At 37.1% G+C, this 144,179-nt stretch overlaps 1 long non-coding RNA gene across 1 annotated transcript; it reads right to left on the bottom strand.

Annotated features, from left to right (window-relative positions):
• Nucleotides 1-42,864: 42,864 nt before the first annotated feature.
• LOC150080127 (uncharacterized) lies at nucleotides 42,865-128,159 on the bottom strand. The gene is made up of 3 exons (XR_016547391.1): nucleotides 128,003-128,159; nucleotides 78,248-78,516; nucleotides 42,865-42,957 (listed from the first exon to the last, which is right to left on the bottom strand). It is a non-coding gene; the product is annotated as an uncharacterized LOC150080127 (long non-coding RNA).
• Between the last annotated feature and the right edge of the window lie 16,020 nt (nucleotides 128,160-144,179).

Here is a 144,179-nt window from a genome sequence, read left to right as displayed (position 1 = left end):
ATTATTCGATGTGCTGTAGCTCGTATACCTGTGTAAATTGGTGTTCTTGGATCGGTTTACTGTTTTCCGGACGACAATAGTAGTATCTTATATAAGGCGGCTCCGGAACGCTAGTTCAACTCCGTCTTGGTACACTGTGATAAATATTGATCTCTATAAAAGGCAAGAAATATGTGTTAATGTTATGTTTGTGCAGTGTGTATATTGTTGTGTTGTTTAGTGGTTTCTGGCCACTTTGATTTCAGGGAAGTAATCACCTGGAAAGCTTGCCCAGTGTCCGTCTATACAACGAGGAGGTGGGCCACAACTAAGAATGACTCGTTTTTTGATTCTCCTTCTTATTATTATTTTATTTTTATTATTTTTTTGGCTGGTGCAGCATAAGCCATAGGCTTCCTTGCACCATGTGGCCTTTGCTAATACTAATACTAAAACCCCAAATGCCCTGTACTGAATGCCCAAAGTGACTTTGGGATCATTCAAAAATAATTATACAGTAAAAAACAATAAATAAGCTAATTAAAAAATATATAATTATAAATAAAACAAATTTAAAAAAAATCCCGTATTCAGTGGTAGAGTGAAAGTCCAGTGGATACTAGCTGTGTCATGCCCAGGGTGCCCAAACCCAGGTTGAATCTCAAAAAAAAAAAAAATAAATAAAATAAATAAAATAAAATAGAAGCCAGCAAAAAAAAAAAAAAAAAAGAAATCCATCGGTAGAGTGCAAGACAGTGGATGGCAGTCCCGTGCCCATGAATCCCCAACCCAGGCACCAGCAAAATCCCTTTTCAAGGCGAGGAATGAGGGGGAAAATGGGGGTTGTAGGGAGAGGAAAGGAGAAAAGAGAATAGTTCAGTGAATAATGTCAATGTAAGCATCATCATCAACTTCACCAATCTTGGTTGGTGACGGTGCTGACAAGGATTAGCTTGATGGTGATGCGGAGAAGGATTAGCATACGTATTCTCTGCATAGGCTTATCCCTGAGAAGGAATCCGTTTATAATTGGATCAAAAAATCAACAGGGGTCGGTAGGTGGTTGTTTAGATGCAAGCAGTTGTTTTCGGCGAAGAAATTGCTCCTTGGACAGTTTCTTACAGAGCAAGAGCAAGCGAAGGAAGAAGGTGTGTCATAGGCAACTGTAAATTCACATATAGGTTTCCAGTTTTCAGTATCTTCACAATACACAGAGATGAAGCTGTAATATGGAATTCGGCCAATTTGGCGTTTAATGACCCATGCACAGAAATGAGAATTAACGTATACATGGAGTAAACCAGCGTATCTAGAGAAACTGAATCGAAAGTGATGTTTGCATTCATAAAGGATGGAAAAACAAAATCTAGGACGAATTGTGGCAGAAATGGAAGCTAATTGAAAGAGAATGCCGGATACTGAAAAGGATTATAGCTCGAGAACATAAAACTGCTGCCTCAAAAATATAACTGCAGAACTTAATGTGGAGTCTCAACAAGTTTATTTTTAGCAAAATAGTTCGGCGAGAATTTCATAAAGCTGAAATTTATGGCTGAGCCGCTATTGCCAAGCCATTCGTTGCTGATAGTAATTCTAGAAAGAGAATGCAGTGGTGTAAGAAGCAAAAAACTGGGCACTTGACAATTGGAAACATATTTTCAGAAGAATCATCGTTCACACTTTTTCCAACATTAGGGAGAGTCTACGTTTGACGAATGCCAAATGAAGTGCATCATCTCGACTGGCTTGTGCCAATATCGAACAAGGAGGATCAGCAATGATTTGGGCAGAAATAACCCGGTATTTTTTAGATTCTATTATCCGCCTAAATGGGCGAATTACTGCCACTGATTACCTTAATATTCTGAGCGACCAGCTTCATTCCGTGGTGCAGACATTGATTCCCACAAGCGATACATTCAATCAGCGTTCTTGAAAATACGCTGGACGTTCAGATTCAAGAACTGAAAAAATACGATGTTGGAATTTATTAACAAAAATTTATCCCTTCTGTAAAAATTTGTTTCTAAATGTTTTTTTTTTTTTTTTTCCCTTCCCTGATCCTGAATTTTATCGCATTATAACTGGGCACGGATCTCTTAAAGCCACACTTGTTACATTTAATGTAACAGATTCTCCTTTCTGCATCTGTGATCTTTCCGAGAATTCTGCACATGCACTTTTTTTTTTCATGTTATTCTGATCTTAGACTACCCCTCAATGCTGCGATCCTTTCACATCCTGCCATGAATCCTTATTTTCTACTCTAAACAGAAGTTTACAATTTTTCAAGATATCTCTCCGAGATTTGGCACAGGAAACCCAAAGATTTTTGACTTTCCCGTTGCAGATATGTCGAGTTTGTTGTGGAAGAATCTCGGGGAAGATTTAATGTGTTTTTATATATATATTTTTTTTATCTCCCCACCCTAGAAACTTGGTTTTTCATCCAGCAAATAGACAGACTGACCACATAATGCATGAAATTTACAGACGGAACATACTTAAACCTCACAATCTTAGTTACTTTGGCCCAAAAACAAAAGAATAATAAACAACAGAGGCAAATCAAACCCTGTGCGTTCAATATTTTTGAAGTTTTCAAGTGTCGTTTTATATTTTGAGAGCCAGAAGACTCAAGAGAATACCGACTGTTAAATGAAAGTTTAAGGTAGTTAATTTTGCTTTTCATCATCTAATAGGGTTTTCTGAGGATCACGTAAATATGAACTCAACGAATCTCGAAGTATCGAATTTCATCAAAGATCTCTCTCTCCTCTTCCATTTACAACAATTTCTACAAAGTGAGTTATTGTTCACATTCGCCAGGTGGTCTTGTAAACTAATTCGTGATTATCCTTCTGTCATCGATATTCTTCTAAAAAAGAAGTACAAACAAACAAACACAGAATTACACTTAATACAAGAATAAGAGGCCGACCACCACATGTCCACATTGCTAATATCTTTGCTAAGCGCCGGAAATACTCAAGGGACTAGTCGGAACACTTTTATAATGGATTTCCTGCCATCTTGCACTAGAGTTGCATTTTTCTCTCTTCTTTTTTCTTTTTTTTTTTCTGTATATAGTTTCTTTACTTAAAGAGTCCCCTATTTCAGAGGCTAATTATTTAATTTGCCAGGTTTTTGATACCGAAATGGGCTGCGTGCCCCACGTCCTCTGCTGTTGTCTTCCTATGTTTTTATAGCAGAACCACTCACAGAATTGAAGTTTAATTAAAAAAGAAAAAACTGTTTTCTTACCTGATTTTTTTTTTTTCTTTTTTTTTTTTTTTGTCGTTGCTGTATGTAAAATGACTTGTATCATTACTGAAGTGTTATGTTCATGGCGTGATAGATTGGGTTTTTTTTTTTTTTTTTGTTTTGGTTAGCTAAACAGTAATTCGCGTGACTTACTATAATCAGTCTCGGATATAGCATGTTTGTAGACATATTTCTGTGTTTCGAATCTTGGTATGATTTAGTCAGCTGATGCCAACGTTAATTTACTTCCTTATTTATTTTTAATTATTTTTAGATAGTCTCATGTTTTTTGTTTAAGAAATTCGATGAGCTATTCCTCAGTTGTAATTAACTAGTTGCCGTTATTCTGATCGAAGTTGGATATCGAGATTTCCAATTTGTAACTCGCTGGCTAAAATCAAACTTCGTGCAATCCAGCCTAAATATCTTCCACCGTAACTTGAAATTATGGCCCCTTGTTCTAGAATCATATATAAACAGTGAAAATTTCATCCTCATTCATTTTACTTATGCCTCTAGAGCCTTAAACACCTCAATCAAGTTTCCTCTAAGGTGCCTAGTTTCCAAGCTCCTCAACCCACTTATTCGAAGTCTTTCCTCATGTGGACGCCCTTTTGCCAATCTCACCAAGCGAGTTACCCGTTTTTGGACCCTTTCGAGAAGCACAGTGTCTTTCTTTAGGTGCGGTCTCAATACTTGAACAGTATTCCAAGTGTAGTCTAACAATAGCCTTATAACGATATAAAGGGATTATGACGTCCTTATCTCTATTTGCAATTGTTCGATAAACCATCGGTAGGTCACCTTGGGACAAACTACTTTTCTAGACATAGTTTTTGCTAGTTCAGCTCTGTCCGGTTCGCGCATGTAATACGGTGGTTATAATCACTGTCACCCCAATGCCAGGTGGAAAATTGCCGTGTTCGAATCCCTTCAATGACGGGAGTAACTTTTATGGGCTTTTTTTCACTCCGTGGCTGAGTTAGTCGGTTTCAGGCGTGGATGGCAAGGTTTTCTCTCCTGGAAATTGAGATTTTAGTCCAACAAAACATGCAAATATACCAGACAACACGTGGGCAGATGAATTAGTTCTCGGGTGGTCGTAATGTGATACTTTTATTCAGTTCTGTCCATTGGCAGCGAGAAGACAGGAGAGGCATTATCATTTGGAGATGAACGTTACCTCTTCATTTTCAGTTCGTTGGATGAGATTGGGAATGAATGAATATTAAAGTTTTTTAATCACAGTTGTTTTAGTAATGGAAAGGCGACAGTTGAAGAACTGTCGCAAAAACAAGTGAAACAAGCGCACCCTTGCGAGTAACATGTAGACTAAAATTGTTGTTTTTCTACGCTAGTCTGGATTCGAAACCTCTCCCGATAGGAGATATTTTTAGGGAATTTTAAACTGTGGCCAGATTTAGTATTACGCTGTTATTCTTTAAAAGCTCTTGTTTTTACCAGCAAAACAGGAAAAATCGATCATAGGATACACGCAATTTGCAGACACAGTTCACTGTCATCTGATAGCCTTATTTTCCTTTGACACAAAACAGAAACAAACAGAACAGGCCCATTATTTTGACACCTTACAGTCTGAGTTACATTTCCATTAACTCAAATGACCAATCTCCTAAGAGTATATATCACACTCTTCTTTTTTTGGTAAATTATTCACAAAATTCCCCGGGATCAGCTGATGGTGAGTTAAAATGAATTTTACTCAAGGATGTAATATTCAATTAACAACATACGCACTGTGTATTCTTAACAGGTAATAAAATTTGTTTGAAGGATGTACCTTTATGCAGCTAGCACATTGAATACCAGAGCCGGCTTGAAACGGTTGCCATCGATACGATCGATCGCACCCTGTCCCATGGGGACAAGGCCCTGTGCTTTCATTCAAATTTATAACTTTCGAAATACCATTTGTATTTAAGAAATTATTTATTATAGGATTTAGAAAGTAATATTGTTGTATAACTGGTTCGGCCACCAGTTTTAAAACGGGGTGGAAGGAGTTTCTTTTTCTTAACGTTTTATGGAAAGAACTTTTCTAAGTGAATATTTTATCTTAAATTTTTCTTAGAGAAAAATCTAGAAAAACTTTTCAATGTATATAAGACAAATTATTTATTGGTGATGTTGCAAAATCATTAATTACAGCCACTAATTTTTTTTGATAACTTAAAAAAAATTTACATATACTGCTTTTTCTTCTAATATATAATCGGCGTTAGAGGCTGAATAACTCAGTCACAATTAAAGTCTATAAAGCACCTCAAGTAAGAGATTCGAACCTAGGACAGGTTTCGAACCTTCTGACTGCATAGAAGAACTGCGATCATAATTGCTGTGCTATCCAGGCAAGATCTTAATCATTATCCTCCTGTATTTCAAGTACCACCTTGAATATAAGTAGAGCTGCAAAATGATTCGTCAAGAACAACTAACTGCTCCTCTTATGATGATGAATTTATGGATGATCCAAGTTTCCTCCCTCTGTGGTGTGGTGTGGTGTGGCTTAGAGTTCGTGAATCGATCCTAGTGTAATAGATTGTGTGAAAGAGGGGAGTAGAACCTTCAGAAACATCCTTCCGCGCTTGTGTTAATAAAAGGCAGATGACTAGAACACAGTAACACTCTTCGTATAAAAGAGTGTAGTCCACAACTCTTTCGAGGATCTCTTCAACATCGAAGCGGAGAAGATGTTAACTTTAAGTGGATGAAATCAAAGAGCACTTTATGACTTCTTCAGCTCTATGCGCATCCAATTTATTATACTGAGGATTGGCAAAAGAATATTAGTTGTTAAGTTTTTTTTTTGTTGTTTTTTTTTAATATAAACAGGTCCTTGAGGACCTGTTTATATGAAGAAAGCGGAAGAATCCATTATTGACTTCGTACTTCATAACTATATACTATAGAAATACTTAGGAAGAAGCAATGGCTTTGCAACGCAATCCTCTGACAGCTGCTGGTTAATGCAATGAGATATGTCCAGCCACATAAAGATGTTCTACATAAGATGTGTAAGGTTATAATGTTTATAAGGCACTAACATTAAGAGATCCTCTCAGAATTACAGGAATGTGAAAGAAACTTTGGTCACTTATAGTACCACTCTAGATCCAGACTTTTCTAATGACTGAGTAATATTCGCTTTGTCCATCTTGCGCCATTAGTAGTGTTTGTTGGACGCAATTAAAAATAAGTTTCTGAAGCCATCAATGAAGAAATATCAGTAGAAGCTCAGCCTCTTTTCAGTTATGTCCAACAAAAATCTCAGGTTCCGCATCTGTATTGTCATCTCAAGGTTCTACCACAGTTCCTCAGACCATTATTGGAAAAATTTTCAATGATGTTTTAAAAATTAATAATAGCTTCTGGTATTTTGAAATGGGGGTGATTTATTAAATAAGGGATTTCAAATGTGTGTGATGAATAAGGGAGCTCACTTTTTTTATATTTTAATGATCATTTTCTGACCTTTTGAATGGATTCACTCTATTTTAATTTGCTTCCTTAATTCTTATAGTGCTAATTCTGGGCTCCCATAAGCAATCAATGTCCACTTTTAAATATATTTTGTAGTTCTTATGGATTAATTTGGATTGTCAAATATCCACTTCGTTACCTGACAGAGTTCAGTAATTGAAATTCTGTTTATTCTCCTGCACGATCACTTAAGTTAGAGGATTGTTTGTTTGTTTCGGGATTTATTGGGCGCATCGGCAACTATGACCATAGTGCGCCATAAGTTAGAGGAGTTAAAAAGTAATCAATTTGACAGAATGCAATCATTACCGTATTTAGTCATGGGCTCGATCCGGAACTGGAAAGTTTCTGGAGAGGCCTTCATCCTGCAGTGGAATTGAAAATGGCTGATGATGATGATGAGCTCGATCCACGACCAACTCAAACTCGTATGCTATTACACGCTCCTCTGAGAAGTTAGAGGTAATAACTACTCAGCTACATCATGAAACATGTAAAGTTAATAATGTTTCAGCGCGTTAATTATTTTTTCCGAGTTAAAACTGTCGATGATAGAACTTTTAACCCCATATAGGGGAAAACACACTCGCTTATGACATTTAGTCAGAATTATTTTTAAAGCATTTCTTTTAAGTTAAGAGAGGAGTTCGAAAACCTACACGGAAAAATCTCTTTCACCTTATGGTGGTAATATATTTCCCTTTAATCTTATTTGATAATATACTGTGTAAAATATTCGTAGTAATCGTATTATAATAGAGATATTAAAATGTTTTTTAAAAGATTTCTTAGAGTCATCTGTTAAAGTTCTCCTAGTCTGAACAATCTCTCTCTCGATCTTTCTTTCCACATTTTCGGCGTTCTGTTTATCGTCCATTATAGATTTTCTCTTATCGTCCTAAAAACTATCTTAACACGGTGTTGCCTTTGAATGTAATGGGGTACAAACTACCACGTGATCCATTTTCTTATACTGTTGCGCTATTTTCTTTGGTCCCTCGAGATCCGTGTAAGTAAAAGCATGTACTCTAGTGCCAGTTTTATCAAGCGGTATAAGTAATAAAAAACTTGTCCCCTCGTTATTGTATGTAAGTCCCCGGATGTCGTGGGTTATCCCAGGTCTCTGATGTCCAGACGAGAGAGGAGAATAGCCAGAAGTCACGCCAGCCACTGTCACTTTGTACCATTCATCATCATGTCGTGTTGCTACAGCCAAGATGGATTAGTTTGTCCTGACACACTTTGTCCTCTGCTTTTACTCCTCCTTCCATAAGCACTGCAACGTTTTTACGTCTTGTAGCAGGCGCGTGTTCTTATTTATCAATGTCCCTTTCCTGCAGTGTCTTGTCCTCCCTGCATACAGCTACGAACGAAACTTAGCTAGTGACGTTATGTAGTTTCGTGGATTTACTTAGTCCATCAATCTCCCACGCTGGGGGGCTTGCAGACAGACTGCTCGCTTTGATGATATTTGCAACCACGCTAATGGGAAGCTTGTGAGCGTGTTTTAACTGTCATATGCAATACCAAATCACGTCTTCATCGCTGGGTTTAGTATTGTTAAAAAGGTCTCCATGAACTCTACTTAAAATATTTAGAAAGGGACTACACACAGTGTATGTGTTCAGGATGCGAGTTTCAATTAATTTCCCCAAATTCTTTACTACACAACGATTCTGAATATCCGTCTTCAAGATCCCTGTGTAATTAATTACCCTTGCGATATGTTGTATTGGTTACCAAGGCAATAAACTGCCAAGCCTATGAGGCGGAAGTTCCAAGGCAAGTTGGCTATTTATGCGATGACAAGTCTGAAAAGTTGGTATTTCAAACTTTTCTGGCGTTCTAAACTAAATATTTAGAACTCCACTTCGTCCCAGCCAACTCCGCTGTTCTCTCCTGATAGAGACACTCGTGGTCGCCACAGACGTATCCTCGAGGTTCCAATCGTTGCCGTGCCCTCTGACCCCTGTTGACAACGTTTGGGACATCACCAGAACTAAGAGTGCTTCCCCTAGCTCTGACCTTAGGTTCTGGAACCGGAACCACCATTCCACCATTTCTACCAAACGAGTTATCAAGCCATTTTAAGAAAGATAAGCTATTTGCTGATGCCTCATTTCTTGAACTATGTTTAATTGCTTGAGAAGTAATGGATAAATTGATTGAGATGTTTTAATGAAAATCAAGGAAAAGTGTTTTGCGTCTTTTACTTGATTAATTGCACAATTTTTACGCATTGTGGGCTACACTGGTATTCAAAACCTAAGGAATAAACACAAAAACGCAAAAATCATTTTCAAATTAAAATAAAAATAATTTTATTTAATTAAATTACGAGCGTGGCGTAGTGATGAAGTGAATGAGAACATTTGTATATATATTTGAGTTAACCCCGAGTAAAGCTCGCGTGACTGCTAAATGCGGTGATGTTCCTGTAATATCCTCTGACCCTATGCAACGATCACGAGTATAAACTAAAAATTTCTTGCTATTATAAATAATTAACAATACTGAAAAGTTTCTAATGAGAACTTTGTACCTTTATAATTCTGCACACAATTACACAAGTTTTCACAGTCAGATGCGGCTGATAAATCGTAAAACAAAATTATCTTAAAACAAAAAATTACTTTTTTTTAATAATAGAAACTATTTATATTTTCCTATGGGTGTTGCTCGTAGCAGGCGCCATTGTCCCACCCTTTCATGTTGGAGCCCTCGCGGTAGCGCAGTGGAAGTAATTAGCACTAGCGCTAATCAACAGCCTCTTTCAGGTATTTGATGAAATCGAGCTTGATAAGTCCATGCCTTGTTAGAGTATGTGTCTATGGATTATCTACTCCCATATTTTTGGCCACTCACATCCTTTCGATCTGAAAGAACACTTTAATTTCACTAATTTGTCCAAAGCTAACGTTCTGCCATAATCTTGTAGAAGATTTTTGATTTATGCTTTTGTGTTAGTTCCATAGCTTTTGAACACCAGTATACTTTCTCAAATAATCAACCGTTGACACGTGATGAATGTTGCGTAAAGTCATGTTTGTTCTCTGGTAAGCCATTTTGATATAAATGTACTCTCCTGATATTATCCGTTGACACACGTTGACCAGAATCTTACGCATTGTCAATATTCGCACTCTTGTTGCTAGGTAACTGTTGCTCTCACTCCCCTCTTTATTTCCTGTGGAACTAGATTTCAACAAAAATTGCCTCTTTGAGTATAAAGACTCCACAAACTGCTCCACTGTAGTAATCCGAAGCCACAGTGGGGAAATCACGTGATCTATCAAACTGTGAAAAAGGTCTTATCGTGGGTGCACGTTTAGCAGGCGCCATGATTCGAGAAAAGAAAAACATAGCTGGTTTCTGAAAGCATCCATCTCAAGGGTTTTTAATGACTGGAAAGCAAGCGGTTCTTCTACATCTCAAAGGCGTAAATGTGGCAGAAAAACCGTACTTCAATAGCAAAACTGCTGTACTTAAGGAGGACTGTACGGAAAAATAGGACAAACAGTGTCAATAGGTCATCCAGTGTGTAAATAACATCTGAATTCAACCAAACCCAGAACTGCCCTATTTCAACCATCATGCTCGCGGCATTGCAGGAATTAGGTATTGACGGTCGCCTGCCTATTAGGATTCATACTCAGTGAAGAGTCAATTGAGCCTTGCCCTCGTGGGTAGCACACTTGGTATAATTATCGCCCTCCATATCCGGGGTGATAAAGACCTGAGTTAAAATCCCGTTAATGAGATGACGAATTTTTATGGGCCGTTATCACAACGTGGCTGGGTTGGTCGGTCTCAGGCGAGGATAGCATGTTTTTTTTCTCCCAAAAATACTCTGGTGTTTCATCCAACAACACATACGGCACAATATGGCCTAATATTGTGCGTATCAATATAATACAAGCCAGTGGTATTTGGATAATAAGTTTTCATATAGAAAACTGGAAATATATATTCATTGATTCCTGGTGCGCAGAAGGGTGCGAAAAGGTATTGGAGAATATCTTGAAGATCCTGGAGATTCTTTCTGTGTTCCAAGATGGTTTCATTCCGTTGTTTTCTGCTTCTGGGACAGTAGGGGAAGTACGTCAGCACTACAGGAAAATAGAATGGTCTGCCAGAATTGAGTTACAAACTGGCGCACACAATGTGGTAAATAGTCCCTTGGTTCCAAGTAACAAAGCCTTGCTTGCATTACTCCTTATCAAGCTTGAACTGGTTAGAATTTGTTAAAGCATTTGACACCTTCAAGCATGTACAATCCATTTAGTCCAAAAGTTAAGCAGATGTTGTCTTCACAAGAATCAAACAAAAATTACTGATACTTAGGGAAATGCCTTGGCCGTCTTATCGCATTGAAGGAATAGTTTATTGGTGACAGTAAGAATGAAAATTACAAGGAAGATTCGGTTTGTAATATATATATATTTAATTTGCTCCTGAATATTTAAACTTATCTTCACGGATTTTCTCTGATTTAATAAAATAGTAAAAATAGCAACACATAGCTCATATCATAATATGCAATCAACATTTTTGTAATCCACTTTACTTATATCCTCCTAGATTTAAAAAAAAAATTCTTCTTTTTTTTTTAAATTCTATCTTGATTTTTTAAAATTTTCTTTTTTTTTTTTAAATTGAAATGCAGTACGTGTTTCACATTTCTTCTGCACATCCACCATATTACCCATTAATTCCTCCAATAAGCTCATGGCAACAAACATAACACCCATTGCTCAAGCTACAATATACAATATGTGAATAAGTAACGTGATATGTTTAAAAAAATCCACATTTGTTTTGTCTGATTTTTAAAGAAATTCGCGACAAAAATTTCATGAAAATCCGTTCACTGGGAGTTTGGTTGTGACATGGGGACAGACGAACGGACTTGATGAAGATACTAGAAACTTTACGTGTGTGTAAATGCCCATAAAAATAGCTGATCTTCAAGAATTTATTCAGTCAAACAGATGAGTATTACTTTTAGAATCACATAATAAATATTTTCTTAAATATAAATGCTGTTTAAGGAATAAATTAAAAATTTTATTGAAAGCTCATGAGTTGTAATCACACCTTAAATCTGCCCTGGTTGATTCTTTTGTGAGGAACTATGCAAATTATCTTTTTGTAATTTGTTTGCGTCGTTAAATTCTGTCCTATAACTAGAGTTATCTGTGACAGCCAGTGCATAATGGAGAAGTCAACAAACAGAACTCCATGTATGTGCCAAAGAATTTCTTTGGCACGGTCTTCGCCGTATTGGTAGTATGTTTTGCTGGATGAAAAACTCGAGTTTCCGGGAGAGAAAAAAATCACGCTATCCTCGCTTGGGACCGATTAATTCAGCCACGTTGTGAAAAAAACCTATAAAAATTCCTCGCATCATTGACGGGATTCGAACTCAGTTCTTTTCCAGCCGGTGTGAGAGGAATCGCGGCGAATATACCAATTGTGCTACCGAGGGCATATTGGGGTAGAAAAGGCCTGGGTTTGAATCCCACCAATGACTTAAAGAATTTTTATTGATTTTTTTTTTTTTTTTTTTTTTTACAAATTAACCAGTCTGAGGCAAGGATTTTTCTTCCTCTTTCTCGGAAACTCACGTATTTCGTCCAAGAAAACAGGCGCATCGATCGCAAAACACACGCAATTCACAGAGTGTATGTATTGACGCCTCATAGCCTTGACACTTAACACCCACATTCATATTTAAATTTAAAAATTCTTTTTAAAAATCATTTAACCCAAAGAAATATTATTTTCGTAGTTTTATTGTAAATCCTAAAGCTGCACTCAGTCTATTACGTCGGTGATTAAAGCCGTTTACCTAGTAACTGCATAAACTACATACACCGATTACGCATTCCTGCTTCATCGGTTTGAGCAGACGTAGACTGTTGTTTTTGCTGCAGTGATGTCTACAGTTCGCACGATGTCTCGTCCTAACTCTCTAATGGGTCATTTTTCTAGGCTGCTGTATTCTTTGCCTTCTCCTTAATTATCAGAGTGGACATTGGCTAAATGGACCTCCTTTGTCTTTGTGGCTGGCCGGGTGATTTACCAGCGTGTCGGACCTCCAGGGACGCCATCAGCCCTGTTGGTCCTCTGCTGGGTAATCTCGGAGCTCACGGATTACTGCTTTCTTACAGTGGTCGACGAAGGAGTTCAGTTTTTTTTTTTCTTTCTTTTTCTCTCTATTCCTTTTTGCTGGCTTGCCTTTTTTTTTTTTATTCTTTTCGTTCTGTTGGTGGCCGCCCTTTATCTGCGACCAAGCCGGTAATTTAATTGAGACATTGTTTGGTCAAATTGGAGCGGTCGTCGGATATCAGGGAGCCAGAGTTTCTCTTGCGACGGCAGATCAAGGAGTGGATAAGCACAGTTAAATGAGTGTTGTGGCCAAAAGCACGCTCCGAAACTAATGATCAACTCTCTGCAAGGTGACAGCCAAGATTCGAACGTATTGCTCTGGCTTATGATGGACGTAGGTTCGCTTATCGTGAACACACTTTTAATGCCTGCATGAAACTGTGGGCGCGATCAGGGAAAAGCCGAAGCAGGGTTTGCTGCAAAACAGTGGATAAGAGATAAGGTTTATAAAATACGTTTATTTCTTCACCCTCCTTCGTTTCTTCTGTGTCTTTTTATGTTTTCCGCTTAAGGTGTTTAGAAGGGAACAAACTCTGTCATGTGGTATTGAAACTAACGTTATTACTTTCTGTATGCACTACCTCACCAAAATATCACAGGCAGTCTGATAATACGGAGGTTTTTTTAATACCAATGCCAAAGCTATGCAGTCATTACATAGTACGAACTTACTATTATTTGTTTGTTTATTTTAAATAAACTTAAGCAAACAAAAAACAGTAATATTGTCGCGTGCATCCAGTAAGTAATAAAAACACTGATTTCGAGTAAGCTCTGTTAGGAATTAGATGTTCAGAGTTCTCTGAACTCAGATGGGAAAAAAATATTTCATTGTCTGATATGTCATTACATTTCAGGTGGTTTAGTGAGTAAATTATAAGGCAGCTAAGGTCATGAAGCGTCAGTATATTATGTCTGCAATATATGTGTAAATTAATAATAATACGCAATATAAAACAGGCATTCTGTGGGTTTGCCTATTTGTTGGATAAAAACCACAGAGTTGAAAGGTCCATAAAAGTTCTTCCCTTCTAGACGGACCTCGAACCCAGGTTCCTTTTATGTGGGGGTGGAAAGGCCACTATCGTAACCGCTATGCTAGTCGCCAAGAGCTTCATCCCCCTATCATGAAGAAATTTTAAATCAGAATGATGGTATTTATTTCATAACAGTTTATTATTGAAATATCATGCCTGAGTAATCTTTAAAGTGGCTGATTAGGAGACATTTACTTTTAATTGCAGTAAACCAATAAAAAAACAGCCGAAGTAAGTCAGCAGACAAGAAAGGTTAGCGATCCTCACATAACTCTTTGGAATTCATGCAATGAAACTAAAGTTTTGTTTTACAGAAAGTTCCTCTGTAGATATTTATAGTATAATACATATTGGAAGCTTAAATTATTCCACTTAAGAGTCCTAAATTAGGAATTCTGAAGCCTCAAACTTACAATAAAGGCGTGCATTCACACATATACGCTGGGCTCCAAAAATATCAGAGTAGGTACCTCATCATCATCATCATCATCATCATCATCATCATCAGCCATTTTCAATCCACTGCAGGATGAAGGCCTCTCCAGCAACTTTCCAGTTCCTTCTGTTTTGAGCACTGGCCATCCATTTACTACCCAAAAACTCATGAATTTCATCTATCCATCTCCGCCTTTGTCTTCCAGGTTTTCTTCTAGCTCCTCTTGGGTACCATTCTGTTATTTTTTTAGTCCATCTGTCATCATGTCTTCGAGCTATGTGTCCTGCCCAAGACCATTTTAGTTCTTTAGTTTTGATAAGAATGTCCTTTACTTGAGTTTGCTGCCTAATCCATGTGTTTCTCTTCTTATCTAACAGTCTGATTCCCAATATAATTCGTTCCATTCTTCGCTGTGTAGTTCTTAGCTTCTCTTCCATTCTTTTGGTGAGTGCCCAAGTTTCACTTCCATAAGTCATGGTGGGGAGTATACATTGGTTCATTATTTTACGTTTCAGACAAACTGGGATATTGCTCTTCAGTACGTGACTATATTTCCTGAATGCTATCCATCCAAAATTTATTCTTCTCTTGACTTCCAGCCATTTATCATTATTACAGCTAATAACTTGTCCCAGATAAGTATATGACTCCACCTTTTCAATTACTGCTCCTTCAATCATTATTTCTCTTTCTGTGGCATACTTGTTTATCATTACTTTTGTTTTAGCCATATTCATCTTTAGTCCAAAATCCTTACTAACTGTGCATAACTGATTAAGATTTTCCTCTAATTCTTTGGGATCGTGGCTTATGACCACAATGTCATCTGCAAATCGTAAATGGTTTAGGTACTCTCCGTTCACATTGACTCCTTTCTGCGACCAGTCTAATCTTCTGAAAGCTTCCTCAAGGGCAGCAGTAAACAGCTTCGGAGATATTGTGTCTCCTTGTCGAACTCCTTTCTCGATTTTAAATTTGCTACTGTCTTTGTCTAGTCTAATAAAGGATGTAGCACTCTCATATATTTTCTTCAAAATCATAATATATGGAGTATCTATGCCTTGTCTTTCCAGTGCCCGAAACATTGCCTTATGCTGTATGGAGTCAAATGCCTTTTCATAATCCACAAATGCCAGGCATAATGGTGTTTTATATTCATTTGCTTTCTCCATTAGCTGTGATATTACATGAAGGTGATCCATAGTTGAGAATCCTGTCCTAAAGCCAGCTTGCTCTTTCGGTTGACTCTCATCAAGTATTCTTTCTAATCTGTTAGTAATGACCCTTGTGAACAACTTGTAGATATGGGATAACAAGCTAATTGGTCTATAATTTCCAATTTATGATTTATCTCCTTTCTTATGCAGCAAAACTATGATTGCATTATTCCACTGCTTAGGCATCACACCTTTTCTAATGCACTTTGTGAAGAGCCTTGCCAGTTTTTGTGTTATGTCTCTTCCTCCCAATTTTAACAACTCTACAGTAACTTCATCTTCCCCCGGGGCTTTCCGATTCTTCATTTTCTTCAATGCATGTTCTACCTCATCAGGAAGAATATCGGGTAGGTCGTATGTGTTGCTACTTTGCAATCCATCTTCCCCACTGCTGGTATCATTCCCTCGCTCCTTGTATAATTCTCTATAGTAGTCTTCTGCTATTTGAATTATGCCTTCTCTGCTTTTATAAGTACACCATCGCTATTCTTCAGTTTCAGTATCATTTGTCTTTCTGTATTACTGCTCATGGTTGCTGATTTAAATCCTTTGTTTTCCCTTAATGCTTGTTCTACTTTTCTTGTGTTAAATCTTCTTATGTCCTCTCTGAGTCTCTTTCTAATGGCTTTGCATAACTCAGTATACTCAATTTTCTCCCTGTCAGTGTTTTTCTTGCTCTTCATTTGTCGTCTTTGGTTCATCATGACAAGTGTTTCTTGACTAATTTTTTCTTCTTTGGATTTCTGTTTCCCTATAGGTTTCTTGGGCTTTATTACTTTCAGAAAGTTGTAATATTCCTCGTCGATATCTTGGTCCTGAGCAGTCTGCAGAAGCTCAAACTTGTTCTTAAGTTCCAGTACATACTGCTTTTTCTCCTCCTCTGTTATTTCAAAGACCTTTGTATTATTTACTCGAGTCAGTTTTTTCCTTTCCTTTCCTACATCTATATCAAGTGTACATCTTACCATTCTGTGATCACTTCCAACATTTACCTTATTCAGGACGGTAACATCATTCACAATATATCTTCTGTTAGTGAGGATGAAGTCGATTTCATTAGTTGTTAATCCATTTGGACTCTTCCATGTCCACTTTCTGTTCACCCTTTTCTTGAAAAAAGTGTTCATTACTGACAGTCCTTGAGATTCTGCAAATTCCACAAGTCTTTCACCTCTTTTATTTCTTTCACCAATTCCAAAATTTCCTATAGTTCCTCTTTCTGCGCTGTTTTGCCTTTTTCCAACCTTAGCATTGAAGGTAGGTACCTAATAGCACTTAAATCCACTTTAGCAGCATTTACGCGGATTCGGCTAGTTAAGGATGGTTGTCAATGGTGGTGTTATTCTATTCCTGTCCGAGAATAATCTTTAGATCATTAGATCTATTGACTAGTAAGGTCTATTTATAGCGCATCATTCCAGTGATCCCACAGATTTTCGACTCGAATTCATGGCCGGCCATGGTAGAAGCCGCATATCACTGAACTGCTCTGCGTACCATTCTGCACATTTCACACGCTGCGTTGTCTTCTTTTCAGCAGTATTTCGCCGTCCTGTCACAATGTCAGCGTGTAGGATGAATATTCATGCATATCCTCCAGATGAATGGTCCTTCCACAATAATGAGAGGATCTCTCATTATTGTTGACCATTCATTTAGAGGGTACATATGAACCACGAAAACAGTTCTTACACGAGAATCACCCCTATAGTTTTCATGCACAGCGCACTTATACATCAGTGATCTCGGTTCGTGGAGCATTTCTTCTGGTCTGACTTGTTCTCGTTTCTCTTTTTGTTCAACAATAGTATTTGATTAAAGATTCCAGACACTGTCTGCATGAGTATTAGTATTAGCAATGGCCACATGGTGCAAGGAAACCTATGCTTATTCTGCACCAGCCAAAAAAAAAAAAAAAAAAAACTAATAATAAGAAAATTTTAAAAAATAATAAATAATTAATAAAAGAAAAGGAAATAGACAACCTATGCGTTTCCCTCCTCCCGTAGGTGTAAGGTGTAAGGTATATTGATGTCATGCGGCACCAGGGGTTTCCCCCATCTCCGCGTTGCTTTCATCGTGGGTGTGCCAGTTTGCTGGGAATGCCAGAGATTTAAAAGTGTGTGGGTATTGTACATGTGTAATGTCATGTACCGTTGTTCATCTGGTCATTTAGCCGCTGGACCCCTGCTGGAGCCCAACGTTGCCCCACCTTCGCCCCGGGGAGGCAGACCAGGAACCCAGTAGACTTAGTTACTCTGGCAGGTCCTGCCGCTTAGTTTCCTGAGATTTCGGCGGCTAGGACCTATATAAAAAAAATAAAAATAAAAAATCATAATATGTATGTGTATATACACATGTATATACTCATTTCACTTGTCTGCATACACCATACGTTGTATGCCTATACACACCGCTGGAGGGTTTGATATTACGTAGATGGATAGGCCGAGACTGGGCGAAGATTATTTTGAGTGTTGTTGAATTTAGTGTGTGGGGCGTTCGTGTTGTATATAGATAGAGTAGGAGGGGAGACAGACGACTGGGGGGGGTAAAGATAGAAATATGGGAGCGATAGAGGAGATGCCCCCAGTTGGTCAGTGAGGCATGCCCATGCCCCACCAGAGAGGAAAGGGGAGGGGGAGGTTCGGCGAGGGGAGACAAGGAGTCTCCGCCCCGCCGTGGTAGGATTGGAAAGGAATCGAGTCAGGTGCTCGATTCTGGTCCCCAATGAGTCTTGATTGCAGCGAAGCTGCATGGTTCAGGTCCGTGTGGCCCTTTTGCAGATTCAGGGTTCACTCAGTCGCAGAGTTGTAGACCATGTCCTTTTATTCTCGTTGGAGGTATGGAATTTATTGTGGGAATAGTAGCTTGTCCCATTTAGTTTCCGGTTGTGTTGTTATTTGCTTGTTGGGCTAGTGTGGCTCGGCGTCTGTTAAACAGTTTCTGTGCAAATTCGGTGAATGCCATATATGGTCCTTTATCGTCCAGAATGAATTGCTCCTGGTCCTTGGGTGAATGTTGTAGTCTTTTCACCAGCTGGCAGTGGATGTCGTCGTATTGGTGGCAGTCATACATTAGGTGCGACCAAGTTTCTGGAACGCCACAAGTGCAATTTGGATTTTCAATTATTCCCAGAGTTGTTAATTTGACATTTAAGGCACCATGTCCTGTGAGTAGGTACATCACAAACAGACCAGGTGCGTACCATGTTGGTATTTTATGTTGGAATTTATCTATATTTGGAAAGAATTTATTTGTTATCCGACCTTTGATGGAGACATCCCATCGTGCCTGCCACGCCTGCAGCAAGTGGGTCTGGAGTCTTCTTTTCAGCAATGCGGTTATTTCCTGGATCTCCGTTGAAGTCAAGGTGTGTACAAGCATTGCCTTTAGCGAGCTCATGGAGGATGCCTCTCCTCACCACCTCTAGGCCTAAGGGGAGGGTTCCTGCGATAACTTGCAGAGCGTGTGTGCTCACTGTGCTGCAGGCGCGAGTAGCAGTGAGTAGCATGATTCTATGTATGGAATCAAGTATTCTTAGGTTTACAGCTGTGCTGGCCTTTTTGTACCAGGCACCAGCTGTGTATATTGCGATTGGTAAGAAGGCTGCTTTATAATAAAACATCATCGTTCTCTGTTTCAATCCCCAGTCTCTTCGGGCAATTCTGTTTATTAAGGCAGTACAGTTTCTTATTTTTCTTCTTACGTAGTTTAGGTGCGGTTTGAAGGATAAGCGGGTGTCCAAGATGACGCCTAGGTATTTGAGCTCTGTGCTGAGCCTTATTGTTCTAGTGCCAATTTTAATTTGGGGTGGTCTGTGGATGTTCAGTGTTCCCTTTAAGAGTATGGAGTTGGTCTTCGTTGGTGAGATTTGTAGTAAATGGTGTATGGCCCAGTCTTGGAGAATTTGCACAGCGCGGTTTGCCAGTATTTCCAGTTGGGCCCTGGAATTAGCTTCTATTGTTAAGATGAGGTCGTCCGCGAAGGCTTGTGAGCGGACTCCTTCCAGATCCTTGTTTAGAAACTGGTCCATCAGGAGCTTCCACATTGTTGGTCCAAGTACTGACCCATGTGGGCACCCTCTATATATTTTTCTTTCTATTTCTTTGTAGGGAGCTTTTATCTTGATTGCTCTGTCGGTGAGATAGCTTTTAAGCACATTGAAGAGGTTGCCAGGAACCCCTGCCTCCCGGAGCCGGCCCAGGACGCTCGGCCACCATAGGGTGTCGAACGCCCCGGCAAATAAAATTTGAGATAGCTAGCACGTATTTTTTCTCAGATTCTTGTGCTTGGGGAATTAGGCTTTGGAGTGCATCAACTGTGGATCGACCTGGTTTGAATCCTTACTGGTTTGGTGAGGATAGGTTTGCCTGTTGGTAGTGGTGATTTATTCTGGATAACAATAGCCGTTCAAAAAGTTTACTTAGTACTGTGAGTAGTGTGATCGGTCTGTAGGAAGATGGCTGTTCTGGTGGTTTGTTTGGATTCTTAATTATTAGTTTAACGTTGGCCATTTTCCAATCTTGCGGGTATGCTCCTACTGTGAGGCATAGGTTAAAGAGTTGGAGCAAGAGTTCCGGTTCTATTTCTACGACTTTTTTGATTATTTCCGGCTCCAGGAGGTCTGGACCTGGTCATTTTTTCGCTGCTATACCTGAAGCCGCCAGGATGAGCTCACCCGTAGTGAATTGCGGTTCTGCATTATCTGTTCTGTACTTATCATTTTCCGTGCAGGTCTGGATCTGCCCCTCCGTTTGTGGGGATGAAAGGTGACATCTAGTATATTGTTTATTGATGCCTCCCACGAACAGGGTTCTTCTCCTTGGGGCGTGACAGTGGTTGTAAGCACTTCACCTCGGGGGAGCTTTTTTGTGACAACCTTGTACACAACACTCCAGGGGTCAGTGTTCCCTGAGTTTGCTACTAGTCTCTCCCAGGTGTCCTTTTTATTTTTTCTTATGAGGGCGGTATAAGCATTTCGTGCTTCTCTATACAGATTTCTGAGCGCGTCCACCTCCTGCTCAGGCCAAGTTCTTCTTGCCTTTTGGAAGTTTGTCCTTTTGGTCTGGACGTCCTTGGGAAGCTGTTGAAGTTCTTGGTTCCACCAAGGTATAGCATCAGGTTTGGGCCGTCTCCGTTTGATTGAGGTGTTTGCAGCCACTGTTATAATTTCGGTGATGGTCTTCTGGAGTTCATCATGGTTCCCACCCGTTTTGATTTCTTGCATCTTTCTGTTTTTGTTGTCTGTGAAGGTTTTCTGGAACAGGTCCCAGTTTGCAGTTTGCAATGCATAGCGTTGGGGCATTCTTTCTGCTGGCGGTTGTCGATTCATGTTTCTGTTGAGTTGAAATGTCAGGGCCCTATGATCTGAAGTGGTCCAGGCATCCTGGACCGTCCAGTCTGTGATGTTTCCTGCTATGTTTCGAGTGGCAAGAGAGAGACATCTATTGTAGCCTCCCAACGGAGGTTGCAAAAAGTTGGCAACTGGTTTGGTTTATTGAGGACTACGATAGATGAACTCGTAATAAATTCCTCCAGTCTCTGGCCATTCCTAGTACCTTGCCTGTCGGGGGTATGGCTGTGCCAGGCTGGTGATCTACAATTTGCATCCATTCCTATGATAATTCTTTCCCCTCTTAGTAAGTTGGTAGCATGTTGTAGGTGGCTGTGGTGATGTCTTCACCAGGTCTGCAATATAGTGAGATTATGTAGAGTGCACCTAGTGCGGTGATAATTTGAGCGCAGGCCGCCCAGTCCGTGCACAGGTGGGAGACTTTGGTTGCAGTGATGTCGGGATTTCTAATTAGGATTGCAGCCCACGGGGTAGTATCATCTGCTTGTATTAGTTTGTAGTTGAGGGGATACCCTCTGACTAGTTTGGAATGGGTATACGGTTCTTGCAATATGATTACATCTGCATTAATTTCATCGGCCTTGAGCCTGCTTTGGTCGGCTACGGCCCTTTCCCCTTTGTGCATTCAGTTGGATGAATTTGATTTTTGTGGTATTATAGTGGTTATGGTGTGCTGCCATAATTGATTCTGGCTTGGTTTAAAGTCTTGTTTTTGACGTAAATAGGACATTTGTTGTCACGAACTGAGTGTGAAGCGTCCAACTTCTGACTCTTACAGTTGGCACATGTTGGTTCTTCATCTTTCTTTGGGCAGTCCTTTTAGTCATGGCCTTTGTCGGCGCAGTGACCATAGGTTGGGATGTTTTGGCTGCAAGTGTGGGTAGTGTGGCCAAACTTGCATCATCTGTAACATTTTGGAACTACTATATGTTCGTGGAATCTGTGGCTGCTCCAGTTGATGAAGATCCGCGTTTGCTTTGCTAGGATCTGCCACGCTGTGGGACTGAACTCGACAATCCACTTCCTTGTGTTTCCTGTCGCAAGTTTGATGGCGAATCTAGGCACATTATTTGCTCTTTGATGTCGGTTTCCGGTAGGGATCTCTGTAGGTTCCTGGCGTATATTTCTGAGGCTAGGTTTTCTGGTGTCATACTGGCATCCAGGCCATAGATTTTTATGGAGGGTCCTTTCCTTTTTGGTTCCTCCGCTTTTAACCCTATGTTAGTTATCTTGGGGTTGGTTATTATTTCGGTAGCTTCCTCGTTGGTTTCGGTTTCCACGACTATACCCGGGTTCCTGGTTTTCCTTATTGTTTTAATTCTTGTTGTCTTTAAATCATTAGCTAGTTCCTGGATGAATTGTGTCTTGATACTTTTGCTGGAGGTATCATCATCTGTGATAAGCGGTCTCAGGACAACAATGTTGGGGGTAGGTAGCAGGGTTTTCCTTGAGGCTGATTGGCATTTTATTTGTTGATTTTCCGTTGTATTTGGTTGTTTCCTCAGCGTTTCCGCGTATGTGGGCGCACGCTGTAGCATTTTGTTTGCCCCACACTCCATGTAGGCTTGAAATTTAGCCGTCGCTTTCTCGCTGTTGAGATAGATTTCTGTCAGTAACGCTTCTAATTTATTAAATATGGTAACGATATGGGACCGAACTCCACTCGATTCTCTATTGGGGTAGTCTTTAAATATAGTTTCTAGTGCCGTTTTGAGGTACACCGTTTTTGCCTGTAGCGTACCTTTTGGTAGGGTGGGGTCCAAAGGTTGATCCTGTGGTCTTTCCTCGTTGGGGTTCTTTTGAGTTGGTTGTAATTATCCAGCTGCCCTTTGAATTTTCTCAAAACTGTCATCCTCCACCACCCATGTAGGTAACTTATTCCAGTAATTTATAACTCGCTGGCTAAAATAAAACTTCCTGCAATCCAGTCTAAACATCCCCCTTAACTTGAATTTATGGCCGCTAGTTTTTGAATCATTTATAACCTTGAAAATTTCGTCCTCATTCATTTTACTTATGCCTCTCAAAGCCTTCAACACCTCAGTCACACTCCTCTAAGGTAACGTGATTCTCCTCCTAGTTTCCAAGCTCTGAAACTCACATATTCGAAGTCTTTCCTCATATGGACGCCCTTTTTCCAATTTCTCTCTCTCTCTCTCTCTCTCTCTCTCTCTCTCTCTCTCTCTCTCTCTCTCTCTCTCTCTCTCTCTCTCTCTCTCTCTCTCTCTCACCAGGCGAGATACCCGTCTTTGGACACTTTCAAGAAGCATAATGTCTTTTTTTACGTGCGGTCTCCATACTTGAACACCGTATTCCAAGTGTGGTCTAACAGTGGCCTTATATAATGGGATTATGACGTCCTTATATCTACTAGCAAATGTTCGATAAATCATCGATAGGACACCATGGGCCTTCCTTGCAACCTGTTTACAATGCTCGGAGAGCTTCGTGTCTAACCTTATCGTAACACCCAAGTCCCTTTCCTCCACGACTGGCTTTACTTCAGCTCCACCAAGTGTATAAGTTATTTTGGGTTACTGTTCCCCACGTGTAATACCTTACACTTTGCTGGATTAAAGCATAGCTTCCATTTTTCTGACCATCCCTGAAGTCTATCTAGGTCACTCTGAAGAAGCTCTGCTTGGCAGCGATCATTAACTACTCTATCAATCTTTACATCATCTGAAAATTTAGATGTCACTCCCTCTATCTCTTCGTCGATGTCATTTATGAAAATCAAAAACTGGTCCTAATACGGATCCTTGGGGAACTCCACTTCTTACATCAACCCAATCTGAGGAATAACCATTTATCACAACCCTCTGCCTCCTACCCTGAAGCCATCCTGTTATCCATCTAAGGATTTTCCTGTGATTCTAACCTGTTCCAGCTTATAAAGTAACCGCTCACGTGAGACTGAGTCAAATGCTTTGCTGAAATCCAAATAAACCACGTCGAAATTATTTCCTAAGTTCAGCTCTTGAGTGACCCTGTGAAAATAGCTAACCAGATTTGTTAAACATGATTTTCCCTTTACAAAACCATGCTGCGTATCCTTCAGAATTCCATTTATATACAAATGATCCTGAATTGCCTCCATAATTTTCCCTAATACTGAAGTTAGACTGACCAGTCGGTAATTTCCCATTTCACTCTTTGAACCGCCCTTATATATTGGAGATACATTGTCAATTTTCAAATCCAACGGAATCACTCCCGAGTCCAGTGATGCTCTCATAATTAGGTTCAATGCACTCACTTCCACCTCCCTTAAGATTATATGCCATCAACCCTAGGAGTCTTACTGGCCTGTAGGCTCGAAAGTTTCTTTCATTAAATAATCATGCGAAATTTTAATATCATTAATTACATATTTTTCAACTTCGCTCCCATATTTTTCTTTTGACATAACTCGTTTTTCTTCTGTAAATATAGATGTAAAGTAACTGTGGAGTCCATCTGCAATATCAGCTGGAGTATCTAATGCTATCTTAAGTTCGTTACATAAGGGTCCTATCTGCTTTGATCTTCTCTTTTTTTGCATTTTTATATATGTGAAGAATTGCTTATCACCACTCTTTGTCCTCATTGCCAGCGATTTCTCATAATCTGACTTTGCTAGTCTAACATTTTTCTGTGGCACTATTACAATGCTCTGTAATATAGCTTCTTAATGATACTGTACAGGTGCCTATAATCATGCCTCTGGTGAGGTCGATAATGTGGTTCGCCTTTCTCATGGTACAGCTTTAATGATCCGCCAAGGAACTGTAACTGTTCATGTTGATCGTACTACATCACTCAGTACATCACGGGCTATTTCATTGCCGGGTTCTTGAAGACTATTAGTTACTAATTTAAGTAGGGTAATAATAATAGAACTAGAACGGAGATGATGTACAACAGTCCATCAGGAAGTCTCACAACTGTCGAATCGCAGAAATAGATAACGCCAACAACTACTGGTACAAGAAGCTCACTTGCACCCAACCATCTAGCAGAGCAGTTCATCCGAATGATAAGTCACCTAGAGACAATCCCAGGGTTTCTTACTTAAGGAATCACTTCAGGAAGAGTCACTTAAGAATCACTTAAGGAAACTCGGCGAAATATAGGCCGATCACTTGACTCCCAATGATGTACAAAATCCTGACCAGCTGCATAACCAAGAAGATATCAGACCACTTGGAGAGCCAGAACATAATGGCCGAACAGAAAAAAGACATAACTATTCATTAGGGTCACCCTGAAAGTCATTTCATCTGCTAATGTGTATTGTGTCTGTAAATTGAGTGTATTCTCTGGTCGATTTGCCTGCTTTGCTGGGGAAAAAACCCCGGGTTAACCTTGCTATCTACGCCTGAGACCAACTAACTCAGCCATGGAGTGAAAAACCCCATAAGAGTTCCTCGCGTCATCGACGGGATTCGAACCAGAGCCTCTTCCACCCGGCGCGGAGAGGACGGTGACGATACCCTGTGCGCAGACCAGAAAACACATAAGCGGAGGGGCAATTAACCTCACTTATAGAGCATGCCTATAAGAGGCACTGCAATCTGTATGCCACCTACACCAATTACCGCAAAGCCTTCGACTCCGTGCCTCATAGCTGGCTAATAGAGACGTTGAAGATTTACTAATCAATCCGACAGTGACAAACTTCCTAGAAGCAACCATGGCGAAATGGAATACCACCATGAAGGTTGAGAAGATCACAATTAGGCCGATGCCCATTGGGTGAGGAATCTTTCAGGGAGATGCCCTGAGCCCTCTGTGGTTCTGTCCAGCCTTCAACCCGCTGTCCAACATTCTGAACAACATTAAGTATGGGTATAAACTCAAAAGGAGGAAGGAAAAATCTGTACACCTTCTCCCACCTGATGTACATGGATGGCATCAAGCTCTACGCGACAGCGGAGTAGCAGCTCCAGCAACTACTCCGGATCACCGAAGAATTCAGCAATGATACCAGGATGTAATTTGGTCTAAAGTCTAGACAAATGCAAGACCCGTGGATTGCATCAGGGGAAATTAGTCGGCCGAAACTACCAGCTACAGACTGGTAAAGAGATTGAAGCCAAGATTGAAGATTAAAGAGATTGGGTATGATGCAGGCTCAGCAGTTAGAGCAGAAGATCAAGGCCTGCCTGACCGAAAAATATGATCAGAGGTTCAGAGCCTGCTCAAAGAAAAGCTGAACGGTGGGAACACAGTTAAAGCCATAAACACCTATGCAGTCCCAGTACTAAAATACTCCTTCGGGATCATAGATTGGACTAACACTGAGCTGGAAGATATCATGAGAAAGACAAGGACAGCGATGACCAAGAGCCGCCAATCTTAGCCGTGGAGAGACTGGCTTCGGGTGAGAATAGCTCGTAAAGAAGGAAGAAGGGGGCCTTATAGACCTCACAGAGCAACCATTGACAGCGATAGCTAACTTAAAGGATTACTTCCAGAAAAAGACAATAGCATTCTACCGGGCCATAAGGAAGATTAGTAAAGAGGAATACTCTACTGAACCTAAGGGCGGTCCCCTCTCACCCAGACGGAACAAACAAAGCTAAAAAGATATGCAAAGAAGACACGCCTTGTAGACACTTCAGTGACCTCCATCAAGATCACATCGATAAAATGGCTTCCAATGCATGGCTCACGAGCGGGATGCTGTTCCCCAAGACTGAAGGATTCATGCTCGCCATCCAAGACTAGGTAATGAACACCAGGAACTTTAGAAAATACATTGTTAAGGAGGCCGGAGTATCAAATGACCCATGTCGGCGATACCACCTGGCCTCAGAAACGATCCAACACATCAACGCAGGACGCAACGTGATCACCCAGACAGAGTACACTCGTAGACACAACCAGGTAGCCAGCATAATACATCAGAAGCTAACGAAGAAATACCAGTTGTTCAAAGAAAGCGTGCCGTATTACAAGTACGAATCCCAGACCGTACTAGAGAACCTCAACTCACAAGCTATACTGGGACCGCGCCATAATAACGGACAAGACAATCCTTCACAACAGACCACACCAAACCCTTGTGGACAAGAAGGAAAAGGGTACCTACCTGATTGACATAGCGGTTTTCTGGAGGTTGTCCAATACTGGCAACCTCCAGCAAACAGACGAGGAAAAGAAGTACACGGATCTAAGACAGGAAATCAAAGATGTGCGGCATATTCAACAAGTAACGGCCATCCGATCATTGTATCAACTATCGGTATGATGCCAAAGTCCCTACATAACAGCCTAGCAGCAATAGGTCTCCCAGAGAACACATCGTACAAGGAACTCCAGAAAGTCGCAATCCTGAACGCCTGCAGTCACAGTTCCTTGACCAACAGTAACATCAGACATGACAACCACCCTGTGCACTTCGTAGCAGTACCCGTCACGGTGTAGAACCCACCCCATCAGGGAGAAATGATATAACAACAATAAGCATAATATAATATGCTAATTCACATCATGCTAAAATATTTTTAACTATTAAATATATATTGGATAATGTAAGAGGGCGGTATGATCGTTTGAGAGAAAAAAAAAAATTATTTTTTTCCCTTGATATTACTTTCCGATGTACTTTAGGTCTAGCGATATCCACCTTACATTAAGTGTAAAATTATTGCTATTAACTGTTTTGGCATTAAGAGCAAGTTACTGCTATGGATAAAGGGATGGTTGACTGAGAGAAGACAGAGAGTGGTTATTAACGAATACTGTTTTTCATGGACTGAAATGTTATTATTGGAGTTCCCCAGAGTTCAGCCTTAGGTCCATTGTTGTTTTCTATATTTATTACTGATACTGATGAAGATATATCAGACTTAATTCCAAGTTTGTAGATGACACAAAAGTTAATGACAGTAATCGAGGCATATTACTGCAAAAAGATCTAAAAAATTATATAGGTGGGCTGAGAAATGGCACTTGAAGTTTAACACCGGCTAGTGAAAGTTACTGCATATGGGTAGCAGTAATCCCAGATTAACTTAACAACTGTGTGGTATTACACTCAGGGTAGTGGAGAATGAAAAATATCTGGGGGTAATTGTGCAATCAGATATGAAGTTCTCTGAGCAGTGTAGACAATCTGCCGGGACAACTCATGGGGTTCTGTCAATGATATACAGGAATTTTGCCAGCAGGGATAAGGAGGTGATTATCCCATCGTGTAAAACAGTGGTTAGTCCGCATCTTGAGTACGGCATACAAGTCTAAAGGCCTCATTTTAGGAAAGATGTAGATCTGCTGGAATGGGTGCAGAGAAGGGCAGCGAGATTGATAAACTGGTGGTTTTACCAAGAATTGCCTCAGCTTTGCAAATTGCAGTGTGGAGACTGGGCACCTGCGAGATGATCTGCTTAAGATCTTTGAATGGATTGAGCAAGTTTAACACTGATGGCATTCTTACTCTTGCTGAGATTACACACATGAAGGATCATAAATTCGAATTGAGGAAGAATGGTTGCCGGATACATTTGTTAAGGTTTGCCTTCAGCTAGCGGGTAGTTGATTGTTAGAACAAATTTCCATCTGTTGTTGTAGAAGTGGGTAGTTTGAATAAATTCAAGGAAGTACTAGACAAGTAACATGCATGAAGGGGATGGACTGGTGATGTGGGATTTTTTTTTTTTTTTTTTACTAATATTTTATAAGCTTGCTTTCTTGCATCATATGCCACTACTAATACTAATTAAGTTGTAGAAAATTAACGTTATGCGTAGTCTTCGGTGAAATAATCCGACGCTAACCTTAATAATTCTCACAGTAAAGAGGAGAGTTATGGCATGAATATTAAATAAATAAATGATGTAATTTGAATTCGCATATTTCAAATTAACATATTTATGTAATAATGGATTGAGGTCTAAAGTTGTTTTTATGAATTGTAATAGAAGAGGTTACGTTAAACTTTTTTGGAAGAAATCCTGAAAACGGTCAGGAAAAAAAAAAGTTCTGAATGGTTACGAAGCTATAGCTGTTGAATTTTAAAAGAATGAGTATGGAGTTTGTAATGGTCAATATACACTGAGTGATCACTGAATTATGACCACCTACCTAATACTTCGTAGGTCCTCCTTTTGCCCTCAGTACAGCAGCTATCCGACGTGGCATCGGTTCAGCAAGATGTCGGGAGGTATGGCCAACCAAGCTGTGTGTAATGCGGTCAGCAATGCAGGTATGGAGGTGATTGGTGTATCCAGATGCCTGATATGCATTTCCATAGTGTCCCACAAGTGTTCTATGGGATTGGTATCGGCGGAGTTCGGAGGCCAATTGATATATATTTTTCTTTTTTTTATATATTCATGAGTTGGTGAGGCGGATCCCAGGGTTCCCCCTATCAGCCGCCGTTGTACATCTTGTGTAAAAGATTACGCCAAAACCGGCCATTTTTATGTAGTGTGTTGAATGTGTAAGTGTAGTATTATGGTGTGTTGTTATGTTTTCGGCCGGTACCTGGCTCTTAGCAGATAGGAAGTAGCAACACCTGGTCATCACGTCCCACCCCTCATCCCCGTCACGTGGAGGCGGCCAGGATCTACTATCATCTGCTGGACCAGCCCAGGGCAAAAGACCCGACAGAGCCAAAATTAGGATGAAAGAAAAGGATATAGAAGGAGAAGTTTGGGAGCTGGAGAGGTAGGAAAGAACAGAAGAGAGGAGGATCAAACAGAGGAATCCTCCAATAGTTAGAAGGTAGAAGAAATAAAGCAAGACTAAAGGAAAGAGGTGGAGAAGTGGACTGACTTCTCATGCTATGGGAAATAATCCTATGGAGGATCCCATCCTAGAAGCCAGGATCAGCAAGATTTCTTTAGATATAATTGTCTAATCTCTTGTAGGCATTCCTCCAGGCACTTCCTTGGAGAAACAAGTTTTTTATTTATTTATTTATTTATTTTGTTTTATTTCTTTATTATCATTTTTTTTTTTACCCCAATCACGTTATACACGGGTTTCATGTCTACACCAAGAATTTACACTATATACAGCAACACGTTCAATGTCCAGCAGGGTATATTTGATTACAATGAGTATCCAATCATCATCAACTCCTGATAAAATTATCCCAAATTAGCGAGTCTAAGCTCCTCTCTTCTTTTAAAAGCACGGTGCTATAAATGCTGCTTGAGATCGGATAAGCGCATGTATATTTCCCATTGTGAAGGTATCTGAAACAAGCTGCAGTTCACGCCTGTAGTCTTGATAATATTGACAATCGAAAATAATGTGGTCAATACTCTCTTCCTGTCCACAGAGACAAAGCGGGGTAGGAGACAATCCTAATTTGAATAATTTGCTGTTAATACTCACCCGTGGCCGGTGAGTAAAAATGTACCATGCAAGCCCGGTGCAAACCACAAAAATTCTCTCTTTGTGAACTCCTTCACCGATAGTAAAAACTCTGTGGTTACGGTGCCAAGTTCCGAAGCTGACCAGTCTCTTTGAAATTTATCGACATAAATGGAACGAAGCCTTCTTCTCTCAGATGTTAAAGAAGCATGTAGGTCAAGTTGCACATCATCCAAAGTAACAGGTATTGATTTCTTCAGGTGATACATCATACATCTGTATTGTATTTCATAGTGTAGAGGTAATTTTCCCAATACCACTTGCAAAGCCATAGTAGAAGTGGTTGTACACGTCCGTGACAACATCAGGAGGGCATCACGCTAGGCCTGCAGAAGCTGTTTCATAATTGCAGACTTGTTACCCTATGTCCCCACGCTCCAGCTGCATAAGCAATGATAGGTAAAACACAATTACCCCATTCCTGCCTTGTTATCTGTCTCAATCTGGATAAGAAAGACTTGCACTTCTCTTTCACATACCTTGTATGTGGCAGAAAACTTCGATATGCTGGAAGTCAGAAATGTATTTTTCAAACCATTCCTGCACAAGTACCCGATGGCTCGGCGCATTGTCATCTTGGAAGACACCATCGCCATTCGGAAAAAAGTGTAACACAGCAGGGTGTACCAGTCAGCAAGTAGTTGACGATAGCGGAGACCACTGATACGTTGTTCCACATGTATCAGGAATCCAAGATTCTGCCAGTGAAACATGCCCCACACTATACAACCGCCTGCACTTTTGATACCATGCCTGATGGATGAAGAGCGCCTCATGTTGTTGATACCAAATCCGTACACGACCATCCACAGTGTGGAGTAAATAACGTGATTCATCCGACCAGCGCACCTTCTTCCAGTCTTCTAACGTCCAACGTGCATGCGCTTTGCACCAGTCGAGTCTTTTACGCCGATGAACCTTGGTTAGGAGAGGATGCCGTAGGGGTCGTCTGCTGGTATAGCCCATACGTGCGAGCGTGCGACGCATAGTCATGTCAGATATTATTCCGGGTTGGCCCATGTTGTATTGGGTAGTCAACTCTTCAACGGTGCTGCGCCTGTACGAGTCGTCGGACCCGGCGCTCACCTCTAATATCAACCTTTCGCTGACCTTTGCAGTTTTGCCGTCAGGTCGTTGTTTGACTATTTTGACGCCAGTCCTGTTACACTTTAACTACAGCGGCTCTCGAACACCCCACCAGTTCAGTCGTTTGGGAAATCGAGGCACCAGCTTGTCGAGCACCCGCAATCTGTCCTTTATCAAAGTCCGATAAATCCTTCCTTTTACCCATCACGCTTGGAATTTTATTACCTACTGAACCACTGACACCTTCTCTATGCTACGTAAGTCGACTAACTCCGCACTCTCGTGTCTCACGTGGTCAACGGGTCGCATTCAGTTTTCATAGGGGTGGTCATAATCCAGCGATCACTTAGTGTATATACGTTTTCAAAAATTTTATACGTATTAATGTTCATATTAATTGAATATATTCAATTAATATGCGGATCAAGAATGAACATATGAATATATTTATTTGTATTAATATCTTTTGTAGCAATAATATTTTCATAAGTAACTCTTGGGATCATAAAAGGAGCAATTGTATTGGCGCTTTTATATACTTCTTTTTAAAAATGGCATTTTTGATTTGCTTAACTCCTTAGCGCGGTAATAATTCTCAAGGAGCTGCTCCTCTCGTGAACTTTCTCGATGGCATTTCATTGATAATACTGAAGTGGACAAATGTGTTAGATAATAGCTTCTGGTGCCTTTTCCGCCAAATCTATTATATGTTCTGTAGGTGTCGTTGTTGTTAGCAACTATCTTTAGCAATATTCCGCCGACCAGTGTCGCTTATTTATTTCTGAAGGAGATCACTGCATCCTGGGTGACGTTTTATTCTTTCTCTTTTCCCTTAAGCTGACAGTTACGAGTTCCTCCCACACTTCCAGAGTTGCTGGTTTGACTTGTGCCCTTTCCTTCGCTCCATCCTCTTCAGACTTTCGACTGCGGGTCAAGAACCCTGTCGCGTCTGCTAGATTGTACGTGCTGCAGATCTCGGCCTCGGTACCCTACATTATTAAACAGGAGCAGAGATATCGAGTGGAAAATCAATACCAATTTCTCAGCTCCGGGTAATTATAGCGTAAAGAGGAAAGAAAGAACCGTTTGTGGATGAAATAATAGAGATGTGACCTGTAGCTACATGCACGGAACCCTCGTGTCAGATGGATGGGCCTTTTGCCTGAAGGAGTGGACGGCAGCAGGTGGCTAGGATTACGGCAAGGAATCTTGATGCAACGAAGGCAGGTTTAAGGCTCTTGGTAGACGAGAAACATTCCGATTTACATGCTAACAAACTTCTATTTGAAGACTGCTCGTTAGCTCTTACATCTTTCTATTTCTTTTATTTATTTCAGGTAACCCTTTTCCTCATCTCTATCTCTCTCTCTCTCTCTCTCTCTCTCTCTCTCTATGCCCTTCCCAAGAACAAATCTCCAGGTCTTGATGGAATTGGCTTCTGAATTCTTCCAAGTCTTTTGGGATCAACTGGGAGTGCTACTCTTACGAATGCTTCAAGAAGCACAGTTCTATAGACTACCAGGTTCAGTCTCTACCTCTGTCGCACAATTAATCCCCCAAGAAAGGAGATAGCACAACCCTCCAAAACTGGCGACCAATATCCTTAATGAATACAGATTGCAAAATAATTTCCAAAGCCATCGTCAATCGATTTAATACACTCTACCTGATATCATCGATCATCAACAAACATTACCAGGAAGATCGATACACGACAATCTTCATCTGATCTGTAACCTCTTCTCCACTGCAAATAACCAACGGGAATACCTAGCACTGATTAGTCTTGAAAAGTCAAGAGTAAAGCACAGCTACCTTTTTGAAACCCTAAACATTCGGATATGGACCCTGCATCATCCAAACAATCCATCTTCTATACAAAGAAGCCAAATTTTGCTTGAAACTGAATAAACTTACCTGCACCTTGCCATATTTTCCAGGGAAATTGTAGGGAAATGTAGGGAAAATCATGGAGGCATTGATCAAGGGTGGAATTCAGGATCATTTGGATAGAATTGAAATTCTCAAGGATACTCAGCATGGTTTTGTAAAGGGAAAATCATGTTTAACAAATCTGGTTCGCTATTTCGAAAGGGTCACTCACGAGCTGGATTTAGTGAATAATTTCGACATTGTTTATTTAGATTTCAGCAAAGCTTTTGACTCAGTCCCACATGAGCGGTTGCTTTATAAGCTGGAACAGGTTGGAATCACTGGGAAAATCCTTAGATGGATAGAAGGATGGCTTCAGGGCAGGAGGCAGAGGGTTGTGATAAATGGCTATTCCTCAGATTGGGTTGATGTAAGAAGTGGGGTTCCCCAAGGATCAGTATTAGGACCACTGTTGTTTTTAATTTTCATAAACGACATTGATGAAGGGATAGAGGGCGTGATGTCTAAATTTGCAGATGATGTTAAAATTGGTAGAGTAGTTAATGATCACTGTCAAGCTGAGCTTCTTCAGAGAGACCTAGATAGACTTCAAGAATGGTCAGAAAAATGGCAGCTGTGCTTTAATCCAACAAAGTGTAAGGTATTACACCTGGGAAACAGTAATCCCAAAATAACTTATTCACTTGGTGGAGTTCAACTAAACCCAGTACTGGAGGAAAGGGACTTGGGTGTTACGATACGGTCGGACATGAAATTCTCTGAGCATTGTAAACAGGTTGCAAGGAAGGCCCATGGTGTCCTATCGATGATCTATCGAACTTTTGCAAGTAGAGATAGGGACGTGATAATCCCATTATATAAGGCCTATGTTAGACCACACTTGGAATACTGTGTTCAAGTATGGAGACCGCACCTAAAGAAAGACATCGAGCTTCTTGAAAGGGTGCAAAGAAGGGTAACTCGCCTGGTGAGATCGGCAAAAGGGCGTCCTTATGAAGAAAGACTTCGAATATGTGGGTTGCAGAGTTTGGAAACTAGACACCTTAGAGGAGATTTGATTGAGGTGTTTAAGGCTCTGAGAGGCATCAGTAAAATGAATGAGGACAAAATTTTCAAGATTATAAATGATGCTAGAACTAGGGGACATAAATTCAAGTTACGCGGGGAAATGTTTAGATTGGACTGCAGGAAGTTTTATTTTAGCCAGCGAGTTATAAATTACTGGAATAAGTTGCCTTCATGGGTGGTAGAGGCCGACAGTTTGGGGAAATTCAAAGGTCATCTGGATAGTACTTTCGGGTAAGGGAAGCGCATAGGATGATAGGATTAATTTCCTTTTTATTTAATTTTTAATTTCATTTTATTATTTTTATTTATTTATTAATTATTATTATTTATTTATTAATTATTATTATTTATTTATTTAATTTTTGTTTTTATCATTGTTTTGCTCGGATTTTTTTTTTTTTTTTTTTTGGCTGGTGCAGCATAAGCCATAGGCTTTCTTGCACCATACGGCCGTTACTAATACTAATACTAATACTAATATTTCGGAAGGATAAAACAAGGCTGCCCACTCTCTGGAAAACTTTACACACTAGCCATAGAACCATTCCTGAAAAATGAAAAAAAAAAATTGCCAACAGTCTACAATCTCGACGAACACTGTTACAAGAGCCTCTCCTAAAAATAACCTATTCAGCATACTCTGATTACGTCACAATCGTTATATGCAACGAGAGTGAATTTGAAGATATCCAGAAGGCTCATGATCTCTACGCCGAATCATCAGATGCAAAACTAAACCACTAAGACCAGTGGCCTAAGTGCTGGCAGTTGGAAAGCCAGAACAGACTCCCCTATCCAATGCACATAGTCCAGCGACGGACAGAAATACCTAGGAGTGTATCTCGGCAAACGCAACGAATTTCACCCAAAAGGACTGGCTAGAATTGCTCAGTCGTTTCAATAGAGTACGAGGGAAATGGAGAAGAATGTGCGCTACACATCTTCACTGAGAGGGAGAGAGTGCTAGTTGACGGCAAGTGTTCTCTGGCACAGCTTTAAAGTTCTAACCCCACCCATTGACTTCCTACATCAAATGCACGCATCTATCCGAAGCTTTCTATGGAACAAAACCAATTGGATTTCCTTCTCTAAACTCTGCCAGCTCTCTTGAAGACAAAATCACAACTTTCCCGATTACCTTTCTTCTAAAGGCACTATAAAAAAAAAAAAAATTCATATTTTGTCACTACTGATAAACTACTAGAAACAGCCAGTAGAGGGCTAATTCTGTCAACAATCTTAAGAATGTATATGGCGCCAGCAGCACTTAAACTACCCTCCTTCTATAAAGACGCACTGCACCCCTGGAAGAAGCTAAATCTTTATCACAACTTCGAGGGAACATAATTTCCTGCCGCACTTTCTCTTCTGTAATATAACGGATCCTGCAACTGATGACTGTCTCCTTTATCCTACTTGGAACTGGGCAGGAATAAGGACCATAATCGACCTCCTGACACTAGGCCTTAAATGGAAAGGATCAGAAGATTTGCCTATTAAACTCATAAATTCAAGGCACCAACACAAACTTCTAAAATCAGCAATCTCACAAGCGTTTCCAAGCATCGCAACAACAAAAGGGATTGAAAATGTCGCGGGATCCTTATTTGCACTAACCTTTGTTATCGCATCACCAGAAGCCGTGGTACCTCTGTCGCTTACACCCTCCAAAAAAGTATATCAACTAATTGTCACGCCCCACAGTCACGATATTTGCGTCGTCCACTTGCCAAGCTCTCCCTATGCCGTCCTCTACGCACAACAAGTCACCACTTAACTTTCAGTGAAACCTTCTGTACAGGATGAAATGTTGCAAATCGGATGGAGACATCCAGTGGACTCTGTGGTACAACGTCCTTCCCACCCAAGCTACGGAGGTTCGGATTGCGTGCCTGAAACTACTGCCTCTTCTGCGTCACTCAAGGTACGTTGGAACACATACCTGGCCTGTCCTGTGAACAACAAACTGATAGAGTACGCATTGTATGCTGGAGAGCTTGCCAGTAACCACGCCTACATTCGGGAGGACTACTGCTACGTGCTTCGCTCTGAATTGACAACACGCACCACCTGCAACTTCTTATTCATCGCCACGAAGACCATCATCTACAACTTTTATATAAAACACAGAAGAAGCAGTGACGATATGCCTCCTGTCAACATCAACGCAATATCTCAAGTGCAACCTACGAATGAAGTTGACCAGAAACTCTGGATTATCTTAACAGTGAATGGAACAGCGGCGGTCGCCGCTTCACCATCACTGAAGAGTCCATCACCTTCAACTTGTGACCTTTAGAATGGGACTGATCCAATGCCAAGAAACTGTCTTCTTAATTCCTAAAGTTGAAATGTTTTTTTTTTCTTTTCTCTCCAAAGTTTTCTTTTTCTCTTTTGTATTTGGAATGTAAATATATTTTGCTGAAAATGTATCTACTGTTCATGTTTAAATAAAAAAAAATATGTTTATCTATCCGCCATTTTCTCTCTCTCTGGCCTTCCCTTTCTTTTTCCCCCTTTACTCACCTTCCCTCTCCTCTTTTCTTCTGTTTCTTTCACCACTACTCCTCCGCGACAGTACAGTAGAGTGCACTTTTAGCACTCTTTTGGAAAGGTGTCGGTCTAGGTCTCATCAGAGAAGGGATTTGAACTGAGGCCTTCTCAAAAAACTACAATCATCCGATTGCTAAATATTCCTTATCTGTTATTTTACTGGGAGAAGGAACTGTGAGTTGTACTTACTTCCAAACACATAATAATGTGTTTGGAAGGATTATCTGCAGGTATAAGAATAAAACTTCAGTGTAGAGTAAATTAATATACAGCACTTTCGTGAGGATTTTGAATTTTTATATCTACCACCACTTAAAAAAATTAAACTCAAGGGAACCGGGATTAGGAACCAAAAAAAGAATTAGTGTGTGTTGTGGAGATAGCGCTGGAGTGGGAGGAAGAGGACTGTTTTGCCCAAGCAATATATCCATTAGTTACTGGTCAATAGCTGGCCCTGAACCTATCAGTGGGAACGTCAGGACTCAGTCAGTGAGCCGTAACGATGCGATTATGTTGTCTGGTGACATGAAATAGCAGTATATTGGTGGGTAGGTGCTGCACGGTCCACTAAGTCCAAGTTAGTGGTCCAAATGGTGTCGCGATTTCAAGTTTCTTGTCTTTAAAGTCAGCAGGTGGAACAATTGCACAATGTTCAGAGTGCAAAATCGAATACTTTTTTTTTTTTATGCTCTTGTTTTAATTGTAAGGGTCCGTTTAGTGTTCGCTGCTGATCGTTAAATATCTGTTGTTGTTTTTTTTAATATCTTTTTATGTGGCGTCACTTTTAATTAATGAACAGTGTAAGAAAATATTGACTTTCTTACTGATAGATTAATGTTTAAAAAAGTTTGTTTTTTTTTCTGATTTTAATCGACAGATATCTGGGATAGGATCGCCGTCCTCCCCACACCGGGTGGAAAAGACCTGAGTTTGAATCCCATCGATGACGGGAGGAATTGTTATGGGTCCTTTTCACAACGTGGCTGAGTTAGTTGGTCTCAGGCGAGATTAGCATGGGTTTTTCGTCTAGCAAATCGAAAATCGACCTCGGAACACACGCAATTTGCAGACAATATACATGGAGCAACATGGCCATAGTTGCCGATGCTCCTAAAACCCAACTGCAAACAACCAACCAACCATCCTATCATTCTACACTCGTCTAGCTTGCATCATTTACTGTCTTCGAAGAAGTTCCCGAATAATTTTGATAGGATAATATACCCTGTACCAAAAATAACCTGACACCCGCATCTTCCAAAGAACCATGTTTTGATATAATATTTAATAACATATAAATCTTGATTGCGCACTGTATCCTTGTCGAGAGACTGAACGAATTTTTGATAACAGGAGGGCGGTATTTTAACCCATTCTTTATTAATGTGGCGTCTATTCGACGGCTGATTTTGGATATGTTGGCCTCACCCAAAGCCGACCTTGCAGTTAATTCCAAAGGTCTTAATGAGATTGAGATTGGGGCGCTAGGCAGTCGCCATTAATGCTTGTGCACGCCCATGTCTTCCAACCAAGTCATTATAGGCAGTGCAGTATGACGTAGTGCATTGTCATGTCGAAACAAAAAAAGGGCCTTCCCAAAACTGTTGCTACCATCAACGATTCAAGCCCAAGCTGAAAGAACCCCAAAGGGTGAATAGCACTCCCTCCTTGTTTTACAACATGGTAAATAAACTGGGCGTACGCCAGACCGGAAAACGATGTACTTAATTTATTACTCTATAACACAGCAAAGTGTGGCGAGAACCACACGAAGCGATGACTCTGCTTGCCTTGTTAAGACAACCCAAGCATCTTTTGTTGGCATAGACTTGTTCCGTTGATACCGATGGAAGATCGAATGTCATCCAGGGAGTAACTGAATTTTGTATCAGATCTACTGCACCCTGAAATATTACACTTTTATGTCGAAGGTGATGTCCACTTTATGGATGACAATGCAACAACACATCGTGCAAGAATGATTTTGGAGAACATGACACGGATTTCCACCATCATCTCTGGTCCCCGCATCCATCAGACCATATCTCATCAGATTAAGAATGTGTGGGATATGCTGGAGAGAGAGAGAGAGAGAGAGAGAGAGAGCTATTCAGCAACGAATAGCTCTCTCTCTCCTCTTCCTTCAACTTTGTTGTAGCTGTGCTATATTTTGCTGGAAGAATGGTTACAATTATATCAAAACGCATTAAAACACCTTATAGAATCCATGTTGTTCCGCACACTTTCTGTTATTCGAAATGAAGACGGCCCGATTCAATACTGAATAGAGTCATAATTTTTGGCCAATGTGTGAATGTTGGAAAAGGCCCGGCTTCGAATTCCCTTCGACTTTTATGAGTTTTTTACCCCACTCCGTGGCTGAGTTAGTCGGTCTCCCGTCAACTCGTGTTTTTTTTTTTGTCCAGGAAAACAGCAAACCAACTAGAAAACACAATTTATGGACATGAGTGCACACTGATGTATGAGGTTGTTCTCGGGTAATCCTAAAATGGCAATATCTATTCCTGGCAGATGGCTGACTGATTTGGTTCACATTTTATAAATCCCAAGGATGTCCGGACGCTTTTGGAAATGTAGTGTATATTTAATGAAGTTTATTGAATTTCACATAACAAATGCAGCCATGTCATTAGCACTAAGCTCGTGATTGTAATTGATATATGTAACGGATTCGATTATTCTTTTGAAATACTATACGGTTTTTGTTCTCTGCAGGTGGTGCTCAGCCAAGTTCACTGACTGACCCCGCAGTGGCCGCTGCTCACTTTCCTTCCGTCTCGCTCCGACGCCCTGCTTGCACGTCTTATGCAAAAGGAAAAGGTGACGACGGTGGGGAACTGAATAACAACCTTTTAGTTGGGGAATATACTACGGTGAAGGAACAATTTTATCTGCGTCGTCTTGAGGGACAGAAGATGGGGTGACCCAACGTAGAATGACCTGCAGAGCTCTGAATGGTTTTGTTTGACTTTAGTGTTAGTAGCATCATTTAAGAAAGGACACTTGTTTTCACAGTCACTTCTGCTGTACATCCCAAGCGTTCGATTTTCTCTACCTTCGGCATATTTTTGGATAACATCGAAGTTTCTCCAGGTGGTCAAAAAAAAAAGTAAGTGATTTTATTCATGACTTCTTTAATTTGCTTTTTTATTATTATTTTTTTTTTTTTTTTGTTATTTAGTAGTTGGGAATTTGGGTTACATGTTTGAATTTTAAAGTTTGCTTTATTAATAGAGTTGCTGAATATATCTGACTTTAAATTGGAGGATAGATTTTTTCATTTCGAAATTAGCAGAGAATTTAAATATTTTTCCTAATGGGAAAGTTGTTCCCCGTCCTCGGTTTGATCTGAGAACTTCATCGATGTGCTGCTGAAATAAACGTAAGCCGATTTTATTAAGGACACATACACACAACGGTTGTATGTGCGTCAACATCCACGTTTTGCTCAGTTAAGTGTGTAGCGCCATTCTCACAACCGTTTTATTTATTAATTTTATTTTTTCATTCTAATTAAATCTGTTTACACTCGTTATGGGAGTATACTGATGATGTTTTTAGACTAAATCATGGGCGGGAAACAACTTTCCCATCGTGGAAAAGATTAAGCAAGTTTTTAAATTTATAATTTGTAAAATGTAGACGGTAATACTTAGTCCAAATTTAGCATTCAAATTCAAAAAATTTAGCCCAAATATGTCGAAAAAAAAAAAAAAAAAAGGGCAGACGACAAATTTAGGTTTACTAAATATAACGAGATGTATCCCGGTGCCTTTTAAGTGATATTCCTCTATATCTATATAGCCTGTATATTTTATTTATACTTGATACGTTGATAGCATCTTAGATATACTAATTGTGAGGAGGGCTAAATTCTAATGAGCTAACTGGCTCATTACCTCGTTTATACTTAAATCCTTAAATCCATCACTGTTCCAGGCCAGTATACTACTCCATCCGATGTATAATTAGAGGGGGAAAGATGAGAGAAAGAATGATAGAAAGAGACATCATGAAAGGATTAAATTGCTTGAACTAGTCATCTTGCAGTGATGTAACTTATTCCTGTAGCAGGGAAATCTTTTACAGTAATGTGGAGACCCTCAATCATCCAGCTGTGTACTCTGGTACATAATTCAGACAACAGGTACATGACTGATGACCGTCCAGCTGGTTCTACGAGCATGTTTTTTATGGTGGAATATCTTTCTGGTTTTGATTTTGGTCTGCTTTCCAGCCAGCCATGGAAGAATGATATGGGCTGTAGGTTGTGCAAAAAAGCTTATTCATATTGAAGGGGTAGGATTCCTATTTCAGTTTTTGCGTATGGGGGGTTAAAGTAAAGTGTGTTAGTTGTCTGACGGCACCAGGGATTTCCCCCATCTCCGCGTTGTATTCTTTGTGAGTGACACAGAACTCTGTGGAGGCCAGAGATTTAAAAAGTGTGTGGGAAGTGGTCTGTTGTTTCTCTGACCATTTAGCCGTTAGGCCCCTATTGGGACCCACCGTTGCCCACACTTATATGGGGGGGGTTGAAGTTTTACAAGCACTTGCTAATCCCGGCGAGGGTGCTCCTCGAAAATAACATTCCCACGTTAACTGTTAAAGCAATCATTGAAATTCCGTATTTTTTTCATCCTTCCTAAATAGAGTCAAAATTTTACTGCAATAATTTCTGAATTAATTTAACAAAACACTCAGCTGATGAGCTCCATTTGAGTTCTGAAAGCGATGGATTTCATCGGTTTCAGCCCGATGAACACTCTGCTATTGTCACTTTAATTGTGCAGGAACATCTGTCGCATATCACTGCACAATTCAGATAGCAAGCCAATGTGGCAACGACGTTTTAAAGTGCACTAATGCATAAGAAAATGTAACTAATATCACAGACTGAAAAAAAATTGCTGCCAAATGCGTGATTATTATCATGTTAACAGTTTCGTGATGAGTAGAACACATGTAGCACTCAGCAACAATTTCGTGCTGAAGCAGTTCTGCATATTATTACTGAGTGGTTTGCTTAATGTGGCTGCTGGCTGGCAGTGTGGTGTGTACTGATAGTTAATAATGAGCTCGCTGTACCCTTCTAATAGAACTAACCAGATGACCAACGTATGTAGCTCTTATTTTGAAGCAGGCTACAGCTGTATCTTTTAATACCTTTTTTTTTTAACTATTCGAAACATCTATTGATTTAAATACTTTATCTCAGGATTTATAGAAGAAAGCTATTAATGGGAGAAATTTCTTTCTAGAGACGAACATCTGTTTATAAACGTGAAAATATACTAACAGTAATTACACTTGTAATTGCAGTTTGCCTAATAAAAGTGATTCAGTACTGATTATGGAAAGGGGGGGGGAGAACTAAATGCCCCAAGACAGTCAAGCTTAGTTTACTCTTAAGCGAGTACTGAACTTTTATTAATAGACATACCCCGAAATAATTTATATTAAAGAGATTTTTTTTAAATTTTTATTTTACACAAGTGTATGGATATAAACAACAACCAAAATGTATGCTATATTATACCTGAAAACGTACAAATTATATAGATAGAACGATATTATAATTCGCAATACTATGTCACCTTTGGTTTTGTATTTCACGTTTGTTCCTACTTTTTTAAAGCTTTACTGTTTAAAAAAAAAAAAAAAAGCTTTCCTATATCGGTTTCAAAAAATCCAAATTGATCTACATCTTGTAGTATCCGGCGTGTCAAACATTGAAGAAAAAAACCAACTCTTATTTTGCTGTACGTATTTTATTTTGTTTTTAAAATTATAATTAAAACAAATAAAATTTAGAGCAGCAAGATTTACAAAATTCAGTTATGTATATAAAGTGCTTAGCATCATAGCGCCTTAGTCTAAAATTCAGTTATATAATACATGCTAAGTTGTAATGAAGTGTTAAAGGTCTCCCCCAGATGGCAGTAGTTCACTTCTTCTATTTAGCCTCAACGTCCTGTGCTGCCATCTATCCTCATTGATAAGAACAATCTAAAAATAAAGAAGCCAAAACGTATCATAATGTTATTAATCCTGTTTAGCAAATATTTTTAGAATTAAAATAATAAAAGTTTACTCTAATACGATGCTTGATATTTCTAATATGTGTTAGATATATTTATCTTTCAAAAGAGTATCAGAGTAGTATAATATATAATGGGGTTTCTTCTAGCAAGCTTTAAAGGTGACAGGCAAGGGCGTACACAAAATTTTGATTCGTTAAGGGGGAAAAGGGTGGAGAATAATTAATTCAAGAATAGATAAGCTCTGATTGGGAAAATTTCCCAACCTCAAACCCGTAATTTCAGGAAAAACAATGTCCAAAAATTATTGCTCGTCCACCATTGTTCGCGTTTAAACTTTCCCCCTAAAATTACAGTTTGTATGGAACAGTACGAGAAATATACGTTCCATATCTCGAGGGCATTGTACTCCCCTCTGCCTGTACAAAGCATTAAGCGAAAATACCTGAATGATTTAATACAGGATTTACTTTTTCTTTTCGTAAGGTATTGAGGATTGTGACAATGTGTGACATTTATTCTGAGATTGTAGAAATATCATATAAAAATCTAAGTGTGGTAATACTACTATTAAAAATTCAATTCTGCTTTCTGTTGCTTCCAAAGAAGCACATTTGCACCCCATCAGAATATTCGTTTGTCAGGTGAAGAGTAGCTCCATCTGTTCACTGTATATTTTATAAATGCTTAAACTCGCGCAAATCTTGGAATTCCTTGAAGACGAAGATACAAATGGCAACATTAAGATTCACTGAGCATCGTGCTCTCAAAATAAATGGAGCGAGCTGTATTTCTTGGGGTGGGAAGAAGTCCAGATTGCCATGCATAAACAACATTGCTACTTGAGTGACTATGACAAATCATATAGCATTAAGAAATTCTTGATTTTGTTGCCCAATTTGAGCAAAATTAAAGGGTCGAGTGTAATAACTCGACTCACAGTTCATGGATTTTTTTGAAATTTTATATTTGGCTCTTTTACGGGAGAAGATGGGAGAAGGAGTTTTATCCTATTCTTAGTTATGCTCTTATTTAAGAAATATATTAAACATAAGGCATCCAGTTAGCATGAATGGTCATTGCAATCTTTAGTCAGTTTGACGTGACGTAATTACTGGGAAAACGAAAATAAGAGTTAGGAGTGTATTAAAGGCCTAATGACTGTGATGAATATAACAAACAACTTTAGAGAGAAATAGAGTAAGTTAGTAAATCAGAATGTCTTATAAATGGGGGAGTTTAACTTTCTAGATGTTGACTGGAACTTGTGTGTTGGTCACTCACACACTAGCAAGACTTTTGTGGTTGATTTATTGGATGATTGTTTTCTGCAGCTGCATGTTAGAGAGAGGCAACAAGAGGAAGCAATACTCTTGTTATGGTAATCAGCATTGACTCTTCATGCTGCAGGTAAAAGATCTACTGGGTGGCAATAATCACAGTGTACTGATGTGATATTTACTTACAGACGTAACTACTGTCAAGAGTAAAGGGCATCTGGTTTCCTAAGGGTGAATATATTGATCTCAGACAGTTTTTTTTTTTTTTTTTTTAATTCTGTGCAATGGGACCATCTGGTGATGTCACCAATAGCAAATTCTAAATGGGAAGCACCCAGGGAAGTAATCATAGAAGCTACTAGGTTTTTCATACCAACAAAGAAATGCCGTTCCAGGCGTAGACCTAAATGTAGATGAACTGATGAGACTTGTGGTAGAGAATTAAAATGCATGGGGTGCATAGAAATTACCAAGTGATACATAAGCCTACAGTACAGTGATCGGCAACCTTTTTTGAGTGAAGAGCAATTTTTGATCTAATTAAAAAAAGACAATCCCAAGAGCCGCACCTCAGCTCAAGCTGGTAGGAGGGGTGGGGGAGTTTTTTCATAATTGGAATAGAGTGGGAAGGTGTTTTATTAAAAAAAATATATATGAAATATTATTTATTAATACTGAAAAAATGTAACAACATCCAATTAGGCACGAATTAACCGTATTCTTGTCCTTTTTGGTCTTTTGCTGCTGAACTTCTTGAGCGAGTCTCAACATCAGGCGAGTATACCGTAATTTTCATCTTGATGACACATGCTGAGAGGCTCGCATTGTTCAGACGGTTTCTTGATTTAGTTTTAATAAAGATCATGTTCAAAAATATTTTCTCGCAGGAATTCGTCGAACCACAAACTGAGAGAAGTCCAAAAGCAAATATTTTCAAATTTATATTCGTGTCCGATAAACTACGCATCGAACACAATTTGGTCTTGCTTTTTTGCCTCTCCAAATCCTCAGTTTCAGTTTTAAGGCATTTTAGTCTTGCACCCCACATGTCCTTGATTTTTAACTCCTCTTTCAAATCGTGCTTCATATGAGCTGAAAGTTAAAGAGCTGTAGTACATGATCAAAGAGCCGCAGGTTGCTGACCCCTGCTATAGTAGATATAAAGTAGTCTGTAATTCAATCACAAAAGAAGCTTAGGCAAGTTAAGGCAGATTATAGAAGTTTCTCTCTGGTAAAGGATACAAAGAACAACAGCAAAGGTTTCTATGCTTATATTAACAGAAGGAGGAACAGGTTGAATGGCATTGGTCCACCAAATGTCGATGATTTTGCTGACAAACTGAATACCTAGTTATTTTGCATATATTTACACCTGAGGAATTCTTTAAGGAAGGAGATGCCAGAAGCTTATCAAACTGTAACAGGAACTGGGTACAGAGAAGAGCAACGAAGTTGATGAGGGGAACAAAGGTTTCAGTTCTGCAAATTGCGACATCTGGAGACAAGGCACTTGCGAGGCGATCTGATTGAGGGGTTTAAGGCTTTGAATAGATTCAGCAAGCGCAGTTCTGATGGGATTCTTTCTCTCGCTTAGACTACGCACATGAGGGGGCATAAATTTAAATTGAGGAAGGATGGTTGCAGAATAAATGTGCAGAGGTTTGCCTTTAGCCAACAGGTGTTGATTGCTGGAACAAACTTTCTTCTGATGTTGTGGAAATGGATAGCCTGAATGAATTCAAGAAAGAACTAAACAAATTGTTGGAGGGGATGGATAGGTGGTGTGGAAATTTTTTTTTTTTTTTTTTTTTATTTGCTGATGATATATAAGCTTGCTTTGTTGCATCACTTGCCACTACTAATTCTAATAAACGATTTTGTGATAACTGAGAGGGAAGTGGAAGAAAAATTATTGAAGCTGAGCATAAAAAAGGCGCCTGGGGTGGATGGTTGGGTTTTTAAGGTTTTAGGCACATCAGCGACTTAGGCCATATTGCATCATGTCTGCGTGTATTCTGTGGCCAATTTTTTAGTTTGATCAACTAAAAACCCGAGTTCCCAGAATAAAAAAAAAAAACCATGCTATCCTACCCTGAGACCGAGGTGTTGCCTTTCCAATCTGATTGGATACTATGATGCAGTAACAAAGGAACTGGATGCAAAAATAATTTTAATATCGTATACTTGGATTTCAGGAAAGCTTTTGATACTGTTGCACATGAAAGACTGCTATACGAACTGGAGCAATGTGGCAACTTGCCCTTAATGCGACATTGCTCCTGTGAATAAAGGGATGGTTGAGTAGGAGGAGACAGAGAGTGGTTATCAATGGGCACTGCTCGTTGTGGACTAATGTTATTAGTGGAGTACCCCCCACAGGGTTCAGCATTATTGTGACAATTGTTATTTTCCTTATTTATTAGCAATATTGATAAAGGTATGTCAGGCTTAATGTTTAAGTTTGCAGCCTCAGGAGACTGTTTAGCTGATGATAGTAACCAGGGCAACTACTGCAACAAGATCTAAAAAAAAGGCATATGGCAGATGGACTGGGAAATGGCAGTTAAAGTTTGAAAAGTACTGCATATGAGTAGTAGTAATCCTAGATTAAATCCCAACTGTGTGATATTACACTCAGGGTTGTGGAAAATGGAAACGACCTGGGGATAATTGTGCAGTCAGTTATGAAGTTCTTTAAGCAATGCAAACAGGCTGCCAGAACAGCCCATGGTTTTTGTCAATGATATAAATTTTGCTAGCAGAGATAAGGAGGTGATTATCCTATTGTATAAGGCAATGGTTAGGCTGCAACTTGAGTACTGTATACAGGTATCGAGGCTTCATTTTAGGAAGTTTGTAGATCTGCTGGAACGGGCGCAGACAAAGGCAACGAGATTGGTGAAGGGAACGAAAGAGTGGTCTTAACGAGAAAGGCGGCTTCAGTTAAATTGCAGAGTCTGGAGACTAGGCACCTGCGAGGAGATCTGATTGAGGTTTTTAAGGCTTTGAATGGATTTAGCAAGCTCAATGCTGGTGGCATTCTTCCTCTTGCTCAGACTAGGCACATGAGGATACATAAATTCAAATTAAGGAAGGATTGTTACAGGATAGTTTTCTGCGAGTTTACCTTCAGCCAGCGGGTGATTGATTGTTGGAACAAACTTCCATCTGTTGTTGTGGAAGTAGGTAGTTTGAATAAGTTCAAGGGAACTATTCAGATTATTGGAGAGGAAGAACAGGATGTGGGAAGTTTTTTTTTTTTTTTGGCTGAAGCTTTATAAGCTTGCTTTCTTGCATAATTTACACTACTAATATTTATACTACGAGTAATTGTCAAACGTAGGAAGCAGGTTTTCTAGTATAATGGCTCTAAATGAAAAATTTTTTAGATGTTTGAGCATTACTCGAGCAGGAAAAGTCAGATTGGCACGAGTAGGTTTTAGGCCTAATTTAGATTTCATGCCTCGCTATAAAATTGCTATAAATTTCGAATAGCAGCTCCTTTCAAACTTTCAGGATTTATTTAAGATATTCTTGGGAACCTTGCTCGAACTTTTTATCAAATTTCATGATGATGGATTAACCCAATTTCCCTGCGTCCCCGTCTCCTCTTAAGCAGTATTATTTTCTCAAACAGTACACAAATCCAGTATCATCACGTGGTGATAGTTATGGTAAATACTTCTTGAATGCAATATAAAAGTCAGGGTCACCTTATTTGATAATCGAACATGCTTGAAGTATAACGTAATACATAAATTACCTATTTTTTTTCATTTTCTAAAAAAGAATAAAAAAACTTTTTATTATATAAATCTTGCTGTGAGTTGGTATATGTCCATGTTTAAGAATTTATTCAATCGACCAACGGTGTTCCCTTTCGAAATGAGCCTGAGTCTTTAGATAATTTTTACTTGTTAGCAGTTGGTAGTGTTAATCTGGAATAAATTCAGTTGATTGAGTTGTTGGAAGTCCTTTGTGTCTCATTAATCATATTTATCCTGCCTTATTTAATTTCTGGATTTCTTGTATTTCTAGATTTTATTGGTCCTGAAGAAAAATTTAATATTAATTCTTTTTTTCTAAAAAATGATCATTATACTCTTCTTGCATTAATACTCTTTATGCCTGATGAAATATGTCTCTAATGGACACACTCAGTCATCTACAGTAAAATCAGTATCATTGCTTTATTACTCATGGCCTTTACTCATGAAAACACGAGGTTTTTCCCCCGAATTCATTTTATGTGTTACTTCAATATCCCACTTAATTTTGACGTTTCTTAGTTGCTATATCTGCTAAACAGTGCACCATCATACTGTGAACTATGGAAGAGTTTCCTTTCAGTTATCAGTCATGTGTTTGTGGTTATAAGTGGATTTACCAACAATAAAGAAAAATTCCGCTTCTTTATTCTGCATGTAACCACTCCCACTCGTACCACACGAGGACATCTTTCCTGAATATCGTAGTATGTTTTGTTATCCAGTTTTCATGATTTTAATGTTTAGGGTATGGTCGCCGGATTCCTTCTTCGATTATGTTAAATGCTTAAGTACTCGGATGACGGTGATGTCCGTTGTGACCCAGAAAACTTAGTGCGAGACGAGAAGAATGCCCCTTAATGTGAGCGGAGACCGAATTAGCAGAAGATTAATGAATGGTGGGCGGGAAAAATCATTTTAAATTAAACGTTGCGCTTCGAAACTCTTCCCTGTGATTTCATGGCTGTATTGTGGTGCAGAGCGGGGGAGGAAGGGAGCAAAGCGTCGTCAACAAGTGTGGAAGTTCACGTACGAGTCGAGTATAGTGATAATTAAGAGACAGGATTACTTCCAATTTTAATGACGCTTCGCAGTGGCGAACGTCTCGTGACTGACTGATGCCTTTGTGAGAGGAATCTGACCATCTGGAATGTCGTGTTGGATGAGATCACCTAATTTCAGACTGACAACGACGACCTTGACCCGCTACCCTTCGCATCACTGCCAATCATGCATCACCATACATCATCGAAGGAGCGGACACCGACGGGGGAGGCGGGGGGTACCTAGTGGGGACGAGTGGTATCAGAAGATTCTGATGATAGGCCGCCAACGACAACCCCCTAATCTCTCGCCCCCGTATTTCTCCCTTAGCTGCCAGAGTAAGCGTCGTCTGTGCCTCCCCCTCCCCCCCCCCCTCTCTCTCTCTCTTTCGCTCTCTCTCTTAGCAACAGCACCTCTCTTGCTGCCTCCCGTCGTAGCAGTGCTGTTCTTTGCCCCGAAGGTCAGCTATGGACCTCATTGGGCCTCTCGAGACGCTACAAAAAATGGTCTCGGAGCCACTCACTGGTGTGAGATGGAGCTGTGGCAGAGGGTCATTAGACTGCACATGAAGGCAAGACATCAGGCCATTCTGCAGCCATCAGAATTACAGGGAAGAATATGTTCATCTGATGGGAAGGGAACGGAGCCCCAAAGAGTTCGTAAAACTCTACACAAAAATGCCTTGGGCTAAAGCTAAAACCGGCAGTTTTGTCGAATCGGTTCTATGGCACAGTAGAACTTGAAATTGCCTTGGTGGATTTTTAACATTGTGAATTTTACGTTTTCTATAATCTCCTCCCCTCCGTGAATTATAAAGTGTCAGCATTGCTACACGAAAATGTGTATGGAACATTGTTTTTTTACCTTTATCGTGAGTCACATGTCCATATGAACGCGGCGTTTTAACATCGACATGTTTTATTTGTTTATTCAATTTTTCCTTTCCCTTCTTTGGCCGTGATGGGCCTGATCGAAATGTAAGTTATCGAACCAACTGAAAAGGAATCTGTAGAACCATCTCTCAGTGGTGGTGGGATCAATTTATGCATTTTTCTGGTTAGTTTCATTTAAAATAAATTGTGGACAGGTGAAATATCAACACTAAATTGAACCTTCTGTATAAAAGAAGAAAACCAGTATAAACCCACAAGGATGATTTAATACTTTGAATAATGCACGGTCAGCACTTTTAACCTTTCTGCAAACACTGGGGATGTTGTGTGTTGTCGCAGTAGATCTATGTAGCAATGCATCATGATTGTGAAGAGTGACGTTTATTTTTAAGGGGTTTTTGTTATTTGTTTTTTTTGGTGAAGAACTAAATCCTAATTAACTGGAGGTAACTTCTAACAGTTGCATAATTTCATCTTCGTTCTCCAGTATAACACAATTAATGCGCAATCGATAATAATATTTCAGTGAGACTTAAGAGGATTATCCTCTTTGTCTATGCCAAATCCTTGTCAATAAAACAAAATTGCATGTTCATAAAGCAAGTCTTTCAATCTTGATTACAGAAAGTGTCTCCAATTTCATTGTGATTAAATTTAATTTAAAATACAGACTTTCTAATGTTGCATGCATGTAACAGAAGTCAATGTCGCGCTCAGCAAGATCAGAACAGAAAAGTATTACGCTTATACTATCCTGCCAAAATTATGGGTGCCATAGGAACCAATTCCTTCAGGTCGCCTGCTGTTTTGTAACAGTAAGGTATACAGTAACCTCATAAAATCTTGCATATTTTGATATTAATAAGGAAGTCATGGAAAAATTCAAGAAATTATCTTGAATTTCTCCACAGCTACCTTATGGTAGAGTTTAATCATAGATTTAATGAAGCACACATTTCTAGTTGTATGCATACACACTTCGCAATATCTCTCTCTCTCTCTCTCTCTCTCTCTCTCTCAGCTGGTCTAAAGTGAAGTCAAACTGGTCACCGGCTCACGCAAGCGCTGTATTACCAGCCACACCGCTGTAAGTTGCAAGAGTAATAATTCTCACTAAATTACTTTAAAGAAGTTTTTTGAATAAGTGATAGCACTAAAAGAGAGAAATGGCATGGATTCTTAAATATAAGCGCGGTAATGAAAGTGCCGGATTGCTCTCTTAACATTTCTTGACTATAAAATAATGATTTCTTTAATTGCACAGGATTTTAAAGAAATCTGGATTATAAATTTCCGGATTTTACAGAGCCAAGGGAAAGAACAGTTTAAGAGTGATAGAATCAAAGAATCACTTTGTTAATATTTTCTGATAACAAAATGGTTAAGTGACATTTTAACAAAATGTAATAGAGGATGGCAGCGGAAGAAAAGAAAAAAATTCACGCTTGCTAGATATTACCATATTTATCTCTTGTGATAATTGATGTTCTTAATTTATTACCATAACTAATCTGGGTGTTTGAATTAGCGACAACTGGGATTATATGGCGACATGGTTCAGTCTATTCTTAAGCTTTCGCATCTTCTGAGCGAATTAGGTTTAGTGAATTAATTCAATTAGTCTTTGGAAAAAAATAGTCTGTGGCTTCTTAAACTGTATTGGGCTTAGCGCTGGTGATAAGATGGTGGTAAGATTCGTGAATGGTACGAATTAAAACAATATTATTTGAAATTTGCCGGAAGTATTTGTAATGAAATGATCTAGCCAGTCCATACATTTAAAATAATACTGTCATGTCTAAACGAATTTGGGCAGTATATATCCTATTAATTTACTCTGAAGTTCAGGTTCGCCGTATTTTGAATTATAGTTCACTATTAAGCACATACATTATCCTGTTTCGAGTGCGTCAAAGCACAAAATAGTCATTAAGAAGCCATAAATTTTGGAGGGACTCTTTTTATAACTAAGTGAGAAGAAAAGAGTCCCCAAAAACTTGTCTTCAGTGTGTGGTATCTTCGCAAAATATTTTCGGGGTAAGGAATAAATCTCCACGATTTTAAATGCTTGAAATATTTTTGATGAGGAGGATCTGCAAAGCCTATCCAACATTTTGCATTTTGAGTAATTTGTCTCTTCCTCATCATGCATATGTTTATTATTTGTATCTCTTATTTGTATCAGATTTCTTCCAGTATTAAAATCATGCCCCAAGATATTAATGAGCATTGGTATAGAAATTTTGATATGCAGCCTAAACATCGAAACTGTTTCCTGTTATTTAGAACTTACCGTTAGAGAAGATGTAGTTGGATGGTTGTACTGGCTGGAAGACCCAGTGTAGATGCAATGGTCTGTGTGGAAATGGGAACTAGGTTACCATTCCACACTTTCTGCTCACTTTGTTCGCTGTGTTTATTATAGATTAAAGCTATAGAGGAAATTTGGGAATAATCATTTCGTCCACAGTTTTGTGTGATTTTTACATGGATTTTATTTATTATGCTAGTCTAGCAAGGAATATTTCAGAATAATACTCTCTCTGTCTCTGAGTGGACAGCAGAAAATGAGTTGATGATGGTGTAAAAATCTTTGCAGTTGATCGTGGGTTGTTAGGGGGTTTACAGGGGGTTTACCTGTCTATAGTATCTATATATCCGAAACTGGTCATGTGACAACAGCACGAACTTAACGTGCAAGATTAACGTGAAAGTTAACCGGTTCAAGGACAAGAGTCAGATTGCGGCCCTGTAAGTAGGCATGCGGTATCACATTCACAGTTGCTGCCAAGAGAAACCAGCCAGACACGTGTTAGGAGACGAACGCACGCGCGTAAGAGGCCTCTGCAGTCAAGATAATTGTACGTTGGGTTCATATACCCCCACCGGTCCTCTCAGCACAGAGGGGAGATTAGTCTCTCTGTAACAGAGAGAGAGAGAGAGAGGGGCCCTATGACGTGATGTACGCTTCTGGAATAAAATTTTTCTGATATTATTTTGCTACAGTGTTCCAACTTTTCCCTATTAATAACTGGAGGAAACTGCTAAGCCAATTTATCATTCAATGATAAGCAAAGAAACCTCTATTGACAACAGTTATAATACAACGAGATTAGTTTTAACGGTGTTCGGATTGCAGTAATACCTTAGTTCGTAATTTTGTGTTCATCTTTTCTTCCACAGAAATCCCCCAAACCATTTTTAGGTTTGGGGGATTTCTGTGGAATGATATGGTTTTGTAATTCATATTATAAAGTTTTCTCTGCGATCCGATTTTTTTTATTAAAAAAACAAAAGAAAATGCTGCATTATAACGCATAAGCTATACTTATATTTTAAGCATGCAGTCACATCTTAGGCCATAAGTTTACTTTAAGATTCATTTATCTTCTTTACTTTGCTACAGTCTCTCTACCGGTCAGCGAATCTTTCAGAAAATTTCGGATTATATTATTAGTTTTTCATATTTTATATTCCAGATGGGACAATTAACCTTCTCAGTGGAAGCCAATGCTGTCATACAAGTTTTGCGATGCTTCTTTTCACTTCTGTCTCTTCGTACGTTGTTTGACATCTTATGAAACTTCTTGATAGCATTTCTGCTTCCACTTCCCCTTAAACACACGTACTTTCACTGCCAAGAAAAGAGCACCTTACGGGATCTCTCTAATTTTCTCTCGTTCCAATATTCACAGCCATACGCGAGCTCCATGTGAACACTGACATTGGGCAACATATGGTTCGATGGTCTTCACACCCACTTCCTGACTCCGAATCATTACTCATCTCTCCGGAGAACTTGGGTACTGTGATTTGTTTCTGGGCATCGTCAACATTTTTTTGTTCCCTCGTCTTGAGATGTCAAAACTCACGTGAAAGCTGTAACCCATCTTACAACTGTACCTTCCCATTTCATCACCATAACTTTCTCCTCTGCCCTCTGCTAATCTGAAGTTAATCTCCTTCCCCACCTTTGCTATAGTAACGCTGTTTGATCGTGCGTGTTTGCTACCAGCCGCAATCCCATTTTTCCATCACCCACCTTCACCACCTGGGCCCTTTTCCAGAAATTTTTTTATTGACATTTTCAAAAACGCTGCAAAGAAAGCACTCCATTCAATCTTTTCGAAATGAGTTAACTGACAAGCGAACTACGGAACTATTTTATAATGTAACAAGAAGCCAAGATAGATATATACAATGTGAGATATTATCCCTGTTTCTAAGGCTGGAAATCTCGTGTATTTGACTGTACAAATATGTTTTACAATGTGGTTATGCTATTTTGTTACCGTTAACTTAGTTTTTATCTGCAATAACATCTTTCTCTCTCTCTCGCTTGCTGTCGTATATATAAATAGCTCTTGGTGTTCGATTGCTTTTCCTTTTCCCCCTCATCTGAAAAATAAATGATTATTGTACACTATAAATATGAGTCGAGCAAAGCTGTAAAATAAAATAAAAAATAAACCAACTACCATTAATTTTCAGTTCTAAAATGGTCCAACTGCACAAGTCATTCATCAAAGTAAGCTTTTAAGGATAAAACACCGCAACAAGGTTCTGTCAATGCAACATATATGTATTCGAAAAATTAAAAATATTTTATGCTATAAAACTTCTGCATTAATTCATTAAAAATAATAAATATAATATCATTACAGAAGTTTAATTTGCATTTCTTCCTTTTTACGTATTTTATTTGAAAGACATCTGATTTATAAATTATTGATAAAGATCAAATAGCATGTGGATTCTTGAGCAACATTATCAGCAACTATAGAATTTCAATCCAAAAACGCTATTAAGGCAAGCTCTCCAGGTCACATATCTAAACAAGTTGCACTAAAAGTGAATATTCCAAAGAATACCAAAACCTTTAATTTGTGATAAATTGGATACAATTAGTTTAGGTCGTAATATTTTAACTGGTACAGATAAAGTTCGTGTTTTGATTTTTTAAAAAAATTTAAACTAATATGGGCGAAATATAATACTTTAAAAATAATTTGGTTTTTTATTTTATCAGTTTAATAATTTAATAATAATAATAATTTAATGATTTATTATTTTTTCTAAAATACCCTACCATCACATCATAGTAGGGTATTTTAGAGAGAAATTAACTATATTTATGGCTAGCACTCTTATTTATATCAAAAAAGTTGCGTGGTGGTAAGAGAATAAAACAAATGGATAAATACAGGTATCTTCGCAGTCTGCTAACAAGTGAGGGAAGTAGTCAGAAAATTAGAACCAGAATTCCAATGGATAAAATAATATTCGAGAAGGAGATATTTACAGGGAGAATGGATATTGAATTAATGGAAGAGATTAGTTAAATGTTTTGTATGGAATGTTGTACTTTATGAGGCGCAGACGTGGGCAATAAAGAAGGAGGGAAAGATATTAGAAGAATTGAAGCTTTTGAGATTTGGGTGTGGAGGAGGCTTGAAAGGGTGAAATAGGAAAGTATTGAAGAGGGAAAAAGAGCTGGAAATGTGATAAAAAAGAAGAAACAAAATTTGAATTAGACATGTATTGGAGGAGCAAGGGTTGTAAAAGATTTAAAGAAAGGAGATGAGTAGGAGATAGAAATGAATAACAAGAATTGGAATGGTGGATGAGGAATGGTACGTTTTAGAGGAAGATTGGTATCGTTGGCTGAATTACAGAGCTAGACAGAGAGAATGATGAAAATGCGATTGAGTCCTGGTTGTCATGCGGCAATGAACTTATGATGTTGATGATATTATGTTCAATATTAAAAATCGGTATTACATTTAGCTGTGACATTGTTATTTGTATGCAGTTGAAAACAGCGTTATTATACAATTGTAACTGATTTTTACACATATCCTACTTATGAATGACTGAATGAACTAGAAAGTTTTTGCTTACGTGAACTAAATGTATAGAATGTTAATATATTAGTATTAGTAGAGGCATATGATGCAAGAAAGCAAGCTTATACAGCACTAGCCAAAAAAAATCTTTCCATTTCACTGATCCATTCATTCCAAATGTTTGTCTAGTTCCGCCTTGGATTTATTTAAGCTATCAACTTCCACAACAACAGATGTAAGTTTGTACCAGCAATCAAATTCTCGCTGGCTAAAGGCAAACTTCCGCACATCTATTTTACATCTGTCTTTTCTCAATTCGAATCTATGCCCCCTCAGGTTTGTAATTAGCATTAGCATTAGCATTAGTAGAGGCATATGATGCAAGAAAGCAAGTTTATTCAGCATCAGCCAAAAAAAAAAAAAAAAAAAACCACTACTCCCATTTCACCCCTCCATTCGTTCGAAATACCTGTCCAGCTGAGCCTTAAATTTGTTTAGGCTATCAACTTCAACAACAAGCGATGGAAGTCTATTCCACAAACCAACTGCCCGCTGGCTAAAGGCAAATTTCCGCACATCTATCCGACATCCGTCCTTCCTCAATTTGAATTTATGCCCTCTCAGGTGATTATTCTGAGCAAGAGGAAGAATCCCATCGGCATTGAGCATGCTCAAGCCATTCAAAGCCTTATACACCTCTATCAGATCACCTCGGCGATGCCTAGTCTCCAGGCTCTGTAATTTGCAAAACTTAAGCCTTTCTTCGTAAGAGCAACCCTTTGTTCCATTCACTAATCTTGTTGCCCTTCTCTGTACTCGTTCCAGCAGCTCTACATCCTTCTTGAAATGAGGCCTCCAGACCTGTATACAGTACTCAAGGTGTGGCCTGACCAAGCCTTATACAAGGGAATAATCACATCCCTGTCCCTGCTAGAAAAATTCCTGTATATCATTGACAAGACACCATGAGCTACTCTTGCAGCTCGTCTGCACTGCTCAGAGAACTTCATATCTGCCTGCACAATTACCCCCAGGTCCTTTTCATTCTCTACCACTGTCAGCGTAGTACCACAGAGTAATCTGAGCAAGAGGAAGAATCCCATCAGCATTGAGCCTGCTCAATCAATTCAAGGATTCAAGAATTAAATATATAATATATATTTAAATTAATTAATTAATCAAGAGCGCAACGTGAGGTTTTGATAGGCTTTTAATAAATTACCAATCAAGATTTTATGGTTATCTGATCTCTTGTTGCCCAGAAAATGTTAAACTTTCTTGAAGAATTTTCAAGCTTTTAGTTCTAAAGGATTTGCACTTTTTCAAACATTTCATGTTTCAGTAAAGCTCTGAAACTCTGAAAAAAATAAAATTTATGTGACGCGTTGATTAAAATATATTTATTCGATTAACTAGATCAATCATTTTTCTTTAGGGAACAAAAATCTTGTTTCGTAATGACTGGTTTTGGGGTCTGCTGTCCGCTCGCCCAAAAGGCAACAGTACTTTATATAGATCAAAATATATAGATCTATCTAAATATATAGATTGATCCAAATAGATAGATAGATCTAAAACAACCCCGATAACTTTGAAATCTCTGCAGATGTGCCACTTGCATTTACAATGCGTTCCGTGTTCTCATAGGATTCTTTTATGTGAACAACATGACCGATTGATGTAGATAGAATTATGTTTCCATTGCAGAGAACGCTTTTAGACTTAATTTCGAAAAGTCGATGAAACGGCTCCGTTATTTTGGTTTATATTCTCTTCCATGGGCATAAAACGACCCATCGACATCATGCATCAACTACTCCAAAATTCTCAATCAGCGGCCCAAATAATAAGAAAAGCTACACCAAAATCTAAGTACGTGAAAATTAAAATATGAAATTCCTTGCGAACTGAGGATGCCAGGGGGCGAAAAAAGAAAGAAAAAGAACAAGCTCCACATTCAAAATCAGCTTTGAAATGTACTAAATCCTCCATATTCCTATTGAAAATGATTTATTTGTTGTTCAGTATAAGAGATTCTTTCAAATTATTCATTTTTGAATTTTGATGTAATCATTTTGAAGAGAAAACAAATAAATGTACTTATTCACGCCAACGCGGAATTTGGGCAACTTTAAAAAACGAGAATTTACCGATCATTAAAATATATATAAAGGTGACAAATATTAAATAATTTATTTTATAAAATTATTGAACAGAAGTTATTTTACTAGACTATGGAAATATCCTCTACTGATGTATATAAAAATCGTATCTTAAAAATTCCCATTACATTCACTTCAGAGTAGTGTTGTATCCTTGACCTTTTTGACCATATATACAGTTAATTTGGAATAATTTGCTGGGCTTGATACGAGTATATTCGCTGCATTATGGAAAAAAAAAAACATTTAAATTTCTTATCCCCTTTTCAAGTTCATTTACCTGTATAAGAAATAATTTTCGATTTATGCGTCTGTTAGGTAGAACTTTAGATTTAAGACTATTCCCAACAAGCTAGATGGTAAGTTAGACTTTTTTTTTTTTCTGTCAAGCCAAAATTTAAGCATTATATTCTTCAAAATAAGCTCAAAAGTCTCATTAGCTTTTAGTTAAATACTTTTGTTTTCAATTTTTTGTTATATTTCAAGAATTATATTTTACTATTGGTGTCCTAACTACAAACTGTTGAAAATATCAGAATTCAGATTTTATTGCAAATATTACGGACAAATTTCATATAAAAGTTTTTTTTTTTTTAAAATATATTAAAAACAGTTCTCTACTACTTAAGGCACAGGTTCTTAAACTGCAGACCTTGACCCCGGTGAGTCACATATATTTTATAATTCTGTTATGCTCTATCACCGTTTTATCTGATGTATACTTAAAATTTAATTAAGTGGTACATTTATTTCTTGTCAAACTCTAACCCAAATCTAATCTTTTGTTCACTCCAATCTGACGACTTCTCTGTTGCCATAGCTGTGTATAAAGAGTCAAAGCAACTAAGGCTATGGGGCGTCAATATATTGTGTGTGTACACTGGATGTACTGTGGTTGATTTGACTGTTTGCTGGATGAAAAAAAAAATAAATAAATAATCACCGACTTTCCGGGAGAAAAAACTTGCTACCGTCTCTTGAATCCGACTAACTCAGCCACGTTGGGAAAAAAGCCTGTAAAAATCCCTCGCGTCATTAAAATGTTTGGGACGGTGATATATCAACAATATTATCCTCGAGGACATGATAAATGGATAACATTATGTATTTAAAAACTGTACGGTGCTTTTGAAGCAGGAAACTTTAGTGATGATGTGCTCGTATTATGTTTGTAAATAGGAGCGTTCCTTGGATTTCCTAAAGAGTGGGGATAAAGCAAGCCGTGTAGGCTAATAGGATCATTAATCTTTAATCATTATATAGCAGTAAAAACACTCACGTTATTTTGATCATAAGATGGGTTACAAACCCACCATAAGGTTGGTTTGCAACCGCACCTATCCATTCTCTGTAATAATTTGTATAATTCCTTCTTAAATCTATTCAAACTATCCACTTCCATAACACCACAACAGATGGAATCAGTCACTCTCAGGCTGAGAGCAAATTTTCGCACATTCATCTAACAAACATCCCTTATGATATCCCCTATTAGCATTTACTTTACTCAATCCATTTAAAGCCTAATAAAATCTTAGAGCAGAAAGGCTCAAGCTAAAAATTTCAGGCTATGACATTGTTAGTGCAATTGCATCATTGCTACATAGTTGAATTTTTAAGTCAAACCGAAGTTTGTACATTAGGCATTATTATTATAACTTCTTTTCTCTCTCTTTCTCTCTCTCTCAAGGATTTCACTTCACAATACGAGATTTTATAAATGATAATGCCTAATGTGCAAAGTTCAATTTTTCTTAAAAATTCAACTCTGTAATAATGATGCAATTGGACTAACAATGTTGTATTCATTTAAAGCCTTATAAATTTCAATCAGGTTTCCTCGCAAGTGCCTGGTGTTTAAGCGCAGCAATTTGCAGAACTGAAGTCTTTCGTGTAAGAGTATCCTTTTCTATTTTTAACAAATCTTCTTTCTCTTTAATGGCACCCATTCTAACAGCGTAATTATTAGGTACTTACTGCTTTCTTTCCCAAATTGAGACCTACTATTTCTTCATTTTGTTTTCAAAAAGACAAGATAGGCAGAAAGCATATCTATATGCAGGTTCAGTGAAAATTAAATATATATATATATATATTGTATATTGAATAGAAAATAACAGTTGATTGAATGTTTGTAATAATTTGGTTAAGAGATACGTTGAAGACTTTTTATAATTCTTTTTGGAGAAAAATTTGACCCTCCTTTTTAGGAAGATCCAATGATAAATTTACTTAAATTTTGCTCCTTCGATTTGGCCCTCGCTTATTATTTCCGATGTCACTATGTACAACCTTTCTCCTCATTATTTAACCCCAACTCCAAAAATATTTTTTTTTGCTAAAGAAATATACATACGAAGGAAATTAGCTGTAACTGGAACATTTCTTGTTGAAAAAGAAAAAAAGAAAACGTAGAATAGCTTATTAAGTAACGAGGCATAAAAAGAAAACAGTGCAAGATTTTTTTTCCATTAAATTTCATTTATTAGTAATAACCCCGACAGATTTTCTTTCTAGAATATTTTAAAATAAATAATGCAATTTCAGCATGTCTTCTACTTTTTTTTTATAGTTCAATATACACATATTATCAAATCATTTTTTATTTCGCAAACATGGCAAAATCATCTCACATATTTTTACTACTATTTTGTTTCATTGTCTGCTTCCATACTTAAAATGTGATGTGTTCTTTATTCCACTCATTATTATTTCATAGTCATCATAAGAAATTCATTTTCTTATTGGGCCAAATCTACATAAAGCTAGGTTTATTATGAGGTTTTGAAATGTTCTGGATTAATGATTGGATTTCTTAACCTCATCTATTAAAGTTCGAAGTAAAATTTGTGTGTATCTGAGAGAGAGAGAGAGAGAGAGAGAGAGAGAGAGAGAGAGAGAGAGAGAGAGAGAGAGAGAGACAGAGACACACACAGAGAGAGAGAGAGAGAGAGAGAGAGAGAGAGAGAGAGAGAGAGAGAGAGAGAGAGAGAGAGAGAGAGAGAGAGAGAAGTGTGTGTGTGTGTGTGTGTGTGTGTGTGTGTGTGTGTGTGTGTGTGTGTGTGTGTGTGTGTGTGTGTGTGTGTGTGTGTGTGGTTTGTATAGAACCTGCCATGGTCAAACTAGCCCAGACAGGCGAGATTAATGGTTTAATTAGCATTAGTAGAGGCATACGATGCAAGAAAGCAAGCTTATGCAGCATCAGCCAAAACTTCCTATTTCATCCCTCCATTCGTTCCAAATGCCTGTACATCTCAGCCTTAAATTTTTTTAACCTATCAACTTCCACAACAAAAGATGGAAGTCTGTTCCACCAATCAACTACTCGCTGGCTAAAGGCAAATTTCTGCACATATATTCTACAACTGCCTTTCTTCAATTTGAATCTGTGCCCCCCCTCAGGTTCTTAGTCTGAGAAAGAGGAAGAATCCCATCAGCATTCAGCTTGCTCAACCCATTCAAGGCCTTATACACCTCAGTCAGATCACCTCGCAGGAGCCTACTCTCCAGGGGCTGCAATTTGCAGAACTTAAGCCTTTCTTGGTAAGAGCACCCCTTTGTTCCCCTCACCAATCTTGCTGCCCTTCTTTGTACTCGTTCTAGCAACTCCACATCCTTCCTAAAATGAGGCCTCCAGACCTGTACACAGTATTCTAGGTGTGGCCTGACCATTGCCTTGTATAACAGTATAATCACCTCCCTGTCCCTGCTATAAAAATTCCTATATATCATTGACAAGACTCCATGACCTGGCAGCCCGTCTGCACTGCTCAGTAAACTTCATATTTGACTGCACAATTACCCCAAGGTCCTTTTCACTTTCCACTTCCCTGAGTGTAGTACCACACAGTTGGTACGTTTCTCTTCGGTTATTGCTACCCATATGCAATACTTTACATTTGTCAATGTTAAACTTCAGTTGCCACTACTCAGCCCATTTTCCCAACTTATCTAGATCCATTTGGAGTAGCATACTGTCTTTACTGTCGTTAACAACCCTGTCGACCTTTGTATCATCTGCAAACTTGGACATTAAACCTGATATACCTTCATCAAGATCATTGATAAATATACAAAACAACAACGGGCCCAGCACTGAACCCTGGGGAACTCCACTAATAACATTTGTCCACAAAGAGCAGTGTCCATTGATTAAAAAAAATAAAAAATAAAAACATGGAACAGTTACAATCAGGTGATACCGATTTGTATGCACATTATAGTGTGTAATAAAACCATTAGACGGAGGAAAACTATTACTATAAAGCAAAGAGTGCTAAGAATAGAAATAGGAAGTTCTCATATGTGAATGCAAAAAAAAGAAGAGAGTAAATCAAATAGATCATTGGTTGCAGTGGAAGGTCCATAGAAAGCTTAGAGAAATGACAGCTGAGTTTAACAGATACTTTCCAATGATATTGACACTCAGAAGCAAGCTTGATCCTCTAGGGAATGTTAATGAATTGATTGCTGTAAAATGAGTGATATGATGATTTCAGAGAAGCATTTGTTAGAAAAGCTACTGAGATTGAAGAAGGGCAAGGCTCCAAGGGAGGATGGTGTATATGGAAGATCCATAGAAAGCGTAGAGAAATGCCAGATGGGTTAAATTATGGGTTAGATACTTTCCAACGATATTGGCACTCAGAAGAAAGCTTGAATCTCTGAGGAATGTTAATGAATTACGTTGCTGTAAAATAAGTGATATGAAGATCTGAGAGAAGCGGTTGTTAGAAAAGCTACTGAGGTTGAAGAAGAGCGAGCCTCCAAGAGAGGATGGTATATATTCAGTTATAATTAAAAAAGCTACAAATGAATGCAAAAAAACTATTCAGAATATTAATACGAGCGTCATTAGACTCCCAGAAGATCCCTTGGGCTCTTCAGCTTGTGAAGAGCCCAAGCTGAAGCTTGGGCTCTTCAGAAGTGCTTTTATCTCCCAAATCCACAAAGGTGGTGCTGAGAATAAGTTCGATGAAGATAAGTCATGCATGGCCAATCTGGTAAATTACTACGTTGAAGCCATTAAATACTTGTATACAGAGGTAACACTTTAGTTCTAGAGGCTGTCACAATCATTCTCTTCTTCAGGAATCAAGCCTAGCCTCTGGTGTTCCCCAAGGTTCAGTTGTTTCTCCCACTCTTTTTCTCTTGTATATTAACATTAGTAGAGGCATATAATGCAAGAGAGCAAGCTTACACACAGCATCAGCAAAAAAAAAAAAAACCTTCCCATTTCACTTCACCCATCCATTCACTTCAAAAGTTTGCCTAATTCTGCCTTGAATTTATTTAAGCTGCCAACTTCCACAACGACAGATGGAAGTTTGTTCCAGCAATCAACGACCTGCTGGCTACAGGTAAATTTCCGCACAATCTGTTCTACAACTGTCTTTTCTCGATTTGAATTTATTCCCCCCTCAGGTTCGTAATCTGAGCAAGAAGAAGAATCCCATCAGCATTGAGCTTGCTCAAACCATTCAAGGCCTTATACACCTCAATCAGATCACTTCGCAGGTGGATAGTCTCCAGACGCTGCAATCTGAAGAACTTGAGCCTTTTTTGGTAAGAGCAACCCTTTTCCACTCACAATATCGTTACCCTTCTCTGTACTTGTTGCAGCAATTCTACATCCTTCCTGAAATGAGGCCTGCAGACCTGCATGCAGTATCAAGGTGTGGCCTGATCATTGCTTTATACAATGCAGTAATCAATCCATTGTCCTTGCTAGCAAAATTCCTTTATATCATTGACAAAACCCCATGAACTACTTTTGCAGCCTGTCTGCCCTGCTCAGAAAACTTCATATCTGACTGCACAATTACCCTCAGTTCTTTTCATTCTCGCTACCTCGAGTGTAGTACTGCACAGTTGGTACGTTACTCTGGGGTTACTTCTACCCATATGCAGTAATTTGCATTTGTCAATGTTAAACTTCAGTTGCCACCTCTCATCCCACCTGCTTAACTTTTCTAGATCATGTAGCGTACTGTCATTAACAACCCTGCCTACTTTCGTGTCGTCTGCAAACTTAGACATGAAACCTGATGTACCTTCATATATTAGGCTTTATTTTTCTGTATTTATCAATGATAAATATCATTGATAAATACAGAAAACAACAATGGGCCCAACACTGAACCCTGGGGGACTCCATTAATAACATTAGTCCACGAAGAGCAGTATCCATTGATTACCGTCTTGCCCTTCGCTTACTCAACCCTCCCTTTATCCATAGCAGCTACTTGCCCTTAATACCATATTGCTCCAATTTATACAGTACTCTTCCATATGCAACAGTATCAAACGATTTTCTAAAATCCAAGTATATGATATCAAAATTATTTTTTGCATCCAGCTCCTTTGTGACCACATCATAATATCCTATCAAATTGGTGAGACAAGACTTCTCTTTAACAAACTCCCATGCTGTATCTAAATTATTACTACAGTCTTGTCTATATGAATCTGCATTTCTTCTTTAACCAGTGACTCCTTTATTTTCCCCTGAACAGAGATCAAACTAACAGGTCTGTAATTACTCGTGTCACCCTTTGATTCCCTTTTGTGAATTGGGGATGCATTTGCTCATTCCCGTTCGTGCGGATTTCCCCTGAGTCCAATGATGCTCTCATAATTATGGCTGTAGATTTGCTTACTTCTTTTGCTGCCTGTTTAATATAATTGGATAAATCCCATCCACCCCAGGTCCCTTTCTTATGTTTAACTTCAATTTGTCCTCCACTTTACTCTCAATTATTACAAAATCACTTGGCTTCCTATTAGTTTGATAAGCTTCTGGCCTCCACTTCTCTACAGAATTTCTCATGTGTGAATGTAAATGCAAAATACTCATTCATTTTGTTAACTACTTGAGCAGAATCATCGATAGTCGAACCATCGATATCAAGTGGACCAATCTGTTTCATCCCTCCTTTTTTTTTTTACATAAGTAAAAACCTTCGCTTGCCTAACCTCCTTTGTGACTTGATTACAGACTAGCTTATATCTACCATAGGTTTCTGTGTCGCCTGATAATTATATGCATCTCATGCTTCTCTGCCATGAGTCTCTTTAGTTCATCTGACACCCATTTAGGCCTATAACTTGGTTAGTTGGTATGAAAAGCCCAGTAGCTTCCAAGATTAATTCCTTGAATGCTTCCCATTTGGAATTTGCTGTTGGTAACATCATCAGTTGGTCCCACTGTATAGAATTTAAAAAATGTCTGAGACCACTGTAGTCACCTCTGCGAAAGCAAAAACCCTTCCCATTACCTCATATTAATGACAATCTTCCATTAACTGTATTTCCTATCCATAGTTTTGCTGATCATAGTACATTGCATTCCAATTTGAGAAATCATGCCAATGCACGGAAAACTTCAACTTCTCGATTATTCACTATCAATTCCCTAAATGCTTGTCTCCAAGTAATTTTACAACGGGATTAGGATAGGTTAACTTCATTTCAATATTTCTAAAACTCAGTCTTGTCTTATATCGCGCCAAAAGGATTCTTATGCTCCTGTGATTATCTTCGATGATATTCAGATTGCTAGACAAGATTACATATCTCTATTAGGGATTACTTCCAATCTCTCTCTCTTTGCATAAGCACATCACAAATATTGCTTCCTGTGCATGTGAAGAACCGGGTTTTCTCCTTCGTTCCCCGCTAAACAGCTACTCACTGTACAAATCTCAAGTCCACCCTTCCATGGAACATTGCTCCGACATCTAGTTCGCTGCCCATATATCCTCTTTCAGGCTTCTAGACTCCATTCAAAAGAGGGCAGTTAGGTTAATTAATGATCCACCTCTTATGAAGCCTCTTACTCTCTGTCTCATAGATGTTCTGTTTCTGCTGTATGCCTTTTATACAGATACTTCCATGCACACACACTGTTCTTTTGAATTGGCTTCTATAATTCCTTTTCTCCCTTCCAAACCAATCCCAACACTTGCCGTAACCTGTCAGCATCCTTTTACTGTCTAACTTCAAACTTACAGAGCCAACCTTTCTTCCTCATTTATTCCTTCAACTTTCATTTTCTGTAGCAACTTCCCTTCACACATATTTCCCGAAAATTACAGTCTACAGAAATCCAGTCTAATATCAATGACTTTCTTCTTCTTCTTCTCAATTCTTCTTTTTTCTTCTTCTTTATGTAAAGTAGGAACCGGAGTTACCTGTGAGATCCTCTGTTGGATTGCAGGCTGGCTAAAAGATAGATGACAGAAGGTTGTTGTAAATGGACAGTCTTCGGGGTGGACCTGTGTAACAAATGGGTTCTCTCGGGGCTAGATGAAGAGCTTTTTTCTAGAGAAGTTGTGAAAATTTGCTGGTGAAAAATCGATTTGAAAATTGGAAGAGTTGTTAAAAATTTCATTCAGTCAATGACGCCTCAAAAAATATTTAGATCAGTTGCATATATGAGAGCACGGGACTACTAAATATTTGGATGTTCTTATATTCTCTTTCAGAACTCAGGTCTTTCCTCCCCACACCGTGTGGAAAAGACCTGAGTTCGATTGCACACGGTGTGGGGAGGAAAGACCTGAGTTCCAGTCTCGTCAATGACATGAGAGATTTTTATGGGGCCTTTCACAATGAAAAAAAGTTTAATTGTACGGTTACGGAATCCTGGGCCACTATAAGCTAGGGATAGAGGATCTAAAAGTGTTTCAAGGAGAAAAATACTTAGATGTTGCGATTCAGTCTAACATGAAATTTTCCTCGCAGTATAAACAGGCTGCTGGATACGCATGTAGTGTACTGTCTATGATTTGTAGGACTTTTGGCAGTATGGAGAAAGACGTGATTATCCCTTTATTCAAGACCATGGTTAGATCGCATTTGAAATATTGTATTCAGGTCTGGAGAAGTGACACCTAAAAAAAAAAACGCCCCGTCCAAAGAGAGGTCAAAGAAGGGCGATCCAGATTAGTGATGAGAGCGAATCAACGTGCATATGAAGAACGGCTTAGAGGGCGTGGACTTCAAAGTTTGACAGCTGGCATCTAAGGGAAGATCTCATTGAGGTGTATAGGTGAGGGGTTTTTATTATTTTATGTTCTATATATATATATGTATATGTATGTGTGTGTGTGTGTGTGTGTGTGTGTGTGTGTGTGTGTGTGTGTGTGTGTTGGCTGATACAGAAAAAGTCCACTTCCTTGTATTATTTAGCCGACTGAATTTATTAATTCTAGTATTAATATGAAGTCAGGGATTCCATTGAGGGATCATGGTCTTGTAATTAGTATAAATTCTCAAAGCAATTATTTATTTATTTATTTTTTATTTAGTTAATTTGAACCAGTATATCTGTACTAGGGCTTAATTAGCCACATAGAAATGTGTGTTTTTTTGTTTTTTTTTAATTTAATGATAACATTTTTTGAAATTTTTGTCAAAAAAGTGAAAAATAAAAGAACTTTATATCACTTTGTTATTGTCTAAGAAACTAGACTTTCTCTTTCGCTTCTGGCGTTTATTTTTATCGTATATAGATCCCAAAGTCTTTCCACCAGTATACTGTTTTCACATTTGGATTGAAGTCCAGCAAACCTTTCTAAAATCACAACTTTGTTCTACAAAAGAAAAATCGAATTAATAAACACTCAGCTCCACTCTAGCAAATTCACTCCACTCCCATCATAAACACGGTCTTCTTTTGTATTGGCATGAAGATAGGTAAAATTTTCAACATGTCTTCTAAATTGGTATCTGCAATCACCCCTTTTTTTACTCTGCTCCGCCATCCTGATGACAGCACAAACATACCAGCCATAATAAATAATCAGCACCTTCGTTTTGTTTACACTAGCATTGGAAGCGTGGATAGAATGCTTCTGGATAGATTTCTCGTGATGTTTAATTAGTTTTTATGGCCTTTTCATATGACTGTTTTTCCCATTTCCATGATTTACTTCAACTAATTTTCTGTTGTTTTCTAAGGTTTTTCCTCATCGATGACTCCATGTTTACTTTTTAGATATCAAAGAAAATACATTCCTGGTAGGTATCTTTACTTTTACTGAGTGGTGTGTGTTTTCCATGTTGCCACTCCACATATACTCAAATGTACTTTGTTCTTCATTGGCTTCAAATGGTATCGTATATCTGATTACTATTACTTACTCATTAGTTCTTTCCTGGTAATATTTCTGATTTTTGAGAACTTTGGCTTCTGCCAGCCTGCAGACAGCTGTGTGCGATATCAGATACATGTAGTATTTTAGTCGAGATGGCAATAGTCCATGTGGGTTTTACTATGCGTGGCCTGCAATAAACAAAGAGTTCTCGGTTTATTTTTGAAGGACATTTTTCATCTGTGAAATATCTATTTAACTTTTCTTCCTTCTTGCATCTCCGTTGTCTTTACAATAACCTTCTGCCAATTTTACGTCCTGGGAACGTTGTTGCTTCTTTTATCATTTCAAGAGCAAATCTGTTAACAATAATTGAAAATGAGCACAGATTCAATTGGCTGATTTTCACCCTAATCCCCTATCAGCACGGCATTTCAATGTTGAATTTGTTAGCTAATCATCATATCAGCGTTATGTGAACATATAATGCCCCTTGGGATTTAGTAGCCACATTTTTTTCTTCAGATTTGTTTTTATCCGCCCAAATGTGTTCGGATAGAATGGCACCATCTGTTGATAAAATCACCACAGAAGATTATATGTGGTCCTTCCAGTACAACCCACAAAGGAGACATTAAAGTAGACAATGGAAAACATATATGCTTCCAAGACCAACAATAGTTTGTTTAGCTCGATGCAAAGTCTGGACGAAGATGATTTGTTTCTTCAACATCAAAAGTGTCCACAAAGTATTTGTTCCTCTGGGATAAACAGTGAATCGAACATTTTACCTGGAGGCTGTGGATCGTTTTAGAAAAGTCTTTTGTGCCTTGCCAAAAAAAAAAAAAAAAAAAAAAAAACACTACTTCAACCACAAAACATAATTGGTTAATTTGTAATAATATTTCTTTACGCCAATTCTGGAACTTTATTTGCACAACCAATTCTCTTTACCTGCATGAGCCCAAATTGATTTTCTTAATGCTAAATAAATTGGGGGAATAGTAAGCTTTTTCACACTGGTGAATTCCATTTCTTTCATCCTGAAAACAGACAAATCGACCTTTCTCTTTGTGCTGATCCACACAGTCCAGCAGGACCAATATTCACCAACCCTATAACGTTCCTTTTGAATTAACGGTTTGTTTATACTGTGATACTTTGCTAAATATTTCTCTTCCAAGCCTCCATCATTGCCTTCCCCTCAGTAAGCACCCTATTTGATCCTTCTTGAAAGGTTTATATCGTATATGTCACTCTTCACTCCTATGTTTATTTGAAAATTTCTTTATTTAAGATTTATACACTACAGATATTAAACACAGTTATTAGAACACTTGAAAGAACAATTTAAAGTAAAGTGAAATGTAATTAGTTTAATGGTTAGAGACTTAAATACGGGGGAAAAAATCAAAGTAAATTAAAATATTTACATAATCTTTATAACACATCCACACCAAAGAGAATGGGTTATACCGAGTTAAGGTTAAGAAAATAGTTCTTCTGTATGCACTTTCTAAATAGAATGATTTTTATAGATTTTTTTTTCAAGCCGTTCCTTTTTAACTAAGTTCCATAACTGCTTTCTTACTGTTCTTTCATTTTCTATCAAATCCGTTCCCCTCTCCTTTGTCCAGATACTGCCATAACACAGTTTGAATGAGCAATTTCAAATATCTTAAAAGCTTTGGTAGTCTCCAACAATCTTTTATATTACATATTGTGATAATGTAACCCATGAAAAATATCTGCTGAAATTCAAATATTACAGGAAGTTGCAGATTATAGTGGTCGAATCCAACGTTTATATATTTTACATATTTTAGATATTATATATAGCAAATCGATGAATTAATATTTTATAAGGAATTTAACATAATCGTATGGTAGGTAATGTTGCTACAAATGCCTTGCTTTTCCCCAATAGTTGTTGGTTGAGCAGGAGATTGCCAATTTCTTCCCCTTCCCCCACCTACTACCCTGTTGTTAATGTGTGTGCGTGGGAAGGTTTCCACTGGACATTTTCGAATTCTGTGGTTTGCGTGCATTAAAAAAGTTAAAAAAAAAAAAAAAAGAGCAAAGAAAAAGTTGAATAATTCATCTTTTGATATTTGGCAAAAATGAAACTCTTCAGTCAGGTCACGTAATTTTACCCACCATAGGACCAGCTCCCCATGGTTTCAGACTGTTGCGTGTAATCCGCCCCATTCTCGGTGTTTTGCATACTAATATGGCAGCTGAAGAGAGAGAGAGGTGGCTACTTATTTGGCGTCTTGTTGGTTTTGCATTCCCCCTCTTTGTCTTCCGATGTTTATTTTCCATAAATTCTTCGTGTCGGTAGAGTGTCCTCGACTATACATAGACCAGGAGCCGTTTTGAAAATTGCAGTACGCTAGTTAAGAATATATATATTTGCGCTAATCCATGGTATGTGCTGGCTGGGATCTACGTAAACCAGTCAGATGTTACCAGTTGTACGTGAAACCAGATAAGAACAACCAATATTAACATGCATTTCACTCGCTTTTTTTCGATTTGTATTCTGTCTTTCAGTCAGCTTAGCGGGTAATTTCATGTCAACCAATTGTAGTATTGACTCCACCCTGAAACGCGTTCGATTCTCACATAAACGCCCTTTTCTGTGATTGGCTAAATAAGGAAGCCATAATGGCTGCCTGTGGCATTTCACAACACAGTCGTGTTCGGTAGTTCGTGCGGCGGCTACCTTCATCTGATGCACTTTGACCGTTAACTAGGCTCCCGTCATTCCACCCTGTCTACTCGCGCGGCCGTGTTCGTCGTGAAGGAGTAGTGTTGACCTCAATAGTCCGTTGTCCGTCAGTGAATATGATCATCAGAAGTAGGGCCGTCGCCAGGAAGTAAGGCAGCTGCCATGTGACATTTCATGGCAATAGACACTGCTGCCAATGTATTTCCGGTACTCATTGTCAGAAATGTTTTTATTTACTTTTACCCCCAATTGCTGCGGTTCTTCTATTAATTCCATTGTATTATAGGAAGCATGTTTGGATTTTCAGATACACCAAGAGGAATCATTGGAAGGGTGGGATGGAAAATTGGGAGATTATCTATGTAATTTTTGTGTACCAATAATTAATGATTAGGTACATAAAGGCCTTCAACATATTTCTTATTTTGTTAATTAGAGAATATAAATTTTTGTATATATTACAATTTTTAACATGGATTTTGCTATTCAGATAACAGAGACACAATCCAACCACAACTCTGGATTCTGTGAAGTGTTTCACTTTTGAAAAATGTTCATTCTGTGGTGTTAACAATAGTCTCTTTCATGATTCGTGTCTTTTATATGGCAAACTTTAAAATAAATATCACTATCACGGATTATATCATACAGTGTATACACAGTGGGATCGGTTAATTCAAATTCAAACTATGGAGTTTGAATGGTAAAAAAAATAATAAAATAATTAAAAAAATAAGAATAAACACACACATACCCAGTCAAATGTTTATTCGTATTAGGTACATCTCTGCTTAATCTTGTTTATTATTTTATATCTGCAACACTCCATATCTATTTATTTTAATTTAAAAAGTCATATAGACAACCTTGTTTTATAACTTTTTAGGAAGGGGGAGGCTTGTGAGAACTAGCTACTTAATAACGAAACATTTAGAAATAATATATTTTCAATTCATTTCTGGCATATTATAATATGTTATCAGCGAAAAACAGTAAGGTCTGTATTTTGTTCCTTAGCACTTATGGTTCCCTACCATGGCTTTGACCACTTTTTCGACTCCGTGTGGCAAGATCCATGAACACTCTCTAGCCAGGGCTGGTCACAATTTTGTGGCGCTAAATTGCCCAAACAATAGTGATATCAATAATAGTGATTTATATCGCAGCTGGGACAAGGGGGCTACAGTCCCTCAACCCCAACTACCTCGGGTCTTATTCTTAGCAAGTCTACGTTTTGTTGTTTAATTTCATAGCGATGTATTTCATTCGAAAATTTGAAACTAGAATAAAGGGTATGAGATGACAAGGCAAAATTGGAAGGAAAGAAGCTGACTGTATAAAAAGGTTAAGAACCCGTCCTCCTTCCTGTGATAAATCCACAACTGCATCTCCTTGAATTAGCTCACTGAGAACTTTTTAGTTCTTTTATTAATTGTGGGACATTTTTAAGTTCACATCCACATTATAGACTTAATGCAGGTTAATTCAGTTATTTGTCACGTGGAAGAATTATTAAATTAATTTAAGAAATGAAAGAAAAACATTACTCGGTTTATTTGTTATAATCGCTATTATTAAATAATAACTTGAAGTTCATTGCGATTGACAAAGGATTTAGGAGAAATGAGAATAACCATCCATGCATCACATTATAAGACTAAATGCTGGTTAGTGAAGACCTAAAATAGGTAATATCACATTCATAACGGCTGCACCAAAGCAAAAAAGAGTTCGTACCACCAGATGGCGCCACGCATACACTTAACGCGCGTTTTGCACAATCATTCGAGAATTTTAATGCATTACGTACTAACTCAAGATTTTTAGTTTTAATGTTGCATAGGAACAGTGCTCTTTATTCTTTGATATTTGATTGTAATTTAAAACTAAATACTACATATAATTCTAATCCATAACCGAGATATATATCTCCCTACAGGCATGTTATTTAAACATTGAAAAATGTAAATTGTTGTGGTCTTGTTTCTGTATAATGTGTTGATCATGAATGCCACTTCAGAAGTCTCTTAATTAATTAAGAAAAACCCGATTGGGCTTAATTTTAATGTAATTGTAACCTATATTTATTAAATACGTAAAAGATCTTTGAGTCGATATGTTGGTAAGGCAAAATGGTGCAGGAAAGTGGTCTTTTTCTTCTACCACATTTAAGAGGCCACTTCTGGTGTTCGACAACTCGCTGCTTTCTCAGGTAAACTTCATGAGATACAGTCTTCTGTTATTTCCTGCAATTTATATTTGTCTCTCCTGGTTCTTTTCTCACCTACGAGATTAGACCTTCCTCATTCCTTTTGCTCAACCCTTCAGCGTTTTATACATCTCTATGAATCCTATTTCAACATCTTAATGTTGATATATTCAATCTTGGTAATGATTCACAACGGTCTGATCATTTTTGGTATCATGTATGATAATGAAGGACAAAATTTCTCTATTGAGGGGCATTCTTGTCTGATTTTAAACATTCTATAAGCTGAACGCTAATAGAATATATTTTGTTAAATTAATCAAAAATTTGCTGGTTGGCGCTTTTCCACTGGACTTCAACATTTTTAACTGCCACTTTCATTGGAACACTCGGAAAACAAATCACATTTTGAATATCATCTTAATAGTGTTTTAATAGTTTTACAATGCAGTTTTACCTCAAATGCCATGCTTATATTTTCAGCTGAATTAGTGTAATTTTATTTTATTTATTTTTTTAAATGTGCACAAAGCTGAAGAAGCATATTTTTGCTTCTGGAAACTTCCTGATTTTCTCTTTATTTCTGGTCTCGAAGTATTTATTTTGAGTATCCTCGGTCAACAAATGTTTACAATATTCTTTTTTGGACATCTAAAATATTTGTGTTCATGAATTTTGTGGGCAACTTTATCTTTGAATTTTGCTGAACAACCTGTATAAGTAACCGGAGAAAGATGGAAGGTAGGTAAAAAAAACAAACACGAGCCCAAAGGGCAAAGGTTGTTGGAGTCGCGTGTTTCGGGCCGTAGGCACACTTCTGCTAGACATAATACTTCTCAAATGATCGGCTGGACAAACAACTTAACCAGCCCTGCGCTCTCTGCAGGGAGAGTTATATTGCTTACTTGACCTCTTGATACCCTGACCGTCCGTTGTACGGAGGGCATAAGTGATGTTTACACGTGGGTTAAATAGAAGCCATCAAAATGGTTGTCGGTTTCTCTTGAAGTACTTGGCCCGTATCTTATGCTTTCTAAATATGCCAACAAAAGAGGTGACCACCAACCCTATCCCGTTCAGGGTCTCCTTTGACCCCGAAAATCTCTTTTCACACCTCACCTCACTGCCAAGGGGAGAACAGGAATTTCCCTCTCGTTGAAGCCTTTTGCCTTTTCGTGCACCATTCCGAGAAACCAACAGAGCCGGCGTATAGAGGGAGATTTACGACACGCATCTTTTCTTTGTTCCACTTTAAGGCTTGTGGGATTTTTAAACGGATGGTTCACATCTATTCCCTGTCCCTTTACGCAGATGAAAATGTTTCATTCCTGCTAACGGAACGATAATGATGCCTGCTGTTTCATCATGGCTGGTGTGGTGCAGCCTCATTAGCTCTCTCTCAGCTTTCCGCTTCTGCACGGTTCGGTCGTCCTACCGCTCCTGTTAAACATCCCTTGGAAACCTTAGCGAGCAACAGCTGTACTTTTTGCCAGCTAAATGTCTGTGCGCCTACACCTCGAGCTAGACCTGGCTTCATTAAGTAGAGACTAGCAATCTGAGAACGTGGTTATCTTGAGGAAGCCTGTGAGCGAGGGGGGGGGGGATCTATCGCTATTCCCAAGGCTGCTGTTTGAATCAGACTTCACCTGGTGAGATGACAAGGAGCGGGAGGTACAAAACTTTTATTACCCAAGTCTGCAGCTCACCTTGAAAGATAGAAACGGGAATTTTGCTCAATATAGTGATTGGTATTTGGACTTTCCTTTGCTGATAAATTATAGTACTCCATGTATATATATATATTTTTTATAATCACATCAGCTGCTCTTACATGTCCAGATTACATTTATTATATTTGACAGCTAACAAAGGCTTCATGTTATGGATCGATACAGAAATAAATATACTTTTTTTAGCTCAGAATTTTGTTTATTTGTCTTAATTTTAATCTTGTTGATTTGTGTATTTATAACCGATGTTATAAATGGTTAAACGTTATGTAATGTAGCCTCATCCGCAAGTAAGCAGAACAGAGCGACGTGCTACTCCTAAATTGGCTCTCTTGGCTCTCACTGTTTATGAGAGAGTTATAGCAAATAACTCTCTCATACGCCCCGCGATGGTTTGGAACTCTTCTCTACCGGCCAGAAGGGTGAGTGGATGTGCCAGAGAAATCCTGGTTTCAATTTATAGTTTCGAGGGTTTTTGTTAATGTTTATTCGCAATGAATAAGATAATTAATTTAATAAAATTAAAAAGTATGTTTTCGTGTCTGTCATACGATGGTAAATTTGAAATTAAAGTTTAATGATAGTTAGTCTAAAGGACTGTCCAGCTTAATTAATTTTCAGTTATACTAAAGTTGAAAACCAAGTGTGGGCGGGTGTGTCCAGTGAAGCATAAACAAGTGCTGAGAGCTGTTAGGAGCGTATGTCAGCACAAAAAATAATTAAGTGCGTAAAAATTAAGAAAGTGAATTTACATTTCACCTTCCAGAACTCAATTACCAGGAAGTCTAGTATTAAAACGAGTACAATTAATATATATATTTTTAAAAATCTAGGTGCTATATTAAAACAAAATTCTTTGCTACATTATACAGGGTGTTTCAAAAGTGATGGTCAATAATTTAAAGGTGAACTGTACAGACTACAATATGCAAAAAAAAAGCCTAGTAAACATGGGTCCTTAAGTGAATCGTTTTCGAGATATTGCACATTTCTAGTTGGGATCCACCACTGACAAGATGAACTGTACTGAGTTGGGATCCACCACTGACTTGTTTGTTTAGGTTAGGTTATGCTCATTCTCTCCGGTTCTCCTCTGTCAATGCTCTGAGACATAGCAGGCATACTAGTACTTGTCAAAGGATAGACAACATAGAAAGAGGTTACAGAAATTAATGAAGAGTATGTGGACATGCACTTCATGTATGTTAAAGCCAATGGCAGTGCACTTGAGGCTGCACGTTTGTACCAAGAAGCATTTCTCCGCCGAAGGCAGCCCAACAGGCGCACATTCATCAGGGTACATCAACGCCTTAGAGAACATGGGCACTTCGCACATGGAGTATGAGCAGATAGGCCCAGAAGCATAACACCTGATGTTGAGGAAAGGGTGTTAGAAAGAACATCCTGTAACATGTTACATCTGTAAAATCCTGTGGTGTTGAAACCACAGATTAAAAACATACTATCTTATGTTTAATAAAACTACCCTTAGCAAAAGATTCACAGCTTTTTGCTACACTAGTGCTTCCATAGTTAATGCCGGATCTTAACAGAAAATGTGCATTATCTCGAAAACGGTTCATTTGCGGCCTGATGTTCACTGGGACTTTTTTTTTTTTGCTTATTTTAGTTTATACTTTTCACCTTTAAATTATTGACCCTCATTTTTGAAACACCCTGTATATGTGTCAGAAATATGATATCACTAGTGTTACAGCCATGTTTGTGGCTTTTTCAGATGGCAGGTAAAGGTGGGGACAACCCAAGCTCCCTCCGTCTACTTAGATCTCTCTCTCTCGCTTTCTCTTTCTTCAGTTCCAGGCCGGAAGGGTGTGCATCTATTTTTACGATCTTTATACATATCTAACCAGTGAGAAGTATATAATGGTATATAAAAGATTTTATATAGTATACAAAATCATATTAAACAGTAATTTAAAGAGAGGAAAATTAAAGTAAAAATAATACAAACACATAATAGTGCTATTTGCAGGCGAGGTTTTACAGGATTACAAGAGCGGATCCAAAAGTAATGCACTGCACAATAACTAACACATGCGTGTGCATATGGAGAAGAGAGGGGATATATGATGTACACTTGTTGTACTACCAATTAACCATTAACACACCTAATATAATTTTTCTGGTGTTTTTAGATCTGAAGATATGGATGGACAAAGTGACAGCCGTTTTCGGCAACAGCGTGATGGAGTTCCTGTTAAAATCGGGTGATCAGTCGGTCACCTCTACCCATCGAACCTCCTGGCAGTATAGGGGGACCACAGAGTTCATCGAAGTAATGTCCAGAGGTGGATATTACTTCGAAATTACTGCGACGCTTTCGGGAAGTGATTTTGATATCAAGGACAAATCAAGAGCCAGAAGACCAACGTCTATCACAAAGAGTGAAAATGAAGAACTCATTGACCAGCTTATTCTAAATGACAGGTGTATAACGATCAGACAGGTGATGGACACTGCGAAAATGTTAAAGGGAAGTGTTTTGATCATCATCAACAGACTGGAGTACGGAAATATCTTTTCTCGGTAGGTGCCTAAGCTACTGACATGAGGGATAATGGCTGCAAGAAAGAGATCTGTGAAGATCTTCTGGAGAGGTTTGGGGCTGGCAGTCCTGAATGCTTTAAAATGGCTTCACATATGATGAACATGGCTCTTACATTATAACTCACAAACTAAAATAAAATTCATGAAATGAGCACACTAATCACCTGTAAACAAAAAGTCAAAACTTTTGAAATCCTTATACATTGCACTCCCCATATTCAGATTCAACATCTCTTATGTCTGAGTGACACATGTCTCCGCTATTCCTACTTCTTATTTGAGTAAGTTTGAGCGGAATGATACCGTACGATTCGTTAAACCTTTCACCCAAACCTGAATGTCATTTTAAATCTTTTCGTGAAGGTCATCTGCACTTTTGTCCTAATTCAGTCGGAGCTAAGCATATCATCAGCAACTTGATCATGATCAGATTGAGTAACCTTTGGGTGATCGGAAATCAGAGAGTAGTTTAGATCGTCAGCATGCAATCGGAATGTTGGGTTGACTGCTAATAAAACGGGCTCTATACCTTGAATGTTTACTCGGCAAAGGGACTGCCGAAATAACACTCTTTGAAAATAATTCTTTTTTTATTGCCCCTTTTCGTGACTGGGTAGGTATTCAGACCATGACGATACGACACTCTTACCTTCCTACATAATTTATGGCGAACGTTGATATGCTATACCACAAATGGGAAATCCATGCACCTGGTGACCTAAAAGAGTAGACGTGAGTACTCACAAAAAAAAAAAAAAAAAAAGAACGTTGCAAAAAGTTTCGAAAGAAGTATTTTAAGTAAAGGTCATATGTATCTAAATGGTTCTTTTTTGTTTTATTTATTTATTATGCTTGTTTTTTTTTTTTTTTATCATAAGCCTCAAAAATTGAAATGCATTTGGTTCAGCGATCTCTAAACTTCGACCCTTACTTTGAAAACCTTCTTGGTTCCAACAGCCGAGAGCAAATGCTACTGAAACAAAGTCACATCAAGCGTCACACCCTGGTCACCAGAAACCTTCTATCCTTTAAATGTTCCTTTAGTTGTTGGAACAACTAGAAGTTGACAGGAGATAGAGGTGGTTCACTCAGTTCAAATAGCGCATCTCGGATGGTCAACCGTTGTCACTGTAAATCTGTGAGAAGATCATCCAGTGTGGTAGACTTCACGTCTCCTTTTGATGTCCCTCAAGCAAATGCCTATATGAAAAAAGGCGTATTAGGAAAACTATAAAATCTCTTACAAAATTACAAGAGAATATTTATTATATGCACATAAAATTTAAAGGCAATATCACAATTTCTTATAATTATGCTTTATTTTTTTATATTTATTTTGTGCCGCTGCCAAAGGCGAACCTTTGCTCTCTCTCTCTCTCTCTCTCTCTCCACTCGTTACCTTAGTATTCTTCTCAGACAATTATTGCTAACCTTTTTTGACAACATCTCCCCTCAAAGGCGCTAAGAACCACAATGTAAAATGAGTACTATGTTAATTCTCATTATGGTCGGAGTCCAAGCACTAAGAATTATTTTCTTTGCAAATACGTATATTACACATAAAGAGGAACCATTACCAATAAATGATCAATTTTCTTCATTTGATTTTCTTTATTCTTTTAAAATTATTTTAATCAACACTACAATTTACTTCAAATAATCACTGTAACTACAATTACAAGTGGGAGGGCTCAAAAGAGATTTGTATCCAGTACTGTAGTTGTTGATAGAAAGATAATATTTACACCCAGTAGTTGTTGATAGAAAGATAATATTTTTTTGTTTGCTTCCTTAAAATCTTTATAGCAACCACACAAATTTTGGTTTAGATCTGACAATTAAATTTTTTTTTTCTTTGTAAGGCTGAATGAAGTGAAATGTCACAATGGATAAAGTGCAATATAGATCAGTGATTCGGTTCCTCTTTCTCCAAGGAAAACCACCCAAAAATCCACAAAGAAATGGTCTCGCTATTTATGGAGAAGGCTGCCCATGTTAAGTGTTATTGCACATTGGTGTAAACAATTCAAATGTGGAAGCACTTCAGTTCATGATGGAGAAATCCCAAGAGATGCCCAGCAATTGCTGTAACAGGATAGTGTTGCAAATATTAAGGCATTCATTCTGGAAGGTCGCCGTATTAGCGTCAAAGAACTAGCTGCAGAGTTCAAAATTAGCGTCGGGTCTATGAAGAGCATCCATCAATAGTTGCATGTCACTGGCTAGGTGATGCTCTCAGTTTTTTGGGATCAAAACGGAGTAATACTAACAGATTAACTTCCAAATAGCCGTACTGTAACTTCAAAGTATTATTCCAACTTCCTCATGCAACTACGTGCTACTATAAAAGAAGAAAGACGGAGAAAACTGTCAAAAGGTGTGCGCCTGCTCCACGACAATGCTCCTGAGCATTCCTCGCATGTGCAGTGAGGTGTGCCCACGAATGTGGGTTTGAAATATTGCCGCAACCTGCCTATTTTCCCCCGACCTTGCATCCTCGAATTTCTTCTTCTTCTTTCCTGCCCTGAAGTCTTTTCTTCGTGGAAAACACTTTGCTGATGATGATGATGAGATGATTTCTTCTGCAGAGTCGTGGTTTGAAGGACAGATTGAGAGGACTTCCACAAAACTGGCCTGCGGAAGCATATTGAGAGGTGGCAATAATGTGTCATTTTGTCAGGTGACTTATGTTTAAAAAAGTATAATACATGGTGTTTGTTTCGCTCTTCAATCACTACTACTTCTGGGTGAATACAAATCTTTTTTGAACTCCCTTGTAGTGTTTTGAAAATTCGTTCCTGTGTTTCATTAACATTCAATATACAAATTACCTATTGATGGGTATCAAACTGTCATGATAATCATTTCTCTATATCTATAATCTCAAGGAACACAATAACATTACAAACAATATTTTTCCATTTTAAAAACCAGTTCCTATAACTGTGTAACATCTGTCAAATCTTGCCAGTATAATACTCTCTAACCAATAGAATGCTTTATAAATAAATATGAATTAAATCATACTAAACATTACACTACGTAATATCATACTTCTTAATCATAATCTGTCATTCACAAACACATATCGTAGATAATACCCACAATTCATAAAGCTGTCATTCATAAATACTTGAGGTCATTGATATTTGAGTAATTCAAAAGGACGAATCCGTCATTCAATCAATATTCTATTCTAATTACCTTCTTTATTCAATCTTGGCTGTGAAATTTACTTTCCAATTACCTACAACATTTAATTTCAAGTTATCTTTCTTTGATATTTATTTGACCATCACTCTTTACCAATTACTTTGTTAAACTTAAACCTGTCTATCTTATTATCTGTCTTTCCTATATATTTTCTCTTGTTTCTCCTCTCCCTTTCACAATTATAAAACTGATCTCTAGCTTATCATTTCCAACACGCAATGTAACTAAACTGGTGCTCAAAAATACAGAAGCAAATTTTGGCAATACCGTAGAATTAAAATAAATAAAAATTGCAAAACAGACAAATATGCCAAAATAATGAGCCAATTCATTTACATAAAAGTGCTTTCATGTAGAACAAACAACCAAAATGAAGTGTTGCTGTGAAGACACTTTCTTCATTTCACCTTTGTTAATGAATGGACGATTTTGTCACATGCATTTATATCAAATCAGAACTCTCCCTAAATATTTAATTATTAATAACTAAATAATTTAATAATTAAAGCCAAAGTTGGGCCAATACAATATTAAATATTGTATCAATAAAAATTAAGAACTTTACAGGACTATCTTGTCTTTTCATATACGTTTGCTGCCAGCAGCAGCAGGATTTATACTGCTTAGTGGTCTTAATGCTTACATCAGAACAAACTTTGCCTTCACAACGAGTTGCTCTAGTACTGCTTTGTTTTCAAAAAGTCGACCTCGTTGAAAGATTCATTGGGCACTTGTTTAAAAGATGGCATACTGTTTATAACAGTGTTTTTCTGGATTAACTGGTCCCTCATCAGATAGTAGGTGGTTTCTATTGATAGTCCTCAGAAAAAATAGTTGTAAAGCAGTTGTTCGATGTGAATGCGAGCTTCAAAGTTATAACTAATGGTATTTGGCCTTATTGAAATTATAAGCTTGCAAGACCATATACTGGTCATATAGCATTATCTATATTATGATTTTCAGCGTCAGTCACTTTAAATGTTAAAATGGCCTGTTGAAGTCACTTTCAACGTAGATTTTTTTTTTATTATTATTACCCCATGCACCTGTTTTATGTTATTGTTCATTCTTGTTTCACGTAAACCCCTCTAGCTTGTATTTACCGAGACTACACACACATAATCATTTATTGAATGGCAATAAATGATGATTGTGTGTGTGTAACTCTGACTTCATATTCTGCATATCAGCGCATCGAAGAAAATCTTTACAACTGTCTTGTCTGAGTATTATCACTGAGACTACCTGCTATCTGCTGAGGTACCAGTAAGTCCCTAAACATACTGTCATGGCGTGACTCATCTTTTTGTTGGCAAAGTTTGTTCTGCTGTAAGCATAAATACCATTGCGTTATCTAGTTTAAATCCTACTTACTGCGATCACACGCATACATATGACATTTACAGAAAGGACATTGAAATAGGACCACCTACCTAATATCTAATAGTCCATGAATTCTCAGAACGGTTTGCACTACATTGTAGCAGATGTTACAAGGTCCTTGAACATATCTAGAGAGGTACGGATCGTCATGTTATCTGTATAGCGCCCTATAACTGTAACGTGTTGGATGGTCTGACAGTCAATTTGAATGCGATCTCATCCCACAGATGGAATGGGGTCGCGTTCAAGCCAGGGAAATTAGGAAGGTCACTGAAGAAGAATAAAGTTTTCGGTGTTAAGAAAATCATTTTAGGCCTGACGTAGCCCAGTGGTCAGGAGCGAGAGTGCATAGCACGCGTTCCTTGAGTGGACCGGGGTTCAAGCCCGTGACTGCTAAATACGATAAATATTTGTATTGACGATTTATTGTAAATTCTATTGACTTGGTTGTCGTGCCGGAGTATAAACAGAAAATTTATTTTCGTTCAATCAGGCCTGGTGGCACAGTTTATTATCCTGCTGGAAGACTCCATGTGCATACGTGGCTAGTAATAGTGGCATGAGAAGTCACCGCTGTCGAATGTCATTTCGTACCCATGCTGCTCATATCTTAGTAATTCAAAACGCTGTATTTTGTTTGCATAAATACAATTCTTGATTATTTTTCTGCGTCTCTTATCTATCTATATCTGTGCACTCTGATTGTTTTTCCTCGTTCGCCACTCTTGGTCTTTCATAACGGTAGGTTTGGAACAGCCCACTAGATGTGCTGATTTGGAGATAGACACTCCATTCGACCCCACCTCACACCACCAATCATGCTTCGTTGAAGTTCGCGTCCTCTTTTCGTGCTCCTCACATGAAACACTGCATTCTACCACCACACATCGAATGTTGACTAGTTTCATGAAACCATGAAATCGCCGCACATTCAGGTTGGTGTATTGAAAACTTTGTAGTTTCACAATGAAATGAAGAACTCCGCGGCAGTGGTGTGTACTGTTTTTCAATATATCTTTCTCGAAGTAGACCAGCTTGTGCCAGCGATGCTGCAATTCCACTCTTGTGAAATGATTAGTCAAGGCCTGAAAAAATGCTTCCACTGCTAATATAACCTCTTCATTTATTTTTTTGAAAATTTTGAACTTCATAGCATCTCGTAATTGACCTTGTAGGTTAGTACAGTATGCTCCTATTTTAGTTATACTTGTTAGTACACAATCCACCGTTATTATTCCTTTGAAATCCCAAGAGATTGCCACCATTACTTTTAATGAAATGTTTTGGCCTTCTTTGGAGACTGTGAACTCGGATGTTTCTTTTTTAGACTACTGCTCTGACTGAGGCTGATAGTGCAGCTCATCTATGGGTAAAAATCTTACGTTGTGTGATCAGAATTAGAATTCTTATCTAGGTTCGCTCATTGGCTGTTAGCCGATCTCAGTTTTAGTTGTAAGGTTTTATCAACCTGCTTTATTCTAGGGTTTACTTCCCAAGTCCTTGCATAGTTTGATAATATTACCTATCTACATTTCCTTGGAGTGTGGTTCACATTTCTACCAGGCCGAGCAATGCTGCATTCATTTATAGAATCATGTCCACCATCTATTCTGGATGGTCCACAAAGATGATGCACCATTGTAAAGCCAATGAAATTTTTTCTGACATTTTCTATACAGTTTTACATCAACTGTAATAAATAGAAACATGTCATTATTTTGAGCACACCATATTATTGGAGAACATTAGTTGGTTGATTGTTGTAAGGTTTTAGGAGCATCAGCAACTTAGGCCATATTGCGTCGTATATAATATGTCTGTAAATTACGTATATTCTGTGGTCAATTTGATATTTACCTGACGAAAAACCCGAGTTTCCGGGAGATAAAGCCATATTATCCTGGCCTGAGACGACTGACTTAGCACTTTGTGAAAAAGGCCCATAAAGATTTCTTGTGTTATTGACGGGATTCGAACTTAGGTCTTTTCTACCTTTCTACCTGGTGTGCGGGGAGAACGGTGATTTTACCAAGTGTGCTACACACGAGGGTGGAGAAGATTATATTGATTACACGATTGCAGTGTCCTACATTTTCACAGTTATTTTTATTATTTTAAACGAGTGCATCAAAAGTATGGAGTTAATTCACGAAAATTTATGAATATGCGATATGTCATTCTGAATAACTTCGTTTTAAGTACCAAGTAATTATCATAGAACTTAAAATAAATATGCAAGACGGTGTCCATAGAACCAAAGACCCACCAAAGAGTAATACATTTATTATAAGGGAAACAGCTTTATCCATAATAAAGCTGTAAATACATCATACGTTTTAAGTTATGTTTCTGCTACCATCTGCCATCCAGCTCGCATACTTTAATTTTGTGTCTTAGGCGTTTTCCAAGTTTTCATTTATTTTTGTGAGATTATTTCTGAGGAGATTATAATACCATTGACACATTTGTTGGCGTGCTGGCATCTTGTTACGAAAAAATGACAATTCTTATCATTTGAGAATTGGTGCCATTTATGTGTAGTAGTGCAATACCAGGGTAAAGGTGCATAATAAACGAAATCGGTGTTATTGTGGAAAAAATCTTTCGTAATGCAAACTTTTATTTATTTATTTTTTCTTCCAAGAATAGCAAAAAATGTATACTTTGCTATTTTAACACGGAGTTTATTACTGAAATGGATGTTAGTACTAACTCATACATCAGACTTTTTCCTCTCTCACTGCTTTCTTCTGTTCACCTGAATTGTGTCATCATTTAAGGATATAACTAGAGTTTTATATTGTATATCGTTGCCTATTAGTTATAATCTAAACTTCTGTGAAATCTGTTTCCCAGTATAAACTGGAATTCGTGGATTGATTCCAACAGGTTATCTAGCATAGGGTTGTGTTTCCTGCAATTGTTGAATAAATTCTGTCTAAGGTTAGAGAGCTTTGCACTTCTGTAAAGCTTCCTCGATCCAACCAGTGCGTATGAACCGCTTGAAACTGAACACCTCTAAATGTTCCTCACGTAGATCACACTTCACCAGTTTCTGATTTTCTTATATTTATTGGTCATACAGCGAAGTTCTAATGAGTTAGGACTACCCTTCAACAAGTATCGGGGACATTGGGGAGTAATGGTTAATTCTACAATTTATATGATAGATTAAGTCAAAGGCTGATGGTGGCATTAATTAAAAGTATAATATGCAAGGTGGGCACGCATTCAATGATAGGTAGATGGGACAAAATAAGGTGAAAAAAAAAAGGTCCTAGATCCCTTCACAGAAGGTGTGACGGTTTTAACATAGCAGATCTGTGTGTTCACCGGATAACACAAAGAATGGTATATCCAAAATAAACCGTTGAAAACATCGTACACCAATAGACGAGAGATGATAATGCCACCACTCATGCCAAACCAAGTAGACTACAGTTAAGGATCCTCGAAATATGTCAACCGTTAAAAAGAACAATGAGAGTCTCAGCTGTCTCCAGTCAGCACATTAAGTGTAGGCCCAACTACCACAAGAGACAAACTCTATAAAGTGGTTGGCTTTTGTCTTCCCATGTAGCACACTAGTTATAATTAACGTCTCCCCCCCCCCGACACAGGTCGAAAAGATCTGGGTTTGAATCCCTTAAATGAGCAAGGAACTGTTATGGGATATTTCACTGAGTTAGTCTGGCTCGGGCATGGATAACATGGTTTTTGCCCACGGAAGCTCGGGTTTTTCGATTAGTAAAACAGGCATATCGATGAGAACACGCGCAATTTATGAACATACGGATACACATGAGCTTATAAGTTCGATCTTCGGTGGCGTTAATATAAAATTTATCTGATAGAATGGATAACCATGGTTCGGCACCTGCTGGTCTACCAAAGCTATCTCACAATGATGCACATCTCTATACTAGAGCATTGGCCATTACTACAGTGGGGGAGCATGATACTGAGTAGTGAATCACACCAGGCAGTCTAGTATAGCGCGATTCATCACTGATTAAGACATGTTCTCAAACAACCAGATTGTATTGTACCAATAGTAAATTTCATTGGTGGTATAATGTGATAGTATGCGTCTTTTACCTGGTTTGGACTTAATTCAGTGTTTAGTCATCGATAAAACCATAAACGTAGCTGGCTATTGTGGTATCCTTGTCCCTTCAGCTTCAAGAAAATGAAAGCTGAAGGGATAAATGAGGAAGAAGAAAAGTTGTTCTGTGAGTTTGCAGTAGGACAGTAAATGGATGTTGACTGGTTGAGGCACGTGTTCGGATGGTTTGGAAAGGAGAGGGGGGGGTTATAGAAGCCAATCCCTAAGAACAGTGCCCATGGAAGTATCTGTAGAAAGGTCATACAGCAGAAACATAACGTCTATGAGACAGAGAGTGGAGACACTTTGTAAGAGATGGGTCGTTAGTTAACCGAAGTGCTCTCTTTTGAATGGAGTCTAGAAGCCCAAGAGAGGTTCTGGGGTCACAACAGATGTGGGAACAATGTTCCATGGTAGGACAGATTTGAGATTTGTACAGAGTGCGTAACTGTTTAGAAGAAAAGTAACGCCGAGAGACAAGTTTTTTTTTTTTTTTTTTTTTTTTTTTTTTATGTAGCGGAAGCAATATTTGTGATGTGCTTATGCCAAGAGAGATTAGAAGTGAGGGTAGTTCCTAACAGAGATGTATGATCATGTTTAGAAATCTGGGTGTTATCGAGGATAAGTTTAGGAGCAGAAGAATCCTTTTGCTAGAAATTAAATAAGTTAACAATGCCTATTGGCCCTATTGGAGTATTATCTGAAGATCAGCATTTAAGGAATTAGTAACATTCGAGAAGTTGAAGGTTTTTTCGCAGAACATGGTTTCTCAAACTGGAAGATGGAATGCAGTGTGCTATCATCAGCAAAACTGTGGACAGGATTTCTGGTGAATGGAAGAAGGTTATTGATATATAGGAGAAAAAGAGTGGGCGAAAGAACTGAAGCTTGGAGAATACTAGCATTAGTGGAGAAGTTGGAAGAGAAGTGCCGTCTACCGTCACCTGTAGTGAGCGAGAGAAAACTGGATACCCGATTACAAAAAACAGTCGACAATCCATATGATGAAGCTTGTTAGGAGGACCATTATGCCAAACATGATTAAAAGCCTTTGAAATGTCAAATGCAACTGTTTGAGTTTAAAACTTTTTCATTGAATTTGTCCATAGTTGAGTAACGTAAGCCATATATCGCCAGTGGATCGACAATGACGGAATCCATACTGGCGATCATTGGTCAAATGATTGCCAGTATAAATTTATAGATAGTTCAGGAGGTAACTAATGGTGGTTCTTGGCGGTTAATGGATTTCTGCATTACTTTAGAAAGAATTGAAGTAAGTACAGTGGGACAACAATTGGGTGGGAGGAATTTGTCACCCATTTTTGGAATTGACTGAATGAGCAAATTTCCAAACGGAAGAAAAAATACCAGTGGAATAAGAAAGTGTAAAACTCCGACACAGAATAGGCCTAAGCTAACGATTTAGGGTGACAGGTTTTGCGAACAAGTGGAGAAATATTTTCATGACCTGGATTTTCTTGGTATCAAGATTGTTCAAAATTCTTCTGACATCCTTTAGACGGAAGATCACGGGACGCATTTAGTGGAGTGTACTAGAAATGGTAGGAGGCGGTCTACCAAGATCTTCAATAAAAGAGTTATCAAAAATCTAAGATACTAACAGGTCAGTTTTATCTTTACATGAGGCGAAAATAGAACCATCAAGTTTTGACAGATATGTCTCTATTCTTAGCCTGTTCAAAATCTAGTCTGGACAGGTCAATAACTGCTTTACGTTTGTTGCGAGCTTTGGTGAAGGTAGAAAATGAATCTGGAGATTTGGCTGCAAGCCTTTCTTATCTTGAACAGCCTTAGCTCATTGATTGGAAAACCAAGGTTTAAACGAAGGATAAGATTTTAAGGTGGAGTGTGAAATAAAATGATTTCACCCATGCGAGCCGACCGGGCTAGCCGAGTGGGTAAAGTACCTGCCTGGCAACCCAAAGGTCGCGGGTTCGATTCCCGCCTAGGGCTTGGATCAAAGTACTGCAAAAACCTTGGGAGGTGCAATATGGCCACAGAAGCCGATGCGCCAACAACTACCAAATCAAAAAAAAAAAAAAAAAAAAAAAAATCAATCACCCATGCGAGAATAATTTCACTGACACAATCTGAGCAAATATTGACATCAACATATTTAAAACTGTAATCCAACCATGGAAAAGAAGAATAGAAATCTCGCAGATGTGCGGTCAGGATTGTCTGGTATTGTAGCAGGTAAATGAACAATCTGTGCAAGGTCATTAGTAATTACGAAAGTCTCAGCATCTCGAACAGCTGAGTCCGTGTAAATAAAAAATGGTAGCTAGCTGGAGTTTTAAACATTAAAATCACCAAGGTTAACTATCTCGCTATTAGGAAAGTTTGACTGGAGAAAGTCAAGCTTCAAAGAAAGGAAGTCAAGGAATTCTAAAGAATTGGGAGATCTACAGAAGCAACATATGAATTTGGGAGAATGGGACAGAGATTTTAAACCAGAGAAAATCGAGGAGAGTAGATTCTAATTTCTCTGACATGGAATATCAGAGCGGACATATACACAACTATCCTCTTGGAAGCGAAAGTTACAATACAGTATAATAATAATAATAGCCATTTAGTTCAAGGAAGCCACAGGCTTTTGCTGCACTGGACAAAAAAAAAAAAAAAAAAAAAAGAGTGGATAAGAAAAAAATTATTTGCTTTCCGTACTCACATAGGGCCAGTTGACCTTTGAATTTATTCAAACTGTCAGCCTCAACTGTCTGCGAAGGCAACTTGTTTTAGCAATCAACGACTCGCGGGCTAAAAGAAAACTTCCTACAATATACTTTAAACCTCTTCCCCTTTAATTTGAATTTATCGTCTCGAGTTCTGGAATTCTCCATAGCAGCGAAAATTATGCTTGCATTCATTTTACTAACTCCTCCCAGAGCCTGATAAATCTCAATAAGGTCACGTGATTGAACGGAATCATTCATCAAATAATTAGGACAACTGAGATGAGCAGTGGTAGAATCAATCAGTAATTGGGATTCTCTCAGAAAAAGTAAGGGGATCGTGGAGGACTAAGTGAAAATGGACATCATTGAGTTTGAAACTGAGATCATGTATTTGAACTAGGTAGTGTTTGCGAGGTTATATCTTTACGCATACAAGTTTGTTCTGTTAGTTTGACAATTCATGTATTAGTAAAGTAAAGAAAAAGGTGACATGTTGTGTGAAGTAATGAAATTTTTGGATATTGCATACATACGCTAAAAAATATAACCATCTCCTTGATATAACATGGTTTCAACAATACAACTGGAATGCACACTACTCAGACTCCTAGTCACTATCTGACAGAATAGAGGCAGAGATATTATACTCTAGCTGATCTGGATGTCTCCTAGAGAGTTACCGATAGGTAACCTATCAATATATATGCACTATATATCGTCCAGTCTTGGAACACCATTTTAGAGCTGTACCCTCGAAATGTAAGGAAGATTGGATCTCGCCATGATGCCCATCATAGCCTTAAAATACATGAATCATACTGCATGATGGAAGACATGGGAGTTGCCGGAGCTTTGTTCTGGAGACTAAACATGGGTTTCATCACTTCAAACCTTCGTTAAACATGACAAGTCCATGTCACAAAACTCGATGGTACACGATAGTCATTTTTAGCTCTGAGCAGAAACCGAATCCAATTTGAAAACTTTTGGGGTGGTTTGGAACAACATTCGAGTAGCAGAGCAAGACGTCTCAGTTCAAGTGAAGAACTATCCACAGCTTAATGGAGGAATGTTGCAATATTTCAGCTTCCACATTATCAAGTGTTTTTTATTCAGTTTCCTAATACATATTGGAGGATACTGTACTTTCAATTTACTTTCGATTGGTAATATTAGAAGAGAATATTAGATTCTCTTCCTTGCCTGAAGGTATAAATAAAAGATGTATTAAAACTTTACCATCTGACAGAGTTCTTTTCATTCTCTACAAAGAGTTAGTTCTTCCGGTCATGCATTATGGGGTAATCTTATCTCCAAACCAAAAATATCTTATGCAAAACAATTTAAGTCACTGAAATGAAATGCACTGGTGCTCATAAGTTAAGGAAGAAACAAAAAAAAAAAAAAAAAAAACGTGAATGATTTATGATTTATTAAAACTTTACCATATGACAGAGTTATTCTCTCTCTCTCTCTCTCTCTCTCTCTCTCTCTCTCTCTCTCTCTCTCTCTTTACAAACAGTTAGTTTTAAGCAAGCCAGGAATCCATGAAACATACCCTAAGCGTGATATTTGATCTTCATGGGGAGCAATAGATACACAGGCAGAACCGAGTTGAGCCAAAATAGGACATAGATCCCTTCACAGAAGGTGTAATAACACAGCGGACAATTCACTAGATAACAGAAAGAATGGGATACCCAAAATAAACTGTTGAAAACATTGTACACACCAGTGAAAGATAGATGATAAAAAAGCCATTCATCTCACAAGCCAAGAGAGACTACCATTGACGATTCTGACCTTCTCTACGTCAACTCTTCAATCTGTGAATTAGTGGATGAGGAATCAATGCTCATCTTTGCAAAAGAACTGACGCAAGCTCAGTAAGGTTTGTAGGAAAGGCCTGTGACTGGAAATCCTCCTGTCTAGCGCACCACACGTATCCTCAGTTGGAATGAAATCTAGAGATCTGGTTGGCTGTTCCATATTGGTTACTTTGAATTGCCTTCCATAGACGTGATTATTCTTGCTCATCACAGCCTACTGTCTTTAAACTTCTTGGATCATTTTCTTGAGAACAATCTGAAATTAATAAAACTTTAACCTATTTTAGTATTAATATTGTGAGATGCTTTATTATTTACCTAGTAGGCCTATACTAGGTAAATTTTTGTAAAATTACCTGTTTTTGTAAATTAATTGTTCTATTTTCCCGGAAGTTTCGGGAGGCTGTAAAAATGTAAACCCCTGGCTTTTTGGCCGTGAAGGGCATTAAAGATTCTCTCTCTCTCTCTCTCAATAATAATTTACTTCACCTCTGAAACAAACAGATTACACGCTCAGATTTAGTTCAAATTTTCCAGAATAAATACCGCAGCTGTTCCCATTTGTTACTGTGTTTTCTTTGATTCGATATCAATGAAATCTTCTTGAATCATTTATCTGTATTTGTTTATATTGTTAGTTAGGACTTGTTCTTATTCTGCAATCCTATTCTTGGACATTTCATATATCAGGTTTTGTAAGGCGTCTTCGAAGATATAACCAACATTTCGCTGATCCGTGTCCTTCAGTTTTCTGGGTCTATCGCATTGTGGATTAACTGTTTTTATTACCTGGGATCATCGATTTTTTTTTAATTCTTAGACTCTACTCAAAACTCGTGCACATGTTCATTTTTTGAACATGTGCATGAGTTTCACTAAATCTTCCACCAGGACTTTATTAAAAACTTGTATAATAGACTGTCTAAAGGAGGGTTTTTAGATTAAGTAATGATCCCTCTTTTTCATTACCAGTCACACATTTGTGTAATTTTTGCTGCATGACCTTTGTACATATATTTACATGGACACCATTCTTCAGAATTATCATTTGTAATTCTCCACCTCTCTAAACCAGTCTGAATACATGGTGAATTAACCAATCAATATCGATTCACAATTCAATTCCAAACTCTCTGAATCCATTTTCTATTCGCATTTTTATTCATCCATAGCTGTTTGTAAACATGGTATAAACACTGAGTGATCACTGAATGATGACCACCTATCTAATACCATGTTGGGCCACTGTTCGCACGGATAACAGCCGCCATTCGGCTAGGCATTGGCTCCACTAGATGTGTGAAGACGTTCATAGGAGTATGCAGCCATGCTGCCTGCAAGGTTTTCTACAATGTCGGAAAATATCCCATAGGTGTTCAATTAGATTGAGGTCAGGCGAATTTGTAGGCCAATCAAGATGGGTGATATCTTCACTGTGTTCTCCCAGTGAGGGCCGATGACACGACACATTATCGTCTTGGAAGGTCCGTTTCAGTTCAGGAAAAAATTCAGCATGGTGCGCATGGTCTCCTAAGAGCTGCTAGACGTCACCAGTGAAACGTTGACCCATAAGCACCAGGGGTATTTGTTCTTGCTAGAAAAACACGCTCCATATTAAGGAACCACCGCCATCTGCCTGGATAGTGGGCACCATGCAAGATAGGTCCATGTAATCGTGCTGCTTGCGCCGCACACGAAGGCTTCCGTCGACATGTTCCACCAGGTATTGAGACTCATCCGAACAGCACACTCGTTTCCAGTCCTTCAGTGTCCAATCAGATGTTGTTGGCACCACAGCATTCGTGGTGAGAAGAGGATATCTTTTGAGTTGATCAGTAGTGAGGGAAGGAGGGTATCTTTTGGGTCGTCTGCTGTGGAACTCCATATACGTCTGTTTGTAGGCGCATCATCATTTAGGACATTATTCTTGCATTCCCCATAGTGTATCATGATATCAACTGTCGCACAGCGACCTGCTGTTGAGCTCGTACAACGCGCTGCACCCTTCGCTAACCACGAGCATCCACCTTGTGTAATCCTTTACAGTTCTGTCGGAAGGAGGTGGTGTGACCTTTTTGACCCCATTCTTTGTACACCTTAACCACAGTGGGCCGTTAGTAGCTGGCAAGACATGTCGTTTCCAATATAGAATCACCGGACGCACGAGCTCCCACAATCATGCCCGTTTGAAACTCCATGATTACTTTACTACGTTCCATAACTGCTACTTTATCATTTTCACGTGCGCGACCAGATGCAAATTACCATTGCTCTATTGTAGGAAGTTGTTTGACTACGAACCTAAGGGGGCATAAATTCAAATTGAGGAAAGACAGCTGTAGAATAGATGTGCGGAAATTTGCCTTTATCCAGCGGGTGGTTAATTGCTGGAACAAACTTCCATCTGTCGTTGTGGAAGTTGATAGGTTAAATAAATTTAAGGAGGAACTGGACAAACATTTAAAGGGAATGGTTGTGTGAATTTTTTTTTTTTTTTTGGCTGATGCTACATAAGCTCATACGCTTGCTTCTTTCTTGCATCACATACCACTATTACTATTTATAATGCGAGCTATGTGGCATAGTGCATTAGGGAGAGGATTGTCATAATTCGGTGATCACTGAGTGCACATACAAATAAACTATCTTCCATATCGTAATACCTTAAACTGCAAAATCATACAAATTATGTACATACTATGATAAATTACAGTCTACAGAATCAGATTTATTTTATACTAGAAAACTGTTAGACCTAATCATCTCTATTAAAGATGGGATGAAATGTATGCTTATATACCATCTACCAGCTGATTTTCTGTATTATCTTGAGGTCAGGCGAATACTAGAAAACTGTAATATCCTCTTATTGGTCAAAATAAAACTTGTAATAGATGAAACGTGCAGCAGTTTACTTAGGTTTAAGGGACTTTACGAAGGTACAGTTTTCTGCATTCTCATTGAACTTTTAAAGACTTTATCCGATCACGGAAGTAACTGGTTGATTCCTGCATCAGAAAAAATCAGTGAAGCCCTGATAGCTATGAAACCACAAATGAACAAACAAACATTGCTGACATTGCAAATGAAAATTAGCAAGCCAAATAATATATAAGCAACATTCTCTCTCTGCAATATTTGTCGTGTTACTTCATTGAAGGTAACCACTTGCTACATTGCAACATCTTATGAAATGTGAAATGTGGATGCACCATTACTCGGACCACGACTAAGGATTCTTTTGTTTATTTTTAGACAAAGGAGTAGTGCTGACTGAGGTGCTTTGTGCAGTGGCATACTGGCACCCCCTTTAATAATATGTAGATGAAAACTAATAATTGGGAAGGCATTTTTATGATTTTGGTGTCCTCAGACAATGTTATTTATTTTTTCTTTATTACTTTTTTTTTTTAATTTACATAGAGCTCGAGATATTTAGGCCTACGTATATAGAAATTAAATGAAAGTGCGTTCCGAATGTTCGTTCATTCCTGGATAAGGAAAGATCGAACTGAAACCAAATTTTCTGCATCCGTGCGTAGGTTTTAATCCTAATTTTGATTCCGTGCTTCCAACTGGAACATTATTATAAATTAGAAGAGTAACTCTGATCCTTTTCAAATTTTGAGAAACAAAAGCAGAACATCACGTGGCATAGTTTTGGTAAACACTTATTGGATACAGTGTATGAGTTTGTACCCCTGAAGTTACTTTATCTGATAATTGAACGTGCCCGAAATATAACGCAATGCGTCCATTATCTAATTTTTATTTGAATTAAGTTGTAATTTTAAGTTATAAAGTTTAAGTTGAAATAATTTTGAATCAGAAAATAGCGAATGCTCTGTTTCGACTTTTATGATTCGACTTTAGGCTCCGAGATATACGAATCAGGCGGCCTATAAAATTATGCATCCTTTATTTCTAATCTACCTCTGTGCAGAACTCACCTAATTAGATTTGATTTTCGATTTATGAATATCGTAATGTAAACGTTCAGAAGATTCGAAGCAGTGGATGGCCATTGGCAGGGCGATAACAGGACACTCCCATAAGTTGAGGCAGCGAGAGCCTTAAAGATCTCAAGAATGATTTCAAGGTAATTACAAAAAATCAGGAGATAAGAAAAATATCTCGAAGACAAGTTCAAGATTGGCCAAGGAACCACCATGACTGCAAGCATTACACCACGTCCTTAACAGCGAAATGCCAAAAGGAAATGGCAGTCATTTAGATCTCTCAAGCTCTCAGCGATCATAGGAACTATAGCTCCAAGGTAAACATTAAAAAGAATGCTTCAGGAAAAGGGATTCTGCCGAACAGTCCATGGGTGTGTTCCAATCACCCTTCACCACATGGGAAACAGTCTGGCTTGGTGCAAACAACGCAGCCTTTGGAGCATTAGCATTAGTAGAGGCATATGATGCAAGAAAACAAGCTTATACAGTGACAGCCAAAAAAAAAAAAAAAACTGCCCATTTCACCCATCCATTTCCCCTAAAAGTTTGTCCAGTTCTTCCTTGAATTTATTTCAGCTATCAACTTCCAGAATGACAGATGGCAGTTCGTTCCAGCAATCAACCAAGGCCTGGCTAAAAGTAAATTTCTGCACATCTGTTCTACAACTGCTGTCTTTCCTCAATTTATGCCCCCTCAGGTTCGTAATCTAAGAAAGAGGAAGAATCCCATCAGCTTGGAGCCTGCTCAATCCATTCAAAGCCTTATACACTTCAATAAGATCACCTCGCAGGTGCATAGTCTCCAGACGCTGCAATTTGCAGGACTTAAGCCTTTCTTGGTAAGAGGATCCCTTCGTTCCTCCTCACCAATTTTGCTGCCCTTCTCTGTACTCGTTCTAGTAACTCTATATCCTTCCTAAAAGTGGTCTCCAGATCTGTACGCAGTGCTCAAGGCGTGCCTTACACAAAGGGATAATCACTTCCTTATGACTTCTAGCAAAATTCTTATATATCATTGACGAGACCCCATGATTTGCTTTTGCAGCCTGTCTGCACTGCTCTGTAAACATATCTGACTACACAAATATCCCCAGGTCTTTTTCATTCTCTACCACCCTAAGCGATCACACCACACAGTTGGTACGTTTCTTTGGGGTTACTGGTACCCATATGCAGTACTTTTCGTTTGTCAATGTTAAACTTCAGTTGCCACTTCCCAGCCCATCTGCCCATCTTTTCTGGATCCTGCTGCAGTAGCATACTGTCATTACTATCATTAACAACTTTGTCAACCTTTGTATCAACTTGGACATTAAGCCTGATTTACCTTCATCAGTATCATTGATAAATATACAAAACAACAATGGGACCAACACAGAAACCCTGTGGTGCTATTAGCCACAAGACTAACTAGTCAATATTCTTTTTTACATATGAGTTGTGATTCATTCTTGAAGCTGATTTTCTGCCCGATCTCATATGGAGTGAATATCGAACACGTTTGCATCTCTCCGAACTCAGGAAAAAGGATCAGTATGGCCCTAGTGGCTCTTGATGATCTGGAAAAAGCATCGTAATTAGCGAATGTACCATTGATTTCTCAAAGATACAGGAACCCCTTATGGGAGGCTTTTCAGAGCTACCATGGGCCCTGAATTCACCTTCATTAGCTGAATCTAGGTAGGATTCAGTTAACGAATTCCTCCAAAGTGAAGATAGTCTTCAGTGGAATGGTTAATCTTCTCTCAGAATCTTTCTTACTATATGATATACTATTGTGAAGATTTTATAGCTTTCATTTTTGGATACCAGTGTGTGTATATTAATTTAATTTTTAATTAAAAAAAAACAAACACTGATTGCCACTTACCATTTCAGCAAATTAATATTCTATGGCATGTATGATATCCATGTGCTGTTATTGCTGGGAAAGGTGCGATTCTGGATATAAGGTATCAGATATTCAAAACAAAATCAAATCATAAAAATAAGAAATAGACAAAGCAACACTAACCCTCAAAAAGCAGGGAATTCACATGCATTACCTCTTCAAGAGGACATAAGCACCAGTAAATTCCGAAAAGATCGTATTTCAATCGTTGACAGCTATCCGATTTGAACACAGTAAGAATTTGGTTTTTATATTAATTATGCAATCTTTATACGCATCAGCTTTTTTTTTTTTTTTTCACAGCGAAATTTTGTTTACTTATATTTCAACACTGAGGAAACTCGCTGAAGGATTATGTATGAAGGATCACTGTCAGTTTTTTTTTAAATATATATTTACTTTTTTTCTAATGAAAACGTTGATCTGAGGCATTTCTTTTTTAAAAAAAAATTGTTTATTACATTACATTGCAATGAACACTGCAATGTGTTCATTGCAGTGTTCAAGAATTAAACAAAAAACATTGCAATGATTTTTTTTTAATTCTTAAATATTAAAATATTGCATTCCACCATATTGGAATGCAATGTCTAAAATATTGGACAGGCTAGTAGCCAGAAAATAAACTTACAGCTATTTAATTGACGAAGTGACATTTTTATAGTTTTATTTTAGTCTGAGTAGAAAATACTCCAGGACATCCAAATCTGCGATTAATAAAAAGGATTTGTTTCTGTAGATAGCTTACATCCATCGGGAAATGAGCTAAGAGAAAGTATTTTTAAAAATTCGAATTTTTATATGATTATTTGCAGAATGTTTTTATTATGGCTTACGAAAATTGTTTTTTCAGCCTGAATTCATCTTCAGTCCCTCCTTGGATGTTTCTGGAGCAAGAATACCATTGAAAAGTTATTGAAAAAGATAAATCTTTATTGAGTAGATTACCCAGTGTAGGGGGAAATAATACTATTAAATTAATACACATTGATTTTCTCATATTATAACAATATCTCATTATCATTTAATTAAAATAAACAAATTGACGCATTTTCAATTTAACTTCTAATGTGATCAAATATAATGATTCTCGCTCAAATATCTCAGATTTATCCTCATAAACGAAATATCATAATGAAGTCATCTGCTGTCATGAAAAGTCATTTCTTTGTTCGCCTTACAGGTGTTTGAAGGCGGTACTGGTTAAGCAATGGCAGTTCTTAATCAGCCCAGAGGGTATATACGTATTTACCATCAGGGTAGAGTGTTGGTAGGTTGGAAGTGGTCACTTCACGCCTCGGTTGCCTTTATCTGCTCGATCTCCTTTATACCTTATCTTTATCTCCCCGTGAAAACCTGAGGAGAGGGTCAGGTTTCGGAGAGGAGTACGTGACAAGATGAGACTGTACCACGCTGCCATCCATCCATCCCTTTGTTCGTGTTTCCTATGATTTTCTGCCTGCTCTCTGTTATTTCGCCAAATACAGTAATATTCCTTTCCTGTTGACATTTTCACTCATTCTTAAATAAAATTGGAAATTATTTTAATTTCTTCAAACTTCCTCTAGTGTCGCTCTGAAAGTTTAATTTTTTAATAAAATATGTCGTTTCTTACCAAACAAGTTTATCAACTGTTCTCAGCATCCTTATTTATTATTTTATAGCTATATTTTTTTAAATTCTGATTTAGTTTTATTTAGAAATATTAATAGTTATGTACTAGTGTAATTTTTGGCAAACAAAATTGCCATAACTAACAGAACACATATTTAAAAATACCCGAAGTCATATTGTGATTATTGGTGAAAAGGGGAGGGTTGTTGAACATCAGAAAAATCCATGAAAAATTTAAGTAAAAACTCCATGTTATATTATTTAATATTAAATGGCGTGGAAGGCGAATCCCTCCCTTATATACAAGATAAATATGCAAAATGAATCAAAAAAGAATTCCATCTGGTGTGTATTTTAAATTTAGCATTCATCTGGATTTAAAAGTAATTGAGTAGAATAGTGCTTTCATATTACACCTTTGAAATGTATGGTATATGGTTGCAAATTTTATGGGAAAGTCATAAGTGTGCAGGAGAGACTGATATTTCCCATAATATAACGATAAATGATAGGTGGTATATAGTACATTCCCCTTAGACTTTGAATTATTAAATTACAATAATTATAATTTATAATTTATGTGAATGAATGCAGTTTGGGACGTGATGGAAGACACCAAAGGGGGGGGGGGGGGAGAGAGCTAGCGCAATTAATTTTTTAAACCAATTTAAGTTTTTTAAAACCAATTTTTTTAAACCAATCATAAGTGTGCAGGAGAGACTGATATTTCCCATAATATAACGATAAATGATAGGTGGCATATAGTGCATTCCCCTTAGACTTTGAATTATTATAATTACAATAATTATCATTTATAATTTATGTGAATGAATGCAGTTTGGGACGTGATGGAAGACACCAAAGGGGGGGGGGAGAGAGAGAGAGCTAGCGCAATTAATTTTTTAAACCAATTTAACAAGTAGTTTGTATAATAAACTTATGTGAGGTGCAGGCCTATTACGAAGCAACATTACATTTTGTTGCAAGTTGAAGGAGAAAACTTGTCCCCTGTATGAGCATAATAAGAAAAGCATCTTTAGAAAGAATGGCCGACTGAAATCTTAAGTTGCAGAAGCGCCATAAAAAGAAAGAAAATCTGATCAAAACTGATTAAAATTTAGATTTACCAAGACTTCATTCCTTCTAACAACTTATTTTGGATAAAATTTGGCTTGAACTTCAACAATGACTTATTTATTAATAAATATTACATAAATTTTGATGTTGCCCAAATTATTCACAGTAAACAACATAGAGTTCTCTAAGAGTAAATGTTATTAATTTTAATATAGTATAATCTGCATGATGTCTCATTATATTATCAAAATAATTGTTCTTTATTAAATTAAATTAAGATATCGAAATGTGAATGCATCCAAATGTTTATCATTCATAAAATAAAAATATAAAATGTGAAATCTATGAACTTAAATCTTTTTCAAATTTTAATTATATTTTAAAATATTAATGTCTAATTTTAAATTAGACATTAATATTTCTATAAATCTAGACCTGCCAATATAAATTTTGAAAAATGCTATATAGATAGTATGTTTAAAATACGGAATTAATAGATTTCGTGTTTAATTTTTTTCCATTATTTTTCATTTATGCGAACTATTAAATGAGATAAACAATAAAAACAGCTTATTATTATAGTCCTATATATTTTCTTCCTGTTATATACTAAACGCTTTATAATTGCTATTTTGTTTTTTGATAATATCAACAGAAAGCAATAATTGCGTTTTTCTTACAGCTAACAATGCGCCACCTATGTTTTTTCACAATACGTTCATTTTCCATATTTTCTTCTTTAAGGCATATTTAGTGTTAAATTCATATTTAAAGCTAAATATACTTAACACTAAATTTATATTTAACCCTATATCTCAAGAAAATCACGATTTAAAAAAATATATATAAATTTAAAATTTTTTGAAATAGCTACAATCTAGTGTTTAATACATTTTATTTATTCTTTCATTTTAAAAACGATCCTTTTTTTTTTTTTTTTTTTTTTAGTTTTAAATTAAAAATAATAAGTGTGCAGCTGCAATTGTACTTTCTGTTGCTTTCCTGCAATGTATTTATACAGAAAACGAAATATTGATCGAACCAAAGGGTTTCCGACTTAAAATTTTAAAATTAGGGCTTTGCAATAGTATATTTGTATCATCAAGGCTTTATAACAGTTGACAAGAATAATAGTTCCGAAATACTTACAGCTGTATAGTTTCTTCAGGAGAGCGAGTTATAACTGGATCATTGCTACCATCAGCGTGTTATCACCATTTATCCCTTGATTCTGATTCGGGAGTTGCGCCTTACTGCACCAGACGTGCTATTATTGGATGATGCCATGAACCCTGAGGCCGGAGATTTACTTTTTTTTTTTTTTCTTTTTCTTTTTTTTTTTCGCGTCCCTCATAGCTGTTCTCCAACCCCACCCGTAGCGAACCTAGCGTGGTTCAGACCGTGCAGGGAGCGAAGTTTTTTTTTCTTTTTTATCTCTTCAAGGGGCCACGGAAGAGGGGCAGATTTTTTTAGGACTTGATGTTTAGCTTCCCCGCTGTCCTGGTAGTTCCTGCGCGGGAACTTAGGGGTGACTGGTTTAAGGTGTGGGTATCCCAGTTCCCAGCGAGGTTACGGCGCTGTTAGTACGGTGTTTAATGACGACTCCCAATTCGCCTCCTCCTTGAGCGTGTGGCCGAGTTCCGTTATCTGGAGTACCGTTAGGCCTAGTGTATCTCTACGGTCAACAGTCTTGCGACTGTGCGTGATGTGTCAAGAGAGGGCTGTATCTAATGCGCGAACGCTGTTTGAAGACGGCTGTGTTGATGTGTTCAATGTCGCTTAACCAAGTGTTTCAGCCCTAAACACATCGTAGAGCTGATGGAGAATCTAAGGCTTATTAGTGCAGTTCTTGTGGTTTCGCTGGACTCATAGGAAACGTGATTCAGGTATGTGGCATATTGCATTGTCGTCGACTGAAAGTGTGTTGTATGTGAGTGTGCATGGAGTCTGGTAGCTGGCTATAGGTCAAGGCAGTTCACCTTATTTGCGATAATTAAAAAGCGATATTCATCTGTATTTTGTCTGGATTATTCTATCTCAATTTCAGCCTCTTTGATTGTCCATTGCCGAAGGAAATTCTGAAATCAGTAGTGTTGACTTGCTGATTTTTGGTTACTAATACATAATTTCCGTCAACGAAGAGTGCTGTCTAATATTGTCGTCTTTTATATGCAGGAAGTTCCGGTAGTACGTTAGGTGACATTTGGAATCATGTCGGTCGATGTCTGTCGAATATCACTGGTATTTTTTTAGGCCTAACTGATTAAGAAAACTTTATACGATTCCTAGTTTATTTATCAGATATGAAGTCCTCGAATATAACAATATATACCATTATACTGTTTTATAATAAATACCATGACTAGACGCTGTACTCTGATAAGTTGTTTCATTTTCTGGGAGAATCAAGTTCACAGAGTCTATGCGTGCCAGAGACCTCTGTTTCCTGTTCGACTATCAGTAGACACACACATGGCCACTGAGAGATAATACTGTTAGCAGGTTTCTTTGGCCTCTTGGGCAATTTGCTAATTCAAAAAGTTAACCGCCTGAATCGAAGTGGTGCTTTTAATATTGTTTTAGTTTAGTACAAATATTATCAAAATAAGACATGTTTTAAATTGATAATCCAACGAGTATAAAAATAATCACTGAGCTTCAAAATGTAACAAAATACAATTTCAGCGATATGTATGGCGTGCTTGATGTCTATTTGTATGAATCAGGTGGTTATAATTAATGATTTTAATTAACAAATAAATTGTTAATAGTTTCGCAGAAGATCTTAAATAAATACATCAGTAATAGAAACACGAAAAAATATGAATTAATATGGCGAAAATGAGCTTGACTCTGTTCACGATTTAATTCTGATGTCAGCCTACAGTTTGGCCTAAATGCTGACATCACAATGGCCTAAAAACATCCTAATGTTAGATAACATACTTCAACGAGTTGTGATAGGGTTAAATTGACACAATAGATCATCGTATCTTTTTACTATATCTTTAATTAAAACCTTGTATACATATATATTTTGTTTTGTCTTTTTTGTATTTTGTTTATTTTTTAATGTTATTCGTGTTATTTACTTATTATATATTCTTCACCATTATTATATGACATTAATTGATAGTGGTTAATGAGGGCAATAATCCTCTACAAATTAGCTTTGTACGTTGTAAAGATTTTATTCAGGAGATTGATATTACCTATTGAAGGTATATCAAGAGATAAATTGAATGTTCTAGAGATAATGCCGATTTTTATTCCAAACCTTCTCAAAATTTAAATATATGTGTCTCTCTCTGTATGTACATATATATGTGCGCTTGTGTGTACACACACACAGTTCAGAAAGAGATTTGTTTGCAGTACGGACTTTGTGCTTCATAAGTAATGGATAATGCAGTTTTAGACATAAATAGTTGATACATTAATAAAGTATTCATGAAACTTGTTTCTACTTTGTGCATTATATTTTTATTCTGTTAATTCTAAATAGAAATATATTCATCAGGTTTTTTCCCTATTTCAGGTATTTAGTTTTATTATGTTTTTTCTTCTATTCCATTTCCCTTTAAATCATATTAAACACTTGATTCCGCTTGTTTCCACAATATATATTTTTGTTGATATCGTTTCAAAGGGAAGAGAGAGATTTATATTTTGTATTTTCTTCTTCAAACTTTTGCTTTAATTTTCCCTTTTTGTCTATTACGGTTGCTGCTTTTTTTTTTTTTTTGCTATTTATTATTATTAATTATACTTGCAGATATTTTAAACACCAAATATCTTTTTATTTATTTTTATTTTTTTCTTTTACACATAATTTCTTTAGTGGCAGACTTGTACTTGCACTATGTTGGCAACATCATGGAAAAGAGAATGAAATAGCTGTAAACATTATAAATCATATTTTTCGCATTGCTCTCATTCAGACTCCGAATTGTCTCATGGAAGACCTCATTTTACATGTACACGGACCCTCAAAATTTGAAGTATTTTAAATTAAAAGTTATTTTGTATATATGTTAACACTGAACAGGCAAACATTCTGAACTAAACTGCATGAATCCATTCTTGTAAAGAATTTCTTAAAACTTCTCTATCAAGAACCAAGTTCTACTAGTTTGAAGCCAGGTTGAAAACTACTGCGCCGAGCGATCGTTAATTACAGTAATTATAAACCACTTACTGGGTGTCATGTACGAAAAGGTCGTAGGGGGCAGTACTGTGTCTGAAATAAATTGAACTACCTACTCTCTTTCTCTCTCTTTTTTATTTTTTTATCTTCTAAACAATTAGGTTTTTTTCTTACCCCAATTTTATTTCGAGAGCTGAACTGTGAAGCTTCTGAAGTTAACAAAAGTTATTGTAGTTAAAATTCTTGGCATAGTAAGGGGTTTCTAATAGTAAGGGCTTGCATTATGTTATACTTATTTAAATGATTGAAATAAGCTTACTCAAAATGTTTTACATGCCTGTTTTTCAAGCGTAACATAGGTTTTGATTCTGTCAAGTACTGAAAACCTTTGATTTCAGGTAATTTGTAGGGCCAATTGAAATCTTTTCAATTGGCCCCACAAATCATATTTGTAGGACTACCTGATCCGAATTATATCTAATTTAAAAATTTTTTTTTTCTGAAATACAATTTTTTTAAGAGCTGTTCGCATATAACTGTTTATATACAGTAGAATCTTAACCCATAAAATTAAAAATTTCTTGTCGATCATTTCTGAATATTGCAGAAATACGCCAACCATCCTGATCAAGCTCATAAAACAGAATCAAGAACTAGCATTGAAATTGGAAGGTGGTTTGGTCAGTTATGGTATATCAGAAATATTAATTCATACTAAAAGATTACGGTAGTAGAAAAATCAAATTAAAATCCCTCCCATACCATTTAATAATAAATAACATTAATAAATACTAACAATAACGCTAATATATGACACCACCAACACTAATAAATCACACTGATGATAATAATAATAATAATAAATAGATTTTTTTCAATACCTTTGGGTGGTTTTTAGACCACCCATAAAATCTGGGTTGTCTAAAAAAATCTTTATTGAATACATTTAATAGTGGCAATACGCTGTTACATAAATATAACCTTTAACCCTGCATGTATTTATGCATATTGAAATATGAACCGTGCTTAAAAATATTCAAAAACGTTGCCTCCACACATCTCGTATATAAAAATTTATTCGCTCTGCAGTTATTTGTATTTATAAAAACACTGCTTTGCTAGCACTCTGCACTGCTACCTAGTTTTTTTTTTATATATATATACTTCTTGTTAAATGTTTGTGTATTTTATGCGGAGCATTTAAAATATGCTTTCATACTGTTCCGTCCTTTTTCTTCAAACGAAAATTTTCCATTCCCAGTTTACTAATCACACAGTATTACATGCCTGAGATATCGCATAGGTGATGATTCACCCCACATTTCAACAATCTTGGGAAAAATCTAGCTATTTTTAGACTAGCTTTGGGACAGCGTTGGAGATTTTAAGTGTACATCCTTAAGGGTCCTCTAAACTAGTAGGGTCTGTTCCATGCTAGAACAATCAAAAGAAATGTTGTAGTTTATCTTAAGGTCATATGACCATTATTATTGGAATATTATGGTGAAAACTAGGTTATCTGAGTTGGCCACCCTATGCCCGAAGGGCATAGCAGCGGTTGTTCCTTCTTGAGCACAGAATCACCTCTCATTCACTCTCCATTTCATTTTCTCCACTCAGCGAATTTTAGGGGAGAAATAATTTCCCCTTATGTCTTTCCTTTTCGAAATTTTAGAAGAGAAATAATTCCCCTTATGTCTTTCCTTTTTCGAAATTTTAGGGGAGAAATGGTTCCCTTTTTTTTTTTTTTTTTTTATCATTTTTTATGTTCCAGAAATTATCAGCAAATATCCATCTGATCTGTTAATAAAAATTTTCGACTTTGGTATTTTGAAGTTCACCGGTTAAATGCACAGAAATTAAATACCATAAAATATTGACTTCACTTGAACGAAGCATCTAATAAAAGAACCCTTATTTACTCCTGTAAATCTTACATGAATTTTACCTGCACTGATCCAAGCATGTTTCTTTAAGTGTTACATTTATTTTATGGTAATACAGTACTTATTTTATTTTGCTTTATCGGCTAAAACTATGAAATCTGGTCTTCATTATTGAACTATTCAGTAGTCTTGCTTTACATGCACACACAAGTACAAAGAAAGTCAGTAGGAATACGGTTGTTATGCCTACTTAGTAATGTAATTCTAAATATAGAAAGTAAACATCACATTTAGAAACATCCTGATTATTTTTAGTGTTGGTATGACTTAGCTTAATCACCGCGCGAAGAAACTATCCTTGCAATGTGTGATGGTAAAGAAGGATAAATATAATCACGTTGGAAATGCTGAATTCTTCAAGCGGCCATTTTTTCCCCATAAATTAACCCCTGAAATTTTCATAAATTCTATAATTAATATACGTATGAAATAAAATGTAAAAATTTCATGAAGATGAAATTAAGATTAAAATAATTATGAAAATTACCATTTTTTTCTCTCCTTTGCAATAAGCGTTCCTTTCCACTTAATTATTACATTCTATTTATATAGAACATATATCTCATTGAGATATCTGAATGGATATTTGTACAGAATATTATATCTAATTATAAATCGCATTCCATTCACACACTGCAAGAAGATTGACCAGTCAGCAGTCATTTCTAATGTTCCAGAAAGTACAACAAACGTACACACTCAAATATCTTTGACCATTTATGCGTTTATCTGCTTTTAAGGAAAATATTAGTAATACAGTAAAATCTGCAGCAAGATTAAAGGATATTTATTATACCTTGCTATGAATAGCAGCATAACCAGTAAAAAGGGGGGCCAGCTATTGAGATTCTTAATGAGAATAATTCTAAAGGAGACTGTGCATACTTGTAAATTTTCTAATCTAAAATAGCGACTAAAATGCCAGAATTTTCAAAGTACTTTTGTTACTTTTTCTCTTCTCTGAGATTCGTTTGCAGTATACTTTCAAACACGTTGTCACATGATTTTGTAGGAATATAATTACACCCATCGTATTCTTTAAAACTGCTAACATTTTTCTGGTTTTGTGAATTCTGCACTTCCTGGTAGATCGAGTTGATAAATCTTTCTTTTTTTTTTTTATCTTAGAATAAGCATCTGCCAATAAAAATATAATAGCATTTATTTCACACCTGCAGATGTTGCTGTTTCGTATTTATGGCGCTTAATAGCCTGTTCCTTCTTCCATAATTATAATTCTCGCTTGTACTATACGTTTCAATTATAAATAATCACATTTGTTGAGGCTTTTCCAAGGAACCATTTTTTTCAATGCTATTTCATTCCCGTAGGTTTAAACAACAAAAATATCGTTTCGGGTTCCTATTGTTTTATGTATTTTCCTAAGTATATTTTTAAAAAACCTACACATTTCTTTACGGTTTTACCCAGTTAATAAGTTTTTTATACAAAATGGTTGTGCAATGATAATAATAAGAGTAATAATACTTAAAGTCATAATTATATTTTGCTATTATGTTTAATAAATCAGTTAACTACTTTTATGATAATTATCTTCGATTTCCTTAAATTAGCGGCATAATTCATAATTTAATAACATCTGAAATATTATAATAAGAATCTTTTAGTTATAAGAATTTATAAAAGTAATATTTTATTAAATAAAAAAATAATATTAAACAAAACATTTTAAGGACAGCTTATCTGTACAAATGTCTGGGGGAAGATACATAGGATACAATTTAGGAATATATGAATGTTTTGTTTAATTACTTACCAACTTGCAGAGAATTCAGTCATATTTTAGACAATGCATGCAGAAATACAAATTTGAGATTATCTGCCTTTTAATAAACATGAGATAATTGCTGAAAATGAGCAATATAGATTCGTAATGCAGTTTTTTTTTTTTATTTATTTAGGCTATTTTATCAGTACTATCACTGATTTTGTTCAGTTGATGCGTTTTCTGTATTCGAAAAGATTATCCCAGTTATAAAAATACGGACTTTTATGAGATGAAAAAGATGGTAAACTTTTTGACCCGTTTTCTCTGTTGCTAAATGAGAAATCGATTAATAAAAGAATTAATATTATGGTATACATCAGTATACCATTCTCACTGGCCTTGGACCTCTCCTAGAATTAGTTTCTTCCACGTTGAATCACCCACGAAAAGAACATGGTATCTTAATTTGTGGTAGAGACATTATTGTTGGTAAAGAATAACTAGTTTGTATTGTATTATAATATATTAATTTCTCATATGTAAAACACTGTGCCTTAATCTATGTGATTATCTCATCGTATAACTCCATCAATGAAAGTTTCAATACTTTAAAATTATTCATATTTCGTTTTAAAAAATTTCGCCATTGTCCTAAAGATCTCATAATTTAGGAGACGTCAAGCATTATGCTCACTTGTTTTTCCTTTGCGATTGATAAAATCCTCACCATGATATTAGTTTAGGTATTACGGAGTTTTCCAGAAATTTTTTTAACAAATACAATATAAGTACTTCATACAGTATCCTAATTAAATTAATATTGGTGATAATCGTTATTTGGTCTTTACTTAGCACTCCATCAATCAAAACTCTTGTTAGGAAGGAAATATGAATTGCATTAAAAGTATATCATATCATACTCCCTATCAGAATTTAATTGTGAGTTTGTTAAGGAAATGAGAATTAGAACAATATCTATTGGATTAACTGCTTTGGTTAACTTCAGAGTTTCTTTTAGATTACCTCGCAAAGTGAACTTGAGCATTTACTCTGATTGATAAGGTATCGAGAAAAATGATGGCAATAGTTTTGTTTAATGTTAGCAGCAGTTGAGCACTGGAAACAGCGAGATGGACGCAATAATTTTTCTTATTTCTCGTGATTTCATTTCTAGTATTTTTGTATGTCACATTCCGTTGGCCATATCAATGATGCCAAACGGAATATAAATAATTCTTATAGAATTTTGCTTTCTGTTGATCTTCAAGTGCTAAACCAAAAAAAAAAAAAAAAAAAGAAAGAAAACCCTGTCTGATTAGACAGAAAACATCTCAGTGAGCTCTTACAGTTCGTAGTTCAAATAATTAGAATATGAAACTTTAGATAAACTCGAATGGGGAATAGGTACTTTGAGAGAGAGAGAATTGGATGATTGCTCATCTTCGATGGCACTTGCATTTCTAGAGTACTTTCCAATGTGGTCTGTGCTTATTAACAAGAGAGACTGTTTCTACAGAGATAGGATACCCTTAAACAGAAGGGGTACAAGGATATTGGGTCCTCGTGGAACAAGCAAATACATGGGCTGTGTTAGGTTTATTAAGAGTAAAAATAGTTGCAACTATACTTGCATGTACACTGACAGGAGAACAAATAAATTGATGAATCTGATTTTCTACTCAAATCATTTATTGTGAGGATAACAGACGTGGTGCCACTTAGCTACTCGTATAAGGGATTCAGAATTTGAACTTGGGAAATACAATGTGTACAGAAAAGACAAGAGGGGGAAGAGGTTATGCTCTTAGTTGAGAAGTACACAAAATCTAAGGCATCCAGTGTACATGGGTGGCAGGCTGATGTCAATGTTCAGTCAGTTTGGTGTGACATAGGCACTGTGAAAACATATATGAGAATAGGCCTAATGGCTATGATGAGTATAACGAACAATTGCACAGACATATAGAGTGGGCCTTTAAATCAGAATGGCTTATAAGGGGGACTTGAAGTTTCCAGATCTTGACTGGACCTTGTAAGTTGGTCACTCGCACAGTAGCAAGACTTTCGTAGATTTATTGAATTGCTTTTTTCTACACTAGCATATTAGAGATGCAACAAGAGGAATCAATATTCTTGATCTGATTATCAAGAGTGACTCCTTCATGCATTAAGAATCTGCAGACCTACTAATGGCAATGAACACACTGTATTAATGTGGGCTTTACCTAAATATGTAACTAGTGTCGAAGGCCAGGGTGAGGGCTTTTCTTTCGTAAAAGTGACACAGCGGTTCAGAGATAATTTTAAATGTACTGTGAGGTGGAACTAAACTGATAAAATTACTAATGGAAAATTCTAAATGGGAAGCATCTAGGAATAGTAGCTGCTAATTGTAGAAGCAACTATGCTTTTAATACCAAGTAAGAGATGCAGTTAAAGGCATAAACTTAAATGGATATCAGATGAACTGATGAGACGTGACGGCGAAGAATAATGTTTGGGATGCATATACATTATCAGATAATATAGATACCTACAATGGATGCAAAATTTCTGCAATCAAGTCATGAAGGAGATTGGGCAAGCTAAGGCAGATTACGTGAAGTCTCTATCAAAGAATGCAAAGAAAAGCAGAAAAGTATTGTTTACCTATATTAAAAGTAAAAGGAAGGGATTGAATCATATTAGTCTACTTGTGGTGTCGGTGGTTTAACTGTTGATGATCCTGCTCAGGTTGCTGACAAACTGAATAGGTTATGATGAGTGAATGTGTGAATGCATCTACATTCACACATGAAGAATTTTTTATGGATGAGAATGCTAGAAGTGAGTCAAATTATGGGGGGAGCTGAATGATTTTGTGCTGAGAGAAAAGTGGAAAAGAAATAATTGAAACCAAACACAAAAAGCGATACCTGGGGTGGATGGCATCTATCCAATTATATTAAGGGACATAGAAAAACAGATAAGTAAACCTTTAGCCATTATTATGAAAGCATCTCTGCATTCAGGGAAGGTCCTTATGTACTGGAGATGTGAAAATGTATCCTCAATTCACAAGGCATCAAAGGAAAAGCCGAGTAATTATAGACTTGTTAGCTTGACTTCTATTTCAGAGAAAATAATGGAGTCACTGGTTAAGGAAGTAATGCAGGATCACCAATGCAGTTATATTAAAGTCACAGCATGGCTTTAATAAGGGGCGATCTTGTCTGACCAATCTGATTTGACACTATGACACAGTAACAAAAGGAACCGGATGCAAAATATAATTTTGTTATTATATACTTGGTTTCAGGAAGGTTTTTGATACTGTTACACATTAAAGACGACTGCTGTACAAATTGGAGCAGTGTGACATTAAGAGTAAATTGCTGCTCTGGATAAAGGAATGATTGAGTGTGATAAGGCGGTGGTTTTTCAATGGACAACAGTGCTCTTGGACTAATGTTATTAGCGGAGACACCCAGGGTTCAGTGCTGCGTCCATTGATTTCTATATTTATTAATGATATTAGTGAAGGCATATCAAGCTTAATGTCTCTGCAGATAAGCGAGTTGGCAGGTTAATTAACCACAGTAATCAGGTTATGCTACTGCAACAACATCTAGACAAATTAGGCAGATGGACTTAGAAGTGGCAATGTAGTTTAATATTAACAAATGTAAAGTACTTCATAGGGGAGCATTAATCTCAGATTAACGTACCAACTGTGTGGTTTCACAATCAGCGCATGAGAAATTCCTGGAGTAATTGTGCAGTCAGATATGTAGTTCTCTATCAATGCAGACATGACCCAGGACATGCTCATGGGCTTTTGTCAATGATATACAGGAATTTTTCCAGAAGGATTAAGGCGGTGAATATCCCATTATATAAGCAATGGTTAGGACACAACTTGAGTTCCCTATACAAGTCTAGAAGCCTCATTTTAGGAAGGATGTAGCGTTGCTGGAAAGGGTACAGAGAAGGGCAACAAGATTGGTGAAGGGAACAAAACGATAGTCTTACCTGGAAAGGCTTCAGTTTAGCAAATTGTAAATAATTAGGCAGACGGGCCTAATATGTCTGCAAAATTGGAGATCAGACACCTGCGAGATCTGATTGAGGTATTTAAAGCTGTGAATGGATTGAATATTGCTGATGCATTCATTCCTTTCTCTTGCTCAGACTACTCACGTGAGCGGACATAAATTCAAATTAAGGAAGGATGGTTGGCAGTTTTGATGTGTGGAAATTTGCCTTCAGCCAGGGGATGGTTGATTTTTGGAAAAAACCTTGTCTGATGTTGTAGAGGTAATTTGAATAAATGCAGGGAGGAACTGGACAAGAAGTTAGGGCGATGGACAGGTAATATGGGAAGTGTTTTTTTTTTGTTTTTTTTTTTGCATTGTTCCTGCATCTGTGGTAGTGCTCCCAAACCCTCTCTCAATCTTCTAGACTGCATTCAAAAGAAGGTAGTCAGGTTAATTACTGACCCTGTAAACCTCTTACCAAATCTCCACTCTGTCTCACAGACTTTCAGTTAGCAATAACCATTTAGCATTCATTCACTGTCCCACTTTTTCTCTTCCTCATTCATCCATTCTACTTTTTCTTTCTTGAACAACTTTCCTTCACATTTACTTCCCGAAAATGTCAACAAATATCTTCTGTCTTCTCAGCCTTCAACCCGTGCACGGTATCAAGTACTATATGTTTTAATATCTTGTGTTTGGGGTTGTCATAAAAAAAACAATAATTGTTAATAGTGGCGACTGTAACTGAATCCACTTAAACTTAGTGTAGATAAGCATTTTGTTTTCGTGTAGATGTCTGTATTCACTTTGAGTTTAAATGGATTGTCATTTGTCTAATACTAGTTGTTGAATCTCAACAAAAAACGGTTCAGTTTCTGAAATAGCATGCATATTAATAAAGAAAATATCAATAATAGAAATAAACTTAAAAAATAGACTTGAACAATAACTTATATTATACTCATAACTTTGTCCAATACTATTAATATAAAAATGATGTTATTATTCACCACCAACGATACCTGCGCGGTAAGCACTGCGGGTACGATCACTGTCCTTCAAACCCTTTGGAAAAAAGGCATAGGTTCCAGTCGTTTAGATGGGCGGAACTGAACTTTCATGGGCGTTTTCACAGCTTGACCAAGGTAATTGGTCTACCAACCAGCATCGGCTTAACTATTATGCTACATAACATTTTATTTCGCTAATTTTTTCGCATTAGAATGCTTTAAATTGTTCCTTCCCCTTTAATGTAGAACAGTTTTATCTTTCATCACTAGTGGGAGGTACCAACTGGGGCCGCTTACCAAATGACTCTATATGAAGAAGATGATCCAAGAATAAGATTCACAAAAAAAAAAAAAAAAAAATAGAGAAAAGAAATGAAATTAAATTATTGAATCTGTTTCTATAAAAGAAATATCAGAAAACCTTTTTTTTTTCGGAAATTTTTCTGTCATTCAGATTTCAGAAAAAATTGCCGTTATTGGCAATATATATTTTTTATTTATTTTATTTTTTAAATACTAAATGTATAGAATTTGTTTTATTTCTTTTTCTCGCATGTGCCAATCTGACAGTTGAGGCTAGACTAAAGACTTAGGGTCACTTAGATGTTAAATTATGCAGCACCCAGTGTCTCACTAAGATGCATAACAAATTAAATATTATGTTATTCATATAAATATTAGTAGTGACTTTTTGTGTAGATCTATCATTACAAATTTAGATGGAAAATGAGTTTTCCATTTGTACAGTACAAAGAACGAAGCTGATAACTTATTTGGCACTGTAGGCAGTTGCCTAGTCATAAATCTGGGCCAGGTCACAGTAATTAAAACTAACCCTCCCCCTCCCAGGGGAACTATTTCCTGATGTTATCTTTCCTGAAAAACTTGGTAATAATTTATCCAACCCTCAACTTCAAAGCAGTAATCCATTATTGATGTTAAACCATTCATATTTGTTTGCTGACCAAACTGACAAAACTAAAACAAACAATCCTAAATCTGTGAAAGCACAGATTTAGGAAATACCTGTCAGCTCAGAATTTGCAATCAAATATTGCATTAATAAATTACGTTTATAATAAACATATATGTTTATTATAAACTATGAAACTGAATGGTCAAGACAATATTTAATACTGAAGCTATCCAGCTCAAACGAGCCTACATAACTCTGTATTATGTAAAATGGATAACTCTGTATATTACCACTCCAGAACAATCATCTTTCCGGTTTCTTTTCTATAAACAAAATCGTTAGAAAAGAGGACAAGGTCAGTATCCATATATTTGTAACACGCTTGGCCAAAAGAACAGATGAAACATCCAAGTCTGGAATATTCAATGATTTGTTTGGGTTAGCTCCTAGTCATTTGGCAAGCGTCCACCACGAAATACTTCCAACTACATAAAGAATCAGCCGAAGCATTAGCAATCTTGGCTAAGTATCTGACTTATATGTCGATTTTTATTTCCTAATGAAAAATAGCCTCGCCTGACTTCAAAAATATTTGATATTTACGATGTTAAGCTATTTATGATTAGGAATTATATATGAAACTGTTGAATATGGCAATGAACATAATGGAGTAAGATATTAAAGATAAAGTTCAGACGTGTTAGAATGTTCAGCAAAAGTAAGTTAAATGTAAAATTCTGTGCTCGTTGCTTAGTCGTATAAGAAAAGGATTTTAGCGAGCTGATAGAGAAGACAAATGAATAGCCAAAAATAAAATAGCTGGTTGAATACAAACTTGAAGAGTGGAGGAACTGCTCCTTCTTCAAGGTTAGGGAGGAAACAGTTCCAGAGACGTTACCATATGTTTAAGATATTGTAAGGTTCTTTCTGAAACTAAATTCAATAGGAAACTAAGAATAATTCCAGCCGCTCCACAGCACTTGCAAGAAGGCTCACAGGGCTGTTTGGTTAATTAAGTTAAATGCTGATGAAATATCTACAGTATTAAAATCATTAAAGTCTTTTTGAATAAGAAAATTAGTGATTAGTAAATTGGAAATGAGTATATTAGTTCTCATGTAAGTCCGAGGGAAATGTTTTAGGAGGTAGAAGGTAATTTCATTTTAACAGCAGTGGTATTTGAGATTTTTTTCTCGAGAATGTGTTTATTTTGGAACATTATCTTGTATCCAAATCATTTATGTAAAGTCAAGAGGCATTCAATAATAAATATCCATACCTATACACCAAGTAAAATAACCATTCATTACATATGCAGGATTAATGATCATATTCTTCAGTGGGTTGTAAACATTAAGAGAATGTATGCTACTCAACTAAGATGGACACGTCCACACATTCCAGCATCCCGCTTTTAAATTCTGTATTTATTGTTAACAACAACAACAAAAAAGCACTATTCCAAGGTGGGTTGGATAACTCTTTATGTGTATAAAAGTTAATTATATTTTTAATATATTACACTCAGTATTAATTAAATCACACATTAGTTGTTAGCTGTAGTAAATGTTTTGATGCTTATTAGCTTTTCAAGGTTTTCTGTTAATATTTGAAAATTCGAAATTGGACCAAAACTACAGGGAGCTTACTATTTTTAGCTTACATGTAAGAGCTTACAGAAACTTCGTTTGCTCTGTAAATAAAGCATATATATATATATATATATATATATATATATAAAACCCCGGTCACTCAAGGCAGGTGTGCTTATCCACCCTTACCCATGACCACTCGGCTACTGCTGCCTAATGATTTATTATAATGAGTAACACTTATTCTGTTATAATAATGAAATACGATAATAAATACTCACTTGCAATTACATGTACGATTATTATAGTGCTAGTATTACTCTTTATGATTAATATTATATAAGTACTCTAGGCCATCGTTTTGCAAGCTTTTCGTGGCTGCGCAATTCTTTTTGCAGTTCTAAATCTTCGACATCTAAAACATCTAAGATATCTAAGACAATAATGGGAATGGCTCTTTTTCCCAATTAGATTTCTGGGCTAACTTTCATGTCAGATAACGTCTTTGAACTGTTATCTTTTAGACTTAGTGCGTCCAAAGAAAGACAAAGGGAGATAAATTAGCACTTCGATGAGGTCACTAGATGGAATACTCGCCTATTCACATTTTTGCACCTTTTCATCCAGCCAAACATATGCTGCCCCTGCTCCTACCCTTGCTAAATATCCTAAATTACTTTCACCATAGATTGCACCCCAAACGATAATACATTAATGATAGTACTGCAACTTTCTTCCATCTGGTTCGGTTGTGACTCAACCCAATTTCAATAATTGTGGCGATTTAAAATCGTTTTTCATTATTAATATCTCTTGGGATTGACCACTGAGGTATCTCTGATTCGCAGTTAGAAGAATGAGGTGGATCTCTCTTAAAGCACTTTATAAAATAAATACGGAAATATTTGATTTATATTTAAGGATAATTATAGCTAACAGATCATATAAAATTCTGTTAAGAAATGCAGAAGAGAGGAGGGATGTGCATTAAAACAGAAAATTAAACAGTAAGGGATTTTGTTATACAGAATCAGGTTGGGTATACTAGTCCCCAGCTATTACAATATCTATAAAAATAATGATATTTATTCTCTACATATAAGGTAACCATGCCTAACCAGGTTTAGTTAAATAAAATACGAATCAAATTAATAAAAAATCTATCAATAAACTTTAGCTTGAGAAAGTGCGACAATATTTTTGTTCCATTTTTACTTTTGTTTGCTGAGAGTGCATAAAAGAATATGCTTCGTGATATGGCCAACACAATGCTATATAGGTTTTGTAATATTTCTACCCTTCCACCACCTTCAAAATCTTGAATTGAATATGAATTCTGTTATGAATGAAGGCTTTATGAACTAAAGTAAGATGACGGAGAGTATCTTATATCAAAATAGCTGTCTACTGGAGCATGTAGAAGTCAATTTTTATTAACCAGTTCTGCATTTCAGCAGAAATATAATATTAAATAAAAAGAAAAGTATAGAGGGTGGGGTGGTATTGAAGAGTTGCATATTCAACGAATTTCTCCTGACCTTTGGATATGATGTAGAAAGGGGTGTTTGTGAGGAAGTCCATCAATTGAAGTAAAAATATACTTTATGCTCTCTATGTTAACATGAGAAATCAAGGATTATCATTGAAATTTGTGTACATGAATTTCATTATACTTTCCTCGTTATTTTCTTTTTTTATTATAAGAAATATGCAATTCATACTATTGTAGAAAAGTGTCAGCTGTTTCCGTTAGGTTTTTTTTTTTTTTTTATTATTGAACAGTGCTTTTCCAGTTTTAGCTTTACTGACTCCATAAGATCCTATACTGTGAAAATCTAATATAAGTGGCTTAGGTCCTAATGTTAGCAAAAATATTGTTTTAAATATTATTTAATTTTCTCTGGCTACTAATTAATAACAGTGTTCAAAATATGTCAAGTAACCTTACAAATTGCAGGTTGACTTAAAAAAAACATAACCTTAACAATCTAAACCTTAAAAAATTATATCTTTGAAATCGAAAATTAACTGAACAGTAATATCTACTATTAGCTAAAAATAATAGTGATAAATATTTATTGTAACAAATAGTTTTCTACCCTGTAACCGACTTTCAATCCTAATTATGCATACAATAGAATTCAACATGGAATCGAGGAAAGTCGCCAATCATTAAATAGTTCTGTTGTGTGGGAGATTAACTTATTCATTTTAATCATTTGTACACAATAAAATTCACGAATTAATTTTTATATTTCACTTTACTTCAAAGCAAATATTTCAAACACAGTTCATGGAGCTAATATTTTTAACTGCTCGACCATGCATGATTCAACCAATGTTATTAGTTTATTTGATGCATGAGAAAAATATGCCACTGTGGATAGCTTATTTGGTATTACCGCCCTCCTCCACACTGTGTGGAAAGACCTGAGTTCAAATCCCATCGATGAAGTGAGGAATTTTTATGGGCGTTTTTCCCAACGTGGCTGAATCAGTCGGTCTCAGGCGAGGGTAACATGGTTTTATTCCCTAGAGCTCGGATTTTTCGTCCAGCAAACAGAAAATCGACCACAGAATACCCAATTTAAAGACATATGATATCGGTGCGATATGGCCTAAGTTGCTGATGCACCTAAAACCCTATAATAACAACCAACCAATAACAAGAATGCAGACTGACCTCTTACAATGATTGGTGATAGAAGCAATATTATTAAATATGAACAATTAATATGCTATACTATATTATACTATACAAACACTCATAATTAACATGTAAGAAATTAGTGTGGTACATTAGAATGATTTGTTGTCCAACTGTAAAGTCATGGTAGCAATAAACACAAAAATAAATAAAACCAATAATATCACTATGCCAACAAAAATATATATATGATGTACATTATGTATAATATCACTATGCCAACAATAATAGGCAATGTATATTATTTCTATAGCCCAGATATTTAAAAAAGTTGACCAGGACTAATTAAAGTTTGAGGATAAGTTCATTTTGATTTGAATTCCAAATAATCTCAGAGTATTCTTATGCAAGTCAACCCAGTATGGCGAAAAAGTTTAATTAAGGAAAGATCAAAGTTAAAATTTCTTCCTCGGGCTTCATGAAACCTAAGAGAGTAAAACTCCCTAATTAATAATAATTACAGAATTAGATATGGCCCTAGATCTAGAACGTTAAAGATCTAAGTCGAACTTAGTGCAATTGAGATTTCAGCCATCCTTATCGCTAATGCGAGATTATCCTTGCGTAAATTGCAATAAATGATCGTTTACTTTTAGAAGATTAAGCAAATATTTGATTAACCTTTTCTCCTTTCCTCTAACACTATATGATGATTGTGATCTTAGACTACTTAGATGTCACAAGCAATTGAATTTGCCATCTGTCCCTCAAGATTCCGTATATTTCGTTAGCTTTTGGACGTAAATGTGCATATTTAGCAGAGAAGGGAGAAAACTAGGCACCTGCGAGGAGACCTGACAGAGGTATTTAAGGCTTTGAATGGATTGAGTAAGATAAATACTGACGACAGCCTTACTCTTGCTCAAATAACACGCATGAGGAGTGGGGTCATAAATTTAAATTGAGGAAAGTTAGTTGCAGGATAGATGTGCTGAAATTTGATTCATTAGCCAGAGGATAGTTGATTGTTGTAAGAAGCATTCATCTGGTCTTGTGGAAGTGCGTGGTTTGAATAAATTTCAGGAGGAATTAGACAAATTATTAGAGTAGACGGACAAGTGATGCTGGAGTGGTATATGCTATTTTTATATATCCCAGCTTTCAAAATCATACTGACTATAAGTGAAAATTCAAAGATTATGATTTATGTACTGTATACATTTAAATACGGTGGTGTTCACTTAAAAAAAATCTACGAATTAAAACATGAGATACAACAAAATATTTCATATATATATGTGTGTGTTTATGTGAGTGAGAATTACACAGAGCCTTCTCTAAATAATACTTGGATTAGAATTAACAACATTAAGTTTAAATCTTCAGGAAGCTACATTAATTTTTATCATCTCGTCCAGTTATTCAGATAAAATAGATATAGAACACTTCGTATAGCATGTATTTTCTCCATCGACTATATTCCTGCAACTAAAAACAGATTTATCAACATACTGAGTGCTCATCTTGAGCTTCTCACCTGCAGACAAAGTCCCAGTGTGTGTGTGTATGCCGTTACTGCGGACAACCTCTAAAAAAACAGGTTTTGCCAGGTGAGACCGTTATATTTCTAGGGGGGGGGACCTACTTTTGTCGTTTACCATCTTCGTCTTAAAACAGCTTGGGGTGCTCTCCGTCGCCTCACGGGGACGTTTGTCAGGTCAAGGTTTTTTGTCGTTTCGGCTAATGATTATTAAAAAGGGAAAAAAAAAATGTCCTTTGCTGGCTGAGGGGAGAATGCCCTCGCGAACTCGACTTCTTTGGCATGTTTTCGATGTTTGGCAGTGACATTATAGGACCTCGACCTTGCAGAACAGAAACAACCATGTTTTGTAAAGCCGAAAATATTCCACTGGATGTTACACAGAAATATATATTTATTCAATTAGCCATCTAAAACAGGTGAGAATCACGCATAAATAAACGTGTATCGAAATTTCTTGCTTACAGTAACACATTTAAGTTTAAAATTGTTAACGATGTAACGCGCAAATATCCTATACTTAACCTTGCGCATACAGAGGGGGGTGGAGGTGTATTGAACTCTCAGTTGTCAGGAAATGAACCCACTTTAAAGGACTCAGCGCAATAGCAGCTTTGTCAGCACTTACTGTCTTTCGCGACAACGGGCGTCTATTGAAAGCTTTGAATCAATAAAATATATCTTCTGCGTCTGTGCTCACTTTAACTGACACACGTTCAGCCCTTGTTCTGATACACCTCTTGTATAGTGCATGTTGTGAATGTAGGGAGACAGCAAGACTGCAGAAAGAACTATATTTGACCGGTGGTGGCCGATTGTAAGAGTCAAGTATTCTGTTTTTGTTGATTCAGCTTTAAGTTCATGTCGCTTGTGGCTTATTCTTGGTTCCTTCAATGTGGTATCTTATTTTATTTAACCACTTGTGATATTATTCAATCTTTGAACGCTTGTAAAATAATTTCGCAATAATGTATATGTAAAAAAGAGTCTTAAATACGCCAAGGAATGTGGCTTCTTATAATAAAGTCTCGCGATTATAGTTGTTACGAAATATTTTTGGTGTTGGCTTTCGTAAACTTTGAATCAAAGTAGGCCACTTCTTAATATAAATAAACAGTTGTTTGGATGTTTGGAAATCAAGTACGAAACTGCACTGCAGCCAGCAGCCTATTTGGCTGCAGGGGTAGAGAAAGTGGGCCACCGTTTGTTATTGTTTGGGTTACTTGTGAGACGCACTTACAGTGGAAAAGCTGGCTCAGTTTACCGATGGTTTAAAGGCATGGGATGTGCTTGCCCACCTCATTCATTTGGTAGTTTTTTTCTCATCAGATAACTGTATCCATGCGTGAGGAACTACGCTTTTTGCTTAAAACCTGACAAAAATTCACGATTCAAATACTGTATGCACTACTATTCGAATAACTTTTAATAAAAAGTTGTAATTAAATTTGATATAAGAAATAACCAGTTTTAGAAAACATTATACGATCATTTTCAACAGAGATGGCAGTATTAAAATGCTCTTTGTCTCTGTAGAAGATTAAAATTTGTTATGGTATTGTTCCTCGCGTTATATGCTCATTTTAGCACCAAGATTTCCAATCGAAATAGTTTTATTGATTTAAAAATAGTAAGTATTCGATCCATCGATCTACAAACCGAGCATTAACTGTATGCATCTTGGTATCAATCTAATGTAACCATTGGAAATAAATAAAATGTCACAATGCATTGTAATCATTGCTATCAATAATTCATTCGATCAAGGTGAACTGCCCACCCATTAGAGTGGGAGTACAATGTGGGAGGGTCGTCTGTATCAGTAGGTTGGTCAATGGAGAAACTAACTGATTGGATGGCTTTTTATCTAAGACACCTGAACTACGGCGGAAGAGTTTATAAAAGAAGTGCGGAAAGATACCGAAGACAAAATTTAGATTCTTCTGGATGGCATTGATGAATTGTGTTAGAGGCTAAATCAGCTTATAGCCTTTCCAGATTGCATATCTTAAACCAGGGAAAAACCCGAATGTCTTTTTAAAATCACTCAGAATGGAAACTCCACATCATCACTTGCTTAATGCGAAAACCAAAATGTTCTTATCTTTCGTGTTTAATCCATAAAATGTTCAGTCTTATGTAATTAAAATATGAAAAATAGCCTTAAATTTAAGTAGAGCGTGGATAATTACTTGTGGGACTCAAGGCATGAGTTTTTATTTTTACAAACTGGAAATATAACTACTGAGGATGAAGATTTCATCCATCTTTAGTGAAAACTTAATTTTATCACTTCATAAAACAAAAAATAATTTAATGTGTAATATAATAAATTAATTATTTAATTATCTAAATATTAATAAATATTTATATAAATTTCGCCTTTGCCGTTCTGTGTATTTATACCGTTTATATATTTTGGCATAAATCTTTATATTACTAGGTTAGTTTTTGTTTTGAACAGTCTTGTCTGGAGTAGAACAGCATATATGCATCAAAGGTAGAGAAAATATCGCAATTCCAGTATGTAGTTAGTGGTAGCGCTCTAATTTACACTTATTATGCAGTTAAAAATATATAAAAAGTTCTTATTTCGATTATTAATCATTCGACTCAGTAACTGGAGCAACCAAGAAGTGAAGACAAAAGAGGTAACTTGAGCTTATCTGATTCAATTGTAGAGTAAATAGTTTTATTTACACTACAATAGAATCTATTCCTCTCATTTCCTATATTAATATTAGGAGTTATAATAAACCTCATTGAGTTGTAATAATCTGTTTCTATCCCTTCACAAAGCTCCTTCATCTGGTTCAGAAACGCCGAGAATCAATACGTAAATCTGTCTTCTTTATACTCCAGTATAACCAATTAAGGTCAGGATGTCATTACGAAGCTCCGAAATTACCTTTAGCCCTTTGTTTTTTTCCCTAAGTCTGTGGCTCGTTTCTTTTATAGCGATACTATTTCACAATAAGCTCACCCTTAAACATTTGGTCGATTAATTGTAGACACTGATAGGGCGTGTGACATACTGACAGTTGGCTTGTGTGACAGAACTATCAGCAAAGTTGACAGTTTTAGCAATGTTCATTGCGACATGCCCAGCTAAGTTAATCGAATTGTTTCACTTTCCAGGGAGCAGCTAACGCTACGGCCAGTTTTGGCGGCTGAACAGTCAACAGAGAGGTCCAAGATCTTCCTCCTTCTTTATAACGAAGGTCGTGAAGCGTAGGCCGCTGAGTTCCCCCAATAAGTATTGGTCTTGATATCCCCCCTCCCCTTAGCTAGCAGCTGTAGCAACTCCCCTAGCATCTCCCTTCCTTCCTGTCTCCCCATCTTCTGAGGCACCTTAGGGGGAAGGTAAGGGGGGCATCAATCTCATTGCTGTCAAACTTTTGAATCGTCTAAAAAAAAGTCACCAGATTTTTCCCACGGTTTTGACGTAACATAGTGAGCTAAGATGCGAAACCAAGGGAGCAGAATTGGGAAGGGGGGTGCGAAAGGTAACGGCGACTTCCTACATACCGGTACATTCTAAGACATGACACAGCGGCACCCACAGAGGTTATTATACCCTTAGTGGTATAAACCTGTCTCCTATGGTAGCCTGTCATTGTGTATGGTTTGCTTGCTTCCCCTAGCCTACGTGGGCTGAAAATAGGTTGCAAGCGAAGCTGTGTTTGTATTCTCATCCGGGTCTTCTCTACCGTACTGTAGGTAAACATTTTGCGCAGTGTAAGTAACCATTAGTTATTTCGACACTGCCATTCTTACTCAAGCCAATATAAACATCGATATTAGTGGGATAATTTTGTAGTCTCGGAAACAAATGGTTTGATTTTATGTAGTCAAGCTATCAACAAGATCATTATGCACCTCCAGCAGTAGACAGATTAATTAGTGATGTGATTCATCTTTGTTGTATGGTACTTGGGGAGATTATAAATACCTTTTGAAATTGCTAGTATAGGATTCAAAATTAAGAAACGGTTCTGTGAAATTCGATATAATGTTGGGGGTTTGTAGTGAACTAGTGAACTGTCTGCACGCTCCCCCCTATTCTCCCCGTACTTGGTGTGATGTGACAAAACTCAAGTGTTTTTTTTTGCCTGCGGTTATAGAGCTGAATCTTTGACCTTTCCTTATCCACTGTGAATGGATGAAAACGTTCAGGAGGTCAAAGTTTACACAGTTTTCTACCACCACAGTATAGAAACGCTCAAGAATTTCAGACAGTTTATGTTGAAAGGCTGATGAAGTATATAGAATTCCCACATATTAACTGAATTACAGGTTTAGAAAATATCAAAGCGCGCCAACATATTGTATATTTTTATTTCAGATAATTAATCCGATTTAAAAATGTCAGTTTTCAACCTGTAATCTTATTCTGAGTTAAATTTTTCTTTGTCTCGTTGAAGGTGGATTTAATTAAAAGAATTCAAGCATTAAGTTGAAATGTCACTGATTCATTAAATATTCATAAAATATTTTCATTATTTCTCTAATCTTCTATTTGGCTTTCCACAGAAGATTCCTACTAATGATCACAGGGATTATGCACGCCCACAATGTCGGTTTCCATCCTACTATAAGGTCCTTGCCGGTTTTTTTGTTTTTTTTTTTTATTGAATTGGATGCGACGCAGTTTAATCCTATTAACTGTATGCAAGTAAAATGCTTCTCCAGATTTTAAAATATAAACTGGTGTCACTCATTCATAGACTCTTATATGCTGGCCAATATCAGGAAGTTATGTTCATAGGAAAATCCTCTTAAAAATAGCTAAATGTGTTGTTTTCGTGGGCCTTTAAAAATATCATTCATTTTATTTAGTAATAGAACAATATCATTTGATCATAAATTAATGATCAAGTAATTCATCTAAGATTAAGTGATAAATTATGAATCTTCTTACAGTATTTCAGAAACATAAAGTTCGGCTACCATTGGAAATCCAATTGTTTAATTGCATCCGTTATTAATTAAACTAAAATTTTTCTTTTACCTTCCGATGGTTACATTAGGTTCTAAATACTTTCTAGATTGATCAAGCTAGACATCCAGCTAACCTGACTGTATGAAACTTTGCAGAATTGCGTTTGCCATTATTATTATAATGCATACTCTTCTAAAAATTAATGCGAACAATCTTTTGCAATGAAACAAAACTTGAAAAATGGAGAGGGATTATTTTATTGGTATAGTTCAGCAGTGACTAGGATATTAAGTGACATCTTCTCTGCCGTTTCGGGTGTTTCAAGCCTGTATATATACATATCGTTCCGTCCTGTTATCTCTGTGGTTTGTATCATCCACCAAGCTCTACTGCACTTTGTTAGTTTCCTCCCGAATTGACCAGCTATTTAGACTTCAACATTTCTGCTGATAACCCAACCAATTTACAGCTAATGGGCATCTGGGGGACTGGTTTAATAAAACAGACATTGGGCTGGCTGTACGGAAGTTTTATCTACAGTTCTTATCTTTGTATATCGCATTCTGTGTGTGCGTGTGTGTGTGTGTGTGTGATTCGACTGTGGATTGCTTTTCTGTTTTCTTACAAATGGGTCACTAGTTCCCTGGAGATAGCTGTTTCTTGTGCTTTGCTGGACTTTACCTGAAAGTCAGACGACTCAGCTGGAACTCTTCCAAACTTAAAAACGACATTCACTAAAGAGTATAAACCTAAGGACTCTCTCTCTTTCTCTCATATATATATATATATATATATATATATATATATATATATATATATATATATATATATATATATCATTTAATCCCCCAAACCTCAGACTTGCCTTCCGGCTTTGGCACTAAAAGTCACTGGGACATATCGTCAGGTTTAGATGTTAATTTGTATGGACAGAGTGTGGCGTATGGTCCATTGATAGGGCTAAAGTGAATACTTGGGGGATTACAAAGTCGCAGTGTAATGACTGGATTCAAATGTATGACACTTTGAACTTTCCCGCGTGAAAATATCTGTCATGTCGAGACAGGCGAAGGAAGATAAGATGTCCCGGCAGACCACCCCTCCCCCCCATCTAAGGCAGTCTGGAAGTAGGAGGAACTGGTGAGAATAATTGGAATTACTGGGGATCGTGCTCTGAACGTGCTGAGACGGTCACTATACCATCATGTAGTCCCTTAACGTTGACGTTTGTATTCACCGTTGATGCTAGCGTCTGGAAGCTACCCTACCCAGGGGACAAGAAAGACCGGTCTTTCAGGAAAGAAGATGGGGGGAGTGAATAGTGAAAGGAAGGGTCTTCACGCAAAACTACCGTAAAATCCGCTAGACGTGCCAAATACCTATAGTTCATTCGCCTTCCTCTGTCTAGCCTGCTTCGCTTATCATTGGCTCCATTTAGTGAGCAGCCACTAACCCTTTGAACATGACGTCATGCTCGTAAACCTGGCATTAACGGTTATAAATTAGTCTGGATCTAAAATTCCAGTTTAACTGCTCAGTTTTTTGGAAGCCCAACTTTTGTTCATTCGCTAATGGCAGTTTTTCGAACTCAGGCAAATGTCCAGTAAAGAAGAATACAATCAGGGACCAGTCTGCAGATATAAATCCACAATTGATTATCGACAAAACATTTGTGTATTTAAAGAAATCAGGAGTGATTGATAATGTCTCTCTCTTTCTCTGGACTGTGTTTTTAAGTTCCATCATTGAATTGGTTTGCCGTTATGTGCACAAAGTTTGCTGATTAGTTAAAAATTTCCCTTTCAAATCCTTTATTTCATCCTTTTTTGTTTAGCGCGAAGAATGCACTTTGTAGAGGCTTCCTTATATTAAAGAAAATTTATAAAATGATTCAATATGCCAATATAACACTGTCGTATACGGAATCTGAACGTTAACAAAGCACTCCGAATGGTGTCTCAAGAGTTTTTAGGACTTGCTTCCTAGTGGAACCTCTTTCCGAAAAAATAAGAGAGACAACAGATTAGAATATAAATTAATATCTTTATAAATATAGATGATGCTTTAATATAAATTAATAAATTTTGCCGTCTAGTTATTCCAGGGGATCCACTAGTTTGTAATAATAAATAAAAGCATCACAATCGGAACTTATTTAGGACAATGGTGATATATAAGTTTAATAAAAGGAAAGTACGAAGGATACATTACATTATAAATAGTGCACAAACTCTCTTCGCTAGCATTTATAATTAATCTGTAATGTTTTATTTTTATAGTCAACATTGTTTATTCGCATCATAAAAAATAAAATATTAAAATATAACTGAATATAAAAATAAAAATTAGCGCAAACCCCATTATTCGAACAAAACATTAAAAAAAATTCTTAAAAGATTCTTCATTATAGCTTTATCATATGGAGGAAACACGGTTCATCGCTATGACCAAGTAATCAGATCACAACAAAATTTAATCACAGTTCAGATTCTAAGTAGACTGCATAGGGATAACTGTTAAATTATCAACTATTATTAAACTACATCCTACATTCAGGTGGAAACTGAAAATAATGATCGCGCTGGTCACGGTTAAATATAAGAAATAAAGTAAAAGAATTCTTTTATTTTTTTCTCTCTAAAAACGATAAAGATATCACAATCGAATTTTTTTTCTGTCATTCTCCCCGACCGCAGTACACTGAAGTCGAAATGACCAATGAGTCATCTAAGAAAAGAAAAAGTCATGGCAAAGTTCAGCTTAAGCTTCGATTCTCCTGTGTTAGTTAACTTAAGTATCTTACTTTTAATGCATTCTTCGTAGAGATCAACTGACGACGAGTATTTCATTGATATCACTATTGGCATCAGAAGCTTAAGCTTTCCTTTTCATAACATCTTTGTGCAGTTTACTGACAGCTCTTGTGTGTTCATAGTTCAGCATGCACCACAAAGATTAGCCATTCGCCTAACTTTTGTCGGTCTGTCTCGTATAAAAAGACTTTCTGTAATTGGTTTTCAAGAATACTTGCGTTAAGGGGGAAAGAAAAAGAAAAAGAAAAAAGGAAAAAGAAAAAACCGTCTCCCTCCTAGCTGCTGCACTCGAGTTCAAAATGAATGTCCGGCTACCGTGGTCTTGAAGCTTTGTTGTTTAGACTTCCTTAATAACAGTGTATCGATCCACGTGTGCACGTGTCTGTGATAAACCGCCGTGTTCGGTCGGCCAAGACAACACTGGCGAAAAATTACGGACACCTTCTGTCTTCCATGCAATAGAAGGGGTCTTTAGTAGATGCCTTGGATGTGCTGATTGCATAACTCAAGCACTTGCCTCTCCGTGCTTAAAGAAGATTTGCTTCATTCTTGTGGGAATTGCTTTCTCGTTTTTCGGTATTAGGTGTTAAGAATGACCGCTTGGGAATGTTGGCCAGGAGGGAGAGACAGATTATACCTACAGTTCCTTTCCTGTGCAGCGATTGAGGAACAAAAAAAAAAAAAAAAAAAAAAAGCAAGGAGCAATCACCGCATTGTATAAGTAATGAGTTAGTCTGCAGTCTTCACCTGCGCGTAGGATGTAGTTTAAAGACGGCCATAAACTCGACTGATTTAATGAGAGTAAAGAAGGAACATTCAACTCAAATCAAAAAGATCCCCCTCTCTTTTCTGTATAATAAATTTTTAATCTTAAATTTCAATTACAGAGATAATCCTGTTGTCATAATTGGGCTCTACTGATCTACTTTTATGCAATTATTTATGAGATTGTTTCGTGTTCATATGGAAAGATTCCAGCTGTCCCTAACAGATCCTTCATCCAGTTACATTTACATATTTTTTTCTGTATCTCTAATTAATATAATCCAAATTATTCTTGCAACTAAAGTAATACATCAATGGAAAATAGATTGTGCGGCCTCTACTGTATCACACATTGTGATGTACAAATGCATATAAACAACTATTACCTTTCACGGGTCTTTTTGTCTGATCCTCTGTCTGATCCTACTCATATCTATGTCGCTATTTAAATTCTTCCATCATTTTTGCCCATATTAGATAATTTTATCTATCGCCTTTTCATTTTTGTATACATTAAAATACAGACTTATGTTATCACGCCAATTCAACGATCCAAAATGGTTGAATGATATTTTGGATTGTTTTGCTTTTATAAATGGTGCGATTTAGCTTAATTCTTTCATAATCGCAACATTTCAGTTCATTCTATATAATTCTTAATAATATTTTTAATAGGTTTTGTTTGTTTTTTTATATAATATTGAAGTTTACGCCCGATCAGTTTATGCAATTATCCAATTGTAAATTGCTAGTACATTGTCCAGTAAGTTTTCATAATCTTTGCTAAAATTTTTCGGAGAAAATTACTAACAAGGAGTGATTTTAAAATCAAATTCTTACTTACCTCTCTTCTCTAACCTCGCTAAACGCACGTGCGTTTATGTGAGATTGTCGATGCGTCGATATACCTACGGAGTTTTCCATTAATCAGCGCAAACCTCAACTGAGTACAACTAAGATGTGTGCCATTGAAAGGGGATGTGAGGACGCTGCATGATGAGTATGACCGGAATGCGGAGACCCACGTGCCAGCGCATGTTAAAGCTAACACTTCTGATGTCATTAAAGTAGGGTGAATCCATACGATGAGTGGGAGTGAAGGGTTGTCTGTCGTCAGCTGGGCGGGAACTGAGCCTTTCATTCCGCCATCTAGCTACCAATGCCTGTGTTAGTGGGTTAGCGCTAGCCGTATAAATAATTCATAATGGCCTAGATAACCACACAGAAATGGAGAGTACATGCGCTTTTAACTTCCAAGGCCTTTCAGGGGATTGAGAAAAGTGGTAGCCGTTGTGTCGCAAGAGCATCTTTCTTGTAGGTAGCGTGTAATAAATCAGGAATGTATAACGCTTCCTCTCTTTCTGGTGTTTATTTCTTATTTATTAATATTACTAATACTGTACGAATCGTATTGTACAAATTGTCGATCTCTTTGTACGCAGTGACGCTTTCTAATTCGAACGATAAATTATGTTTATTGCGTCTTAGCGAATCGATGAATTCTTCTTTATCGTATTGTATCTCGATCACCAGTCCCCAATGAACGTTGACCTGAAGTGGAGTACTCATTGCGAGAAATAGAAAGTAATAATTTAATAGTGGCTATTCTCTCTCAGCGCGGTCTGTAGTGACGATCTTGAAAAGGAGGAGAATTAATGTAAAAATTTCGATTCTGTTTGTTTTGTTTTCAACTGCTAGCCAGTTCCACTAGCTTTCCATCAAGAATATTTCTGTATATATCCTTGATTGTGCGATATACTTTAAGCATAATAATCTGTATGGAGAAATTAAAATAATTGTATTAAAATAAATTTAAAATAATTGTATTAAAATAAAATAAAGTTCAAATAATTGCACATAAAACAGGATTAAGATTTTTATATTTTGATTTTAATTAAAATAAATTGGATTCTTTAATTTAATTGTAGTTTTGTTTTGTTTTTGTTTTCAAAAAATAAACTTTTGTTTATTTTTTTAATTATTATTAATTGCTTCATCAGTAGTGGAAGGAATCCTACAAGAAAGCTATCCTGCTTGAAATGCATGGCTTGACACTCTTGATGATTGTTTGAGTTGACTGAACAGATCACAGGCAAATGTTTTATGGGTTTTATGGAAGCTACAGTACCTTACATCAATGTTAAAATTTTAAACTGGGACTACATTTTAATTTTGTAAAAAAAAATTGAAGTTTCCCCAATGTAAACCAAACACATCCACTTGCTCTTTAGCAGGTGGTTTATTAAACAGTCGCAACAACGAAAATACCTAGATCATGCTTCCATTACTAAAAGCTTAACAGACACCCTGTTTAGTTAAGCTTGATAAGAAATTTAGATTTGAAAATAAAACGAAAAATATTTATTAGCTGATAATTAACAGAAAATTCTAATTAGTTGGAATAGCTCGGTTCATTCGTTTTTTGACATAAAGTCTGATGTTAGTTGGTTCATGCCTGAGGAACAGCAGTTTAGGCTGTCAAAGGATTAAAGGTAACGTAGTCACAGAATTGACTTTTAGCCCATTGGGCCCAGAAAAACTAGTGGTACTTTTATAGCTTATTTATATTGGATAGTATTGTGTACAATATTATTCTTCTAATTAGGTATTTAGTCCAGAGGAATGTGGAAGCCAATCCTAACCTTAGGAATATTTATTTTCATGTGAGATCAATCTTAATTTTCAGCTGAGAAAGACATGAAGTAATGTAAACGGTGTCTAAAATCCAGAGACGCCCGTATCCCCCTCTGTAATTTTAAACATTTCTATATATTTCTTTAATTAATTTAATTTTATAAACTGAAAGACTGCTTTAAAAAGTCCGTCCTCTTTCTTGTCCTCAATTCAAAATAATTAAAGGTGGTTAAATAATTTCAAACTATACCCTTATATGTTTCGAACCTGTTCATTCAAATAAATCATAGTGTTGTCGTGGACCTGGTGACTCGCTGCTTTCACAAGGGGAAGTTAGTCTTTTGTCTGTTTTAATGTCACTGACTTGGATTTTATGATAGGTAAAATGGGCCCATGGTGAAACGCCCTTTTATAACCATAAAATCTTTATTTGAAGTTTTATTGTTATAGCAATGCCTTATCCACCAAATAAGAAAGATCTTTTCGCCAACAAAACACTGTTGTGATTGGAATCAACATTTTTATTGAAACTAAGATGCTTGTCACTTTGGGGGATTCTGTAGCCTGTCCAGAAGCCCCAACTCACCTTTTAAAAGTTCAGCTTTCTTTTCGAAGCGATGTAACCATAAAAATTTAAGGAATACTGGCACACTAAGGAATAATTGGATAGATGAAACGCCTTTTATTTCTCGTAGGAGCGATAGTCCTTACAAACTCTTGATTTGATTCTCCTTTCTATCGATTGGCTATTAGGGATCTAAATGCTGTGCTTAATATCTCAGCTTCAAAACGATAGTTCGGTCTTTATTGGAAGCTAATTTCTTTTTTGTAGAGAATAACTGAGCTTACTTTTGTGGTAAAGTCTTTTTAATATGTTCCTGTTTTCACTCAGATTTTAGGCTGTACATCCTTTTTTTTTAATTCATACAGTATAAGGTTACGGCTCTGTGGTTTAAGTCTTATTTTCTCTGAATATATCTTTCATAGTTTTTGTACATTAATTATTTATCAACCGGCTTTAAAATGATTGTTTGCTTGCATCATGCTATCATATGGCGTAGAAATAACGAATCATCGTTTTGGTACAATAAGTGGATATTTATTTATTTATTTTATTTACTTTTATATCTGTTACTTAGATATGCAGGAGTGACCCAGGACTTTGCCATAAGAGGATATATATCTAAAAATAACACTATAAAAAGTATGAATATGCCAGGCTATTATGTCCCAGAGGTTTGTGCAAGATTTATTGTCTGCAAATATTATGTGAAAAGGCATTACGTGAAAATTGATAATTTAAAAATTACTTCACGTATGCTTGGAAATTAAATGGTTTATTGATTATTAATCAGGGATGGAAAGGAGCTTTTCCTACACAGAAGCACGTTCAGTTAAATAATAAAATTGCGACTGATGTTAACTTTTCGAATCCGTTTTGGGATTTCGTTTTCAAGACAAGTTGCTATACTGCGACTGGACTTTGCTGAGACAAGTTGCTTCTCAGATGGTCTCAGTTTACAGTCTGTCTCGGAGGAGGCCAATTGGCTCTGCGGTATGTTAACTTGTCTTGAGAATGGCTCCGAAACATTGACATCAACTGGACGTGTCTCTGTGTAGGAAATCCTCTTTTCCACCTTTGACTGTCAATCAATAAGCGATTTAATTTACAAATCTACGTGCAGTTTTTTTTTTTATCTTTTAAGATTTAAATATCTGCAGATTTCCTTGGGATATATTGAGTAAAAACGCTTCTGTCATTGTTTCTACTAATAACAATTTTTTTTTTATGGTACAGATCTATAAAATCTTTCAATGATAACTGTGGTTATGAATAATAATCCGTTAACTTGAATTTTGCTGACAAAAAAGCAAACTGTGTTTCCGTAATCTATCAAGAGTGACACTGCATGCACAGGTTTACATTGAAGTTTCTTAACCTCTTAGGTCAAAGACCTCTTAAAGCATTTCTGATATTTCAAATCCCTTACCCCTGCACTCTTTTGGTTACTCAATGCAGACATTACCTGGGAAGACGATAAAAAAAAAGGCACCCCATTAATATGTGATAGCCATTCACAGCTGTTCAGCCAAAGTGCGTTTTGTTTCGCCAGTGGCGGGAAGGAATCTACCACTTCCTCCTTTTCCTTTCAGTCGAAGTCACAAGCTGTCTGGCCTCTTTTCCCAGCATTCACTTTTTCCGCTGTATACAAGAATCGCTCTCCTAGATCCAGACACGAAGCCCCATTCATTATTGCGTCATTGATATTCTACTCACATCCTGCCAGTCTGTTACATGTCGTTCCTAACCCTGTTCTTCCAGACCTATTGGGTCCCCAGCCTAGTTCCCAGGTTCTGATGTGTGTGCGTATGCGCGCGCAAGGCTCGTTTCTTTAGCTTACTTTTTTATGCCCTATATTTAGCATGCCAGCAAGGAACAAAGGATGCCAAATCCTTTTCTCCGACTTTCTATAGCACTTTTTTTTATTTGTATGCTCAGCTTAGATGGAACTGACATTATAGCGCCTGCGCAGTTTCTCACACTTTCTGACTTTGTAAATAGGATTTTTTTCCAGTGCTATTTTTATTCTGTGAGATGTAAGCGTCTTCAAGTTCTCCTTTTTTTACCCATTTGTTTAGAACCTTGTACATCTGCCATCTGTTGTAGACCCTAACTTCCCATTAGCATTCTATTGGTAATGTAATTCCAAGAGTGATTTATAAATCTTTGTAGCTGAAGACCCAGAACATCAACTGGTCTCGGTAGATGCAACATGATCGTTGAGCAAAGGATTATTTTTTTGTAATGCTGTGTTTTTGTGAAGATTTTGTTTGCTTTTCTAAAGAAATGCTTCCTGTTTGAAAGATGCTAACGGGAGCTTAATTTATTGCCTTCTCAATTAGACGAATAGGCCCACAGTTTCTTCTGAGGTTAATAAAGTTATCTTGTTTGGAAATGAGAAAACGTTTCAGACCCAACTCGATTCAATATATAACATGTTTTCTCATTGCAGTTGAACAGGAACAATTTTAAAAATGTTCATATGATATATTTGGCCATTAATATCTTTTTTCACACCAATTGTTTTCTTCCTGGAAAAACGGATCTTTATAACCTGGACTCATGTTGAGTTTGGTTTTGTTTTCTCTTTTCAATAGGCGAACCAGATTTTTATTATTTATTTATTTATTTTTAGTAAAACCTATCCTTATTTGAATAAGAAGGACAAGCTCTACTTAATGTTGTTTTTAATGAACTACTCAATCCTCCTTTCTATGCGAGAATAAATGATTGAAGGATGGGAAATTTTCAAAGTAAAAATTTTCTTCGAAAACAAACATTTCATAAATTTTTACAAATGAATGACCAGACTCGAAACACAAAAGAAATGTTTAATGCTGTTTATCCTACAGATGTCTGGGAGTGATTAGAATGATGAAAAAAAAGGGGGAAGCAAAAGAGGTGGACATGCTTTAAACACAAAGTAACTGCATATTTCATGCGGATGTAACTTTTTCTTTTGCTTGTTTTTTTTTTTCAAGCAGTTAATGAAATGACAAAGTCTAGACCTCTTCGCAAAGCGTATGATTACCAACTCTTTAAGGCAAACCCACTTTGACACTTCCCTAGCTCAAGGTCAGTTACCAGCAACACTGCCACCGCATGTCAGTGACCCCTGTAATGCTCTTAGCGACAGTGATACGAAAGGCGTACTCCATTACAAGTGAAGAGGTGTCACATGACCCATACTTTCTAATTTTCTATTCTGCCTTAAGTCATTTTACGGCGATGTAATAATAATAATTATAATATTAATAATTATTATTATTTAAGAGGTACTTAAAAGTCTGGTTTTGGTTTCAAGAGTTCAAAACGACCCTTATAATTTATTCCTTAAAAATCACGTGTGATCAGTATTTGACTGATAATAAAACAAGAATGTAGTATTTTGCTATTGATTAACTTTATAAGCCACAGCGGTCTTTGCTGTTTATTTATTAGATTGAGCTCAGGGAAACAGTTTGCATGCATGCTTAGTTTCCGCATCATATTTGTGGTTATGGGGGATGGCTTTACGAGCCGGACTTCTATTTTGTGTGATAGCTCTTTGCGCTGAAGTGGCTGTTCCACGATTTGTTGGTTATTTCGATCTTCGGCTTCTCCTACCAGTTCAGGTATAAATAACCACGTAGCCACCTCTCTTATTTTCATGCTCTCTCTCTCTCTCTGTCCCCCCCCATCGACCTTTCATTATACCTCCCCCTCATTTTTCTCTCTTGCGCTTCCCTCGCCCTCTCCTCCCCAGCCAAGAAAAATCGATACCGTAGTGGAAAATAATGAATCAAATAAATTTTAGACCAGCATTGTATTCGGTATGACGATGCATCATCGAAAAGTAGGCAAGATGGCAGGCCAGAAACTATTGCTTGTCGTAATTTAGTTTCATTTAAAAATCCACACTAATTAATAAAATTTAAGCTGTATTTCAGTAATTATTTTAGCACTAGAGCTGAGGTAGAGATTTACCAACATCGTCATACACGTCATCAGTATCTAACAAGCATCTGTTCAACGCAAATTAAAAATCTGACTGTTTGGATGTCTGGATAACTAGAATAAAATCTCCTTAATTTATTTTTCGTACTCGAGCCTTAGAAACTTTAAAGACTCTCTTTTTTAAAACTGAATTTAATTATTGTTTCAACAATCTAAAATTCTTAAGTTTTACTGATGAGGGTATATTTACTATACCATTTAAAAATTGTCAAAGATTTCAGACAGAGATATAAGCAGACTTTCCATTTACTGCAAGATGTTTTAAACCTGTCAAAGAAATAGTTTTAGATTAAAAGAGCTCCTAGAACTTTCATATACTGAAACTTAATACGAATTACAATGATAAGACTTGTGTCTCTATTTGCTAACGAGCTAACTATTAGGGTATCTACATTCTCTTGTAGCTGAAGGTCTTTGGTGAAATTTGGTGAAAGTGTTGAACCAATCATAGTTCATAAACTGCAGGTGTAACCACCCAGTTTCTTAATTTCGTTCTTTATCTTTAGGAGATCGAGAAGCATGAAGTTTAAGTACCTATCGATTTTCTCATTGTTACGACTGTGATAGCAATTTCAAATATAACGCCTTTTTAAAATTTCTTTCTGAAGAAAACACAGACGAGATACCTGTGTTTGTCCTTCATATAAACATAGGGTTTGACTAGAAAAAAGCCCAGTTTTTTCTAGATAAACAGTCACAAGAAGACTTTAGGGTTCCCCTGAGAAGGGGAAGTCATTTCCACCTTCTACACATACTACTATAGCAAAGGGAACTCCTGGAATGATCTCAGCTGTTCTAGAAGGACATCATTTTGCAGTTCAATGTGGAGTTTATTGATTGTGAAATTGAACACATAAAAAACCTTGTCTAAAATAGTCTACAAATGCATCTCTATCAAGTTCGCTGGAAGTGTTTAAGATTGCCACGCTCGACTTTCATCCGAATTTTATGGCTGGCAAACTTTTCAAGTCTGCTGGGGTGGGGTGTAGAAGCACTGTTAATCGCCTGTCTCTGTCGAACCATATCACCAAAGTGATTGATTTTACCGCAGCTGCTAACACATACTTCTTTTCCTTTCTTCGCCTTTTAGCGTGGTAGGTTATTGAAACAAAGGTAGAAAGGATTCTTTTTACCAACAATAAAAATACGCACATTATGTAGGTGCTGTTTTCATTTTTGAAACTTTTTTTTTTTTTTCTGTTCTTCTGCACTCTTCTTTCCTTACTTTCTTAAAGCCGAGTTTGTTCTTAATACGAAGTTAAATCACAAAACCTAAAGAAAGCATTGCAAAATCCGCTCATGATAAGTCTCTAGAAACAAGAGCTACTGTTTTAGTGCTTGAAAATGGTAGTTTATAACGAACAATAGCTTGTCCAGGTGTGAAAAGCTGTCTGCAGTCACTGTAGAGGTTTCTCTACCATGGAGTACCACAAAGTATTCCCTAATTTAGGCGAATCATCATAAAAATATGTATTTTAAAACATTTTACTGTATATAACTACAGTGCAGCTTGGATAATTAGAAATTGCTTAATTCGAAATATTGGTTGTTTCGAATTATTTTTCTGCACTTTGAGCCTCCTATTCTATAAAAAATAATCATTTAATTCGAAGTTGGATAATTCGAAATAATTTTGATGTCCCTTTAGCTTCGAATTATCCAAGCTCCACTGTATTATATTAGCGTAAGCGAAAACCAATCAAATTTCATCCGGAAAACGAATTAAAAAAGACCTTAATTTACGCAGACAATATTTGTAAATAAATTATGCGAAAATTTGTTCCTTAGCAGCAATCCCAAATGATGAGTACTGGTGGAGCATCGGTTTTGAGAAATATTTAATTAGACAAGTGGCTATAGTGACAGCCTATAGCTGCATATCTAAATGTCCTACAGCCTATCGGAGAATTCCATATTCTTTGTACTGAAGGACAGACTGTTGTTCAAATCTTACATTAGAGGAGATGGGGATGGGGTTTTCGCAAAGGCAAATTCAGTAACTCTTTGTAATACGTTGTGGTGCTAATGTAAAGATAATTTAAGAGACTATGAAGTACGCGAGGCCTCATCCCAAAAGTGGCAAGCAGGTGCATGGCACATTTTCAAGGAAACAGCTAGCGCAAAGAGCATGAAGCCAACAGGAAGACTGTGTACGGTCCGAAGTCCAGAAAATGTGTACACATGAGACCAGCAGTCGATATTCTCTGCCTCCCGCCTTCTACGGTTTCCACTGTCGGAAATCTGTCTGCTGTTTGTGACAACAACTGCCAGAAGCACTTGAATTCCGTCCTTCATCTCAAACACTTAAAATACAGCTTGTCTAACAGCTGATCACACCCCTCCCACTTGAAGCCCAGTTTTAACAGCAATATTTACAGCTATGCAAACTAACAATCAGGTTGATCTCTCTCTCTCTCTCTCTCTCTCTCTCTCTCTCTCTCTCTCTCTCCTCTGAATTGTCTTTGGTGGAGCTGCTGAAAACCGAGGATGTATGCAAACAGTCCTAGGATTTTTAAAGCTTGATATCAGGCAGTCCCCTGCTGACGGTTTTAGAGAAGTGTTCATTTTTTACGTCTATTGGTATAGTACTTTCCTTTTTTTTTTATGTACCTTGTTCCATCTACTGCTACCTACATTTGTAATCTCTGCATATACATAACCAGAATTATTAACCAGAATTATTGTATGTAGGCCGAAATTTATCTCTCAAATATCAATACTTTTTCACGAGCGTTGAAGGAATATTTTGCAATGTAATCCAGAAGCAGACATGCAATATCCCATCACTGTCGCAGCTAGCGCAAAGAGCATGGAGCTAACAGGAAGATTATGTATCCGAAATAAAGTTCTGGAATTCAACATGTGAATGATGAAACTATAGAATACAAAACTATATAAAAGAGTGAAAGTGAAAATACAATTTACGTAATTTTTGTTATTAGTTATGTATTAAATAATTAAAATAAAGAATAAAATAAAAATGTAAATATAGTATGAAAGGCCAGCTACTACAAAAATGAAACAATACTTGCAGGACGCATTTGGCCAAAGTGTCCTCAGTGGCATAGGAGAACCTGTCCTGTCCTCTAGCTGGTAGGAGACTTTGTCAAGAGGGAAAGAGTTCTTCTCTCCCTATTCTTCTGGAATTTATACAGATCTGCATCGAGTTGGTTGATGATAGGGAGAGGGTGCTTCGGGAAAAATCAGTCGAACAAGGTATGCCTGTTATGCATACAGGGTTTGTTTTTGCTCTGAGGGATGGCTGGTAGGACTCTCAACGAGCAAGTATCACAGAAATTTTGCAAAGAGGTTACTCCTTTTATCTTTGTCAGTAAGATCATCCTTCGTTCATCTACGAAAGAAAGCAGTTGTCTGATCTTTAGAGCATTGGCAAGCTCCATGCTTGTTACTGAAGTTGAGAGATGGAATTTATGGTGTTCCCCCTCGGTGAGACAGAATTCCAAGGCTGATCCATTTGATATTCGTAGGTGCAGCTGAGCCCCACAATTCGCAAGCGTATAGGATTTACGGATATATATTTGAATTTTCATTTTGCGTATCGGCACAGATCCCTTGCAGGTGCTTCCTGAATAGAGCCTGCATCTCTAACGTGAAGAAGCTATTGCTTATAGTTCCACCTAAATACGGAAAATCTCGCTCTGAGTTTGAATATGTAATTAAAAGTTAGTCCTATGACGATGTGAGAAGAAACTTGTGGTATCTTATTTCCTCCAGCGATATATCACACTGAGTCTGATTGTTATTGCATAATGAACCCGAGGAGGATCTTTCGGAAGTAAATGTTTGGTGCTGATTGACAATTGGACTTTCTCCACAATCTTTAGAAGGCTGGAGCGCATGCGATTTGTCTGAAATGGTTAGGAGATTTGGCTTAAGGAGCTTTGGAAATTCGAGTGATGTACTTGTTTGTAACCATCAGGAAAGTGGTGATCTTGGAGGCATTTGTTCAATGTCAAAAACTGTGGATCTTTTATATAGGCACTCAAGCATTTAATCATGAATAGCAGAACATTATCTACACTTGTAGAAGGTAAAGCATTGATGGTTTTGATAAGCTGTGGTTTAAAGATGCCCCTGTTTGCCAGTACGCTGGAAGGAAGGGTAGTCCAGATTTGGAATATCTGCACTATCTAGTGTCACGTCCTTCGATTAAAACCTTGAAACGTGGTTATACTATTTTTGAGGGTCATGTGGATCTGCAGTGTCTGGAGGGCATAGCTGAACAGAAGTGTCCCATCCTGAGGGTGTTATCTACATGCTTACTGATGGTGGTAGCTGTATTCCTAATGAAAGGAGTTCTGATACGGGAGAGTGCTATCCGATCAACCACATCGTCAGTCGACTTCCAATTACTTTCCCTGTTTTAAAGCTTTCATGCAGTTCTGGGGATCGATTAAATATGTATTAATAGATACAGTATTTAAAAAGAATTTTATTTGCCATGAAATTTGTCTCACATTTTTAAATTATTTTTAAAACCCACTTCAACTTCAAAGCAGTGGAACGATGGAGGGTTTGAATCATCTTTCTCTAGGCATAAGCCATTGAATCTGTGTTCTGTTTAGCAAGGAATGAATGTATGATGTGGTCAAGTATGCACAATCGTAGGTTGCACATGGAAGAAGTTGCACTTGTTTGGATTAGACCCATGGGTCTAGATCAAGGGCCTACAAATTCTTTAGGTATTTTCCTTTTTACAATCATTTATGTAGTCAAATTTTCTCTCTCTCTCGTTCGATGGTCCTTTCCTTTGGTAACTGGCTATTTATTTAGATAAATTATCATGCCAATATGAACCCTGGGCTGTACTAGAGACCCTGACTCACAAACTATACTAGGACACCGCCAGAACAACGGACAAGACAATTCCACACAACAGACCAGACATAACTCTTATCAGAAGAAAATGGCGACATAGCGGTGTCTAATACCCGAAACCTCCAGAAAACTTGCCAGGAAAAGATCAAGAAGTACACAGACCTTAGAGAGGAAGTCAAAGAAATGTGGCATTTGGAACGAGTAAGGACCATCCTGATCACCGTGTCGACCACCAGCATGGTGCAAAGAGCCTCCACAAGGACTTAAGTAGCAATAGGCTTCGCAGAGAACACTTCCGTGGAACTCCAGAAAGCCGCGATCCTGAACACCTGTATGATAGTTAAAGTTCCTCGACCAACAGTAATAGCCGGACGTAACAACCACCCTGGGCACTTGGTACCAGTACCCTTCACGTTGAAAACCCTCCCCATCAGGGAGAAATAATAATAATGATAATAATGAATTCTGGATGCAGTATATAGTCCTATATTAAGATTCTGTATTAAGAACTTAATATAGAGAAAAAAAGAGGAGACAATCAAATTTCAGTGTGTGTGTACTTCCTTTTCCTCAGCAGAGATCGGAGGTATAAAGGATTTTTCCACCGCAGGAGACTGTAGTTAGTCATTCTCTAATTTATGATGTTCTTTCCCAAACTTGGATTTTTAGATCAACGCGCATATCTCAATATGAAGAATATTAGACCTTGCTATTAGAATGTCAAGAATGTCTTAGAATGTCAAGGTCTAATATGTATTCATTACTCAAATCGCTGTATGATTTCAGCAATTAATTTATATAAAGTCAAATGAGATTCTGATGATTTTGACAGCAAGTGTTAGTGGGATGTTGCTATATCAGTTCATTATATAATTTATGCGGTGTCCATGCAGCAATTTTCAGAATCCTTGGGGCTATTTGAGCCCCAAGGATTCTGGTACCTGCATATATCATTCCTTTTTGCTCCAGCAAAAGGGAAGCTTGATTGAATTTACATATGTAGTAAAGCTATTATAACAAAGTATATGAATTTATTTTTTGTTTGAAACAAAACAATTTCTATTGAGGCTGCTTCAGAAATACATATATATATAATTATTGTAGCTTTACCACGAAGGAATTCAAACGTGAGTATTTCTAGTTTTTGAAATACGAGTATCTGATATACTTCTGGCGAGACTCTTTCTCTGTGAGTGTGTGCGCACGGATATTACCATTGACCGACCGAGGTCAACGGGCATTAATCAGGATGTGATTTTTAGTACGCGCGCTTACAATAACCCTAACCACAATGTCAAATAGAATGGAAACTCCACACATGTAATATGTAACTGTATATTCTAGAACAAGGTCTGGTGTATTATTCGACATGTTAACAAGGAGCGTGTATTTGTGAATTAAAAATCATGTTGCTCATTGACGCACGTGAAAACCTAATAGTGGTCTGGGATAAATGATAAAATTCGCAAACAACTTGTAAAACTATTAAAAAATTATTTTAAAATAAGATTTAAAATGGAAATTAAGAACACGAATTTAAAATCTTTAGTTTATAATCGTGGTTTTCAAGGCTGGGTTTTATCTCCCCCCCCCCTTTTTTTTTGAGGGGAAAAATTCAAGTTAATTTATTCATGAACATTCATATGGCTTCGCAGATAACTGGATATTAGAAATCGATTCCTCTTTCTTATCACAGATCAGCTAAGAAAATAAAAAGCGAAAATGTGAATACGCAAGAGAGCTTTAAAATTCAGAACGCTTTGCTTTAGCATAGTGATTTGTTTCCCCTTGTGGCAACATTATTCAATTCACCGTGGCAGAGATCAGAGCAGTTCCTACATATGTTTCTTGAACTCACCAGACGTGTGCTTAGCAAAGGATATTAAGAGCACACAACATCTGAATTCCAGCTCACGTTGTCTTTTAGAGCCAAAGAAAGATGATGGCACCATTTAGGACAGCCACGCGCGCCTCCCTTGTCCTGTTGGCCCATCGTAAATATTAACGCGGTTAGTTGAAGTTGTCATGGTTCCACCTCGCGACACGTTAATCCTGGATGTCGCAGTGCCACCTTGATAAAGCTACTTTCTGGACCATTCATCATGTCCTATAGTTGTCACTATATTTTACAAGGGGATGTCAACGGGGGTGCCGTCTTGTAAACAACCGACGACACTGCGAGGTCAGAAAAGCTACGTATCTGTTTCATTGTCACGTGGTTTGGCGTATATTGACAGTGTACAGTGTGTTGACAGAAATTAGAACCGAGGTTATGCGTGTTGAAGTGCGTGCTGCCCAGAATTTCATGTTGATCTAAGAAACGTGAATGCGTATTTAAATGAGGGTAACCTGCACAAAATTCTAAGCGAAAACGCGAATAGGGAGAATCAAAGTTCTAAAAGTGATTGATCTATTATGATATGCAAAAATACGAAGTCAGAATTTCGTACTTTGAAATATAATGTTGGATTTAAGTATAAGTAGATGTTCCTGATATGTAAAAACAGTAAGCTTTAAAGAGAATAATTTTGTTGATCTACGGGCTTTTTCGGTATTTGGTTTAAAACCTTTGCTTCTGTTATCACACAGATCTGCACTGGCTAAATAATCATATTAATCCATCTATTTACACTTTTTTTTTTATACTATAGTTCTTAAAACTATATATATATTACAAAACAAAATAATCATCAAAGTTGTTGCACCAAATAAATCGAACTGCCTAATAAACCAATTAAAAGTTAGGCCTGGACATCCAAATTGGAAATATGATCCAGAGAAAACTGTAGTCCATCCGGCGATTTCATCTGGGTTTGGACTCAGGTGGATTTAAAACCCAGTGGCATTATTAAACATCGTTGAAATCATCCGGCTTCCACAACCAGTCATCCACTTCCGAATTATCCAACCATGTAACTAATCCCTGACTAAGTAAAGTCCGGTGTGGTTATGTAATCTTGGCGTGGATAAATACAGTATTCAGCCCAACATTAGCAAAATAAACTTGGCAAATTGATCTGTAAATCTATTTAAGCAGAATTGGTTTGGACTGTTTAGAATTTGCGACAAGGTAACTAAGTCCATGAGGGATTATCAAATTTTTATCTTCTAATCGGTTTGCCTATTTTGTGGGATAAAAAACTAGCGTTTCTTGAAATGGTTAAACACACACACACACACACACACACACACACACACACACACACACACACACACACACACACACCCCATTGAGACCAGTTAACTCTGCCACGGTGTGAAGAACACATAAAAGCTCATTCCATCCCGACTGGAAATATTATGGAACATAACATCGAAGAAGTAGTACGATATTCCTAACTGGGTTAATTTAATTGATCTACCATCTTGAATCAAGATAGCCCACAATTCAGCGTACGATCGTAATCCAAATATAATTTATGTCCTTGTAGTTCCATCCAACTCAAATTTACAGTGCATATGAAAGTGTTGGGATTTCAACTTCTTTAAGCACAACAGCCTGCTCAGTTTTCAAGATAAAAAGGTACATTTGAGCGACAAAAACACAGCAAGAATTATCATGAAAATAATACATTTTCATAAAGATCTGATCGTACGTAGTAAACTTATTTAAGTGTGATAAATGTATTAATGCTGATCACTGTTATATTTCAACGACCGAAATGAAACATTCTGTCATTCATGACTGCTGGTTAAACACTGTTTGGGTTTCAAAATGACCCCTAGTGTGAACCTACGTGTACTGTCCATTTTCTCTTCCCATGATAAATAGTACTCTCGAAAGTTATCTGTTTCGGAAAGTAAACTGACAAATCGTGTGCACTGATGTGAAAACAGGCTGGTGCTAGCAATGCACCAATTTTTCTAGTAAAACGAAAAGAAACAAGCACTCTCTGGAAGGAAACACGAATGAAAACTTCTTCAGCACAGGTAAGAACGTTACACAACTAATAATGAAGACAGTACTTTTGTCCCATTTCTATAATTGCAAGATATTTTCTCTGCTTCAGTAAAGAACGTCAAGCAACAGCTGTAACCTCGTAATTGAACACTGATGGAGAAACAGTGTCTTAGAATATTCTGATCCCACGAGGAAGATTTTATTTGATCCCTTGAAACGACATTGAAATAATCTATACTGTTTGCTTTAAAGAAGTAGCACCTAGGCTTCATTAGTTGAACTATTAATATAACTTTTTTTTAATAAAGTAGCTGTCTGTTAAATGTTTTGTAATAAAGTAACTGTTAATAATGGAGTCACCATCTTGCATGATGATCAGTTGCAGCAGAGGTAGAATGCCTGGAACATTTCGCAGCATTCCTCGCTTTAATAAGTCATCAGATAATGGTTCCAGCATGAGGCCATTTCTGTCAAGTATCAACGATGTAGGATTGGTAGCGGCGGTGTTAATAGTGTGGGGGATGTTTTCGTGGTGCACACTGGGCCCCATTTAGATGGCATAAGTTGACTAGGTCCATTAGTTCCTGCTGAAATGTTGCCCATCTGTGAATGGATTCTTCCAACAGGATAATTCGCCGTCTCACAACGCCGGAATTGTAGAGAACTGGTTCCAGAATCGTGAGAGTAAATTCGGCATATTGCGGTGGTACCTTCCCCACTCAATCCAGTTAAACACCTCTAGGATGCGATGGAAAAAGTTCTTTGAAGTTGAAATATGCAACCATCCAATTTGCAACAAGGACAGCAGTTGAGTCAACATGGGCATCCTTGTGTTACAATTTTAACGGCTTGAGTCCATGCCACCAGGAATCCAGGCTGTTCTGAGAGCTTAAGAGGAGACTACTAGCTATTGGGTAGGTGCCAATAAACGACCATTCAGCTTATATGAGTCCATCTTAATCGCCATAGATGACAATAAATATTTCATTGAACATCACTTCTTTATAGATAATTGTAGTATACACAAATTACACGTTGTTAGAGGGGTAAAATATACTAAATGTCGAGACAGCGTTAAAGCTGCTGGAG

The sequence above is a fragment of the Mastigoproctus giganteus genome, chromosome 9, assembly GCF_048544385.1.
Source record: "Mastigoproctus giganteus isolate SK-2022 chromosome 9, ASM4854438v1, whole genome shotgun sequence".
NCBI lineage: Eukaryota > Metazoa > Arthropoda > Arachnida > Uropygi > Thelyphonidae > Mastigoproctus > Mastigoproctus giganteus.
Note: the sequence above shows the minus strand (reverse complement) of the source record. Positions and strands in the feature narration are given on the sequence as shown.